This window comes from Budorcas taxicolor, chromosome 23, assembly GCF_023091745.1.
Source record: "Budorcas taxicolor isolate Tak-1 chromosome 23, Takin1.1, whole genome shotgun sequence".
NCBI classification, from domain to species: domain Eukaryota; kingdom Metazoa; phylum Chordata; class Mammalia; order Artiodactyla; family Bovidae; genus Budorcas; species Budorcas taxicolor.
This window is the reverse complement of record NC_068932.1, coordinates 16,889,867-17,009,628: the sequence shown is the minus strand read 5'-3', so window position 1 is coordinate 17,009,628 and position 119,762 is coordinate 16,889,867. Positions and strand designations below refer to the sequence as shown.

At 42.7% G+C, this 119,762-nt stretch overlaps 1 protein-coding gene across 1 annotated transcript; it reads right to left on the bottom strand.

Annotated features, from left to right (window-relative positions):
• Positions 1-9,949: 9,949 nt before the first annotated feature.
• ENTPD1 (ectonucleoside triphosphate diphosphohydrolase 1) lies at positions 9,950-105,590 on the bottom strand. Its single transcript, XM_052661067.1, has 10 exons — positions 105,410-105,590; positions 49,135-49,262; positions 35,364-35,481; positions 32,131-32,281; positions 28,851-29,010; positions 27,673-27,912; positions 26,505-26,771; positions 16,660-16,776; positions 12,301-12,438; positions 9,950-10,156 (listed from the first exon to the last, which is right to left on the bottom strand). The coding sequence occupies exons 1-10, from the start codon at positions 105,588-105,590 to the stop codon at positions 9,950-9,952; spliced, it is 1,707 nt and encodes a 568-aa protein (XP_052517027.1).
• Positions 105,591-119,762: the final 14,172 nt, after the last annotated feature.

The window sequence follows — 119,762 nt, the reverse complement described above, 5'->3', positions numbered from 1 at the left end:
AGGTGGCGCTAGCAGTAAAGAACCCACCTGCCAATCCACGAGACTGGATATGACCCCTGGGTTTGGAAGATCCCCTGGAGGAGGGCATGGCAACCCACTCCAGTATTCTTGCCTGGAAAATCCCCATAGACAGAGGAACCTGGAGAGCTACAGTCCATAGGGTCACAAAGAGTCGGACATGACTAAAGCGACTTAGCACACAGAGGCTAAATAAAGTTTAGCTAGAAACTGAATTTTGCCTGGGAGTTAGAAATTTCCTTCCCAGTATTTATTCAAGTATTCTAGGAAGAAAATTTACTGGCTAACTAATTTCTATTTCTTATAAGAATGCCTCAATTAAATCTCTCTCATGTTTTCCTTCTCTTGGAAACCTTTTGCTTGTGCTTATTTATAGCCCTTACCTGAGGAAATGTTCTTCCCAACAGATGGCAAAGTACCAGAAAATCAACACTTTACTAGAATTTAGAAAAGTCACTTTTTGAACTCAGTATTCTGTTACGGTAGTGATTGCTGTTCTTAAACTAAGATATAATTCTTCCCATCTTTTTATCTAGCCATTATCTCTGAGAAAATTTCCTTTATAACATGTCCAGATGTCAGTTTTCTTCTTTTTGAAACAAAGCAACAGGGAATTTCCTGGCTGTCCAATGGTTAGGACTCTGCACTTCCACTTCTGGGAGCCCAGTTCAATCCCTGGTCCCAGATCTAAGATCCTGTAAACTGTGTGGCACAGCACTCACACCCACCCCCCTAAAAAAAAAACCTAAGCAACATTGGAACAGTCCAAAAATCTTATGTATCTTAGCATATTTTCAGCAGGCATTCCTAAAGAATATCTTCTGTTTAATTTTCTCTTCTTTAATAAAGATACAGTATTCATTCAGCATCTTTTATACGCTGCTTAGCAGTTCTCCTAAGATCTCTACATGTCAGATATAGTACTAAACATGGCTACAGAGGTCAGGAAGAGCCCTTACCTTCAAATAGGTAAGTTAACCAGCAAATATAATAGAGTAGGTGCTATAATACAGGACACACTGCCTATTCCTTTTCATTCTATAAGTATTTATGGCACACCCACTGTGTCCTAGAACTCTGTTTGGCTCTGAGAAGTCAATATTGAATAAGAAAGACCAGATCCCTTCTCTTATCTTGTCTTTGTGTGGACTAGCAAGGCGTTATATGAAGGAATTCTGCACTGCTGTTCCTGTTACCTAGAATGTTCTATCTTTGCATGGCTGACCTCTTAGTTTAAATATCACCACTTTAGAGTCAGCCTTCCCTGGTTGTCTTATTTAATATTGTCCTTCTCCACCAGTCACTGCCTATTGCATTAACTTGAATTTCCTTACTCCTTGGAAGGAAAGTTATGACCAACCTAGATAGCATATTGAAAAGCAGAGACATTACTTTGCCAACAAAGGTCCATCTAGTCAAAGCTATGGTTTTTCCAGTGGTCATGTATGGATGGGAGAGTTGGACTGTGAAGAAAGCTGAGCACCGAAGAATTGATGCTTTTGAACTGTGGTTTTGGAGAAGACTCTTGAGAGTCCCTTGGATGGCAAGGAGATCCAACCAGTCCATTCTAAAGGAGATCGGTCCTGGGTCTTCTTTGGAAGGAATGATGCTAAAGCTGAAACTCCAGTACTTTCGCCACCTCATGTGAAGAGTTGACTCATTGGAAAAGACTCTGATGCTGGGAGGGATTGGGGGCAGGAGGAGAAGGGGACGACAGAGGATGAGATGGCTGGATGGCATCACGGACTCGATGGACATGAGTCTGAGTGAACTCCGGGAGTTGGTGATGGACAGGGAGGCCTGGCATGCTGCGATTCATGGGGTCGCAAAGAGTCAGACACGACTGAGCAACTGAACTGAACTGAGCTGAACTGAACTATTACTTCTCTTTTGAGAACAGGGACTTAGCCTTGTTTGATCATTACTATATCTCTTAAGTGTTTAAATGGGCTTCCCAGGTGGTGTGCAGTGGTAAAGAATCTGCTTGCCAAGCAGGAGATCTGTGTTTGATCCCTGGGTCAGGAAGATCCCCTGGAGAAGAAAATGGCAACAGACTCCAGTATTCTTGCATGGGAAATCCCACAGACAGAGGAGCCTGGTGGGCTATAGTCCTTGGGTAACAAAGAGTCTGACGCAACTTAGCAACTGAGAATACACACAAGTGTTTAAACAGTGCCTGGCACATTTAGGGCTCCTAATAAGTACTAATATTTGCTGAATAGATAAACTCATGAATAGATGGATAGTGCTGATTGAACAAATAAGGTAATTTCAGATAGTGAAAGAGTGGGTACTCAGAGAAAATATATGGAAGGGTGGAGTCAGGGAGGTCTGATGTCCAGTACTTTAGTACTCCTGACCTTACTCCCTTTCCACCTTTATTTCTTCTGTCACCCTTTCCTCATGGTGCCTGTTCTTAAACTTAAACCCTTAATTTTTATGATCTCTTGGCCACAGGAAATAATATTTATATCTTAACAGTTGAAAATCCTCTCTAAAATTTGGCTTGGCTGATGACCTTTACCTCATGGTTCTTAAGCTTTATTCTTTCCATTAAGGCAAAATAGCAAAATATCTGTCAATTTTTCCAAGATGCAAATGATGAACCCATTTGCTTTTTTTTTTTTGAGCCTTCAGCAAGTTGTAGTATTTTTGCAATAGTATCAGATCACTGATCACAGACCACCACAACAAATAGAACAATGATGGAAAAGCTTGAAATATTGCCAAAATTACCAAAATGTAACAGAGGCAAGAAGTGAGCAAATGCTTTTGGACAAATGGCACCACTAGACTTGCTTGACGCAAGGTGGCCACAAACCTCAATGTGTAAAAAACAAACACAATATCTGCAAAGTGCAGTAAAGTCAAGCACAGTAAATGAGATATGCTTGTATATACAGTGGAATATTATTCACCCACAAAAAAGAAATCTTGAATTTGCTACAACATGGATGAACCTTGAGGGCATTATGCTAAGTGAAATCAATCAGAAACATAGATACTGTATGACCTCACTTTTACATAGAGGACTCTAAAACAACAATCAGCCAAAAACAAATTAAAGAAAAAAGCTCAAACAACAGAACACATTGGATTGGTGGTTGCCGGAGGAGGGAGAAATGGTGAAAGGGTTCAAAGGTACAAACTTAAGTCATAGGGGGATGTGTAATGTGTAGTGTGGTAACACAGTTAATAATATTTGTATTGTCTATTTGAAAGTCATTAGTATTGGAGAAGGCAATGGCACCCCACTCCAGTACTCTTGCCTGGAAAATCCCATGGACAAAGGAGCCTGGTAGGCTGCTGTCCATGGGGTCGCTAAGAGTCGGACACGACTGAGTGACTTCACTTTCACTTTTCACTTTCATGCACTGGAGAAGGAAATGGCAACCCACTCCAGTGCTCTTGCCTGGAGAATCCCAGGGACGGTGGAGCCTGGTGGGCTGCCGTCTCAGGGGTCGCACAGAGTTGGACACGACTGAAGTGACAGCGGCAGCAGCAATTCTCATTATAAGAAAAATTTTGGTGTGGTGACAATGTTAACTAGACTTACTGTGATCATTTCAATGTATAAAAATACCAAATCACTATGTTGTACACCTGAAACTAATATAATAATATATGTCAGTTCAGTTCAGTTGCTCAGGCATGTCCAACTCTTTGCAACTCATGGACACTAGGCTTCCCTGTCCATCACCAACTCCCCGAGCTTGCTCAAACTCATGTCCATCGAGTTGGTGATGCCATCCAACCATGCCATCTGTTGTCCCCTTCTCCTCCTGCCTTCAGTCTTTCCCAGAATCAGGTTCTTTTCCAAGGAGTCCGTTCTTCGCATCAGGTGGCCCCAATATTGGAGCTTCAGCTTCAGCATCACTCCTTCCAATGAATATTCAGGACTGATTTCCTGTAGATTGACTGGTTTGATCTCCCTGCAGTCCAAGGGACTCTCAAGAGTCTTCTCCAACACCACAGTTCAAAAGCATCAATTCTTCGGTGCTCAGCTTTTTTTATGGTCCAACTCTTCCATCCATACATGACTACTGGAAAAACCAGTTTTGAGTAGACGGACCTTTGTTGGCAAAGTAATGTCTCTCCTTTTTAATATTCTAAGCTGGTCATAGCTTTTCTTCCAAAGAGCAAGCGTCTTTTCATTTCATGGTTGCAGTCACTATCTGCACCCTGGCTGCAGTCTCATCCGTGTGCCTTGCAAGCTCCTTCCTCTAGGACCGGACCCTGGGCGGTCAGCTCTGGCTGCTGCTGCTGCTTCCTCCTGGGTTCCTGGCCGCCTCCTCGTTCTCCTCCCGGCCCCAGTTCCTACCGCACTTCCTCCTCTTCTCTTCCCACTGCTATCCCGGAGACCATGGGAGGCTCCATATCACGCGGTTCTTCCCGGTCTTCCAGGCTGTGATAGCATCATCAGGCTGCGCCCTCCTCCCCGCCCGCCGCCAGCCGAGGCTCCAGTTTTGAGCGCTGCGGATGAATCAGACTCTGCCCGGGAATGTGCGCTGATGCCCTCGTCTGGGGTAGACCTGGGGTTAACCGCCGGGGCAGGGCCTCTTTGGGGCACCTGGTCCCGGTTACAGCGGTTATAGCGTGTGTGTAGCCGGTCCAGTGTGTACCTGCTCCTGGTTAGGCGCCCGCCCTCCGTCCCTGGCGCCCCTCCCTGCCTCCCTCGCACCGCCCCACCCCCATTTGCTTTTTTTTTTTTTCCTTCTTACTTTGTGCTCAGCGTTTATGCCTAAAAGCCTATAAGCCTCTTTCTGATTGAATTTTTAAAATTTGAGTTGGTATTTTTCCTCTAGTAATCTTGGAGTGGATATCTGGGATTCTGATGAAGCAGCCAATCTCCCATCCGATTCGATGGACTAAACCATGGATTGACCCTCAAAATGAAGGCTTTCGTGGGTAAAAGAGACATGATTTTATATTAATATTTTATAAATGTTATGAAACATACTTACTAAGAATCAGGAAATGTGCGTTAAAGCTTTAGCTCTACCGCTTAGAAATTGTATATAATTTAGAATAAGCGACATAACCTTTCAGGCCACTCTTGTTTAATTTGTAACCTAAAGCAATTGGACCAGATCAGTTAGCTCTTGTTAAGATGCATCATAAGGATATCTGAAACTAGTATTTCATGAGATATTATTTGTTTTACAGGAGTAAAAAGTGTTTAAGTCAAATAAATTTTGGAAATGCAAACTGCAATCAGCATGAGCATTACTTTTTATAAAAAGCCCTTAGGATTCCTGAAGAATTTATTAAATTTTTATATGTGGAATCTAAAATGTCACAAATGAATTTATGTTTGAAACAGAAACAGACTCACAGACATAGAGAACAGACTTGTGGTTGCCAAAGGGGAGGGGGTTGGGGGAGTGATGGATTGAGAGGTTGGGATTAGAAGATGCTAATTACTATTATATATTTTATATAATTATTATATATTATTAAGCTATGATATATAAAATAGAAAAACACCAAGATTCTACTGTATAGCACAGGGAACTATTTCAGTATCCTGTAATAAATCATAATGGAAAAGAATATGAAAAAGAATATATATAACTGAATCATTTTGCCATACACAAGAAACACACAAATTGTAAATCGACTATACTTCAATACATTAAAAAAAATAATTTATTAAATTTTATTTAACCCAGAATTTCCCCAAATTATTTGAGCACAGAACTCTTATTTCCCCCACAGGACAAGCATTAACATGACATGGGACACTAATTGTCTCCAAACTGCATAGCAAATATTGATTAATCTGAAAGTAATATATTGCAGACAAGATCATTGTTCTTGATATCAGGTTTCTACTGGGGTGGTAATCACAAGATTGGAAAGGGGAATCAAAATGAAAAATGCTATATAAAGGCAGAATGGGCAGGTCTTGGCCAGGACAAGCCCCTGTCACTTCAACACTGATAAAGTTGATTCTGATCTTGGTTCCTTAAGGAAGTGGTGGTGTTAATCATGATAAAATGCAGGAGGAGGAGCAAGTTTATGAGGAAAGGTAGAGCTCAGTATAAGTCATCCTAAATACACACTGTTCCCTATCACAGGACTTTCCTCCCCTCTCTTCTTAGAACCTTGCTATAAGAAATGACGTTGTTTCTTAGGAGACTGTATCTCACTTTTCATTGACTAATCCATGTTCTCTGATACTCATCATGCAAAAGGGAAATAGAAATAAAAAGTCAACTCAGGTGCTGATGAGGATGATTCCATCATTATATCATCAATATAAATTTAGAAATTAATTTACTTAAAATAGAGAAATACAAAAGGCATAACAACACTTTTAAAACATGTAGTCTTAAATGCCACTTTGAAAGAAGAAGGTTTATGGAGACATTCTTTCCCCAATTCATTTAAAATAATTAAATAAATATTAAAATAACTATTAAAAGACTATTGTGATTAAACCAATTATGTTCAGTTGTATTAGATTCTTGTGCAAATAAAAACTTGAGTAGTTAACTATACACTGTCTTAAACATATAAGGAAAATAAATAGAAGGTCTCTGAGTTAATCTGTCATTTTGGAGAATGTGAGACTGATGTGGGAGGTGCCAGAGCATCCTGGTTAAGGCTGTGGAAAGAAGATGGAATTGGTGATGTTTTGGAAGAAATGACATTTTTTAAAGGATATTCTTTGGCAAGATAAGTAGGTTTCAGTTTATGGAGAACATGCTTTTTAGGTAATGAGAAGCTGTGGTAGACTGAAGCATTGTGCCCAGTGTTTCATGCATTGTCTGTTACAATTAGTCATTCATGTCCTTTGCCATATGACTCTGCAATTTTTCCCAGTGTTTCTTCAGTTGGTAAAGTTGGGGTTGGTCATATGACTTATTTTGGTCAGTAGAATGTGAATGGAAGTGACAGGGTCAAGTCTGGGCCAAGACCTGAAGAGGCATCCTGCATTTTCTGTCCGTTTCATGTCCCTTCTACTCAGAACATGGCTCAGGAAGCCACCAGACAAGAGTGGGAGATACATGGAGCAGGCCTGAACTTGACCTACTGCCGGAAATAGAGATACTAGCTGACTTGAGACCCATGAACATGAAAATCAATGTTTACTGTGGTAAGCCACTGAAATTTTGAGGTCGTTATAAGAGATTAAAGAAAAAACTAGTACAAACTGAAATACCTGGCTAGTGCAGGCTAATTGTGAGCAACTTGTTATGTTCAAACAAGATAGCAATTATCAGACTCTGAATCAGAGAGGGATGAAACCGTTTTGGTGAAATTCAACTCATCTTTCAAACCAACAATACATGAAAATATATTTTAATAGTAATTTTACTATTATATGGTAAACTTTGTGAGCTCTTAAGAGACTAATCTTTTTAATATTCAAATTTACACTTTGACTATAGAATATAAGCATCCAAATTATCTTGTATTATCTTTAAATCCAGATTAAGTTTTCTAAAGTTTAGGGTTAGTCATCAAGCATCTTGGTCTGAATGACAGGCATCTCTATTGTCACAAAAAAACGCAACAAAACCTGAGGAATAATGTGAAATTCTGAGCTGGGACGTTAAAAGCTTGCTAAGGATAATGTTAAACTTCATATATAATAAATAATAGCAAGGATGTTACAGCATCTATAGCTGTTTAAAGAAGTCCGCCCCACCAATGAAAGACAAAGTACATTGCCTGGGTTTTTTAGCTTTGAATGTACTTTTTGATATGTGCTGTTTAATATGGTTGCCACTAGTCACACATGGCTATTGAGCACTTAAAATGTAGTCCTGATTAGGATGTGCTCTAAGTGTAATATACACAACAAATTTCAAAAACTTAATATTAAAAAATAAGAAATCTCATTAATTACATATTAATTACATGTTGAAATGGGTCCTAGGCGCCTTCACCATAAGTATCTTTGCCATTGACACCTCTGCCACAAGCGTTTTTGCGGCAAACATTTTCATCAAATAACTCATTGCCTATAAGGCACATTCTCCGTGAAAGATAAAATAACCGAGGTGAGAGTTTTTGGTTTGACAGTTTGGTTTCAACCGGTTAAAATGTGTTAGCATTTCTTCTAGTTGGCAACATTATCGATGGCTTTATTCAGCTGGCATATGACACTGATTTGTCCCAAGAGTTGGTTTCTTATTTTGAAACACTACTTTGGAGGAGAAAGAGGCCACAGTCCTAGAAGGTGGAGAGGGAAACCCACGTTTCCCACATGACTTTGGAATGTCTGTCAACGGACACGTGATAGTATGCCAAGAGCAAACAACAGCTGTGTAGAAGCTTTCACAGCACAGCACAAAGCTCAGTTACAAAGATGCCTCTAAGTACTTGGAAACTTACATCACTCTTTATGAAGGAAGAAATTTTAGTGAACAAGAAAAAGTATGATGCAGAATGAGGAGACAAACCAATGAGCCAAAAAAATAAACCCCATAGAAAATGCTATGAATGAAAGACTTGGAAGACAAGTGCTTAGGTACAACCTGCAAAATAAAATAAGCTATTTGTACAGTATTGCCATGAATCTACACACATTTTAAATGTACGCAAACATTTTATATTTCATAGTGTCTTGAATTTTGTTATTCATTTCCTTGTGTCCTTTAATTGCCCCTCTTTTATTTTCCATTATTTTATATTTTATGGCAAAATTGCTTCCAAGCCAATTACTACAGTGAAAATGTGGCCACAAGTGCTTGTGGCAAAGATGTCTATGGCAAAGATGCTTAAAGCAAAAGTACCTAGAACCAGCAGTAATACTTGTAGATGTGGTTCCTGGCACACTTTGTTGTGTAAATACCATGACACCAAAAAGGCATGCCACTCTCACTCATGAAGTTCCCTCACTAAATTAGATCCTGGGACAGTAAGATATAGCATGGCTTTAGTGAGCATCTCAGGGAGCATCTTTGTGGTTAGCATGTTTAGCAAAATGGAAAGGTTGATGGTTCATGTCTACCTCAGGATGATCTTATACCTGACCAATTTCTTGGTGATGAAAATATTCTGGAATTGGATAGTATGACAGTCGCACAGCACTGTGAATGTACTAAGTGCCACTACACTGTTTATGTTATAATGGTGAATTTTAGGTTCTGTGCCTTTTACCACAATGAAAACCAACCCCAGGAGATGTTTTGGAGGACGCATTTTTCCAACCTTATGTTGCCACTGTATTTTTCTTCCTGACATGTGTACACCTAACTAAATAATATGCCCTGATATCTGAATGCCTATATATATATGTACAGCAGCTTTTAAAATAATCTCTGGTATGGGTGTCCCACTCTGTATCATTTTTGGCATCACCCAGGAATATGTGACTTAGGCAAAAACCCTCTTTTGGCTTGGATTAACTATTACTGCATAAGCACAGAAATTCCTTTGCAAGACTCTTTTGCCCTAGCACACATTTGCTTAGTCTAGAAAATTTTCCCATGAAAGGGCAGGCTGGTCTTGGGTGTGTGTCTGTCTTCTCCAAAGGCACTGTATGGCTTTCTTAATAAATGGGAAACAGGTCTGTAAGATCACAACTAAATTAGTTCCCAAGATTCTTCTTTTAGCCAGGGCAGCTTCCCAGCACAGGACTCAAGATTCTCAGTTCTTTTGGGCAAAGTCAATATTGTTCTTTTATAAAGCAATGATCATGAAAGGAGGCAGATCTTTAAGACCCACACAGAGAGTACAAAAGAGAAAGGGGAGAAGTTTGGAAAGACTCACAGAAAAGACAGTGTCTGCCAGGAAGTCCTTGAAGCAGAGGTGGTGAATACCTCCCACGGAGAGGCTTTAGCAAAAGCCAAAGAAGCCTCATGCTGGTTAAGACTGGCCTTGGTGAGCAAGAGTGGTGACCTTGTGCACCACTGTGGAGGAAAGTGCTTCCTGGGCAAGTTTTCTCACTCCAGCCAGAAGATTTCAGCTGCTCCTGCTATACCATGTCTTTCCAGAGATACGAAGGCTTGTGAAAGACAACTATGCCTACGATGATCACTGCAAGCAGGATCAGGGAGAAGAGGACCATGAGGAAGACATAGGTGGAGTGGGGGAGGGGTGCGGACAATGGCTGCTCAGCTGGAATCTTGTTGGTCAGGTTCAGCATGTAGCCCAAAGTCCACCCAACGCTGGTGCTCCGGACCTGCAAACAGTGGGGAAAGTGTTGTTTCTGGTTTGAGGATTAAATGAGCTTTCATTCAACCCTACCTGTAACACTGAACCACTAGGAAGTAAAAGCACCATGTTCGGTTCTCTAAAGGGATTCCTTCTATATTTTGAATTGGGAATATGGCTGTGAGGAGACAGGAGCAAGTGATTAGGAGAGTGTGGGGCCTCACTACTGTATTCCTCAAATTCAGAGAAGAATTTGGTGAATGATGGCTCAGGTCTCCTGCCAAGAAGAACTTAATTCAAATTAGGCCTTTGGAAGTTTGCATTCCTCTTTTGCTGTTTGTGTGAATGTGGGTGGGTGAGGTGGGGAAGGGGGCTGGAGGCTGACCGGAAGCAGGGAAAAGATGAGAGATTAATGACTGTCCCTGTCCTTCTACAACCATGTCAGGCCCAGGAATCTAATCCATACAAAACCAGGGCTTCTGTTATAATTCAACTGGGGAAAACCTGGGGAATAATCCCCATCAAGTCAGTCTTACTCGACGGATGTTCAAAGACATTGCGTATGCATGAGAAAGGATTATTCTCAAGTGAAAAAACATTCTCCAACCCTGCCATCTTCCTAGGGATATTTTCAAATCACCTTAAAATGTATTGAAATATAGGTAGTCTGTGAATAATAAATAATTGTGGAAATGTTTCTATTACATGAGTTATATATAGTCATGGTAGGAAAATCACAAAGTACAGATATCTTCTTTTTTTGAAGATAAAACCACCTCTGCTTCATCACTCGGAGTTGTTGTTACTATCATTTTGTGTTATATCCTACCAATCTCTCTGTGCATGTTTTTCACAGAAAAAAAGTGGAATTAAATTGCATGTAGAATTCACTTAACAATTCTTGGTAAATATTATCCCACATCTCTTAAGGGATTTCTGCAGCATCATCACTGGTATGAATACCTTATATGGTCATTTTTACTCACTTTATTCAATTATTTATAAACCCTAGAGATGGAGTAGTTGGACAAAGTGATGTTGAAGGCTTCTAGCACCTGTTGCCAAAACAGTCTTCCCAAAGGTTATGCCAGCTTACATCCCAGCCAATATCATGTGAAATGCTCCTCTCCCCTACGCCTTTACCAGTACTAGGAATTAATAATTTGTAAAATGCCCACTTCCTTTTATGGGAAACTGGAACTTTGTCTGACTGCCTGTGTCAAAGAAGCCTCCAGAGTTACTGGAGTTATCACCTAGGGTTTAGAAATAACAGATCAGAGTTGTACCTCAGAGAATAGAAGTCTGACATAGACATCTTTCTCAAACAGACAAACTATGATGGGACAGAAGGAAAACTTGGATGTTAAAACGAGGAAAAGATTCAAATTAGCAAAGGCAATATTGACAAGAGTGTGGTGAAACTGGTACTTTCACGGCCACCACAGTCCTCGGCCTTAATGCTTTGTTTTGCTTGAAGTCACCATATTTAATAAAGGGGTAAATTGTTTTTGCCATTAATTGGTATGAGTTTAAAAGGTAGAGAAACACTGTCCTGAATACTTTTCATCAGGGACGAGTGTGTTCATGTGTCTCACTGCCAATGTAAATGTTGCTCCAGGCCTGAATGCCTGCAGGTGATGCTTTGGTAATGCACAGCCATGAGGTTGCTTCTTTAAGGCTTATGCTAAGCCTGATTTCTTAAGCAAAGGCCCCCATGCACAGTCATTCCTCTCATTCCTCACAGTGAGCTTTCAGATTGGTCATTCTTAAAGCTGCAACTAACAAGGCCTTCACCCCTTACAAGAAACCATGATCATCCTTTCTGGATTCATGAAGGGGCCTTTGGGATGGATGTTGAAGCCAGCACATAGAATCACTGTGGCTGTTGAAATACTGTTATATTACTTTAATATCTTATATTTTATCTTATAAAGGGTTAGTCATTGTTATATGAGCAGAAAGGTGAGGCTGAGAATGTAAGTAGACCTCCTTAGATAGGATGCCCACAACTTGGCTGGTCAACATGCCAAGCACAAAATGCCAGCTTGGGTTAGAGGTGAGGTGGCAGAACAGGACATCGGGCCAAAATTTAAATAAGGCTGACTCCTACCTCTTTCAAACTCAAAGCTCTCTCAGTCACTACCACCCGACTTCCCCTTTAACCCAACAAACCTTGTTCATGAAGTGAATATTTTTCCAGGACTCAGCTGTAAAATGATAGCCATTCAGGAGGAGAGCCAGGATGTAGGTGCCAGAAAAGCAGTATTCACTCAGGTATTTCTCCTTCACATCACCAAAATTCTTCTCCACCTGGAAGCAAAGTGAAGAAAACGTCTTACTTGTACAACAGGCCCTTCTCGATAGCCGTCATGTTCACTGTTGAGCGGATCAAGGGAGTAGAAAGCCCCAGCTCACATGGGCCTGAGGGTTGGCCTCTGCAGAGGGCTTTGGGAATGGTGCTGCACGCCTTCCACAGGTGCAGGGGTTCATACTTTAAGGTCTGTTAAGGAATCTTTTCCTCCACAGGGTTCTATGACACATTAATAAATGCTCCAGGAGGAAAAAAAAATCTAGTTTCTGCAGTCTAATAGGTTCAGTAACACGGGATTTTACTATATTTTTCATCCCTTGTGAAACATTTTCCACATATATTCAAAACTGAAAAAATGTTACATGAAAGAAATCATTAATTTTTGTTTAATGAGCTTGTCCACTTATACACACATTTATTCAATAAATATAGTATCTGTATTTTCATCTTACAGATCTTTAAGTGCGGGGAAAATTTGATCTTATTAAGACATTTCAACATGTAGAATCAAAAGAACTAGGGTTGGAGTCCTGACTCTATCCCAGCTTCCTGCCCTTTGTTGTTGTTCGGTTACTAAGTCGTGTCTGACTCTGCAACCCCATGAACTGCAGCACGCCGGTCTCCTCTGTTCTCCACTATCTCCCATAGTTTGCTCAGACTTATGTCCATGGAGTCAGTGATGCTATTCAACCATCTCAACCTCTTTCTCCCCTTCTCCTCCTGCTCTCAATCTTTCCTAGCATCAGGGTCTTTTCCAGTGAGTTGGCACAGTTACATTCAACAAACACTGCTCTGGAACCCAGTTTAGGAAGCATTTTGCTCAAGAATCCAAGATGCTCGTCTTTCTCCACAGATCACCAACAGCTGCAAAAAGCCTCCCCTCTTGTAAAGGGCTGAGGCATATCTGAACTGCTCTTTCTGAAAGCCCTGAATATCCTCCTTCATGTCGCAACTCAGACAAAATACTTAAGAGAAAATTCCAAATGTCCAGGCTCTTGTACAATCTTCCTTCCTCGGTTGTCAGTGCCCAAGAGAACAGCATTCATTTTCAATTAATCACATATCTTCAGAATGAAAGAACCATGCATTTTGCAACAGTGTCGACTTAAAACAGCTGCTGTTTTTAGCCACTCCTAGATGATCTGGTTTTTTTAGAGCAGAGTATATGCAGATGACACCACCCTTATGGCAGAAAGTGAAGAGGAACTAAAAAGCCTCTTGATGAAAGTGAAAGAGGAGAGTGAAAAAGTTGGCTTAGAGCTCAACATTCAGAAAACTAAGATCACGGCATCTGGTCCCATCATTTCATGGCAAATAGATGGGGAAACAGTGGAAACAGTGTCAGACTTTATTTTGGGGGGCTCCAAAATCACTGCAGATGGTGATTGCAGCCATGAAATTAAAACATGCTTACTCTTTAGAAGGACAGTGATGACCAACCTAGATAGCATATTGAAAAGTAGAGACATTACTTTGCCAACAAAGGTCCATCTAGTTGAAGCTATGGTTTTTCCAGTGGTCTCGTAGTTGGACTGTGAAGAAAGCTGAGCACCAAAGGATTGATGCTTTTGAACTGTGGTGTTGGAGAAGACTCTTGAGAGTCCCTTGGACTGCAAGGAGATCCAACCAGTCCATCGTAAAGGAGATTAGTCCTGGGTGTTCATTGGAAGATCTGATGCTAAAGCTGAAACTCCAATACTTTGGCCACCTCATGCGAAGAGTTGACTTGTGGAAAAGACCCTGATGCTGGGAGGGATTGGGGGCAGGAGGAGAAGGGGACGACAGAGGATGAGATGGCTGGATGGCATCACCAACTCGATGGACATGAGTTTGAGTGAACTCCGGGAGTTGGTGATGGACATGGAAGCCTTGGCGTGCCATGATTTATGGGATTGCAAAGAGTCAGACATGACTGAGCGACTGAACTGAACTGAACTGAACTGAAACTCCATATCTTTCTCTTGAGTCCCTGGAAATTTTCACCAGGTAGCACTGGATCTTGAATGACTCAGTGCCTCAGACCAGAAAAAAACTTGTGCTTCTATCATAAGCAGGATATATATTGAACCTGTCTGATGGAAAAATGGTCTGACCACAGTGGTGTCTGTGGCAGATTCTGTGAACTGCCTGTCTTCCTCGGGGGTTAAGGGAAGTAGTGGAAGACAATGTGCTCAGCTCCAAGAGGTAGCTCGTCGTGGATCTAGGGCCCTAAGCTGGTCGTATCTAGCCAGACATCCTGGAATGTGAAGTCAAGTGGGCTTCAGAAAGCATCACTACGAACAAAGCTAGTGGAGGTGATGGAATTCCAGTTGAGCTGTTTCAAATCCTGAAAGATGATGCTGTGAAAGTGCTCCACTCAATATGCCAGCAAATTTGGAAAACTCAGCAGTGGCCACAGGACTGGAAAGGGTCCGTTTTCATTCCAATCCCAAAGAAAGGCAATGCCAAAGAATGCTCAAACTACCACACAATTGCACTCATCTCACACGCTAGCAAAGTAATGCTCAAAATTCTCCAAGCCAGGCTTCAGCAATACGTGAACCATGAACTCCCAGATGTTCAACATGGTTTTCGAAAAGGCAGAGGAACCAGAGATCAAATTGCCAACATCTGCTGGATCATCGAAAAAGCAAGAGTTCCAAAAAAACGTTTATTTCTGCTTTATTGACTATGCCTAAGCCTTTGACTGTGTGGATCACAAGAAACTGTGGAAAATTCTAAGAGATGGGAATACTAGACCACCTGACCTGCCTCTTGAGAAACCTATATGCAGGTCAGGAAGCAACAGTTAGAACTGGACATGGAACAACAGACTGGTTCCGAATAGGAAAAGGAGTACGTCAAGGCTGTAATATTGTCACCTTGCTTATTTAACTTATATGCAGAGTACATCATGAGAAACGCTGGACTGGAAGAAGCACAAGCTGGAATCAAGATTGCCAGGAGAAATATCAATAACCTCAGATATGCAGATGACACCACCCTTATGGCAGAAAGTGAAGAGGAGCTAAAAAGCCTCTTGCTGAAAGTGAAAGTGGAGAGTGAAAAAGTTGGCTTAAGCTCAACATTAGAAAATGAAGATCATGGCATCTGGTCCCATCACTTCATGGCAAATAGATGGGAAAACAGTGGAAACAGTGTCAGACTTTATTTTGGGGGGCTCCAAAATCACTGCAGATGGTGACCACACCCATGAAATTAAAAGACGCTTACTCCTTGGAAGGAAAGTTATAACCAACCTAGATAGCATATTGAAAAGCAGAGACATTACTTTGCCGACTAGGGTACATCTAGTCAAGGCTATGGTTCTTCCAGTGGTCATGTATGGATGTGAGAGTTGGACTGTGAAGAAGGCGGAACGCCGAAGAATTGATGCTTTTGAACTGTGGTGTTGGAGAAGACTCTTGAGAGTCCCTTGGACTGCAAGGAGATCCAACCAGTCCATTCTGAAGGAGATCAGCCCTGGGATTTCTTTGGAGGGAATGATGCTGAAGCTGAAACTCCAGTACTTTGGCCACCTCATGCAAAGAGTTGACTCATTGGAAAAGACTTTGATGCTGGGAGGGATTGGGGGCAGGAGAAGGGGACAACAGAGGATGAGATGGCTGGATGGCATCACTGACTTGAGGGACGTGAGTCTGAGTGAACTCTGGGAGATGCTGATGGACAGGGAGGCCTGGCGTGCTGCGACTCATGGGGTTGCAAAGAGTTGGACACGACTGAGCGACTGAACTGACTGAAGCCATTCGTAAAATCCTGCATCCTGCTTTCTCAGCCAGCCCTGGCCAATGAGATGTAAGAGGAAAGACTACTAAGGAGCTTCTGGGCTAGCTTTTGCTTTCCTGTAAAAAGGAACTGATGTATCTGGATGTGATCGCTGAAGCTACACCTTGTTTCCATGAGGAAAGAGGCCTAACAAGAACCGAAGAATGATTGAAGATAGTCAACCTGTTGAACCCATGCCAGCAACTGCCTATTGCCATACTTCAAACTAGGTGAAAATCATTAAGACCTTTTTTGTTTAATCCATTGTATGGCCAGTTATCATGGAATGCCACTGAGTTTATCCCTAACTGAGTGTACCGTCTGGGCCTCTCTAACACGTGTGTTGGATCTTGGTCACATTAGCACAACCTGAAGAGCAGACTCACGTCCTCCCTTCTGTCAAGGGCACAGGGCAACGGTAACAATGATAACAGCTGCTGTTTCCAGTTGCTTACCTCTTCCCAACGCTGAGCGCAGAACTCCTCCAACTTCTCAGTCAACTTTTCCACAGATGTTGTTTCCTGTGATGTGAAGTTTAAAAACTCCATCACATAGTAAAAAGCTGAAAATGCCTACAAGAGAAAGGTGCCGAGTTTGGTGCAGTGTCCAACACAGAGGGGCATTGATTCACTCTCCAGAAGGCCAAACCCCTAGGGAAAGTGCCTAGAAATCTCTGAGGTTAAATCATCGATCAGGTGATATTCCAGACCCAGGAACTGCTTCCTTCCTGGAAGGTGTCACTTTGCCACTGACAGGCATTTCTGAGCTGTTTGGTAGCTAATTTTCTCTACAATCAGGGAGAAAGAAAGAGAATCAGGGAGAAAGAAAGATAGGGAAAAGAGAAGATAAAAGAGAGAGGAATAGGTCAGAAAAATCCCATCTTTAAAAAGCTATTATGTATGAATTTTTAATAAATAAAGCCTGGAAAATTCTACACAGAGGTAATGGGAGTGATCTCTAGCAAAATTATAAGGTAGTTTTTTCTTTTTATTTATGCAATTTTGAGCCTATTTTTATAATGTACAAGTACTTTCTTTAAATAGCCAATGTTTATTTAACAGATACTTTTTGCAGGTCTATCACGAGCTAGGCACAACTTAAAAGTTTAAAAAAATCATCATAATATGTGAAAACTATATAAAAAGTTTAAAAGTGAGTTAAAAGGAAAACATTCTAGAGTAATGGAAATAAAACCCAAAATAACCAAAATGGGACCTTAAAATGTAAAAGCATTTGTACAACAAAGGAAATTATAAACAAAACAAAAAGATAACCTGCAGACTGGGAAAAATATTTGCAAATGATGTGACCAAAAAGGGATTAACTTCCAAAATATACAAATGTAAGGCTTAATATTAAAAAAAAAAATCAAAAAATGGCCAGAAGACCTAAATAGACATTTCTCCAAAGAAAACATAGAGATGGACAACAGGTACATGAAAAGATGCTCAGTATTGCTAATTATTAGAGAAATGCAAATCAAAATCACCTCACACCAGTCAAAATGGCCATCACTAAAAATAATACATGCTGGAGAGGGTATGAAGAAAAGGGAACTCTCCTATACTGTTGGTGGGAATGTAAATTGGTGTAGTCACTATGGAGAATAGTCAAGAGGGTCTTTAAAAAAAACTAAAAATGGTGTTACCATAAGATCCAGCAGTCCCACTCTTGAGCATATATTCAGAGAAAATTCTAATTTGAAAAGATACATGCACTCCAGAGATCAAAACAGCACTGTTTACAATAGCCAAGACATGGAAGCACTCTAAATGTCCATCAACAGATGAATGGATAAAGAATATGTGGTATATATACACAATGGAAACATACTCAGCCATAAAAAGAATGAAATAATTCCATGTGCAGCAACGTGGATGGAGCTAGAGATTATCATACTATACTACATGAAGTAAGTCAGAAAGAGAAAGAAAAATGTCAAATGATATCACTTATATATGAAATCTAAAAAGGAAATCATGCAAAAGAACTTACTTACAAAATAGAAGCAGACTCAAAAGACACAGAAGACAAACTTATGGTTACCAAAAAGGGAGAGTTGGGGAGATGGGGAGGGATAAATTAGGAATTTGTTATTAATATATACACACTGCTATATATAAAACAGATAAACAACAAGGAGCTACTGCAGAACACAGTGAACTATATTCAATATCTTATAGTAACCTATAGTGGGAAAGAATTTGAAAAAGAATATTTATATATAAATAAAATCACTCTAATGGCTAATGGGAACATTCTAATGGCTGCATGAGAGTCCACAATGTTAATGTATCACAGTTCATTCAACAGCTCCCTACTGGTGAGCATTCCTTTGATTCCAGTATTTTTTCCTATAAGCAAGGTTGCTATCAACAACCATTTAGCTTGTGAACTGGTGCGCTCATCCCTCAGTGGAAGATGAGCTCCGTCGGAAAAGGCAGCCTCTACATACTTTGAACTCGGGAATTCAACACTTTAAATATTGTATGCCAGTTACAGAACAAGATCATGGTATAGTCTTATTTCTATCCTCTTAACCCAAGCCATCATCATCTCCTGTGTGGACACTGCAATGACCTCTTGTTGGTCTCCCATGTTACCTTTCTAGTCCTATCCCAACCCATCCTGAACTGGCAGTCATAGGAATCTTTTAAAAACAAATTTGATCTCTTCTGCTTAAAGCCTTCAGAGACCAAATTCTACCAGATGTCTCAAAGCCATGCATGTTCTAACCCCACCCTCTAGGCCAATACCATCTCATACCACTGCTGACCCACCCACCACATCCCAGCCACCCAGGCCTTCAAGCATGCCAAACTTTTCTTCCCCCTCAGTTATATAATTGCTCTTCCCTCTAGTGGAGTTAACGTCCTTGGCTCCTCTTCAGAGAGATCTTTCAATCACCCACCTAGACTAGGATGCTCTATTAATCCCTCTTACAGTACTTTTTTTCTCCCCAGCAGTTGCCACAGTTTGACTTGCTTTGTCGGTATCTCTGGTCTCTTGTCTGCCTGCCCTCCAGAACACCAGCTCCATACTGTCAGGGCCACATCGGCCTTGCCTCTCAGATGAATCTGCAGCACTAACATGGCACTTGGACATGGAAGAGCTCTATAAATGTGTAAATGGCAGAAAACCACCCTCTCTCTAATTCCTAGAGCGCTGGCTAGAATGTGAGAGACACTTGGCAAATCTCATTTCTGAGGCGCGTGTATGCTCAGTCGTGTCCCACTCTCCACAACCCCATGGACTATAGCCTACCAGGCTCCTCTGTCCTTGGAATTTTCCAGGCAAGAATACTGGAGTGGATTGCCATTTCCTACTTCAATGATCTTCCTGACCCAGGGATTGAACCCAAGTCTCCTGCATTGCAGGTGGATTCTTTACTGCTGAGCCTCTGGGGAAGCATAATATACATAGTGGATGCCTGAAAAGGTTCTCCCCTATTAATTAAAACTATTAAGAGTGTTTTCCTCCAGTGAACTGATTGTGGGTCAGGAAGGAAGGAAAGACTTAAGTTTTTACTGTAAACTTTACATTTTTGTTATAAATAAATTTAACATGAGATCTACCCTCTCAACAAATGTTAATGTATACAGTGAAGGACAAAGCTGTACAGTAGATTTCTAGAAGTTAATCTTTAGCTGAAACTTTATGCCTACAGATTAGTAACTCTCCATCTCTCCCCTCCATCAAGCCCCTGGCAACCACCATTCTATTCTCTGATTGAGTCTGTAAGTTTGATTACTTTAGATATCTCATGTAAGTGGAATCATGCATTATGTGTCCTTTTGTGACTGGCAAATTTCACATAGCTAATGTCTTCAAATGCCATGAAATCAGAAGATGATAGCTTCTTGGCAGGAAAGCTATGACAAACCTAGACAGTATGTTGAAAAGCAGAGACATTACTCTGCTGACAAAGGTCTGTATAGTCGAGGCTCTGGTCTTCCCAGGGGTCACGTATGGTTGTGAAAACTGGACTGTAAAGAAGGTAGAACACCAAAGAATTGATGCCTTTGAACCGTGGTGCTGGAAAAGACTCCTGAAAGTCCCTTGAGCAGCAAGGAGATCAAACCAGTCCATCTTTAGGGAGGTAAACCCTGAATATTTACTGGAAGAACTGATGCTGAAGCTCCAGTATTTGGTCATCGGATGTAAACAGACGACTCATTGGAAAAGTCCCTGATGCTTGGAAAGATTGAGGGCAGAAGGAGAAAAGGGTGTCAGAGAATGAGATGGGTGGATAGCATCACCGATGCAATGAAAATGAACCTGGGCAAGCTCCAGGAGTTGGTGAGGGTCAGAGAGGCCTGGTGTGCTACAGTCTATAGGGTCACAAAGAGTCAGACATGACTGGGCAACTGAACAACAATGTCTTCAAGGTTCATTTTTGTTTCATGTCACAGGATTTCCTTCTTTTTAATGTTCAATAATATTCTGTTGTATGTGTATACCACATTTAAAAAATCCATTCCTCTTTCAACATTCATAGACATTGAAGTTGTTTCCACACCTGGGCAGATAAACACCCAAAAGAAAGATTGCTTGATCATATGATAGATACATTTTTTATTTTTTGAGGAACCTCCATACTCCTTTACATAGTGGCCACATCCACAATATACAAAGGGGTCCATTTTCTTCACATCCTCACTACACTTGTCTTTTGCTTTTCCTTTGATAATATCCATTCTATCAGGTATGAGGTGATACCTCATTGTGAATTTGATTTTCATTACCCAGATTGTTAGTGATGTTCTGCACCCTTGCATATACCAACTAGCCATTTGTATGTTGTCCTTGGAGAAATGTCTGTTCAACTCTCTAGCCCATTTTTAATCGAGTTAGTATTCTTCTTGCTGTTGGGTTGTTAGAATTCCTTATATAATTTGGAAATCTATCTCTCATCTGATATAGAGTTTGCAAATATTTTCTACCATTTTGCAGGTTGCTTTTTTACTCTGCTATTTCCTCTGCTGTGCAAAAACTTTCAGGTTTGATGTAGTTTCAGTTATCTATTTTTGCTTTTGGTGCCTGGGCTTTTGGTGTCATGTCTAGAACTCATTGCTAAGACCAATGTCATGAAGCTTTTCACCTATATTTTCTTCTTGAAATTTTACACTTTCAGGTCTTGTGTTAAAGTCTTCAGTTCATTTTAAGTTGATTTTTGTGGATGCTGTAATATATAGTTCCAATTTCATTCTTTTGCATATGGACATACACAGTTATATCAGACTTATGTTGAAGAAAGTAGAGAAAACCACTTGGAGAAGGAAATGGCAACACACTCCAGTGTTCTTGCCTGGAGAATCCCAGGGATGGGGGAGCTTGGTGGGCTGCCGTCTATGGGGTCGCACAGAGTCGGGCACGACTGAAGCAACTTAGCAGCAGCAGAAGCAGCAGCAGAGAAAACCACTAGACCATTCAGGTATGACCTAAATCAAATCCCTTATGATTATACAGGGGAAGTGAGAAATAGATTTAAGGGACTAGATCTGATAGACAGAGTGCCTGATGAACTATGGACAGAGGTTCGTGACATTGTACAGGAGACAGGGATCAAGATGATCCCCATGGAAAAGAAATGCAAAAAAGCAAATGGCTGTCTGAGGAGGCCTTACAAATATCTGTGAAAAGAAGAGAAGTGAAAAGCAAAGGAGAAAAGGAAAGATATAAGAATCTGAATGCAGAGTTCCAAAGAATAGCAAGAAGAGATAAGAAAGCCACCCTCAGCGATCAATGCAAAGAAATAGAGGAAAACAACAGAATGGGAAAGACTAGAGATCTCTTCAAGAAAATTAGAGACATCAAGGGAATATTTCATGCAAAGATGGGCTCGATAAAGGACAGAAATGGTATGGACCTCACAGAAGCACAAGATATTAAGAAGAGGTGGCAAGAATACACAGAAGAACTGTACAAAAAAGATCTTCACGACCCAGATAATCACGATGTTGTGATTACTCACCTAGAGCCAGACATCCTGGAATGTGAAGTCAAGTGGGCCTTAGGAAGCATCACTACGAACAAAGCTAGTGGAGGTGATGGAATTCCAGTTGAGCTGTTTCAAATCCTGAAAGATGATGCTGTGAAAGTGCTCCACTCAATATGCCAGCAAATTTGGAAAACTCAGCAGTGGCCACAGGACTGGAAAAGGTCCGTTTTCATTCCAATCCCAAAGAAAGGCAATGCCAAAGAATGCTCAAACTACTGCACAATTGCACTCATCTCACACGCTAGTAAAGTAATGCTCAAAATTCTCCAAGCCAGGCTTCAGCAGTACGTGAACCATGAACTCCCAGATGTTCAAGGTGGTTTTCGAAAAGGCAGAGGAACCAGAGATCAAATTGCCAACATCTGCTGGATCATCAAAAAAGCAAGAGAGTTCCAGAAAAACATCTATTTCTGCTTTCTTGACTATGCCAACGCCTTTGACTGTGTGAATCACAAGAAACTGTGGAAAATTCTGAAAGAGATGGGAATACCAGACCACCTGACCTGCCTCTTGAGAAACCTATATGCAGGTCAGGAAGCAACAGTTAGAACTGGACATGGAACAACAGACTGGCTCCAAATAGGAAAAGGAGTACGTCAAGGCTGCATATTGTCCCCTTGCTTATTTAACTTATATGCAGAGTACATTATGAGAAATGCTGGGCTGGAAGAAGCACAAGCTGGAATCAAGATTTCCGGGAGAAATACCAATAACCTCAGGTATGCAGATGACACCACCCTTATGGCAGAAAGTGAAGAGGAACTAAAAAGCCTTTCAATGAAAGTGAAAGAGGAGAGTGAAAAAGTTGACTTAAAGCTCAACATTCAGAAAACGAAGATCATGGCATCCGGTCCCATCACTTCATGGGAGATAGATGGGAAAACAGTGGAAACAGTGTCAGACTTTATTTTTCTGGGTTCCAAAATCACTGCAGATGGTGACTGCACCCATGAAATTAAAAGATGCTTACTCCTTGGAAGGAAAGTTAAGACCAACCTAGATAGCATATTCAAAAGCAGAGACATTACTTTGCCGACTAAGGTCCGTCTAGTCAGGGCTATGATTTTTCCAGTAGTCATGTATGGATGTGAGAGTTGGACTGTGAAGAAGGCTGAGCGCTGAAGAATTGATGCTTTTGAACTGTGGTGTTGGAGAAGACTCTTGAGAGTCCCTTGGACTGCAAGGAGATCCAACCAGTCCATTCTGAAGGAGATCAACCCTGGGTGTTCATTGGAAGGACTGATGCTGAAGCGGAAACTCCAATACTTTGGCCACCTCATGTGAAGAGTTGACTCATTGGAAAAGACCCTGATGCTGGGAGGGATTGGGGGCAGGAGGAGAAGGGGATGACAGAGGATGACATGGCTGGATGGCATCACCGACTTGATAGATATGAGTTTGGGTAAACTCCGAGAGTTGGTGATGGACAGGGAGGCCTGGTGTGTTGCGGTCCATGGGGTCGCAAAGAGTCGGACTCGACTGAGTGACTTAACTGAACTGAACTGATACACAGTTTCCCTGAAACCATTTACTGAAGGGATTATTCTTTCCCCATTGTGTACTCTGGCACCCTTGTCAAAGATCAGTTAATCATATATATGTGGGTTTTTTTTTTTTTTAAGGACTCTATTCTGTTCCATGCCTGTCTTTATGCCAGCACCATGCTGTTTTTATTACAGCACCTTAAATTAAATTAAATGTAATATATTTTAAAATCCACAAGTTGATACCTCCCGGTTTGTTTTACTTTCTCAGGATTGTTCTGGCTTTGTATGGTCTTTTGTTCTGCAAATGAATTTCATATATATTTTTTCTGTTTCAGTAAAACACACCACTGAGATTTTAATGGGGATTGCACTGAATGTGTGGATCACTTTTAGCAGTATGGGTACTTTAACAATATTAAGTCTTTCATGAACAGAGGCTGTCTTTCCATTGTGTCTTCCTTAATTTCTTTCATCAGTGCTTTGTGGTTTCAGTGTACAGGTCTTTCTCTGAGGAACTAAGGGACCAAACAGAAAAGCTACCAGGAGAAGCTCAAGGCTCATCCATGCTTTTCTAGCCCTGTCCTACCTTGATTGGGGGAATTACATTCAAATTACATTCCACCCTCACCCCCATCTTTCCACCCCCAACTGTGCTAAGTCAAAAGGGCTTGTCAAGCTTGAAAGCAAGAATTGGGCCATGTTATTCAGGAGGTAAAGGTTTCAAAAAAGTTAAAAAGCAAATACAAAATAATATATCCCTTTTCTTTCAAATGTAGTTCCCAGGAGTGAGCAGAATAGAAAGGGCCCTTGGCTGTCCCCAGCATCTCTGGCAACCTTCTTCCCTTTTGTGGCACCCTCCTTTCTCTTCCAGCAGCTAGATCCAAGGCAAGGAATTTGGCTCAGAAAAACCCAAAACAGGCAGCCAGTCCTATTTCAGCTATGGAGCATCCAGATGAGAGTGTAGTTTGTTCTGAATTTGTATTTGGAGCCAACTAATGACCAAATATTACCTTGCCAGTCATTGTGCAGTCATGTATTTCCCTCAGAAAGCTGGAGAGGCAGGTAAACTGTGGTCTAGGCCATGGTAAGCAGGATCCATGATTTTACCCATTGTTGTTTTCCAGAGACCAAGGGAATGAAGACCTCCATATCATTCGCAAATGGTAACGCCAGATTTTAAGCCAGGTATGGTTACTACAGGGCCTGTGCTTTCTCCAGGAAGTTCTTTCTGCGACACTGAATTGGGCCAAGAGACCTTGGAGGAGCCTCTTCTGTTGAGGTCTGAGAGAGGAGTTGAACCCCCCTTCCTCACATGCTGATCTACTTTCTGAAAAAGGGAGACTGTGAAGGCAGACAAAAGCCTATTGTTTCTTTGAATGTAATCTTAAGTAGTTGAGATAACATATATATTAGTCAATAATTAGAACTCAGTTGATGGTAGCTTGGAAGAAAAGTTTTGACCAACCTAGACAGAATATTAAAAAGCAGAGACATTGCTTTGCCAACAAAGGTCCATCTAGTCAAAGCTATGGTTTTTCTAGTAGTCATGTATGGATGTGAGATTTGGACTGTGAAGAAAGCTGAGCGCCAAAGAATCGATGCTTTTGAACTGTGGTGATGGAGAAGACTCTTGAGAGTCCCTTGTACAGCAAGGAGATAAAACCAGTCAATCCTAAAGGAAATCAGTCTTAAATATTCATTGGAAGGACTGATGCTGAAGCTGAAGCTCCAATACTTTGGCCACCTGATGGGAAAAACTGACTCATTTGAAAAGGCCCTGATGCTGGGAAAGATTGAAGGCAAGAGGAGAAGGGGACGACAGAGAATGAGATGGTTGGATGGCATCACTGACTCGATGGACATGAGTTTGAGCAAGCTCCAGGAGTTGGTGACGGACAGGGAAGTCTAGAGTGCTGAAGTCCATGGGGTTGCAGAGTCAGACATGACTGAGCAACTCAGCTGATGGGAGCTAATGGAACAATATACTTATAAACTGTGAGTACTATAATTTTTGGTCTTCAGGACCAACGCATGACATTTGAAATAATGAGTAGATCTAGGGGCACCTCTTTCAGCCTCTGCTTAAATTTTTTTCTTATTCTGGAATAATGAAGAAAAGAAGGAATTTAGAGTCAGGATTCAAATGATCCCCCAACTCTTCAAGATGTAATGAAAATGACACTATCTTCTTGTTTCCTTGGGACTTACTTAGTTTCTACTTCCTAAGTGTCTTTATAGAGGAATATCCTTACCTAAGACATCTAACTGTTGATTCTTCTGACATCTGAGACGCCACCTGTGGCAGATTCTAACGGGTGCCTACTCAACAGCCTTACAGATTCCTTACCATCTGGCTTACAGATTCATGATTTTACCTGGTAGAGGAAAGCAATTTGCTCAAGAAGATTCCCCGGTTCCAGGGAATGAACAGTGATTGTCTAAACCAACCATGGTAACCCATTCCCCTTTATCACAGGTTGGTTTACCAAATTCTGGCTAATGGTATCTAAAAAGATGTCTGTTGACACTTTTGCAGAGTTGGAGAGAGATGTATGCAAGATAAACTTCTTTCTTTCCTGCATTGGCTTTGCACAGAGCAGTAGCTGCCATTTTAGCACCACAATAAAGCCAAGAAAATAATTGAAAAGCTGATATTGTTAAGCTAAAGAACTAGCCCAGAACTATCTATCTCAAGGATTATTACCATGTGAGAAGATAAAGAATCCTGTTATTTAAACCCTTTGGAGGCGCATATTCTATAATTTACAACCAAAATCATTCTAACAAGTATATCATGATTTCACAAACTTACCCCAAACTGCCCTTGGAGTGGCGGTAAGAAAACCCCATTGAAGGAGCAACTGGAGTAAGGGCAATAACTGGTGTTAAAGAGTTGAATGATGCTTTGCTGACATTGTTGGAAGTGTCCAGTGCCACGGATTTCAACGTCAAAGAGTGGATAAAATGAAGAATTCAACTCATATCTCTTGGTACAGGAACCTTCGTTGAAGACACTCATCTTTACTTTCCTTCTATATCCGGAGTGAAAGCATGGCTCACGGATGATTCCACTTGTACCCTGAAGGGGAAAAAATCACTTAAAGGCACCACGTGCAAATGCTTTGGACAAAAGCACCAGTCTGACTTCATTAATGTATAGCAACTGAACAACATCCAGGCACTCAGCACTGGCATCAGTAGGCCCCTGCTCTGTCTTTTTGACCCTTGGGAATAGTCGTATTTGTTTAACAGGCACCAGAAATGGTATCAGATGTAAATGAACTTTTGCTACTCATAGGAAGCTAATGTGGCTGAAGCTGGGCCCAGAGATTCCACTTGTTTGGATTGGCCCTGAGTGCTTAGGTCAGAAGCAGATCCACAAGGAACACTCTCAAGGGTCTCAAAATTCTGAGCCTGAGGTAGTTCTCTGGGGGTCTGCTTATCTTCCTGCCCCCACGTCTAAGCCAGAAGCAAAAATCCCAAGAACTAGAAGTGCCATAAATCATATTGACACAGGAGGATCAAAATGATTTTCAGCCCACAGCTCAGTCTGTTCAAGAGAAGACAGGGGGCTGCGATGGATGAGAGGCTTAGTGGAGCCTTAGGGCAGCAGCCCCTCCACTCATGGCAGTCATCTTATTGACAGTGCAGAAAGCTTGGGAGGAAAGCATGCACACACACACACATGCAATACTCTAGGCTTTTCATTGTCAGCTCTACAGGGATGAGAAATTATTTCCAAAGAAAGGATTTGAGTCATGTTCTTGGAGACAGTGCAGTAAACAAACATAGGAGGTGATGTCTAGATGGGACAGTTCACAGGAACTGGCCAGATGTTCATAGATATCCTCCCTGAAAAATTTTGGAAAGTACAGCAACCAACTTCAGACCAATTATGCAGTAGAAATAGAAAACAACAAGATGTGGGGGCTGGAGGCCCCCAGCTGTTGGGAGGGTGGTCTGGATTCAGTTATACTTGCCTGAAGTCCCAGGGCCAGTTTCTGAAAAAGTGCTTGGTCTTTCCCATAGCACAGGAAGCTGTGTGTGTATACATTGTAGTTCTTGCCATAGAGGCGAAAGTACAGGTTGTTGTCTGGAGACTCAATCGTTTCATTTCGGGGCACAAAAGTGATTTGTGTAGAGGCTCCCCCAAGGTCTAAAGCTCCATAGGTTTCCTGAGTATCGTCTTTGCTTGGCTTCAAGTTAAACCAACTCAATTTCTGAAAAAGAGTATAGTCACCAGCTGTAGAAGCCTCTGTACATCTCGCTTTTCATATGATTTCTTGGACTCAAGGACTTCCTAAGGCATAGGAGCATAAGGGTGACACCAAGCTCACCAGAGGATCCTGAGTCTGCATCAAATCAACAGCAAGAAAAGAGGGGCTTCAGAGACTCAGCTCAGATTGTAGCAATACAGGGCCAGTTTACAACCGGGGGGCAGAAAGACTAAAATTCCAATCTCCACTCATTTGCTTATTAGCTGTGTGACCTTAGGCAGAATAATTACCTTCTCTAGGCCTCCATTTGTGGCTTTTCAATGAGAGAACATCTCCTATAAGTATTCTGAAGATTAAATCAAATGGTATATGAAAAATACTTTGCATATAGCACAAGACACACAGCACCGGGAAGATAACAGATACCTTTATTTTCAATGATAGATTTTTAATTTTTCTATGTGTGCGTGTGTGCATACAAAGTCACTTCAGTCCTGTCCGACTCTTTGCAACCCTATGGACTATAGCCCACCAGGCTCCTCTGTCCATGGGATTCTCCAGAAGACGACTGGAGTGGGTTGCCATGTCTTCCTCCATGGGATCTTTCGGACCCTGGGATCAAACCCGTGTCTCTTGTGTCTCCTGCAGTGGCAGGCGGGTTCTTTACCACTAGTGCCACCCAGGAAGACTGATTTTTCTACACTTCTTTATTTTTTATTTTTTCTGTATCTCTGTAAGGTGAAGATATGGCTCCCTTATTCTCCAATAGTAAGAGTAGTTGTAAGAGAATTATACCTCTGGTGACCCTTGCAAATATGAGAGGAAGTTAATTTGTTCATTTATCCATCATTCATTCTGTTTAGTGATCCAGGTATTTCCGAGATATATCAATGGCATTGACCCCCATGGAGCCACCTCCCAGGGTGCTCTGAGATAATCACCTGAGTGAATTTGCCCAGCAAATAGTTGACAGTAATCCAGCCATAGGCACCTTCCTCCTGGCCACTGATGATTCTGGCACCTTGGAAGTCAAAGGGGTACTTGCTGATGCTGCTTGCAACCGCAGCCAGGATCTTGTCTGCCATCTGTTTATTTTCCATCCTGCACAAAGAGCTGAGGTTACTGGTTTTGTTTGAATAACTACAACTACCTACTGCAGCCAGAGCTTCCAGCCTGTTCTACTAGGAAGCTGAACCACAGACTCATGGACTAAACAGATGGATGGAGATCCCCACACATGGCTGTCTGAGGAGCCCTCCCTTGGGGTGAGGCATAACTACTCTTGGCCCCCTCTCTCCAAATCCAAATCCTTTCAATCCCTACATAGGTTGGTCCTCTTAAAAGACCATTTGCATTGTTGTTGCCTGGCTCCAGGAAATTATCAGAGTAATTTTAATTACGGTGGTGGTAGCTGGATATTGCTTGATCACCAAACCTAGAGCTGAGCTGTGATACATTAGCTATTAATGGAGGCTTTGAGCTGCTTACACAGCCTGAGGACTCTCCTTGAGGTTTTTAATTAGGGCTCTAGTAAATTCCAGGTGGTAAACGTCCTGAGACAGATACCCAAACTCAGTTGGTGCCAGATTGGTTAAAAAATAAAACAACTTTCTCATATTGTGCCTTGGTTTTTGGGTTTGAAATCTTGAGATCTAAAGAAGAAATCTTCCAGGGTTGTCATAATGAAGATGGACAACAACTGCTTTCACCAAGGTTTGCATGCTCAGCCATGTCTGACTCTTTGCGGCCCCATGGACTGTAGTCCACCAGACTCCTCTGTCCGTGGGATTTTTCGCGCAAGGATACTGGAGTGGGTTGCCATTTCCTTCTCCAAGGGGTCGTCCCAACCTGGGGTCAAACCCATGTCTCTTGTGTCTCCTGCATTAGCAGGTGGATTCTTTTACCACTGCACCACCTAGGAAGCCCTTCCAAGATCTAGCTAATACAATACTGAGAGCCTCTGGGTCAGAAAATGCTGCCTTCCAACTGGCATCAGACTCCATAATCTCTCAGTTGAATCCCTTCCATACCCTAGCAACGGGCCTCCTTATCCCTAGTTTTCCTCCCTTCCAATCCACCTCTCTACCAGTGTGCATGGCACACTGCATGGCAAATAGAGGGGAAAATGTGGACGCAGCGACAGATTTCCTCTTCTTAGGCTCCAAAATCACTGTGGATGGTGACTGCAGCCATGAAATCAGAAGACGTTTGCTTCTTGGTAGGAAAGCTACGACAAACCTAGATGTGTGTTGAAAAGCAGAGACATTACTCTGCTGACAAAGGTCTGTATAGTCAAGGCCATGGTTTTCCCAGTGGTCACATACGGTTGTGAGAGTTGGCCCACAAAGAAAATAGAAAACCAAAGAATTGATGCCTTCGAACTGTGGTGCTGGAGAAGAGTCCTTAAAGTCCCTTGGACAGCAAGGAGATTCACCCAGTTAAACGTAAGGGAGATAAAATGAATATTCACTGGAAGGAGTGATGCTGAAGCTGGAGCTCCAGTATTTTGGTCATCTGATGCTAACAGACTACTCATTGGAAAAGTCCCTGATGCTTGGAAAGATTGAGGGCAGAAGGAGAAGAGGGTGTCAGAGGATGAGATGACTGGACGGCATCACCAATGCAATGATAATGAACTTGGGCAAGCTCCAGGAGATGGTGAAGGCCAGGGAGGCCTAGCGTGCCACAGGCCATGAGGTCGCGAAGAGTCAGACTCGACTGGGTAACTGAGTGTCACCGGTTGTGTAGCATCCTTTCATGGCTTCCCATTATTTCCCAGATAAACTCCAATCTCCTTGGCATGGCCCATGAGGCACACTGTGATTTGAACCTTGCCCTCTTGGAATCCCACTCAGAACCTGGCTCTACCACTTGCCAGATGAGTGACCTTTGGTGAGTTCCTTAACATCTGTGCACCACAGCTTTCTTAATCTGGTTAAGAATAGCTAATGGTACCTCTTACTTTATAGAGTTACCTCCGTAACATGGTGCTGAGAACATAGAAAAGGCCCAACAAATACAAGCTTCTACCACTATTATTGTCACTATTGATATTTACCCTATGCACCCTGTGTTCCATTTGTGCAGAACTATCTATAGTCCTCTGAACAGGCCCTGGTCTCTCACATATCCCTCTTGGGTACAGTGATTAGAATACAAGATCCAGGAATAGGAGGGACTTGTGTCTGACATGTAATAGGTGTCCAATAAACATAGGTTATCAGAGAAGGCAATGGCACCCCACTCCAGTACTCTTGCCTGGAAAATCCCATGGACGGAGGAGCCTGGTAGGCTGCAGTCCATGGGGTTGCTAAGAGTCGGACCTGACTGAGCGACTTCACTTTCACTTTTCACTTTCATGCATTGGATAAGGAAATGGCAACCCACACCAGTGTTCTTGCCTGGAGAATCCCAGGGATGGGGGAGCCTGCTGGGCTGCCATCTATGGGGTCGCACGGAGTCGGACACGACTGAAGCGACTTAGCAGTAGCAGTAGCAAACATAGGTTATGGACTACATAACATCTCCTTGGCCTGTGATGCCCTTCTCCCAACCCCCAACAAGCCCTCAATGATTTGGCTCATGCACTCCTCCTCTGGTGAGTCTTCTTGATCTCCTCCCATCCTTGGCAGGGACAGGTATGTTCCTGTAGCAGCTCTGAGCACTCCTCTAGCAAAGAATTGGCCACCCTGTATCAAAACTCTGATCTTGGGAGATGAATAGTCTATTCCCATGTCCTGGGACAGAGGAGGCGGTCACTACACACCCAATCAATGAGTGAACAAACAAATGAAAAATTAAGCCGATAGGTGCCAAGTGGTGACCAGTAATGCTGTGCTGGGACAATTTGTGTCTTGGGACATCTGTGATCTCCTCTGGGTCTCCTCCTCCCAGATATGGAATGGCTAAATCTGTTACCCCAAATATCAGAGTATACAGGCTCCATCTTTCTCTGTGCCATCACTCCCTTGAATTCCCTGTGGGGAGATCAGCACGAGGGCTTTTTTTTTTTTTTTTTTTTACATATGTAAACTCCCATTATTATACATTCAAAGACTTTGGGAATATTATCTGTTCACTGACATTTTCTTTCTTCGGTGTGGACGTTTAGCATCTCTAGAATTGTGTTAAGAAGTAGTGTGGCATTTGCTCATAGTTCAGAGGCTCTAGTGCAACCAAGCCCAACTCCCAGCCGCGCTCAGTCCCTACAGGCTGCTATACCTGAGCAACCGCATGCCGGCTGTGGCTCCCAGGTAAACAGGCGTTTCTGTGTGCTGGATTGATGGAATCACTTTCCTGGCTCTTTCCATGCATGCAGTCAGATAAACATTGATTTCATTTAATTTTTTAGCAAAGCTTGAGATTCCAGGACCTAGAGAAAGATGTAGAAGCAGATGAAAATAGTTTTTAAAAGTAAAGGACATATCGTCACATTATTAGAGAAAATAGTGATGTTTTCTGAGAAAATGCAAGCAGATAATTTCTTTTTTTGGTATTTATTAGGTTTTGGTGGGCTTCCCAGGTGTCTCAGTGGTAAAGAATTCACCTGCCAAGCAGGAGACCCAGGTTTGATCCCTGAGTTGGAACGATCCCCTGGAAAAAGAAAAGGCAACTCATTCCAGTATTCTTGCCTGGGAAATCACATGGACAGAGGAGCCTGACAGGCTACAGTCCATGCGGTTGCAAGTCAGATGTGACTTAGCAACTAAACAACAACATTAGGTTTTGGTACTTAAAGGATAACTCACTGAATCTAACCTTGGTAGGATTTATTGTCACACCTCGAGCTAGTTTTGTTTGCTGTTCAATAATTTTGCCACTGGGTGGTGCAATTTTCACATTCAATGACATAACCTTCCTAAAAACAGGCTCTCGGATTTTAATGGGTATCTTATAGATAACTACTCTATATATAGCTGCTTTATGACATTTCTTCCACAAAGCTGTAGTTAAAAACACTAATTCCTAGAAGACCAGAAAGGTGAAAGGTAACATTTAGAACAAAAATTAAGAGTCTCATGTTCTACCGACTGAGCTAGCCGGGCACCCAGAGAGATGGCGTGGGGAGGGAGGTGGGAGTGGGGTTCAGGATGGGGAACACGTGTACATCCGTGGCGGATTCATGCTGATGTATGGCAAAACCAATACAATATTGTAAAGTAATTAGCCTCCAGTTAAAATTAATTAATTTATATTAAAAAAAATTTTTTTAAAGGAAGAAAAATTAAAATATGCACCAGGCACATGGGCTTTTACTGAAAAGATAGGAATGGCTACTAACTGGCTATATAATTGTGGCCAGTCCCCTAGAATTTCTGAAGCAAAATTTCTTCCTTCGTTAGAAAAAACAGGAATAGTATTCATGATTCCTCAGCAATTTTCCCATTCTGATATCCTGACTGCCTTGCAAAACTGTTTATCCAGTTTTAGAGCCTTTTAAACTGTTGCTATGGAGAGGATTAGAGCCAAGATTCCTTAAATTTTTTAAAGTTAGCACAACAATTTTGGCTCATTTTAAGTTAAAAATGTACATTTTCAATGCTTTATAATGAGGATTTGCTTTAACAGTAAGTATCCAGATCTTATCCATGCTGCTGCTATTGTTTAGTTGCTAAGTGGTATCTGACTCTTTGTGACCCATGAACTGTAGCCCGCCAGGCTCCTCTGTCTATGGGACTCTCCAGGCAAGAATACTGGAGTGGGTTGCCATTTCCTTCTACAGGGGATCTTCCCAACCCAGGAATTGAACATGCATCTCCTGCACTGGCAGAGGGATTCTTTACCACCTAGCCACCTGGGAGGCCTCTATCTCACCCATATCATTCACCAGTATCATTCGCCAAATTTTAAACAGCTTGTCCACTTCACTGTAATAAGAAAAATCAGCTCCAAGTTACCAGCTAACTGTTTTGATTCCAAAAAGTCTGGCCTTCAGTAACTGGTGGCTCTCAACTCAACCTTTTTTTCTGTTTAAATATTTGATTAGAGAACTCTCTCCCTCTTTCTCTTTTGAGAAGGGAAAATTACGGCATTTATTAGACCAAATATGCACGGGATAAATCTCCATAGATAGCTGCGAGGTTAACACAGCAACACGACTTTCAGAAATGGAAGGCAATGAATAATTAAATAGAAGCCAATAAAATGACGGATTCGGGTTTTAAGAAATGTTTGAAATACTATCTCAGAATTTATGAGACCAAACTGAGGACATCAGGCACTGGATACCATGACTTGCTGTCTTAGAAACACCTCCTATTTACAGCTTTCCTGACAAACTATGAAAAGTCAATTATCTTCTGTCTGACTAAAACTAAACAGTAGGTCCCTGGCTCCAAAGGCCAAGAGAGGAGTCCGAAGATGACAGTGCCATATGGTAACATTCAGTGCCTGCTGGAGTGTTAGATGGGAGGGAGCAGAGGGAGCTGTTGTCAACAACTCTGTCTTGTTTTGTGACCTGGAAAGAAAACTGACTAGGAAAAAGCTCAGCATGCAATGCAGTGACTCAGAGTAGCAGGGAGCCTGGAGTTGTAACTAGGAGGAGAGATTCTTTCCCTAGGTCTGTTCCTACTCGCAAGTCACTAGACTTTCAGATTTTTTGCTTCCTTTTCTGTAAAACAAGATTTCAGTGATCCACAGGGTCTTTTTTGCAACCCTAAGGGTCTATGATTTGCCTGCCTATACAGAAGCTAAAGGCTTTTAGAAATTTCTTCCAAGCCTCGAATTAGAGGACAAAGATTGAGAGCAGCAGTTCTCTGGACCAGCAGCATCAGCATCACTTGGGACCTTGTTAGAAATGCAAACTCTCAGACCTTGTCTCAGACCTACTGACCCAGAAACTCTGGGGTGAGAGCAGGCATCTGTGGTTCTGATGCAGGCTCAAATGTGAGACCCACTATCTAACACGTGGGTTTAAAGTTGTGCATGTCTTTGCCCAGCAAAGGAAACCACCAACAAAACGAAAAGACAGCCTACTGAATAGGAGGAGATATTTGCTAATGAGATGACCGATAAGGGTTTAGTTAAATTGGAGATCTCAGTTTGAGCTCCAGTTCCATCACTTACTAGCTCAAGTAACCTTAAACAAGTGGCATAACTTCTTGAAACCTCAGTGCCCGCACTGACAAAAAAAAAAAAAAACGGGAATACATTCCTTACAGGGAGATTATGAGGATGAAATAACGCATTTTCAGTACTTGGTGCAGAGCACACAGAAGCGTCCTGTTGACAGGAGCTATTACCGAATTATTCTGAAGTTTATTTTTCAAGGGCTATATCATTAAGGACTAATTCCAATACTATTTCATAATGATAATACATTAGTTATAAAATAGCAACAGTAGCAGCTCCACTACGTTCTCACCTGACTTCCCTTTTCCTCGTGTGTTTCACTTTTCACATGCCTCTTGTTCTCTTGTGCCCACTCTCTCCCGGCCCCTTTTTCTTCGTCTTACCTTTCAGCTTGCATTCTTCTATCTGAGTCACCACCCCCGTGTCATTCTCCTTCTCTGCCGGCCATCTATAGATGTACAAACTCGTGTGAGAGGAGCCCGCATCCAGCACAATCCCAAACTGAGGGCAAAACAAACCGAGAACTTGTCAGCATTACATCATTCTTCTCCACATTGAGCTTGCAACAGAAAGGACACAAAAGACAGGGGCTTTCAGAAACAGGAGAAAGTATTTCAACTCATGGTGAGGGTGGGTTGGGTGCTGGGGGAGTGAGTGTCTGGAGCTGTGCTGATCACAAGATCGACCAACACACCAGTCCCTCTAGAACTGTGGCTCTCAGTGCTGGCTGCACGTTAGCAACATCCAGGCTTTACCCAAGGAGGGGCCTGCCATTGGAAGCTTCTCAGGTGATCAGTATACTGAAGTAGCTGAGACAATAGAAAGTGAATAGAAAGCAATTAATCCAGCAGCTCCCAAGCCTGGAATCATGTGACAACAACGTGAAGAGTTTCAAAGGCTACTGCTGCTAGTGTCTGGCTCCCAGATTTGTGATTTGATTGGTCTAGTATGTATGAGGTCTGGAAGAGAGATATCGAAAATATTAAATGTACCTGTTTTTTTATTACAAATATAGCTATAAATTGTATTCGATAAATTTTAAAAGATTTTTACTTTGATTTCACGATTTTGGCTTTTAAGCATAGAAGGCATGGAAAGAAGAATGAAGCAAAGGAAGAGGGTGGAGGAGGAAGGGTAAGAAGACAATATGAGAAAGAATGAGGTGGCCAGAACAGAAACCTGCCTCTTCATATTTCACGAGGATGGGGATGCACCAGCAAGGGTTGTGAGGAGTATTCTATAAGAATTGGCTGACTTAACCTTCACTGCTATAAAGGACATACTGTTCTCATCCCCAATATACAGATGCGAAAAGAAAGTACCAAAAGGTTAAGTAGTTTCCTCAAGATTCAGAGTGATTAGGTGATGGAGCCTGGATTTGGATCAGAGTTAGACCTAACTAAGGCCTTGTGTTTCTAGTACAGAGGGACAGAGGAGCAAGGTATAGGAAAATAGTCTTCCAGTTGGCGCCCCACTGAAAGGACTTCTAAACAGGGATGACTGTAGCAGAGTGTCCTGATGAATTTTTGCTCGTACGCACATCCATATAAACCACCACCAAGGTGAAGGTCAGTTCAGTCATTCAGTTGTGTCTGACTCTTTGCGACCCCATGAGCTGCAGCACGCCAGGCTTCCCCGTCCATCACCAACTTCCAGAGCCCACCCAAACTCATGTCCACTGAGTCAGTGATGCCATGCAACCATCTCATCCTCTGTCGTCCTCTTCTCCTCCTGCCTTCAATCTTTCCCAGCATCAGGGTCTTTTCAAATGAGTCAGCTCTTCGCATCAGGTGGCCAAAGTATTGGAGTTTCAGCTTCGGCATCAGTCCTTCCAATGAATATTTAGGACTGATTTCCTTTAGGATGGACTGGTTGGGTCTCCTTGCAGTCCAAGGGACACTCAAGAGTCTTCTCCAATACCACAGTTTAAAAGCATCAATTCTTCGGCACTCAGCTTTCTTTATAGTCCAACTCTCACATCCATACATGACTACTGGAAAATCACAGCCTCGACTAGACGGACCTTTGTCAGCAAAGTAATGTCTCTGCTTTTTAATATGCTGTCTAGGTTGGTGATAACTTTCCTTCCAAGGAGCAAGCGTCTTTTAATTTCATGGCTGCAATCACCATCTGCAGTGATTTTGGAACCCAAAATAATAAAGTTTCTCACTGTTTCTACTGTTTCCCGATCTATTTGCCATGAAGTGATGGGACCAGATGCCATGATCTTAGTTTTCTGAATGTTGAGCCAACTTCTTCACTCTCCTCTTTCACTTTCATCAAGAGGCTCTTTAGTTCTTCACTTTCTGCCATAAGAGTGGTGTCATCTGCATATCTGAGGTTATTGATATTTCTCCCAACAATCTTGATTCCAGCTTGTGGTTCCTCCAGCCCAGCGTTTTTCATGATATACTCTGCATATAAGTTAAATAAGCAGGGTGACAATATACAGCCTTGACCTACTCCTTTTCCTATTTGGAACCAGTCTGTTGTTCCATGTCCAGTTCTAACTGTTGCTTCCTCACCTGCAAACAGATTTCTCAAGAGGCAGGTCAGGTGGTCTGGTATTCCGATCTCTCTCAGAATTTTCCACAGTTTATTGTGATCCACACAGTCAAAGGCTTTGGCATAGTCAATAAAGCAGAAATAGATGTTTTTCTGGAACTCTCTTGCTTTTTCCATGATCCAGCAGATGTTGGCAATTTGATCTCTGGTTCCTCTGCCTTTTCTAAAACCACCTTGAACATCTGGGAGTTCATGGTTCATGTATTGCTGAAGCCTGGCTTGGAGAATTTTGAGCATTACTTTACTAGCATGTGAGATGAGTGCAACTGTGTGGTAGTTTAGGCATTCTTTGGCATCGCCTTTCTTTGCGATTGGAATGAAAACTGAGCTTTTCCAGTCCTGTGGCCACTGCTGAATTTTCCATATCTGCTGGCATATTGAGTGCAGCACTTTCACAGCATCATCTTTCAGGATTTGAAACAGCTCAACTGGAATTCCATCACCTCCACTAGCTTTGTTCGTAGTGATGCTTTCTAAGGCCCATTTGACTTCACATTCCAGGATGTCTAGCTCTAGGTAAGTGATTACACCGTCGTGATTATATGGGTGGAAGATCTTTTTTGTACAGTTCTTCTGTGTATTCTTGCCACCTCTTCTTAATATCTTCTGCTTCTGTTAGGTCCATACCATTTCTGTCCTTTATCGAGCCCATCTTTGCATGAAATATTCTCTTGGTATCTCTAATTTTCTTGAAGAGATCTCTGCTGCTGCTGCTAAGTCGCTTCAGTCATGTCCGGCTCTGTGCGACACCATAGATGGCAGCCCACCAGGTCCCCAGTCCCTGGGATTCTCCAGGCAAGAACACTGGAGTGGGTTGCCATTTCCTTCTCCAATGCATGAAAGTGAAAAGTGAAAGTGAAGTCGCTCAGTCGTGTCGGACCCTCAGCGACCCCACGGACTACAGCCTACCAGGCTCCTCTGTCCATGGGATTTTCCAGGCAGGAGTACTGGAGTGGGGTGCCATTGCCTTCTCCAGTCTTTCCCATTCTGTTGTTTTCCTCTATTTCTTTGCATTGATCGCTGAGGAAGGCGTTCTTATCTCTCCTTGCTATTCTTTGGAACTCTGCATTCAGATGCTTATATATTTCCTTTTCTCCTTTGCTATTCACTTCTCTTCTTTTCACAGCTATTTGTAAGGCCTCCTCAGACAGCCATTTTGCTTTTTTGCATTTCTTTTTCTTGAGGATGGTCTTGATCCCTGTCTCCTGTACAATGTCACAAACCTCTGTCCATAGTTCTTCAGGCACTCTGTCTATCAGATGTAGTCCCTTAAATCTATTTGTCACTTCCACTGTGTAAACATAAGGGATTTGATTTAGCTATGCAACATTTTCTAGCCCCCAGGTCGTTTTCAGTGTCCCTCTCAGCCAGCTTCCCCCACAGGAGGCCAGTCTTGACGTCTGTCACCATGGAGGAGTTCTGCCTGTTTGGAACGGCAGTAAATGGGCTCACACTGTATGCACCCCGATGTCTAACTTCTTTCATTCCACAAGTCTCTAAGATGCATTCAGGCTGTGAGTATCCATAGTTTGTCCCTCGTCGCTTCTGTGCTTCATTATATGCATGCACTGTATGTTTATCCATTCCACGGTTGGACATTGGAGTGGTTTCCAAATGTGAAAAACATTTTGTGGGCCTAAGCACCCATTTATTTCAGGTATCTCCCAGGAGTAGATTGCCCACTGGGCTTCCCACGTGGCACTAGTGGTAAAGAACCCACCTGCCAATGCAGGAGATATGAGATGTGGATTCAACGCCTGGGTCAGGAAGATCCCCTGGAGGAGGGCATGGCAACCCACTCCAGTATTCTTGCCTGGAGAATATCATGGACAAGGGAGGCTGGTGGGCTACAGTCCATGGGGTAACAAAGAGTTGGACAAGACTGAAGCAACTTAGCACACAAGCAGACTGCCCAATGCCCATTTTGAGCGATTAAGACTCATCTTTGGTGACGCCCCTGGGTTTAATCAGGAAAATAAATGACATGGTTATCAATGTCTGCCACAGGCTTGTGAGGAGATTATGGTGGCTCGGGTGCCTTTTATTTGTCACCCCTATCCTAGAAAGAAACATCAAGCAAAGTAAATGGAAGGGAAAGGGAAGTAAAGGATGAGAAACCAAGGAGGTGCTTCTCAAGTGTGAGCCAGCCACTCACTTGAGTCACACTTTGCTGCCCATCTGAGCTGCGGACCTCACAGTGTGGTCTGCCACTTGATACTGCTTAAGTCAGCAGTTTTATATCTATCGCCTCGTATTGTCTTATCACCTGCGAAGAACCTAAGAGCCTCCAGGAAGAAAAGAAGAATTAGAATTAACTGACCTCCCTGAACCACTGCTGCTGCTGCTGCTGTTAAGTCGCTTCAGTCATGTCCGACTCTGTGTGACCTCACAGACGGCAACCCACCAGGCTCCCCCGTCCCTGGGATTCTTCAGGCAAGAACACTGGAGTGGGTTGCCATTGCCTTCTCCAATGCATGAAAGTGAAAAGTGAAAGTGAAGTCGCTCTGTCGTATCCAACTCTTAGCTTAGAGACCCCATGGACTGCAGCCCACCAGGCTCCTCTGTCCATGGGATTTTCCAGGTAAGAGTACCTGAACCACTAAGGAAGGGAAGGTCGCTCAGTCATGTCCGACTCTTTGCGACCCCATGGACTGTAGCCTACCAGGCTCCTCTGTCCATGGGATTTTCCAGGCAATAGTACTGGAGTGGATTGCCATTTCCTTCTCCAGTGGATCTTCCTGACCCAGGGATCGAACCCAGGTCTCCCACATTGTAGACAGACGCTTTACCGTCTGAGCCACTGGGAACCACTGCGGAGAGCTAAATGTCAAGCTTGTTGAGGTGTCGAGTTTTCTTCCATTTCGCCACCAGGGAGTGCCACTGTCCTGCTGTGTGAGCCTCCCTGACCTTCCATAACCTCCACAATGTTCTCTGCCCCCTTTTGCACAGTGGGACTTCCCTATGCTGACCAGCATTACACCCTTACAAAGGAAAGGGCCGGCATGCTGGTTTTGGGCATGGTGATGAAGGAAACGGCACAGACTCCTGTGCAACTAGGCCTGCAGTGAGATCAAACCAAGAATCGCCTAAGGTGGTGACCTCTGTGCACAGAGAGAAATCTAACTGAGATCTGGGACCTTTAAACCCATGGGAAACCTCCCAGTGTGGAGAAAGAGCCTCAGGACTTACGTGGCAGAAAACCCTGCTTTTCCCTAGCAGGGTCCCTGAATTCTCCCTGCCAGAAAATGTCCTAACTACAGAAGTACATGATAAAGCCTAGCTAGGCAGCAGCGCAAGCAGCCTTATTCTGGAATCAGGATATTCTATTCTGTCTACTCTGTTGACATGAAACTTACTCTTCCAGTAGAACAGAGGGACCAGGCTTGCTCCTATCAGCCTGTTTCACCAAGGCCTTACACAGTGAGGTGATTGAGAGACGAAAACTTTCACCACATTTCATTTGACAAGTGCTTGAGAAGAGCTGGTAGACAGATTTTAACACAGGAATTGACGTATACATTTCACCTTATATATATAGCAGCTAAACTGTTGAATTGTACTAAATGTGTTTTGTCTTCCAAAATGGATTGCACACACACACACACAAAATTGGCATCGCTTGCTGTCTTATGGATAGGTAAAGCTTGATTGTCTGAAAATTCTTAGGTTTGAACATATGGGGTGTTTGCCTTTCATTGTTGCAACACTAAAAGCATATTCATTTGCCGTTCATCGCTGGCTCATTATAGAGTTAGAAGTTCATTTCCCCTAACTGAAATGAACTTTCACAGTTCATTTCCAGAGCAGTTTGACTTGAATGGGTACTTTAATAGTTATGCCTCACCTGACCAATCTAGAACCCCAGGAGCCACTAGCTTTTGTTCTCTTTCCTTACACCAGCATTTTCCAAAGCACTAAGCCTGCAAGGACCCGGGTGAAGAAAGCTTCCCAGAAGTTTGGGGAATGCTTGCTCCCCATCCTGGGCTCATGAACCCACTATGTAGTGACTACTTCAGAGAAGTCTGACAGTGGAGAAACCCGCTTAACCTTGTTTAAGCTGGCATCCCCCAGACTCGGTGACAACAGAATTATGTTTTAAATACAATCTCCACCCTATAGAAATGCTTTGTGAAATGCTTGCCATGTTATCACTCTACCCAGTGTGTCTCTGTAGCTCATATTTAAGACATTTCTAAAAGCCCATATATCCTTCACATCAAAGAAAAATCAAAGATTTGAGTAGCGAGCTAGAGATCTGACATCCTCTTAATATTATTTTCAATATTACTTCATTTTTTAAAAGTACTACAAGTTTATTAAATAGCATCTAGAAAATTAAGAGAAAAGGAAAAAAGACATTTACGATTTCACCAACTAGACGTCACTGTTCCTTTATTCCCTTCTGATCTTTTTCAATTCGTGGTAATTTTTATATAGTTGTGATCAGACTGTGTAAATCCTGATCTTAAGCTAGTTTTTGGTCGTGTACATGATTTTATCAGTGATAATTGGTCTTGATGAGCTATGTTGAGTGAATAGAAATAGTAGTCTAGAAAGAGGGTGTTGGTTCTTGAGACACGAATGTTGGAGCCTTGGTGAAGATCTGGGGATAGGGTGGCAACAAGCCTGAGCTCAGGGAGACTAGAGGCCATGTGGAGGGGGGCAAGATCTTATCTTAGGATGGAAATAATTCTACCTCTGCAAATGTCATAAGCCCAGCTTCTGAGTAAGTCTCCTTCAATGTGAAAAGAAAGAAAACTGGAACATCAGATGACGCGCTTCTACCCTTGACTTGGCAGAACTGGGATGTTCAACCCTCTCCTTGCTCAGAAAACTGCCCTCATACTATTCGACCCCCAGTTCCCCACTGGCCATGAGATTTCTGTTCCAGAGACTTGGCCCCGAGAGCCCTTCACCTGGGACCCAGCCCTGGTGGGCCTTCTCAGATTCGGATCTGCCCTCTTAATCCATGCCTCGGGTTGCCTGTGTTTTCCCTCTAAAGACAGTACTTATAACAATGTGTACTTACATATTTACATGACTAGTTGATTCATATCTGTCTTCCCTGTTAGATTCTAAGCCATGTTAGGGCAGGTCTGTGTTGCTTACTATGGTATATCCAGTATCTACCATGGTAGATCCTATCATGTGTTAAGTGCAAAGAAGGAATTCAACAGACAATTGCTGAGTCACATGAACGAATGAGGGGAGTTAGAACTATATGGTCCCTAAACTCCTTCCAGTCCTAAAAGATGTGAATATTCACAGTCTAATATCAAGTAATACCATTGGCTTGAGTTCCATCCCTCCCCCACGACAAAAACCCCAGAAGTCAGGTAACATGGGCTACAGTGTGAATTAACTGTTTTTGGTTTCTTCACACATATTGGTCCTTCAGAATCTTTCTTAAAAGCCCTGTAGTTTTAACGGTAACTTCAGCAACCTCATCGCTCTGTTTCTGTGAGCGCTTTAGAATAAACAGAGCTTGTCCTTTTGAATGACTCTAGCGCTCTGTAAACAAATCAGGTCTGCATTAGCTACAGGGATGCTGGAAGCACCTGGAAACAATTAGGGACCATTTTCTTCTCTTCTTTTTTCTTTAGCTGGAGTTACTAGACCTTTAATACAAACTGCAGTTTTGTTGTCTATTATTTTTATTTTTTAATTGTGGTAAAATACACAGACCCTACAACTGACCAGGTTAACTATTTTTAAGTGCACAGTGCGGCATTAAGTACATTCGTACTATTGTGTAGCCATCACCACCTCTCATCTCCAGGTGTTGCTGCTTTGTTTTTGTTGTTTTGTTTTTAAATCCAGTGGAGTAAAAATACTATAGATATTTTCCAAGAGTATTTGAGGTTGAAAATTGATGCAAATTCTTCCAAATTCTCCATTAAAAAAAAAGAAAAAATCACAAGCACTATCCTAAAAAATACAACTTTAGTTCCCAGTAACAAAAGCAGATGCCCAGCACAGGTTAGCAGCAGTTGGAAATCTTGGGAGCACCGGCTTCAGTGACCACAACACACCAAGAGCTGAGGGCCTTTCCTTAAACTCATCCCCAAAGCAGTGTAGACAGCTGGTCTCCACTGAGAGCTTCTGATGCACTGGGCACTCTGATAAGTGAGCTGGCAGTCCTATTCCATTTAATCCTTACAGCCATCTTCCAAGTAGCTATTATCACCATGTTACATATAAGGAAACTGATGTGTGGAAAGAATTTGCTTGCCAGAAGTCTCAAAGCTAGCAAATGGCAGATCTGGGGTTGAAATCAAAGCTGTCTGGCATTCCAGGGAAGCGGCAAGTTTTAATGAAGGCATGTGGTTTTGGACAGGGTCAGTTTGGTGCCTTAGAAAGAAACCTGTGAGGTTCTGTGTGTGCCAGAATGTGCAATGCTTGTGCTGTAGCAATATCCTGACAGGTCGATAACTGCAATTTAGGAAGTGGTGAGCCAAACAGACCTCAAAGCTACCTCCCCACCAGGTCCACAGGACAAAAACACTTTCCCAGGGGACATACAGGTACAGATAATGATTCTTCAGTATATTAAGGTCCCAGTTTGTTTGCTTTAATGTGGTCACTGCATATTTACCCAGCAGCAGTTCCCAGACTTTAATGTCACAAGAACGGCCCAGGATGCCTGTTATGTGTGTGGATTCCTGGGCCCTACACACTGGAGGTCTGAATTATGTAGGCTCTGGGAATGAGGATGTGGAGCCAGGACCCAGAGGGCGTCCTGAGGCAGAGGCCTGCCTCCCACACTGACAAATTCTGCTGTCCTTCTTCACATCCTCTTCACATCCAAGCAGGGAGCCCACTCTACTCACTGAGTCAGCAAACTTCTGTGAGGCCACCCCAGTCAGATGCTGTGCTGGCCGTAATTTAACATTTATTCTGTTGACAGTTCAGTTAATGATTGTCTCTTCCACTAGACTATAGCTTCGTGAGGATCAGGACCTGGCCAGTCTTGCTCACTGCTGTATTCCTAGGGCCTAAAGCAGGGTAGATGGTCAACGACTATTTATTAAACGAATGAATGGAGTGAAAGGTTAAGACAATATTGATATATGCAAAGATGAATGAAACCCAGTCCTTGCCTCAGAATGCTTACAACCTGGGTGGCTGGGCAAGTAAGGCCATCAGTACAAAAGAGAGTTCTTGTGTTTTGTGAGATATGGTCAGGCATGAGGCAACCACTTTCCAACCAGGCTGAACCCAAACTGGATCAGGCAGGAAGATGAGAAGACTGGATCTTTGGAACTGGAGGGCTAACCTGAACTGGGCTAGAAGAGGGCGAGTCAGATGGGAAGAGGCAGGGAAAAGATAAGTGGTGATCTGTCACCAGGTAGACAGGCTGCAAAGATGATAATGATAACACGTAAGTTGCCAACAGCAAGGGTGTGTGGCGGGCCAGTATCCTGTTCTGCACTTCACACTGCGTTTACTTTATCCCACTCAATTCCTACAGTAATCTACAGGATAGCAGTGATCAGCTCTGTCTGACAAATGGAGAAACTGAGGCTCAGAGAAGTTATGTCCTATCTCTATAAGGGCAGAGCTGAGGTTTAAACCCAGGTGGTATGAATCCATGGCCCCTGCTATGTTGCACTCCAAGCAGACAGAATTGATGATCCCCACAATAAGACAGGGATGAAGAGTCAGGAAATGTGTAGAGACAGCCGAAAGCCTTCCCGTTCAGAAGCATATGGCCACCACCCTCTTTAAACAGAAGCATGGAGAGATTGTTCTCAACATGACATCCAAGGTGTTCCATCTTTATCTTAAAAGGTCCTCTAAAGAATCTAATGATAAATAATTATGAAAAAATAAATTGGGAAAGGAGTATGTCAAGGCTACTTATTGTCACCCTGATTATTTAACTTAAATGCAGAGTACATCATGCTTGGATGAAATACAAGCTGGAATCAAGATTGCCAGGAGAAATATCAATAACCTCAGATACTCAGATGACACCATCCTTATGGCAGAAAGCAAAGAAGAATCAAAGAGCCTCTTGATGAAAATGAAAGAGGAGAGTGAAAAAGTTGGCTTAAAACTCAACATTCAAAACACTAAGATCATGGCATCCGATCCCATCACTTCATGGCAAATAGGTGGGGAAACAGTAGAAACAGTGAGAAACTTTATTTTGGGGAGCTCCAAAATAACTGCAGATGGTGACTGCAGCCATGAAATTAAAATATGCTTGCTCCTTGGAAGAAAAGCTATGACCAACCTAGACAGCATATTAAAAAGCAGAGACATTACTTGGCCAACAAAGGTCTGTCTAGTCAAAGCTATGGTTTTTCCAGCAGTCATGTATGGATGTGAGGGTTGGACTATAAAAAAAGCGGAGTGCTGAAGAATGGATGCTTTTGAACTGTGGTGTTGGAGAAGACTCTTGAGAGTCCCTTGGACAGCAAGGAGCTCCAACCAGTCCATCCTAAAGGAAATCAGTCCTGAATATGCATTGGAAGGACTGATGCTGAAGCTGAAACTCCAATACTTTGGCCACCTGATGCAAAGAACTGACTCACTAGAAAAGACCCTGATGCTGGGAAAGATTGAAGGCAGGAGGAGAAGGGGACGACAGAGGATGAGATGGTGGGATGGCATCACTGACTTGATGGATATGAGTTTTAGCAAGCTCTAGGAATTGGTGATGGATAGGGAAGACTGGCTTGCTGCAGTCCATCGGATTGCAAAGAGTCAGACATGACTGAGCGACTGAACTGAACTAACAGGAATCTAATCACTAAAATCTGGTGGACCTCAGTGTCTCTCACAGTATCTCCTTAATACCTTAATTCCATGGCAATGCCTTAGTCCCAGCCTAATCTGCCTTGTCTACACAACGTCAGGAATATCCTACCTGATCTCTCTTCTAATCTGCTCTCCAGCCAAGAAGAATCTCAGAAACACAATCTGCGCCCCACCTCTCTGTTTGCTTCCCAGGTAGCTCAGTGGTAAAGAATCTGCCCACCAACACAGGAGACATAAGAGACGCGGGTTCTATCCCCGGCTTGGGAAGATTTACTAGAGGAGGGCATGGCAACCCACTCCAATATTCTTCCTGGAGAGTTCCATGGACAGAGGAGTCTGCGAGGCTACAGTCCATGGGTTACAAACAGTCAGACGCGACTGAGCACACAGGCACACACCCTGTTTGAAATATAAGCAGTGATTGACAAGCATGACTGCTCATTAAAATCACCTGGGAAGGTTCTAAAACATACCCCCAAAGATTCTAACAGACCCAGGGTAGAGTCCAGAAATGAGTATTTTTAAAAAGCTCCCCAGGAGCCAATCTTGAGCACTGCTACAGCTGAATGAGATATCCATCACTGAGCTAGGCATACTCAGGTGGAAGTCTCCTCTCCCACCATTCCTTCCTGCCCTATGTTCAATATTTTAGCCATGATGAACTGTTGGTGATTCCCCAGGATCATCTGTTTATTTTCAGCTGCCACTCTGCAACAAATGGTATGGTCTTTGTCCAGAAAATGTCCTAGCTCACCTCCTGTCAGACTCCTTAGTGTTCTTCATTATTTGGCCCCAAGGCCACCTCCTCCGTGAAGTCTTCACATGACCAGGCACAACTGGTGACTCCTTCCTCTGGGCAGCTGTAGCACACCTATATTCACACGTCTCTGTTGTTCTGAAACTATGTGTACAAACGACTCTCTCTCCTACAAAAGGGTACCAGAACAGTGATGCTTCAGATAACTTTGGTGGCCACTTCATGCTTTTGATCAGCATTTTTCTAGCTCAACCTGTATCTTACCTCTCTATTTCTTCACAGAGTCTTCTCTCCTACTACCTCGTGGTCCCACACAGCCCCTCTGACATATGCGTAAACCTGGAAGTGACAAGGAGCTAACCTCTGGGGCAACCCTTGACCAACAGGGATGAGGACGCAGGGATAAATCCCTACAGCAGTAATTCAGAAGTGCTTTCTCCACAGCTCTTCAGAGGGTCCTAGTGGGATTGGGCCAGTCATACTACTATAAAGATTCACTTTAGATGACAAAGACCTTGTTCCATTTTTCCAGGCCAACAAAATAACACAGAATCACAACAGTCTTGAAGACAACCATCATGAATGACAAAAAGTCATCCATGACCACAAGTATTCACTGAGAACACAGAGCCTGAGTCTGTCATGGATTTTGCCTCCTAAGCCATCTCCCTCACCAATGATGCAATAATGGACATATAAAAAGGTCAAATCAAGAAGGCAATCACATACTTTTGGAGCTGGTAAACAAATAGCACAACCAAGATGTCATGAGGCTTCAATTGTGAGTGAAGTTTAGCCAAGAGAGCCAGCATCACTGAATATTTAAAGTCAAGAGACCATTGACAGTGAGATAGTATCAGCCTTCAGTGCTGACAAAGGGGCTGCTGTGCACAGCCCCACTGAGTTGAATGTGTGTGGCAAACAGATGCCAATGTAACATCCAGGCCTCTGCTATAGAGCAAATGATTTGAGTAAGTGGCAGTAGTTTCAGAGGCCTGGCATATGCACCCATCTTTCCAGGCTCAAAGTTTAGTATATTCAAATGCAAAAATATATATACTTCTGCATATGTATTTCAGGGTTTCCATAATATGTCACTGCCCACACATATATATGTGTTTATTAGCACACTGGTCTCTGGGCTCTTGAAGATTTATTAACTATAATTCAAATGAAAGTTTAAAATCAATGTATTTACAATAAAAACTTAAACTTACCATATGTTTTTAAATTAATGGCCTAAATAATGAACATATTACAAGGTATTAGTGAGGTATTCATGTCTTTGGAATTGAACTTTGATTAATTTGAAAGGAAGCAGAAATAAATCACAGCAGAGTTAATGACCCTAATTATTTTTAATGATACACACACACACACACACACACACACACACACACACACTAGCTCTTCAAATGTGGAAATTTCACAAGAAATCTATACATCCATGAGTTCATTTCAAGTTACTATATTCAATACATGTATGTGGTCTCCAGGGGCTTTTTAAAAAATTGATCTTTAAGTTGATTTCTTTTTAATATTTTAGAGATGAGGAAGAAGCCTTCGCCAGAATCTTTGACTTCCAAAGTGCTTCATACAGAGCTGTCTAGTAAAGTTTATTGTTTTGGTGATAGTGATAATAATGGAGTAAGAACAAAGAATGCAGTGTTCAGTAAACAAAGGGTTCATTGTTTCCACAAGGAGACCAACAGTAGGAAGCAGAGACAGTACTAGAGTTATGGAAACCAACACAGTATATCACAGATCTGGATGTGGTGAATAAAGCACTTGTCTCTGTTAGAATACAGATTTAATCAGTTTGCTGAACAATCGTAAAGACAATTATCTTTCCACCCCTAAAATTGATCCAAGGCATTCTCTCCTCCAGAATAAGCATCCGCTACCATTTTACTCACCTAGTTCAATGGAGCCTGACTCGCTCCTGGGCTTCCAGAACCTCAACTCCTACTGCTCCGATTTACCATAACTCCCCTTTCCCTCTGCCCCATCCAGGGACCCTAAAACACATGTACACACACACACACATACTCAGGGGTTTGAGTTACCTTAACATTTTCTGGCAGTGCTTTGTTCTGGGTCAGCCCCAGAGCGAGCAACGCTATCACAGCGATGATGCAGGAGAAACCAAGGATGCTCAGTATGTTTTTAGAGCAAAATACCTTCAGTTCAGATTCTAAAATCAAAAGAAGAAGAGAAAACATCAGTAAGAGATGACCAGACATTGGTTTTCCTCCCCTTTCTGTATGGCCTTGTGCTGGTTTTCTGGAGACAGCAAAGAAGATAAAAGGTGAACTTTATCCAAGAGGCACTTGCAAAGTAATTGGGTAAAAGTTAAAAAACAAAAGTATGTGTCTGTACTGTGATGAGGGCCAAAACTGAGTGAGTGGCTGTGGTAAGGAGAATGGGCAGAATTAGGTCAGTGATGAGATACAAGATAAGAAGGGAAAATCCCAAACGGGCAGCTTATTTACTAGGTCAGACAGATATAGGGACTTCCCTGGTGGCTCAGACCGTAAAGCGTCTGTCTTCGATGCGGGAGACCCGGGTTCTATTCCTGGGTTGGGAAGATCCCCTGGAGAAGGAAATGGCAATCCACTCCAGGACTATTGCCTGGAAAATCCCATGGACAGAGGAGCCTGGTGGGCTCCAGTCCATGGGGTCGCAAAGAGTCGGACACGACTGAGCGACTTCACTTCACTTCACTACTTCACATAGATCTATCAAGGTTAAAGCAAAGATGGCCTTCCTCATTTTTAAAATCTACCAAAATATGAGTACAATATTAAAAAGTATTCAGAATGTATCACCAAGCAAACATCAAAGTCCCTCTGCTTCAAGACATTTCCTGGCTTGACCTTCAACTTCAACCACCCTTACATGTTAAATAACTGTAGGTAATAACATAGGGGCTGTGGAGTTTTAAACATTTCATCATTTGTATTATTTTATCTATCTTGTAAATACTTTCATCATCACAGGCCATAAAAAAGTTCCAGAAGGAGAATTCTATAAAGGGCAAATTTACTTTGAGCAGGATAAACAGAGCCTGCGGCAGTGGTGAACTCTCATCCTTCCACTCTAGCTTCCCAAACTATCCCCAAACCTTTTCCTAAGCCTTTGGGGAAAAAGGATGGGGTCACGTTAGAGAAAAAAAAAAAAGCATATGGAAATGAGATGGGCTCTCCAAAATAGTTTGCACGTCCCTAAGACAGAAGGCAAGGGATTAAAGCAACTGAAAGAGGAACTTGAGTCCCCTCCTCCTCTTTCCCTCTTGCTCAGCAGCGGCAGCTACGCCAACACAGGAGCTCCTCCTTGAGCTCGTGAGCACAAGCTTGGACTTAATCCAAAGGGTGGTGATTGCTTGGGTCTCCAGTCTGCACCTACCTCTAGAACCTTGAATCAGTCTGTTTCCATCAAGCCAAACAGTACAAAACTTAGGGGGGAAGTTCTAGCAACACCATTATCTACTTCTTCCAAACAAAGGAACAATGAATGAAATACACAATAAATGAAATGTCCCCCTCCTCCCTTCCCAAAGGAATCTCAGTTTTGTTCAGATGCCTGCCGCTCACCCAAGCACCTCATACACCTCCTGGGAAGGGGCTGACTGTTCTACATAATCTCCTTCCCTCTCCAGTAACTGGTTCAACAGTGGGCACATACCCCCAAAACAGCCTGTGAGACCCTGGAGGAAGACTGCTGGGACAAGTCTAGGAAAAGAAAGGAAGCATTCTCTCTTCTTCATCAGACATGGTCCAGCCAATGATGGTAGACCAGAGAGATGGAAGGAATTTGAGTTCTTGAAGCATTTTGAGCTGCTGAAACAACTTATCCTGATCTGATCCTCTCATGAGACTCAAGCTTTGATCCAATTAGAATGATGATTTAAATACCTTGAAGCTAAAACATCCTGATACAACTGTGACAGGAATGTCCTTTTTGCTGCCAGGGCTGTGGGATCTGGAAAAGAGCCCCTTAGCTAATTTTACCTATCTTGGTTCCCAAAGTGGTGATACTGACAAACACAGCTTATAAGCAGCACGTGTTTTAGATGAAAAATTACAAATCTAATCTAAAAATTGCACACTGCAATAATAATTCTACTATAACAGAACTGTGAATACTCCCTCAAACTGTTCAAAAGGTCTACCTATTCTTTTGTTTCTGTAAATATGACAATTTTGATTATTTCATTTTCCTTTCATCCATTTGGATGTAATGAAAATGACCAAAAAGGTCCTGCTCGTTGGAATTGGCATCTAGTTGGGAAGATAGATAAGTCAGAAAAGAAGTCTGCAGATAAGGACTTCAGGTCATGAAAAGTGTGGAGGAGAAATTCAAACCAAGAAATGTTATAGAGTGACTTGCAGCAGAGTTGGGGTGGAGAGATGAGACTAACGGTCAAGAAAGGCTCTCTGAGAAGATGACATTTAAGCTTAGACCTTAAAGGTGAGAAAACACCAGTTATGAGAAGGAGAAATAACATTTTAAGAAGAGGAAGCACAAGCTGAAAAAGCCCTGAGATGGAAAATAGCTTGAAGTGAATCTGTTTCTTCCTTTTTCAAATGAGAATATTTACTAAATCATTATTATCACTGAACAGTTGAAAGTGTACTTTTCCAGGGAACCCTCCTACACTGAGGGTGGAAATATGACTTGGTGCAGCGACTATGGAGAACAGTATGGAGGTTCTGCAGAAAAATAAAAATAGAATTACACGGGGAGCAAGACCATCCCCAAGAAAAAGAAATGCAAGAAAGCAAAATGGGTGTCTGAGGAAGCCTTACAAATAGCTGTGAAAAGAAGAGAAGACAAAACAAAGGAGAAAAGGAAAGATATACCCATTTGAATGCAGAGTTCCAAAGAACAGGAAGGAGAGATAAGAAAGCCTTCCTCAATGATCAGTGCAAAGAAATAGAGGAAAACAATAGAATGGGAAAGACTAGAGATCTCTTCAAGAAAATTAGAGATACCAAGGGAACATTTCCTGCAAAGATGGTCTCAATAAAGGACAGAAATGGTATGGACCAAAAAGAAGCAGGAGGTATTAAGAAGAGGTGGCAAGAATACACAGAAGTATACAAAAAAGGTCTTCACAACCCAGATAATCACTGGTGTGATCACTCACCTAGAGCCAGACATCCTGGAATGTGAAGTCAAGTGGGCCTTAGGAAGCATCACTACAAACAAAGCTAGTGGAGGTGATGGAATTCCAGTTGAGCTATTTCAAATCCCAAAAGATGATGCTATGAAAGTGCTCCACTCAATATGCCAGCAAATTTGGAAAACTCAGCAGTGGTCACAGGACTGGAGAAGGTCAGTTTTCATTCCAATCTCAAAGAAAGGCAAGCCAAAGAATGCTCAAACTACCACACAATTGCACTCATCTCACATGCTAGTAAAATAATGCTCAAAATTCTCCAAGCCAGGCTTCAGCAATACATGAACTGTGAAGTTCCAGATGTTCAAGCTGGTTTTAGAAAAGGCAGAGGAATCAGAGATCAAATTGCCAACATCCGCTGGATTATCAAAAAAGCAAGAGAGTTCCAGAAAAATATCTACTTCTATTTTATTGACTATGCCAAAGCCTTTGACTGTGTGGATCACAGTAAACTGTGGAAAATTCTGGAAGAGATGGGAATGTCAGACCACCTGACCTGCCTCCTAAGAAGTCTGTATGCAGGTCAGGAAGCAACAGTGAGAACTGGACATGGAACAACAGACTGATTCTAAATAAGAAAAGAAGCACATCAAGGCTGTATATTGTCACACTGCTTATTTAACTCATATGCAGAGTACATCATGAGAAACGCTGGGCTGGAGGAAGCACAAGCTGGAATCAAGATTGCCGGGAGAAATATCAATAACCTCAGATATGCAGATGACACCACCCTTATGGCAAAAAGTGAAGAAGAACTAAAGGACCTCTTGATGAAAGTGAAAGAGGAGAGTGAAAAAGTTGGCTCAAAGCTCAACATTCAGATAACAAAGATCATGGCATCCAGTCCCATCACTTCATGGCAAATAGACGGGGAAACAGTGGCTGACTTTATTTTTCTGGGCTCCAAAATCACCGCAGATGGTGACTGCAGCCATGAAATTAAAAGACATTTACTCCTTGGAAGAAAAGCTATGACCAACCTAAACAGCATATTAAAAAGCAGAGACATTACTTTGCCAATAAAGGTCTGTCTAGTCAAAACTATGGTTTTTCTAGTACTCATATATGGATGTAAGAGTTGGACTATATAGAAAGCGGAGCACTGAAGAATTGATGCTTTTGAACTGTGGTTTTGGAGAAGACTCTTGAGAGTCCCTTGGACTGCAAGGAGATCCAACCAGTCCATCCTAAAGGAAATCAGTCCTGAATATTCTTTGGAAGGACTGATGTTGAAGCTGAAACTCCAATACTTTGGCCACCTGATGTGAAGAAGTGACTCATTTGAAAAGACCCTGATCCTGGGAAAGATTGAGGGTAGGAGGAGAAGGGGACAACAGAGGATGAGATGGTTGGATGGCATCACCAACTCAATGGACATGAGTTTGAGTAATCTCTGGGAGTTGGTGATGGACAGGGAGGCCTGGCGTGCTGCATTCCATGGGTCACAAAGAGTCAAACACAACTGAGTGACTGAACTGAACTGAACTGAGGATCCCACAATCCTACTCCTGGGCATATAATCCAGAGAAAACCATATTTCAAAAAGATAAATGCACTCCAATATTCATCGCAGCACTATTTACAATAACCAACATGTGGAAGCAACCTAAATGTCCATCAATAGATGAATGAATAATGAAGATGTGGTATATATAATGGAATATTACTGAGCCATAAAAAAGAACAAAATAATGTCATTTGTAGCAACATGAATAGAATCAGAGATTATCTCACTAAGTAAGGAAGAAAGAGAAAGACTAATACCATATGATATCACTTACACGTGGAATATAAAATATGGCAGAAATGAACCCATCTACAAAACAGAAACAGACTCACAGAGAACAGACTTGTGGTTTCAAGGAGGAGGGGAGAAAGGACAGTGACGGTTTGGGAGTCTGGGGTTAGCAGCAGCAAACTGTCACATTTAGAATCGATATTAACAAGGTCTTATTGCATAGTGCAGGGAACTATATCTAGTCTCCTGGGATAAACTATACTGGAAAAGAATATTTTTTAAAAAAGTATGTATTGTATAACTAAGTCACCTTGCTGTACAGCAGAAATTAGCACAACACTGTAAATCAACTATATTTCAATAAAAAATAATTTAAAAAAGAAAGTATACTTTCCCACATTTGCCCAGCTTTTGCAGTGATATCCATATTATTAGAATATATTCAAGTCTTTCATCACATTAGTCTTATCGAAGATATGATAACAAAAAGAACTTAAATCAGAGAGGAAATTTAGAATTTTTCAAAAGCTGTATTATCAAAAAAATAATGACTGTTTTTCATGTGAACTAAGTTACTTAGGAATAAGTAAAATACTATGCTTTCTATGAACTATGCAGATAGTTTTCAGAAGTCATTATCACATGGGAGGAAGCCAGGTTCTTAGGAAGTGGTTTACCAGATGTGGGGGCTTCCCAGGTGGCTCAGTGCAGTAAAGAATTCATGTGCAATGCAAGAGATGCGGGAGACACAGATTTGACCCCTGGATCGGAAAGATCCCCTGGAGAAGGAAATGGCAACTCACTCCAGTATTCTTGCCGGGAGAATCCCATGGACAGAGGAGCCTGACAGGCTACAGTCCACGGAGTGGCAAAGAGTCAGACACAGACTGAGCAAAACAGCAGACATGGGGGTCCAGAGGTGGGCTTATCTAAGACATCTCCATAAAAGGGAGCCACTTGTCCTTCTTCCTAGGCCCCAGAGCTCTTTCAGATGTCATGTCTGCTACAGTCAAGTTCTATAATGGAAAATTCACAAAGACTGTATCCCCGTGAAAAGCTCCTCATTTTGTTTGTGAATAAAAGAAACGTGGTTTGTAACATACAATGTGAAATTATATTTTAAAAAACAATTTCAAGAAACATTTTTACCAAAAATATCTAAACGATGAAGTGTTATATTGCTTTGAATTTTCCCACTATCCTGAGGAACTTAAGACTGCCCCTGCCCTCTTATTCCCTTCCTGTCACAGGATGAATGAGAAAGTTTCTCTGTTTTGGCTAAGAGCCAGGTAGAAATGTCAATTCTTCAGTTGACAGAGACAAAACTGAAGGAAACCCAAGCTTTGACAAAACAGGCTGATTTCAAGCCAATTAGCTATGTCAGAGGCAAAAAAGCTGATTCTTTTTAACTCTAACAGAAACAGTTATCATGACATCCAGAGCTGGCATCCTATTAAAGATGAAAATTATGTAATCTGTCCTTAGTCAAAATTCTGCAATACAGAGAAATCCCAGCTTCTCTACTTTATGATACCAAAGATGTTTTATTTTAAAATTTCACTCTATTAGTAAGAAAGATTTGGGGTGTTGGCAGATGTGGTGGATTTTAGGCAAAAAGAGAAAAACAGAAGTTTTGCTCTGCAGATTCAGTGTGACGCATTAGATTCAAATCGTTTCCAATTTCTGATGGGTTACATCCAGACCAAGCTTGGCTTGTCATATAGAGAACAAAACAGCCAATACAGACAAGCACTGGAGAGTGCGCATCAGTGGAGTGCTGTGGCCCCTTCCTGTGTTTACACAGCGCAGTGATGGGACACTCACTGAAGCTCAGGGCACTGGTCCTAATCTGACTTTGCCATTTCTCCAGCTCCTAGAGTCTCTGCCCCCTCTCTGCCTCTTCCTTCCTTTCCACTGGGGAGTTCTTGGTGACACATACTTAGATTGTTCTCACATTCAGGGGCTTTAAGATCCTTTCTCAGCTGCTTCATTCCAGGTCCCTTAGACTCAATCTCTTCTATGGCAACATCCCTCCCTCTGTTCCAATCACCACCGCTTCTCTATAATAGCCCTTTCTGGTATCTCCCTAATTCTTTTTCCTATCAGAATCCATCCTTCATGCACCTGCAGAATTCCTCCATAACTGATATTCCCAGGGCTCTTCCTGATTAACAATGAAGGTAGTTTCCTTCTGATTGCCAGATGAAAACTTCACTGTCAACCCAGCCCTCTCAGCCCTTTAGAAATTTAAGCACTTCGCATCTCACCATTCCAATAAGCAGATGTGTGTGTCCGAGATCATGCTGCCTGACATTACTACCACTAGACTGTATGCTCCCTAAGTGCCACGACTTTTTTCTGGTTTGTTCATTGCTATAGTCCTATTTTGAATGAATAAATGAATTTTGGATGCTGATATTTTTCAACATGAGATTTCCTTCAGCTGGAATCCTATTCCCCTCTTTCTCCACCAAATCTTTTTCCTTGTCACGTTCAAAATCAAGCTCAAATAGAGGCTATGCTTCCCTCCATATGCCTCAAAGCTCAATGGTTCCTGTACTCCTCTCTTCACGTGCTTACCTCTAGATATTTAACGGATTGGCCTATTTTGGTTTGGGAGTTCTGTAGTTGTTATTTCATCCATTGTTCTATTAGTCAGCCAACAATTATTTATTCAGTGCATTACACTATTCACTAGACCTGCCTGAGGCTAAAGTTACAGCAGTGAACAAATGTTTCCATTTCATGGTGCTTATATTCTAGTTTGAAAAAATAAAACAAGTAAAGTTTATAGTATGTTAATAATTATAAGCGCTAAGAAATGAGAAAAGGCAGGTAAAGAGGCAGCACAGAGTGATTAGAAAAAACCTGAGATGGTGATATTAAAAGCGATAGGGATAAAGAGACAGCTAGCACACCACTTAGCCAAGAGCATTTAAACTGGAACTGCAGGTACAAAGGCCCAAGGGTGGAACAGTACCTGGGCATGAGGCCAGTGTGGCTGGAAGAGTGAGGAAGGGGAAAAGAGTGAGAGATGGTCAGGGGTGGGGCCACTGGGTGCCTTGCTCATAGGGCTTTGCAGGTTCTGGTGAGGGTTTGGTCTTACTCTTAAGTGATCTGACTTCTTTCTAATCATTGGTATAATTTATCTTCAGCACCATGGTAAACAAGGGACCACCAGGGACCTTTGAAGACCCCGAAGAAGGAGGGTGTGGTCTCTTAGGTGGCAGGTCTCTCAGTGAAGTCAGCTCTCAGGACAACCACTTAGTCAAGTTCGGACAGAGCCTGGCTCTGCTAGAGTAGAGCCTGTGCCAAGACCAGGGCTGGGAAGACATGGCCAGGAGGAGTAAGAACCACATCGTGATAGATCTTCTCTATACCTTCTGTTCTCGTTGGTAGCTCAGAGCTGCTAAATCTTCGCGGAGAGAACATCCTTATGGGGGGCCTCCAAACCGAAAGTCACCTGGATCCATCCCCCAAAGCCAAACTCCACAGACTTCTGAGGGGTGGCTCAAACTGGAGCACAGTCCAGACAACCTCACCTTTGCTCAGTGTCTAATCCTCCAATTCCCTGCATGCAAGATGACTCATAATAGTACGGACTTCATAGGGTTGCTAGGTGAGAGTCAATGAGCTAACAATACATAACAACCTACAAAAGAACCCTCACTGTATTCCAGATTACGTTCTCAGCACTCTACACACAGCAACTCATTTAACCATCACAACACTCCTTCGAGGTACTATTTTCATCATCTGTATCAGCTTGCTATGGCTGCCACAACAAATCACCACCAATGTGGGTGACTGACAACAATAGAATTTTATTCTCTCACAATTCCAGAGGCTCAAAGTCCAGAATTAAGGTGTCAATGGGGCCAAAGGCTCTGGAGAGATTCCTTTCTTGCCTTGTCTAGCCTCTGGTGGCTCCTGGCATTCCCTGGCTGTGGCTACGTCGTCCATTCTCTGCCTCGGTCTGTGCATGACCTTTCCCCAGTCTCTGTGTGCAGTAGATTTCCCCCTCCTTTCTCTTTCTTGTCTACCAGTCTTTAGATTTAGGGCCCATACTAAAACCAGAACGACCTCAAGATCCTTAACTACATCTACAAAGACTTCATTTCCAAATAAGACTGCAGTATCAGGGACTATTATCCTCACTGCTCTCTCTTTACAGGTTAGGAAACTGAGTCATAGGTTAAGTAGATTGCCCAAAGTTACAGTGAAATAAACGTAGGGACCAGGAACTAAAGTCAGGCATTCTGGGTCCAGAAATCAAGATTTTAGCCACCACTCTACTCAGACGGTAAAACGTCTGCCTACAGTGTGGGAGACCCAGGTTCGATCCCTGGTTCGGGAAGATCCCCTGGAGCAGGAAATGGCACCCCACTCCAGTATTCTTGCCTGGAGAATCCCATGGACGGAGGAGCCTGGTGGGCTGCAGTCCATGGGGTCGCAAAGAGTCGGACACGACTGAGTAACTTCACTTCACTTTCACTACCCTATACCATGGTGCTTCCTCAGTGGCTCTGCAGAAGCCTGCAGAGAATTCGCCTGCAATGCAGGAGATGCGGGTTTGATCCCTGGGTCAGGAGGATTGGAGGAGGGCACGGCAACCCACTCCAGTATTCTTGCCTGGGAAATCCCATGGACAGAGGAGTCTGGCAGGCTGTAGTCCATAAGGTCTCAAAGAGCTGGACACGATTGAAGCAACTGAGCACACACACTACCCTACACTATATGACTGTGCCTGCTGTGCGGTACAAATGCTGAATGTGGGAGCCAATCCCATTATCCAGAAGGGAGCGAACCATGACTGACTTTGAGGATTTGGCAGAAGGGGTTGTCTGGACGTCAGACAACGTCGCACTTTTTCAAATATAGAGTCTTTTGGTCCCTGATGGTCAGAAGCTAGCAGCTAAGAGACAGAGGCTGGGATTATGGTTCCCAGGGAGGTTAAGGGATTTGCTCAAAGTCACACAGCTGGTAAGCGGCAGAACAGTGACTGGATCCAAGTCTCCCAACTCCGCTCCGCTGCCTCAACTATTGTCCTGCATTAGAGACGCATAGAAGTTACTCAGCTTCATTCTTTCTTGGCTGAAACAATGCAAAAGAACCTAAAGTTCTGTTCAAATAGATCTTAAATTTCACCCCCACCCCATATTTTCCCAATTAATACATTCAGAGTCAGTTTGAAGATAAAGCAGTTTACTTTGGTGAGGTTTTTTCCCTGCCTATTTTTAAGTCAAGGAAGTCAGTATAATGTCAATAAATAGACAAATGCTAAAAGTGCACTTCAAGGCCTCAATGATGGTCAATCAGTTAAAGGGTAAAAAGTAAAGGAAAGGAGGGGAAATCAGATAGACACAGAGAACACGAGTGGAAGGGAGACGGCGGGGGGAATAGAAACAGAGGTAGAGAGAGACAGGTTAATAAATACCCAAGTCCAGTTCCACGGATCTCTTGAACCACAGACTTCAGAGAAAGTTGTATGTGCCTAGTCGCTCAGTCGTGCCTGACTCTTTGCAAACCCATGGACTATAGCCCGCTAGGCTCCTCTGTTCATGGGGATTCTCCAGGCAAGAATACTCGAGTAGGTTGCCATGCCCTCCTCCAGGGCATCTTCCCAACCCAGGGAATCCATCCAGGTCTCGCACATGGCAGGCGGATTTTTTACCATCTGAGCCACCAGGGAAGCCCTCAGAGAAAGTTACTTGACTTGTTTATAATCCTTTGTTTCTGCTCTTTGAAATGTTACTTAGCTGGTTAGTCTCAGTTCACTGTACTTTAGTTAGAAAAAGAATGCATTTATCCTAACAAAGTAGCCTGGTTGATCCTGAGTGGTCCCCGAAGAGGCTCAGTTTTGGGTGGGAAGAGCCCATTGGGTGACCTTGGGCAGTGGAACCGGGGTTGGGGAACAGAATAAGCTCTTCCTGCTAGTCAGACTCAGCCAACCTCAAACTCATCACCCAACCATTCTTGCTGTGAGCTATGCTCTTCTCAGATTGGTAGCAAGTAACTGATTGACTTTGCACTGGTGTGCCTGACTCTAAAACTGTTAATAACTGCAAAAATCAAAGAATAGCAGAGGATCTGCGTATGGGAAATAAGGAAGCAAAGGAATCCCCTTCCCTTTCTCCTTCTTACTTCCTCCCACCACACCACCTACCTCCTCACCCACCCCCTCTGGCCTTTCCTGAATTCTTTTGCCCATAGATTGCATGGAGAACAATAGATCTTTGTGGATTCCCATATTCAAGTACAGAGTTGTTTCCGGCAGAGTGATATCATTGAGATCACAGACAGGAATTCCCTGTGACCCAGCCAACAAGGATAATAACCACGTGTATTGATGGTCTCTGCAATAAACACACTGCTTCCACTAAACAAATCCTCTTCCATATCTGAAATTGAAGAACTGTGCTCTGGGGATTCTATGCTTTCTCAAATCAGCTGCATTTGTCAACAAGCCTTGGTTATGCTGGTGAGAAAGACAGAAAATCTGTGCTGGCCATATATCACTAGTGTGGGAGTCAAAGTGGGGATGGGGTGCATTGACTCACCCAGGTAGCCCAGCCTCACAGCCCGCCCCTCCACCCCACCCCTACCTCTGTCTTCTGCATCTCATTTGTAAGTTATCTTATTTCTACCTCCTCATTTTTTCACTTATGAAGTACAAAAGTCAGAAGCAACATAAAAATATTTCTGCAACAAAATATGCCATAAACAAAATAAAAATGACAAACTGAGGAAAATGTTTGTAACAACTATGAAATAGTTGGTTTCCTTAATATATGAAGTCATTAAAAATCGATAAGACAATGATCAAGACAACCCCTCAGAATTACCACAAGTCAATACCAGAAAAATAAACAATCCAATCAAAAAGTGGAGAAAAGACCTAAACAGACATTTTTCCAAAGAAGACATACAGATGACTAACAAACACACGAAAAGATGCTTAACATCGCTCATTATTCAGTTCAGTTCAGTTCAGTCGCTCAGTCGTGTCCGACTCTTTGCAACCCCATGAATCGTAGCACACCAGGCCTCCCTGTCCATCACCATCTCCCGGAGTTCACTCAGACTCACGTCCATCGAGTCCGTGATGTCATCCAGCCATCTCATCCTCGGTCGTCCCCTTCTCCTCCTGCCCCCAATCTCTCCCAGCATCAGAGTCTTTTCCAATGAGTCAACTCTTCGCATGAGGTATCCAAAGTACTGGAGCTTCAGCTTTAGCATGATTCCTTCCAAAGAAATCCCAGGGTTGATCTCCTTCAGAATGGACTGGTTGGATCTCCTTGCAGTCCAAGGGACTCTCAAGAGTCTTCTCCAACACCACAGTTCAAAAGCATCAATTCTTCAGCGCTCAGCCTTCTTCACAGCCCAACTCTCACATCCATACATGACCACAGGATAAACCATAGCCAATGCAAATCAAAACTACAATGAGATATCACCTCACACCAGTCAGAATGCCCATTATCCAAAAGTCTACAAACAATAAATGCTGAAGAGGGTGTGGAGAAAAGGGAGCCCTCTTGCATTGTTGGTGGGAATGTAAATTGATTCTATCATTATGGAAGACGGTATGGAGATTCCTTAAAAAACCGGGAATAAAACCACCATATGGAGGGACTGGGGGCAGGAGGAGAAGGGGACGACCGAGGATGAGATGTCTGGATGGCATCAGTAACTCGGTGGACGTGAGTCTGAGTGAACTCTGGGAGTTGGTGATGGACAGGGAGGCCTGGTGTGCTTCGAGTCATGGGGTCGCAAAGAGTCGGACGTGACTGAGCGACTGAACTGAACTGAACTGATGACCCAGCAATCCCATTCCTAGGCACATACCCTGAGGAAACCAAAATTGAAATAGACACACGTATCCCAATGTTCACTGCAGCACTATTTACAATAGCTAAAACATGGAAGCAACCTAGATGTCCATCAACAGATGAATGGATAAAGAAGCTGTGGAATTTATAAACAGTGGAATATTACTCAGCCATAAAATAGCACATTTGAGTCAGTTTTAATGAGATGGATGAACCTAAAGCCTATTATACAGATTGAAGTAAGTCAGAAAGAGAAAGATAAATATCATATACTAACGCATATAAGCTGAGTGCTGACAAATTGATGCTTTTGAACTGTGGTGTTGGAGAAGACTCTTGAGAGTCCCTTGGACTGCAAGGAGATCCAACCAGTCCATCCTAAAGGAGATCAGTCCTGAGTGTTGATTGGAAGGACTGATGTTGAAGCTGAAACTCCAATATTTTGGCCACCTGAGGCAAAGAGCCGATGCATTTGAAAAGACCCTGATGCTGGGAAAGACTGAAGGTGGGAGGAGAAGGGGACGACAGAGGATGAGATGGTTGGATGGCATCACCAACTCAACGGACATGAGTTTGGGTAAACTCTGGCAGTTGGTGATGGACAGGGAAGCCTGGCATGCTGCAGTCCATGGGATCACAAAGAGGCAGACACGACTGAGTGACTGAAATGAACTGAACTGAACTGAACGCATATATGTGGAATCTAGAAAGATGGTGGCGAAGAATTTAACAGACATAGACAACAGACTTATGGACATGGGGAGAGGGGAGGAGAGGGTGAGTTATATGGAAAGAGTAACATGGAAACTTCCATTACCATATGCAAAATAGATAGCCAATGGGAATTTGCTGTATGGCTCAGGAAACTCAAACAGAGGCTCTGTATCAACCTAGAGGGGTGGATGGGGAGGGAGATGGGAGTGAGGTTCAAGAGGAAGGGGACATATGTATACCTATGGCTGATTCATGTTGAGGGTTGAGAGAATACAACAAAATTCTGTAAAGGAATTATCCTTCAATTAAAAAATAAATAAGTTAAAAAATTAAAAAGGGCAAAGAACATAAATAAGTAATTTAAAGGAAAAGAAATAAATACTGTCAACATGTTAGAAGCATGTACTAAATGTACTAAATGAAAAATGAGATACTATTTATTACTTTTCAGAATAACAATGTTTTTTAAAGTTTTTGATATTAACAAAGTTTTTTAATATATAATATTACATACTTATTAGAATGGCAAAAAAAATGCAGTGTTGGCAAGGATACAGAGCGATTGGAAGTCTTATACACTGCTGCTGGGGATGCAAAATGGAAATGCCACTTTGGAAAGAATTTGGGAGTTTCTTATAAAGTTAAAACACACGTGTGTGTCTGCATGTGTGCGTGTGCACGGGTGTGTATGCTAAGTCACTTTAGTTGTGTCCGACTCTGTGTGACCCCATGGAATGTAGCCCACCAGGCTCCTCTGTCCAGGGGATTCTCCAGGCAAGAATGCAGGAATGGGTTGCCACGCCCTCCTTGAGGGGATCTTCCTGACCCAGGGATTGAACCCACGTCTCTTACGTCTCCTGCATTAGCAGGTAGGTTCTTTACCACTAGCACCACCTGAGAAGCCCCTTGTTAAAATATATACTTATCATACAACCAGACAGTCCTACTCTTAGCTATTTACCCAAAAAGAGTGGAGATGTGTCTATACAAAAACCTGTACCTGATTATTTATAACAGTTTTATTCATCACCCCAAACTCAAAACAACCCAAATGTGAAAGCACAGAAACTGTGATTCAACAGAATTCTATTCAGCAACAAACAGGGTATAAACTATTCATGAGCTCAACAGCATGGATGGATCACAAAAGCATTATGCTGAGAGAGAGAAGCCAGACTCAGAAAACTGTGCATGATTTCATTTATATGATATTCTGGAAAAGGCAAAACTAAGGACAGAAATCAGATTAGCAGGCAGAGGTTCAGGGACAAAGGACGGACTGAAAAGTCCACGAGGGAACTTTCAGCAATGCTGGATGCATTCTGCATCTAGACTGTGGTGGTAATTACAGAACGACATACATTCGTTAACTTCTCTTTCCTCTCCCCCTTCCCTCTCTTTCTTCCTTCTTTCTTCTCTAGTAATTAAAAATTCTTAGTAAAAATTCCCGAAAACCTAAAGGTTCTGAGTTGAAGAGAAAGAATTTACAGAGGGTTTCCAGTTGGGATTAAAGTGATAAAGATGCTAGGAGCCTGGCAAGTGGGCATCGGGTAAATGGGAAGAGATGTGTCTGTGATCTGATGTCACCTTTGCTGATTCCCTGCCCTCTCTACCATCCTGCCAGCCACTCACTAACGTAACCAGTCCAAGCAGCCATCTCTGGGTCCCCATTCACTCAGTCTTCCCAGATCAACGTCATCTCTTTTGTATTCTTTACAGAAAAATTGTCGGATCTCATTTCACCAGGCTTTGGGTGGATTAAAAGCTTTATTCTGAGGGAAATTTGGCATCTCTTTTCAGGCCTCTCTTCCCAGGTAGCCCAATGGCAAAGAATCTGCCTGCCAATGCAGGAGACATAGGAGATACGGGTTCAGTCCCTGACATCGGGGAGATCCCCTGGAGTAGGAAATGGCAAACCACTCCAGCATTCTTGCTTAGAAAATTCCATGGACAGAGGAGCCTGGCGGTCTACAATCCATGGAGGTCACAAAGAGTCAGCCACAACGCTGACTGAGTATGCACATGCCTGAGTATGCACACGCTCAGGCATCTCTGCTGTTATGTATTAATGCAAGAGGGAACAGCTCTCTGGATAAGGCATGATCAAGCTTCTAAACATCCATGGTAACTGTCACTGTCACAGATCAGCTGGTATCTAAGCAACTCTCTTCAACCATCAAAGCAGAGTACCTGCACTTCAGATGCTTATGTGAGAACTCAGTTCTAAATTGATTAATATGTAGTTCCTGTCAAAGAAGTGACAGATAACAACTTATTTGGGAGGGGCAATCTGAGAGTACCCTAGATTATTCAAAGCATATTTCCTGTACTCATTTAGTGAGGTGGAAGGCAGGAGTTAGAGAAAGGTTCCTGGGCCTTGGAGAAAGGCGTGTCCTCCTTAGAGCAAAACTAATAAGATAAACCCATAACAGATGAAAACAGCTCCTACCAAAACCACCCACACTTTAAAAAATGTATGTTCAGTCCTGTGACTTGAGTATTTCCTCAAATCCAGAATGCAACTAAGAAAGTGGCATCCTACTCACTTTTGTATCCTGGATGAAGAAAGATGTGAGAATATGGTGAGGCAGGGCCGTCTGCACGCAGTGAAAAGGCAACTTAAAGAACTGGTCAGTGCAGGGTCCCTCCAGCACAGTCTGGGAGGGGACGATGTCTTGGGTCACGGTCACTTCCCTGAAAGTTCTTTCTCCATAGTGATGAAGGATAATTCCTCTAAGTTAATCAAACTAACCCCCCACTATGATTTCATGTTCACCAAGTTTTCTTGCCATGATTTGTCTACAAGGTAAAAAAATATGAGCTGATCATTGTTAAACAATAGTGGTATTATGCCATAAACTAGTCAGTCCTAAAGGAAATCAATCCTGAATGTTCACTGGAAGGACAGATGCTGAAGCAGAAACTCTAATACTTTGGCCACCTGATGTGAAGAGCTGACTCACTGAAAACGACCCTGATGCTAGAGAAGATTGAAGGCAAAAGAAGGGGGTGGCAGAGAGTGAGACAGTTAGCATTGCTGACTCAATGGACATGAATCTGAGCAAATTCTGGGAGTTAGTAGATGACAGAGGAGCCCGGTGTACTGCAGTCCTTGGGGTGGAACAGAGTTGGACACAACTTAGCCACTGAACTACAACAATGAGACACAGGCTGCGTGTAGAATACAGATGCAATGCGGAGACCGCAGGCCATGGGTACAGCACAGTCTATGCACTTCTTGCTCACACCCAAGAGGTCTGTTTTCTTATTTGCTCAGATTCACAGAGGTAGGAGGGGTGCAGCCAAACAAAGAGGCAACTCTAGGGGCTCAAAACAGACAAGACAGATCCCATGTGCTTTCCCTTTTCCGGAATCATAATAATGTGCTGAATGGAGGGGAAAGTGTCTGTTAGCAAAAGCTAAGGACACCACATAAGGATACCATACTAGGAACCATACATTATAGTCTTTGGAAATGATGGCTAAGACAGTTAAATTCTTTATAAAGATGCTTACAAACCCAAAGACTCTGGGGAATGCAAGAGTTGAAGAGGAAATTTTTACTCCACCTTCTGCTAGTCTTTGTTTCCTAGAATTGACCGCTGAGAATGCCACATTAGTAGACCCATCTTTAGAGGGTGGATAGCTAAATTAGATAACAAAGACACCATTGGGCTGGCTCACCACTAAGTCTCTCAGGGCTGGGTGGAGAAAGGCCACTTCCTTTCTTAGACCTTTACACAGCGCTGATACGTTTATTCCACTTCTCTTGCCTTTAGTGTCCCCAGTGAACTGATCCATGCCACACCAGTTCTAAAGATTTGACTTCTTCTGACTTGTTTTTGTTTGCTGTTGTTTTTTTGCCTCCTTGTACTCTGTGCATGCCTAAACTCCACCTTTCCACAACCCACATTATTCTTTGATTCACAACACCTGGCTTCTGTCCCACCATTCTATTAAAGCCACTCACACAAGTATCCAATGGATGTTTTTCCATTTCTTATAGAATTTGATACTGTTAATTACACAAACTCTCCCTTTTCTTGGCTCCCATGACACCAGACTCTTCTTGTAGTCCTCTGATCTCTCTGACCCTTACTTTCCTGGCACCTCTTTCTCATCATACTCTTTCAACAGAGATGTGCCACAGTGTTTCATCTTGGGAAACTTGGCTCATGTTGCTTCACACACATACAACCAACTGAATGGTGATGGCTCCCCAAGCTTTACTGGGGTGACCTCCTGATCTATGTCTCCAGTCCAGGACTTTGTCTTGAGCCCCAGATCTGTAATTCTAGTCACTTACTGAACATACCTGCTTTGATGTTCGACAGCCAAAATCGCCATGCCTAAAACTAAATTTCCCTGTTCCGCACGATCTGCTCGGTGAACGTCATCATCATGCCCCTAGTCTCCCTGCTGCTGCTGCTGCTGCTAAGTCGCTTCAGTCGTGTCCGACTCTGTGCGACCCCACAGACGTCAGCCCACCAGGCTCCCCCGTCCCTGGGATTCTCCAGGCAAGAACACTGGAGTGGGTTGCCATTCCCTTCCCCAATGCATGAAAGTGAAAAGTGAAATTAAAGTCGCTCAGTCGTGTCTGCGGAGAAGGCAATGGCACCCCACTCCAGTACTCTTGCCTGGAAAATCCCATGGGCGGAGGAGCCTGGTAGGCTGCAGTCCATGGGGTCGCTAAGAGTCGGATACGACTGAGCGACTTGACTTTCACTTTTCACTTTCATGCATTGAAGAAGGAAATGGCAACCCACTCCAGTGCTCTTGCCTGGAGAATCCCAGGGACGGTGGAGCTTAGTGGGCTGCGGTCTATGGGATCACACAGAGTCGGACATGACTGAAGCGACTTAGCAGCAGCAGCAGCAGCAGTCGTGTCTGACTCTTAGCGACCCCATGGACTACAGCCTACCAGGCTCCTCCGTCCATGGGATTTTCCAGGCAAGAGTACTGGAGTGGGGTGCCATTGCCTCCTCCCCTAGTCTCCCTAGACTCTCCCTTCTCCCTTCAATCAAACTTCAAGTTTTTATTGATTCTACCCACTAAATATCTCCCAAAGCCTTTATCTATTTATTCCCTGACTTCTACAATAGGTTCTGTAGAGGCCTTTCCACATCTAGGCTCTTCCTCTTCCAGCTATCCTCTACTTTGAAGCTAGCATTATCATCCTAAAAATGCAAACCTCATTACATGACTGCCACCAGTGAGATCTTCCCATATGTCTCAAAATAAAAGTTGAACACTTTAACCACAATTTAAAGGCCAAGTCCCCACACAATTCGTGCGTGGTTCAAAGTGTTAGTTTCTAAATTGGCCCTTCTTTTTCGTATTTCCGTGTCTTTTGTGTCTTCATAGCTTTTCTCTCCTGCCACACGTCCTGCTTCTTTATTCTGCCTGAAGCACTCTTCTCTCCTCTCTTCTTTATCTTTTCCTAACTTACGAAGAAATTGGAGTCGAGGATAATTAGTGTACGTGTCACCGCTTCCAGGAAGTCTTCCTGAAAGTCTCTGGACCCTTCTCTAATGACGGATTAAATACCCTCCTTTGCATCTCTCTGTGCCAGTCCCCTCTATGAGACCAACACGCTTTGAGAACACTGCACAGTATTAGATCTCCAGAAATCAGCAAAGGATCTGGTCTGTGTCAGTATTCCATATGTCAGCTGAATAAATGAATGGATAAGATGGATTTGAATCTCTAGTACACAGCGTTTTCCCTCAAGAAAAGGGGAGATTTATTTGATCTTTCCAAATGTGTTTTAACTTCTCAACTTTATGGTTCTGACTATTTTTAGTGAGCTGCCAGGCAACTCAACTTCAGTTTGTATGTATCGTAGGAAGCAAGAGGACAGATGTTTGGGCAGTAAGTCCCAAATCTGGATCCCAGAGCTTAGTCATAAACTCCATGGAATATTCTCTCGCTGAATTACCAAGAATAATAGATTCAAATGATTTGTTTGTAGTAGAAGGAACTACACATTTAGTTTGTCCTTTCTAAGCTAGCATGGTTAACTATATTGTCTCTGAGAGTGAGTCATTCTGATTAAAGAGAAGCATTTCATGATTAGGTAACAATCCATCTATTTCCTTGTGTTTGATTATATAATCATCCTATAGGATGGACTCTCACCCCTGCCTCTTAACTAGCTCTGTGACTTGGGCAACTTACTTGATCTTTCTAAATCTTCATTTTCTAGACTAAACATTTTAAAACATCTGTCACTTAGTTTGGGAAGCTGATGTGAAGATGTAGTGAGCTCTGTATGAAAAAAATGATTTGAGTGATCCCAACCAGCCCCATGGGCTCAGTTCCTACTATCCATATGTGGGAAATACTCTAACTTATATTTAGTCCAGACATATGGATTCTTGATATTTCAACTGTCTCCTTGACACACAGGCACCTCAAATCTATTCTGCCCAAACGGAATTCATGCGTTCCCCTTCTCACCAAACCTGTTCCTCACCCAGCTCTCCATAGCCCTCAGTGAGCATCTCTACCACTCATCCAGTTGTGAACCAAGAATAATGGCATCATCCTCCACCCCCTCCTCATCCTTGTCCACATCCTAAGAGCTGCCCATCCAGCAAGTGTAACTGAGAGTTGTGTCGAACCCTGGGATTCACCGCCCAAAGATTCTGATCCCCTGTCCTCCGCCACCACTCTGCCACCTTCTTACTTCAACCGCCACCTCCTCCCATGGCAGGTTGGTCGCCCTGCATACACCCCTGCCTCTTGACAACTTGTTTTCCACACTGCAGCGTGAACTTTTCAAAGTCTCTATATGATCACAAAACCCACTAGTTACTTAAAACCCTCCATAGCTTCCCATTACTCTAAGACCACAATCCTTCATCTAACTCGTAGGTTCTGCCCTTCCTCAGGTTCCAGCCTCTCTTATCACCTCTCTTCCCTCACTCTGCCTCCTTTCAGCCCTCACTTCACCTTTCTTCCCCTGCCACAGGGTCCTAGCACAATTTTTTAACTCTGCCTGGAACATTCTCTTCCCACTCTCTAGATTACAGGTGAAAGTCACCTCCTCAAGGATGCCTCAGAAACCCCATGCATGAACTCCTCACTAACTGGCACTCCTCACAGCACTCTAAATGGTTTCTTCATATTGCTTAAGGCTGTTGTAATTAATTAGCTGGGCTTCCCAGGTGGCTCTGCAGTAAAGAATCCGCCTGCCAATACAAGAGATGTGGGCTCAATCCCTGGGTCCAGAAGATCCTCTGGAGGAGGGCATGGCAACCCACTCCAGTTTTCTTGCCTGGGAAATCTTATGGACAGAGGAACCAGGCAGGCTACAGTCCATAGTGTCACAAAAGAGTCAAACATGACTTAGCGACTAACAAAAATCAATCAGTCCATTAGCTACATGCTGAAATCTTCTACCTTGTCAGTCATTCTCAATTCTAGCTGCACATTAATGTCACTGGAGAACTTTGTGAAAATACCAACCCCCGAATCCCATCCCAGACTAATTAAATCAGAATCATCAAGGTGGAGCCTGGGCATTGCTATTTTTTAATGGTTCCCTGGTGCATCTAACATGCAGCCAAGGTTGGGAACCTTTGCTTCAGAGGGCAAGGACCAGGTCTGCTTATCCACAGCTTTATCCCTAGAGCCAAGCACACGGCACTGTCGCACACAGTAGGCACTCAATAAATGGTAAATGCAGCTATGATTATTATTATTATTGTCATGGTCAATATGGTTATGATTAAGATTATAACTTTTTTTCACATTTTTGGCATCTGTGATCCTTTACCACAAAATCCCAATTACGTATTAATAGCAGCCAAACCATGCTTTTAAAATTCAGCAAATTTCTATTTTCCTGTCAACACAGAGCTTCAATTAAGAACTGACTAGGCTTACTTGACAAAATATTTTCACAACAAGCTATCTCTCCAAGGTGAAACAAAATACAGCATATTAAAAAATTCATAGCTTCAAATTCTTTTCTATGTATGTATATACATTAGCAATTATAGTCACTTGAATAGGAACTTTCTAGTTTTGTAATGACAAGAGTTAATTGGATTGCCCACTGCTTTGTCATTCTGATTCTTTTTTGTTTTACTCCTCTCTGTTAGTAGCTTTTCTCTCCTGCCACATGACCTTTTCTTATTAAGCAAACGTCAAACCCACTCACCACCCTAGCTCAATGGCAGTTGAAGTTTCTTCAGCTTGCAGTTTTCCTATTAAGTCCTGTGTCAGAGGGCAAACTCTGTATAACTAACTCCTTTAGAGAACCTTCTAAGGATATAGTTTCTATAGTCCCATAGCCCAGGCCTCAGTCATCAACCTGCTCAGAATCACCAGAAAGTTTTGTTGAAGAAAAATCACTGGACCCCACCCTCAGAGTTTCTGATTCAGTATGTCTGCAATGAGACCAGAGAATGTGTACCTCTAACAAGTTTCCAGGTAATGCTGGCTCTGGGGCCACACTTTGAAAATCACTGCTACCTCCCACTTAATGGCTGATATTTTCTTAAAATAGAGAGAGAAGCTATGAGGGCTTTTAGGGGTACAGTGGGTAAAGACTATATCCAACGTATTCTTTATAAATATAAAGAAAAAATATGCACAACCATGGGTCTTTGTCCCATGATTTCAGAAGGATTTTCTCTGTGCTATTCTGTAAACAACTATACCGTGCATATACTTCTCTTTTTAGAAGAGATTGTGAAGCTATGTGGGGGGAGCATGCCTCCAGTTTCTTCCTAACAGGGAAATTAGAAAACACCTCCAGGCTCCTTTTTAAAGGCAGCCCTGGTTCACCATTTCTGCAGCCAGCCAGATTTGTGAAGCCACCCTCAGGATTGTTTAACACAACGGTGGAAGAGGGGTTAAAATAGCAGTGAGGGAATTGCTAAGAAGCTCTTCAAAGAAACAAACTTCACAGTCACTCTAGGAAGTTTCAGCAGAGGTTGGTGGAGAAGGATAGGATAAGGGATTTCAAGGTATCCCAAAGCAAGCTACTGAGCCTAGCACCAGCACCCTGGCAAGATGCCAGGCAAGCAAGCAAGACACTATCACTGGAAAAAATAGCTAGAGTGCACGTAGATTTTAGCCTTAGCAACTGCTCAGCATGTCAGTGTGATATATTCAGATGTGCAGACAAGACATCTTCTCTCTTCAAGAGGAGCGACTAGGACAACAGAGGTTTTCTGTGTGCTGTCCTAATCTGGGGGCCGGTGGGGCACGCTAACGGTGCCCAGGACCATCCTGGTTTTAATATATCTTCAGACCTCTTTTCAGTACCTTCAGTTCCACTCCCTTCCCCTTGTACCGTCCCCACTCAGCTTCACTCCCACCTTCTCCACAACCACACAGGCACCCTCTCCTCTAAGACACACACCCTCCTGGGAACCTCCAGCAATTTTAGTTTCACTTAAACCATTCTTTTTCCTTCCCTGAAGTAATTTTTGTGTCTGATTTCAGCATCATATTCAGGCTTCCCACCATTCTGACTTTGGGGGAATGAATGGGATTTATCTTTTTCAGATTAGAAAGAATCTCAGAGTTTGAAAGGATCCCTAGAGTTTCTGCACTTCAAGGTTCCAGCCCTAACTACACAGGAGACTCACCTGGGACTTTTTCCAGTCCTACCCAGAGCAATTGTATCAGAATCGCTGGGACTGAGCCCAGGTACTGGTCATTTTAAAAGCCCTTCAGGTGATTCTAATGCACAACCAAGGTTTCAAAACTTCTTCTAAGTGGCAAATTCAGTTCTACAGAATTCTTGAAAGATGGATATTTAACCTCTTCAGTAAACTTCTCCATTGATGGGGACAGTCACTGGAGTCAGGACTACACTATGTGTCCATGTAGTCCTAGCCTTTGACAGACATCTGTAATTATCAAGAAACTCTTAACTTGATTCAAGCTTTGTTACATTCTAAATCCTATCCCTTGATCCCAATGAGCTATGAAGCAACACAGTGTATGTTTATTTCTTTATTAATTTTTTTTCTAATCCTCAAAGACAAAGCTATTTATATACAAAACTATGTTCTGTTGGCAAATTTGCTAATCACACTTCCTTTGTTTTCATTCAAATCACAGACAGTAAAAAGCAGAGACATTACTTTGCCAACAAAGGCCCGTCTAGTCAAGGCTATGGTTTTTCCAGTAGTCATGTTATGGATGTGAGAGTTGGACTATAAAGAAAGCTGAGTGCCGAAGAATTGATGCTTTTGAACTGTGGTGTTGGAGAAGACTCTTGAGAGTCCCTTGGACTGCAAGGAGATCCAACCAGTCCATCCTAAAGGAGATAAGTCCTGAATATTCACTGGAAGGACTGATGTTGAAGCTGAAACGCCAATACTTTGGCCACCTGATGCGAAGAGCTGACTCATTTGAAAAGACCCTGATGCTGGCAAAGATTGAAGGCAAGAGAAGAAGGGGACGATAGAGGGTGAGATGGTTGGATGGCATCACCGACTCAATGGACATGAGTTTGGGTAAACTCCGGGAGTTGTTGATGGACAGGGAGGCCTGGCATGTTATGGTCCATGGGTTCTGAAAGAGTTGGACACAACTGAGAGACTGAACTGAACTGAGGAGATGAACGCCAGGTGAGCAAGTGAAGCTTCCTCCGTATATATAGCTACTCCCCATCGTTTGTGTTACCGCCTGAGCAGTAACTTTAGATTCTCACAGGAGATGGAACCCTACAGTGAACTGCACATGAGAGGGATCCAGGTTGCACACTCCTTATGAGAATCATCCTGAAACCATTCCTACCCTGTCCCCAGTCCATGGAAAAATTGTCTTCCATGAAACCGGTCCCCGGAGCCTAAAAATTTGGGGACTGCTGATCTATCACCTTTCTTCAATGTGGATTTCATACCATCTTTGACATGATTTGGTGGCTCAGACCAATCTATGTTCAGAAAACATAGAAAGTGTGATTGGCCAACAGAACATAGTTTTGTATATAAATAGTTTTGTCTTTGAGGATTAGAAAAAAAAAGTTTTTAATAAAAAATCCACTTGCAATGCAGGAGATCCAGATTTGATCCCGGGCTTGAAAAGATCCCCTGAAGAAGGAAATGGCAACCCACTCCAATATTCTTGCCTGGAGAATTCCATGGACAGAAGAGCCTGGTGGGCTACAGTCTCTGGGGTCGCAAAAAGGCAGACATGATTGAATGACTAACACTTTCACACATTTGACATGATTTAGCCATGACTCATACTAATGCTAATCCTCTCAGTTCATTCTTATCCAGTCCATATTTCTCCATCTCATCTTTAAGCATATCATGAAAGACTTTGCTATACATCTTTCTCATCCTAAAATACTTACATATAAAATTATATAATATGTGGGATTTGTCATAAAAAATTCCAATACCAACAACAAAAAGACTTGGTGGAAGGGAGAGTAACAGAGGAAACAAAAATCTCAGAACATGTATTGATAATTGTTGAAGATGGGTAATAGGTATGCAGAGGTTTATTATAATACACTGTTTTCTGTTTGATGTTTTCTATAACTAAAAATTTTGTGACTCTTTTGCTGAAGTAAAGAACACTATTTGTATAAATTTGAGAGACTGCCAAAATTTATTAATTCTAGCCCCCAACTATCCATCTCCCAAATGGGGGTGATTTGATATGACTTGATTTAAAAACTCCATGCCAGCTCAACTGTTTGGGATCTTTTTTTCCTAGGTTCTAACAAATCTTTCATATTTATTTTAAGGTTTTGCTAAGAATTAACTTCATGTGGAATTTCCTGAATCCAGTCTCTCCCATATTTCATAACTTAGATTGCTAACTCTGAGAGTTTAAAGGTCATCTCTGTCATGTTCTTTAAACTCATTCAGAAAAGTCAGGGGCTTTCTTAACAACTTAATAATGCAAGTTTTAGTTTGAATTGATTGAACTGCATTTTTCTAGACTGAAGCAAAATAGAAGTTCAGAGTTCCAATTCCTTTGTGAAATCCATTGTCATTGCACATCTCCCTTCCTGCTCATGTTCTTGAACTGAATCATAACCAAAATAACTTTTTTTTGTTATCTTTAGCATTTTTTCCTGCCTGCCTAATCTCCAGATGATACTTGGCCCAAGTGACACTATTTTTAAAAGAATTCTCCTAGCCTCTAAACATTTTCTCAATTACTTGCTATTTTTTCTCTATTGTACAAATATCTGGGGAAATTTTTTTTTTATTTCATAAAAGTTATGGTCATCACAGACATTTTCAGAAAAAAGAGAAACACATAAAATAAAAAACTCAGCCATAATTTCTGAGCTCCTTATCAAACTCCCTCTGGTCAAATGAATGTTTTAAATGTTTCTCTTCTCTTATGTATTAAGATTACTTGTGATTATATAAGTAGATTTCTCATTTAGTTGATTATTTCATTTTTAGACTCAACTTTTTTGAGCCATATTCTTAACCAAATCTGGCCATGGAATCTAACCTATCATCTTTCTGATTATTTTTTTTTAATCTGCCTTCTGATTGTATTTCTCAACGTTAGGATTATTAATGCCTAAATAAACTAGTTATTTCTCCTACATTTCTGACCATATTTTTCTTTTCAATCCAAATTAAATCAAGAAAGAAGGGCACTAATGAAGGCTTCACAGGTGGCTCAGTGGTAAAGACATACAGGATCAGAGGTAGATGAGAGGCTCAGAAGTGAGGCCCTCACGTAACACATCTACTTCATCAGCACCCAGTTTTACCCAGCACTCACCCTGTCTCCTTCCCACCTCCTCAGGTGAAAAGAGAAGGACTACAGACCAGAAAAGCTCCCGTCACCCTCACAGTCATGTCCAGCATCATTTGCTGTGTGTTTGCTGGGTACCAGGGACTGTGCTAAGCACTCTACATGCATTATTTGTGAAAGCCTCTAACACTGTAGATAACATCAGACCCTTTTTTGCATTTGAGGAAACTGGGAGTCAGAATATGCTCATGGTCACACAGACACTGAGTGCAGAGCTGGAATCTGAACACAAGCTTGTCTGAGTCTGGCAAGTCTACGCTCTTAATTATCAGGAGGAACTGATACTCATCTAATTCTCTTCTATCCCTCCCACCCCCACCTACCACCCACCCACTTCCTTCAGCCAAGCAGAACCAGTTTACGTAGCCATCCTCTGAGAAAAGTTGCAATGGACTGTTTCTGTCTCGTAAGTTGTTAGGTTGGGTTTTGTGGCTGACCTTCATATCCTGTGATCTTATGATCTTGGCCACAAGAGGTTGTTCCAGCAATTTCTGCTTAAGCCAAAGCTTAGGCTGGGTTTCATGATCTCAGTTAATATTTATAACAAAACTATAAACTAGGTACTCATATTTTAATCCCATTGTATGGGTGGAAAAACTGCTATTCAGAGAAGTTAAGTTACCAACCTGAGGTCAAACAGCTAGTAAAGGGCAAAACTAGGAGTGGAAGTTGGTCCATCTGCTCTATCTCCTTTCGGGAGAAAGGTCAACGGAGTTGGCCTGAACAAGAAACCCTGTTGAAATCAGTTTGTAACAACAGAGGGGAGTTGTCCAGCCACCACAGCAGAGAACAGAATCAGAGAAGAGAGGAGTTTTTTCCGTGGAAGAGAGATCGGAGGGGGATACCTCCACAGTAGCTGTCCAGTCGTGTGAGCTGGTGCTACACCTTCATCAAAGGGGCCCCCAGTCCAGCTGATATGCAGCAGTAGAGTCTGTTATCTGTATTTCCTGACTAATCCATATGGGGAAGTAAACAGGAAAAGAATCCAGTCCTTGCCACCTGTGCCTGACACAGACACACTCTTTAGGCTTAAACTCCCTGCAACACACCCCATCCCAAATCTGGTCTGAAGGATGGAGTGACCTTGGAACCTTGCAGATCCTGATCCTTGAATCCTACCTTCACCCCAGCCTCCAGCTTTACTTCTTCTCCTGGTAAGTAACTCTTGCCTCCTTCCTCTTTGTCTGCCAGCTTCAGGAAGAGGATACGGAGGCCTAAGGTGCTTTCAACAGGCCCTCGGTGCCCTGGGTGGACATCAAAGGTTGCCTGGGAGAACAGCAAGTCGGATGTAGTGGGCAACTCAGAAGGCCGTACAAGTATTGGCCTCTAGCATTTCCACTTCCTGGGTCTACCAGGGTCTTGGGGTGGTGGGGAGTAAATCCAGAATCTTTCCCCAGCTTTCACACCTGCAGGTAGAGCCCCTATTCTCTACAAGGGACCTCAGAGCTCACAGACATCCCCACATCTCTGAGGTCGGCCCGAGTGAAGAGTTTCTGGTGAGAGTAAGTGCTGGGAATGCTGACAACTAACCATGGAGTGCGTTTTTAGTGCACCCATAAAGTCTGTGTATTCTAAGGATCTCGTATACATACCACAAACGATGGGCTATTCCAAGAAAGATCCAGGAATACAAAAAGCAGGATTTCTTGGCTTCAAGTCTCTTCCCTTTGAAACTCTGTCTTATGGACAGTTTGGCAAAGGGACAAATTGCTACCCAGATCTTTCCTACTGAAAAGCGAACAAAACAAACACACACACAAAACTGAACAAGAAAATCACTTGGTTATATAAAGCATTCCACCCTCAGGAAGACAGGATATAGTAATCAGAAACAGAAAAAAAAGGCAAAAATTGACTAGGAACCTGTATTTTTTTTTTTCACATAGATGGTCTATTTCCTTCCACCCCTATTCCAGGGCCTCCTGCTGTTCTATTTGTTGGTTACCAAACGTCCCATCTTCAAATCTGTTCCTCCTTTCCATAATCAGCAATATCTAGAAACTGAGTTCCCAAGACAACCACAAATATTTGTTATTCTTTTTGTCGTGTGACTTGCCCTAAAAATAAACTCAGATATCTTTCCTACTATCAAAATGACAGGAAGAATGTAAATGGATATTGGTTTTTTATGCATACCTGTAAAATAACTAAGGCACAATGCCACTTAGGCAAAATTTCTAGGAATACTGTGAAAGTCCTAAAACAGAAAATAATGTAAAAGCTGGGTGTGTTAGAAGATTGTTCCATGTTTAAAATGGATTGCTCCATGTTTAAAATGGAACAAGCAAAAGAAGGCTTGGGGAAAATGGATTAGAATAAGCAGATAAAGTTTACATGCAAACAAGTAAAACAAACAAGGGAACAAACAAGTAGAAAATGTTTTCCTTTAGAAAGGGAGAGGCGAAGAGCAGAGGGAACATTTGCTCTGAGGTCTAGTCGAGGTTTAGCCTCTTTCTGCTGAAATGCCCCCTTGATGTGCCAGCCAAGGACTCCCAAAGACCTCCATTTGAAGCTGACAGTACTTGAAACCAATTCACAAACACGATTGGTTTTCTGTTCTCATGTGACTCTGGAGTGGTTGACCTTTAGGGAATGATGGATAGAGTCTCTATTACGGCTCCAACATGGTAATGACCCTACTACACAAATTATTGTGAGTTAGGGAGCTGTCAAATTAAATGAGGTTCAACAAATGGCATTGTCACAATGGCAACAGTGATACTCACAAAACTTTACATTTTGATGGTCTTGACAAGAGTTTGCAAACACACATTTATGTCCATTCTCTTTTCTGATCTCCAGAGAAACTCTACAGGACACAGAAGAAACACACACACACACACACAAATCCCATATTCAGGTATGTAAAAGCTGAGGCTAAATAGCAAGGAAACTTGTCCACCCTGTACGTGGCAGGGTTGTACAATTCAACCAAGGCTTCCATGTCCAGCCCCATGTCCTTTTATCTTAGATGTTCTCTATGGCTCCACCTCACCATTCCCATTATCATCCAAGAATCCTAAAACCAATAGAATTTGTGATACAGAGGACTGGAAGTTTAAAAACCATCCTTGGAGCTTTTAGAGAATTCAGTTCAGAAGTAAAACAACAGAAAGATTGTGAAGAAACAAACAGGAAGTGTTCAGATGAACTAAGGCAGGATGAAGTCAATAAGGCAACAGGGAAATTCTCTCTCTCTTCCTCCTTCATGTCCTCCCTACTCAGAACTTCCTCAAAGGGCCTATTCTAAGACTCAGGACTTCCCCAAATGACCCTTTCATCCAATATTGGATAGTCTCTTAAATTCCTCTGGCTAACCTGACTCAATGGACATGAGTCTGAGTCAACTCCCAGAGATGGTGATGGACAGGGAGGCCTGGCGTGCTGCGATTCATGGGGTCGCAAAGAGTCGGACACGGCTGAGCGACTGAACTGAACTGAACTGAACTGAACTGAACCGAACCTTCCTGACTGACCAGGAGTAAGTTTCCAATGTTTTCTTGGAACTACCATATCAGTACCAGTCACATTCATGTCATTATCTCCTTTGACACATGTTCCTTATATTACATGGCCTCTGGATCCTTCCCCATTCTGGACACATCCACCCACCTAGTTTGTCAACATCTCACTTTCGGTGTGATGCACAGAGGAAATGTACCACCCATAATGTGATTTTCAGTTCTTCACTCCATAAATCAATCAAAAGTAAATTGATATGTACTGAATCACGAGGGAACTTTGGGGGTGATGGAAATGCTCTATATCTTGATGGGGACAAAAAGGGCTGTTGTAAAGATAAACGAGATAGTGGAAGTCAAGCTCTTAAAAGGGTCCTTCATGCGCTGTGTTCAGTTGCTTCAGTCGCGTCCAACTCTTTGCAACCCCATGGATGGCAGCCCACCAGGCTCCTCTGTCTGTGGGGTTCCCTGCAAGAATACTGGAGTGGGTCACCACGCTCTCCTCCAGGGGATCTTCCTGACACAGGGATTGAACCCCCATCTCCTGCATCTCCTGCATTACAGGCAGATTCTTTACCGCTGAGCCACTGGGGAAGCCCAACTCCTTTACGCATCACTTCAGATCAGTGCCTTCACGGCACCATCTCTGCAGTGTTACCTACACACTTCAGGGCAGTGCATTCGGAGAAAGACATTAACAGACTGGAGGAAAGAAGATCCAAAGAAAACAAAGAAGCTCTTACTCACTGAACTTCCACCAGCATTTTGTCCCTCTCTGTTTGCCCTGTCCAGCTTTGTCCTGCTCTGCCAAAGATATCATTGGTTTTCATCCTGAGGATGAAAACTTCTGGAAGATATTAGGAACCCCATCTAACTTCTGGAATATATTAGGAACTTCTTTACCTTTGTGGGAGAGCATCTGGAAAATCATGATTGCTCCCATGCCTGGTGTTAAGTGTTCTGGAAAGAATCTCATCTCCCCTCTGGAAGAATCTGGGCAAACTTCCTTAGCTAAATCCATCCCAAAGTCTGTAACAGTCTGTCTGGCTACCCAGGTCCTGGTCCTCATTTCATTTCCACCCGAGGACTAGAGTCTGGCCATATATGTTGACCAAATTGTTAGGGGGCTGACTCCGTCCACTGGTTTCAGTCCGCTCCTTTTACATAGGACCTAAATTCAGTTTCTGATGTTCTCTCTGTGCTCATGCAGACAGACCTCCCTACCTGACAATGTGGCACAGACCAAGAATGTACCCCCTAGACAGCCCCAGAGCTGGACCCCACTCCTCAGATCCAAACCCTCAACATGGCCGTGGCCTGGATCAAACATGAGTTTATTCCCCTCCCTTGGACGTGATGACCTGAACTAATCAGGGCAACTTCCTTTCACTCTCCCCCATCTGCAGAGATGCAGGCAAATCTCATGTTAACGGATATTCCATTTAGAACACTGACAGGAAGGAAAAAACATACAAAGAGCAGACATGTGAGCTCACAGAGAAAAGCCGGCAATTTAGGATTTAGTACAGGGGCAAATAAGTCTAAAAATACTAATAGAAAAACTTTGATTGGTGCTATTCCATAATTTCATTCATCCATTCATTCATTATGTACTCACTCATACTTGCACTGATCTGAATCATATTTGATTGCCTGGAATGTGAGTGGTTCTAGATACATAAATAGGAATAAGACTTAATCCCTGCCCTTAAAGAACACAAAAATTAACGCTCAGAATGTCAATGTCATCATCTCGACCTATTAAACACATTTTTAAATGCTTGGTGTGCTGTTAAGAGAAAGATGCAATACACTTCAGTAAATTAGATAATTCCATCAACAGTATCAGCTATAATTAGCACAAAATGTCATGTGTGGGCTTCATTTCTTTAGGAACAGTACTGTCAGCCTTGAATCTGGCATTTCTAGGCCTGCATCTCACTTTTGGCCCTCCTAGTTATACCAGGCATTGGCCTCACTTCCTTACTTCCAACATGAGAATAATGGTAGTTCTCATCTCTTAAGGTTATTATAAAGGGCAAATGAGGCAGTGTATACAAAATGCCCAACATGGTGCCTGGAATAACCCTGTTTCTGTTGTGTTTTCCTCTTCAAATATGCATATTATAGTTTTATTTATGCACCTAATATTAACAAGATCTTTCCATTTTTCAATTTTATCTTAGCACCTCTATTTGGGGTTAATAATATCTAAGGTCAGGGGCTTCCCTGGTGGCTCAGTGGTAAAGAATATGCCTACAATGCAGGAGATGTGGGTTTGATCTCTGGGTCGAGGAGATCCTCTGGAGAAAGAAATGGCAACCCACTCCAGTATTCTTGCCTGGGAAATCCCATGGACAGAGAAGCCTGATGGACCACAGTCCATGGGGTCGCAAAGAGTTGGGCATGAATTCGAGACTCAACAACAACAACAAGGTCAAGTGCAACTGGCCTTGAAAAGAAAATCCTAAGAAGTTAAAACAGTAACCAACAGAGAGTCTCCCACCCCGAACCCTTCACTAGAGACTTCTATCGTTGACTACCTCCCTGTTCCTTAAACAAACCATGCCTCTTCCTGACACAGAGCTTGGCATATGCTGTTCCCTTTTTCTGCTCTGTGTTCCCCTTGCCACTGTCTCACCCAGCTTCTGCCTTCTCATTTCTTAGATCTTCATTTCATTTCACTTAATTGTACCTCACTTTTGCTGGGTAGCTGCTGTTCTCCTGACACTATAATGACTGTTTTCATGGACTTTCTTATTCAGTCCTTGCAACAGACGCTCGTCTAGCCCCATAGAGGCTTTCCACCAATAATTGGATGACCTGTGGAGACAGGACTCAGATGCAGACTCTGTGCCCCATCTCCCTGCCCCCACACTCCTTCACCCTCTCACCCCCCTGCACCCTCTCACCTCCCTAAGCCCTCTACCTCTTTATTCCTCACCTCCCTGACCCTTACCTCCCTGGTACCCATACCTCCCTGCACTCCCACAAAAGAACAGTAATCAACAAAAGGGATAAACTTAGCAGCTGCTGCTGCTAAGACGCTTCAGTCGTGTCCGACTCTGTGCGACCCCATAGACGGCAGCCCACCAGGCTCCCCTGTCCCTGGGATTCTCCAGGGAAGAACACTGGAGTGGGTTGCCATTTCCTTCTCCAATGCGTGAAAGTGAAAAGTGAAAAGTGAAAGTGAAATCGCTCAGTTGAGTCCGACTCCCACAACCCTAATCAAAAACCGCCCAGAAATTAAAATTTATGAGAAACTTCTCAAAACTATCACCTACTAGGAAAAGAAGCACATGAAACTTCCCAGGTTAAAACTAAACCAATTGTAGGAAACATTAATGAGAATATTCTATTCAAGTGTCAGTGCTTCAGAGCACATCTGGAGTCTGCATTAAGTTACAGACACTATGCTTAGAGTGAGATCTGGACAGCTAAAAGCTGATCCAGAGCTTTCCAAAACATTAGCCAACTAGAGCTTGACGGAAGAGGGAAATACAGTAGCAGACCTAGGCCTCTCCAGATTGGAGAATGACAGACATGGAAGGGTCATGATGATATCCTTGCAAATATGTAAGGGTCTATCCTACGGAGGGAGATTTAGGTTTGGTCCGTCTCTTTGGCCCAGAGGACAGAACTAGTGGTACTGACAGAGGAAAATGCAGGGAAGGAGAAATGTTTCAATGAGACTGTATAATGATCATATCTTTCTAACAGAGCTGTCTAATATAGTAAGACAACTTTCTCTGGGAGGTGGGGGAGGCAAAGTATAGGAGAGTAAGAAGAAATCTTAACGATTCAAAAGAGAGCCCAGTGTGACTGAGAAGCTGGACGGTGGATATGCCCAGTCCATGATAACGTTTTCAGACATCCACAGTAGGAGAAATAAAGCAATGACCTAAGAACCATTAACAATAAAAAGAGGATAATAATAATATTAATCTGATAGAACTGTGTGATGATAATAATAACACATACAGAAAAAAGTCTTCAACATGAAAAGCAGAAATGAAAACAAACAACAGTGACAAAAAGAGAAAACAGAGAGAATAAAACTTCACTTTTTAGCCTCAGAGAAATAAGAAAATATTATATCTATGAGGCCAAAAGAGTGTACAGCTTTGTTTAAAGAAAGCACCAGGAAATAAAAACAAGCTTTTAGAAATTGAAACCATAAAAGCTGAAATAAGAAATTTTTAAATGTTATGGTTGAAAGATAAAGTTGAGGAAATACCCCTGGAAAGTAGAGCCAACTGTCAAAGAGTAACGAGAGGAAATAAATGACATTTAATTAATATGAGAGACAACATCTGACTAATAGGCCTTCCAGAAAAGAAGAAAAGAGAACAGCGTGGGAAGGAAATTATCAAAGAAACCATATGAAAAAATTTTCCCAAACAGAAAGATCTAAATTGCCAGATGGGAGGGGCTGAATGCCCAACACAATGGATGAAAAACACACACCAAAGTACACCAGCATAAATTTCAGTACATAACGGATAAATAAAAATCCTAGACGCTTCCTGGAAACAAAGGGTGAGGTTGAAGGAACAAGTGATATAAAAATAATTGGGAGTTAGAATAACATTGAACTTCAAAATTCTGATACACAAAGGCCTCAAGGGCACCTTTTCTCAGGAAGTTACTGAAGGATGTGCTCCACCCAGATGAGGTAGTGAACCTAGAAAGAGGAAGAGATATAGTACAAATCAAGAATTAACACAGGAGAAAGGTCAAGGGAAGTCCAGCAAGACAACTATGAAGTAGGCCAAGAGACCAGCCAGCTTAGACTGGAACAAGACAATAGATTCAGAAAGGGGGGTTTAAAAAAGAACAGACAGGAAAAGAAAAGGGACAACAAAGAAAAGATTTATTGACTATGCAGGAAATTATATCAGAAGTTTTACCAAAAAAGAATTGCTATCAGAGACATAGATGAAAAAATGAGACCTTATTAACACCAGTAAAAGTGAAGTCACACAGGAAAGGAAATCTAAGCCACAAACAACACTTAACTTAGATTTGCTATGTTAATTAGCAGAGTAAGCACAAATGCCAAAAGAAATCCTGAAAAGATTTAAAGGGTTAATCTGCAGAACAAGGCTTAAGGGTAAGGGGGCGGGCAGAAAGTGGTGGTATGGGTGACTGCAGTTCTTTGCTATGATTATTAAACTTGACTTGCTTCCCTGATAGCTCAGTTGGTAAAGAATCCACCTGTGGACTTGCTTCCCTGATAGCTCAGTTGGTAAAGAATCCACCTGCAGTGCAGGAGACCCTGGTTCATTCCTGGGTCGGGAAGATCTGCTGGAGAAGGGATAGGCTATCCACTCCACTATTCTTGGGCTTCCCTTGTGGCTCAGCTGGTAAAGAATCTGCCTGCAGTGTGGGAAACCTGGGTTTGATCCCTGGGTAGGGAAGATCCCCTGGAGAAGGGAAAGGCTATGCATTCTAGTATTATGGCCTGGAGAATTCCATGGACTATGCAAAGAATTGGACAGGACTGAGCAGCTGCATGCATTACTTTGATAAAAATTGATATTGACTTTTTAAAGAGAAATCCTACCAGTACATCAAATTTAAAAACTCCTGTAGCCACCGAACTAGTTGATTATCAAGGTCTATAATTCTTTGAGACTTATTTGATGTCCTCATGTTCCCTAGTGGAGTTGTTGATCTGTGCTGAGAAACTTCATTTACAAGGCAGACAAAGGAGAATTGTAGCCAATCTTACTATTATGACACTAAGAGTTCAGTGATTTTTCAGTTTTGCAAATACCTGTTCTTTTTTAATCCAATTTAACTTTCTCATTTCATTTTCATTCCTACTTTCATCTGCTTCTGTTATTTGAAATTCAGATTTATTTCTTATCTGCTTAATTATTTAGTAGTCAGTAAGTTTCTTTCCATTTAACATTAAAAATTTTCCACAACAATTTTTATGAGTGCAAAATATTATATGCTTACTTTTAAAAATTTGGAAAACACAGAAATAAAAGAGGAAAATAAAAACCCACTCTCTTTTGAGTACTCATAAATAGTCCTTTTAATATTTCATTATATATTTTGCTAGTCTTCCTCCTGTGTATATTTAATGTCTACATTTATAAATTTTTTAACAAAATGGGTCTTGATCAACTTTATAACTTGTTTTTTTCTTAACAATGGTTTTTTTCCTCTGGTCCTTGGAAATTCTTTTACTATATCATTTAATTATTCGATTGTTTCACCTAGGCATGTACATTGCTGCTGCTGCTGCTAAGTCGCTTCAGTCATGTCCAGCTCTGTGCGACCCCACAGACAGGCAGCCCACGAGGCTCCCCCGTCCCTGGGATTCTCCAGGCAAGAACACTGGAGTGGAGGCATGTACATTACTTTATGTTATTTCTAATCATTCACTATCACAACCATGCTCTAATGAGTATCCTTGAAGGTACATCTATGCACATATCCAGGTTGCTTCACTTAGGGTAAGTTCTGATGTGCTTAGTGCTGGGTCAAAGTGTACACATTTACAAGGTTTTGAATAAGTATAGCCACATTTCCCTCGAGAAAAGCTTACCCACTGCATTCTGGCCAACAATTTGGGAATATTAATTTTCCCACCTCTTCAACAACAATGGACATTTTTTTTAATGAAAAACTTTTCCTATTAATATGTGAGAAATGCAGCCCTCGTTGGGTGTTTAGGAGTCAGTGGAAGACCTTCTAGAATCTGTCTTGGGGATATTCTGGGATATGCAAGTGGTATGACATCTAAGATCATAGATGACATGACATCTATGTTTCCTTGACATCTAAGATCATTTTACACATTAGGATGAATCATAAGAAAGTGCAAAGAGTTGACAATTTTTGATCTCACAATACTGTCAGTTTCAAAAGCTTCAACCTAATAAATTTATTTGTCAATTGGGGAAGGTCTCTTAGGTTAAGAACTGGCCAAACTGCCAATGCCTTTTAAAAGTTTCTCAGTTACAGAAGAGCCACCTGTACAACCTGCTCTAATGTGAAAGCCTTGCTGTGTTTCTGCCCACTGGCTGGATGGGGTGGGGTGACTCAAAGTGAACCATGACCGGCATAGGAGGGGGACTCGGTCACTGGAGTCCACTGACAGGTGGCTTTGCTTTAGAGAAGCAGTACTGTGAAGCAGCACTCTAGAAAGAAAGTGTAAAATCAGGAAGGGTAAAAAGAAGTCAGAGGAACCTCAGTAACACTTCATGTGTGTGAAGGAATGTCCAGGGGGTGTGCATTTACAGCCCCAAAGGAGAAGGCACCTGAGGAGTACCATCTTCTCCCATGAAAAAAAAGTGTCTCTAACTGTTCAGAGTTCATGTGCACAGATGAATTACAGGACCAGTTTGGCATGAGTGGGAGCTGCAGAGTTTGCAGGAAAAAAGTATATGTCATCAATGTCAAGAAGTTCTGGAGGACATCACTAACAAGGAGCTGAGTGTAACAGGAGGCATGGTGTCAAGGAAACGGATCTTTCAAAAGACAGAGCAGCTGGACTCCAAAACACTCAGCCACTGACAAGGCGGCTTGGGCACATTCCTTCCCAACTCAGGACTTCAATACTTCTGTCCCTCAGATACTGCGGTAATTTGGAGATCAACTTACAAATTCTACTTTAGGAATTTATCCTAAAGAAACCTTGTGAGATGACCCACAGCAGTTTTTGTAATAGTGAAATATTTGGAATTTTCCTAAATATTCCACAAAAGGTAATGGTTAAATAAATATATGGTATATCTTCAAATAATGGAGTACTATATATGGTCATTAAAAATCATGGTGGACTTCCCTGGTGGTCCAGTGGTTAGGAATCTGCCTGCCAATGCAGAAGACAAGGATTTGATCCCTGGTCTGGGAAGATTCCACATGCTGAGGTACAACTAAACCCATCCATCATGACTACTGAAGCCTGTGCGCCCTAGAGCCCGTGTGTGTGTAAGTTGTGCCTGACCCCATGGACTGCAGCCCCCCAGGCTCCTCTGTCCATGAGATTTTCCAGGCGAGGATACTGGAGTGGGTTGCCATTTCCTTCTCCTAGAGCCCGTGCACCACAACAAAAGAAGCCAATAAAACGAGATGCCCATGCACCGCAACTAGAGTAGGCCCCGCTCGGTGCAACTAGAGAAAGCCCGTGCACAGCAACGAAGACCCAGCACAGCCAACAATAAATTAACTGATTTTAAAAAATCTCACCCCAAAACAATTTGATTGTCCTAGCAAATTATAAAGTAAAATATAAGATTACAATCAGTATGGATAACATGGCTCCAAATTTTTAGAAAATAAGTAATAACAATAAGTAGGAGAAAACAGAAAAGGGAAGTTACATGACAATGATGTATGAACAGTGAGCTTACGCAGGATTTTTGTTTTCTTATTTGTTCTTTATATATCCCAAATTTTCTGTAATAAAACTTGTATCATGTGTGTAATTTTAAAAGACAGCAATTCAGTTAATTATATTTTAATGAAGAGATCTGAGAAGACTCAAGTGGCCTTCCAGCACGAACGTTCATTGAGTCTTCTTAAACTGCCAAATGCAGAAATACCTAGACCACACTTGAACTGTGATTTCCTACAGGAGACCTGGGTTCAGTCCCTGGGTCAAGAAGATCCCCTGGAGAAGGGAATGGCACCTCACCGGGAAATTCCATGGACAGAAGTGTCTGGTGGGCTACAGTCCATGGAGTTGGAAAGAGTCAGACAGGACTGAGCAACTGAGACTTTCTCCATGTCTATCCTGCCCTTATTTTGTCTTAGGATGCATAATTCTCCAAATCATTGGATTTTGCAAACAGATATACCATATGAAACCATAAGGCAGTTCTGGAAAGTGCAACAGTGACTAGGAGCCTGGTGTCTGGGCTGTCTTCATAGTCTGAATCCTGGAGTGAGCTTCCTGAGAAAGACACATTTGTACAAGCGTACACACTTCTTGGCCCTGTAGGGCCTCTGCCTTTCAAGGAAAATGACTGCCATATGGATGGTTTATCAGCACCAAGTTATAAGCCTTCCTATAAGAGTTGCCTTTCTCAAAAAACTTCACAGACAGCTGATGGTAGAGGCTGTAAATAGGATACCCAGGACAGAAACTGGCTATTTCTAGCTAAAGTGAACATTTGCTCTACTGTCTGCCAAAAATCCATTTCCCCTTCTTCTGGTACCAGGACTCTGGATTTCCCCTGAGGAACCATGCCCCTTTCACACTCCACCACGTTCTCCAGATATCACTGATTCTTCTTTAGTTCAGGGAAGAGGAAGGGGAGAGGAGAGGCAACAGGATGAAGTCCAGTGAGAATCTGGCTCCCAGCACTCCACCAAACGGGCTCTTACGGAGCCCACCACGGACCTCCACTGTGCTAAATGCAACGGTCACTTCTCAGCTTCACTTTATTTGACCCATGAGCAGCATTAGATCCAGCCAACCACTCCCTCCTCTTCCTTAAAAAAAAAATATTTATTTATTTTATTTTGGCTGTGCTGGGTCTTCACTGGCTTTCTCTAGCTGTGGTGAGTGGGGGCTACTCTCCAGTCACAGCACACAGGTGTCTGCTGTTGCAGACCACAGGCCCTAGGGTGCACAGGCTTCAGTAGTTGTGGCAACTCAGTAGCTGCCGCATGCCAGCTCCAGAGAGCAGGCTCCGTAGTTGTGGTGCATGGGCTTAGCTGCTCTCCGGCACATGGAATCTTCCTAGAGCAGGGATCAAACTGTGTCCCCTGCCTTGGCAGGCAGATTACCAACCACTGGACCAGCAGGAAAGTCCCTTTCTCCTCTTAACACACTTCCTTTACTTGGCTCTCAGGACAACATACTCTCCTAGTTTATCCCCTCCCCCGACCCCAACACAAACACGCACATATACACACTTTCTCTGTCTTCTTGGATGATTTCTCTTGTTCCTAGTCATTAAATTTGTAGCATTCCAAGGCTCCGTCCTTGGAATACTATTCTATCTGCACTCCCATGGTGGTCTCATCCAATCTCACTGCATTTAAATCCAGTATCACTGAGTTTCAACACCACCTAACACAACTGGGGATGGTGACTACCTGTTCGTGGTGGGCTGGGTCCTTCCATGGCAGATGCAGAGCAGTGGTTTTCCTGGGGCTGGTGTGGTCGTCCTGGGACTGGTACCTACACACTGGTGTGTGAGGCTAGGTCCTGGGCCCCTGTGCACAGGGCTGTGTCCAGGGATGGCTCTGGACTCGGGATCTTAAGGCAGCCTACCTGCAGTGGGTGGAGCTGTGTGCTTGCTTGGCTAGTTGTTTGGCCCAAGGCATTCCAGTATTCATGCTTACAGGCATGAACGAAGCAGGGCTGGGGCTAGGTTCCAAGACCAATGAGGTAGAGAAAGTGTTAGTCGCTGTCGTGTCTGACTCTTTGCAATCGCATGGATCTCAGGAGCCCACCAGGCCCCTCTGTCCATGGGATTTCCCAGGCAAGAATACTGGAGTATTCCCTTCTCCATAGGAATCTTCCCGACCCAGAGATCGAACCCAGGCCTCCTGAATTGCAGGAGGATTCTTTATCATCTGAGCCACCAGGGAAGCCCTAAAAAGGTAGAGAGAGGGTTCCAAAATGGCATTTGCCAGCATTAGTGTCCATTCATAAAATAAGATCCCCAATATGCCTGCTACCAGAGTTTATGGCCCCAGGGTGAGATCTAAGTTGTCTCCTGCCTCTCTGGGAGGTCTCCAAGATCAAGAGGTGGAGCTGACCCAGGCTTCTTCAAATCACTGCTTCTGCCCTGGGTCTGACAGCACATGAGATTTTATGTGAGCCTTTTAAGATTGTAGCCTCCATTTCCTGCAGCTGTCTGGGTCTCTCCAAAGTAAGCCTTGCTGGTTTTCAAAGCCAAATACCCTGGGGGCTCACTTTTCCAGAAGAGGACCTACAGCTGGGGTGTCCCATGTGGGGCCCAGATCCCTCATGTTTGGGGGAAAACCTCTGTAACTGTGGTTATTCTTTCATTTGGGGGTCACCCGCCGAGGGGTCACCCACCCAGAGGCATGGCTCCTGACAAAACTGTGTCTCCGCCCTTCCAGCCCATCTCGCCGTAGTTCCTTCCTTATATCTTTAGTTACTGAAGATCTTTTCTGGAGGGTTCTGGCCTTTCTCATCAATAGCTGCTCTGTAAATACTTGTAATTTTGGTGTGCCTTTGGGAGGATACGAGCATCCTACTCCATCATCTTGAGAACTCTTCCAAGAAGTGATTGGATTTTGAAGGGAGAGCCAACAGTATTTCCTGACTGGATATGGATAGAAAGCAAAGAGAGAAGTAAATTTAATTCCAAGGTTTTGGGCCTTCCAAAAACTAGGATGGAGTGGCCTTGAGCTGAGAAAGACGGTAGGAGAAACAAGTTTGAGTGGGAAGCTCAGGATCTCAGTTTTGGATGTTTTCAGTTTGAGATGCCTTTGCTAAGAAATTCTATTTGGAGACTTCCTTATGGTCCGGTGGTTAAGACTCTGCACTTCGACTGCAGGCAGCACAAGTTCAATCCCTGGTCAAGGAACTAAGACCCTGCATGCCGCATGGCAGGGTGAAAAAGGAAAGGAGAGAAGCGCCCATTTGATGCGGAGATTTTGAAATAAGCAGATGAATATACAAGTCTGGAGTTCAGAGGAGAAGACGGTACTGGAGAAACAAATGTGGGTCCCAGATCTGCCCACCGACAGATCAACACCAGCTCTGGGGCAAGTTGAGCCCCTCAGCCAGCCATACTGGGACTGGGCCTTACTTATCAGCAGGCCAACACAAATTTCAGTACATCCCAGATCCTGTAGCCAACTGTGTGAAGAACTGGCCCCACCTACAAGCAGTCCAACACCTGCTCTCAGACCCCTGGGTTCTGCAGTCAGAGACTCTGGGACCTGGTCCTATCTACCAGTGGGCCAGCACCAGCCCTGGGACACCCTAAGATCCAGTCCCAGCCACCTGCAGGCTGACACTAGCTTCTGGACACCCTCAGGACCCTATAACCAGAGACTTTGAGATCTAGGTCCATGCAAGTGGATCCAGGATCCCCTAGATCCCCTGGGCTCTAGCCCCACCCACTATCAGGTCAATACTAGCCCTGAGACCCCTTAGGCCCTGACCACTCCCCCACCAACAGATCAACGATGGCTCTGAGATACCTTGGCTATTCAACTAGCTGCCCCAGTTTCTGGCCCCACTCACCAGCAGGCCAGCACCAGCTTTAGGACATCCCAGAACCCACAGCCAGCTGTGTCAGGAGCAAGCTCCTCCTGCCAGCAGGCCAACACTAGATCAGGGAACCCTGACCCCACAATCACTATTCTAGAACCTGGCTCTGCCCACCACTGAGCCAGCACTAGCCTGGAGACTCCTGGGGTTCTGCAATCAGCTGCTTCATGACCCAGCCCCACCAACCCACAGCTAGCAGCCTCCACACAAAGCAGGACTGGTAACCAACCAGCCTGGGAGCCAGCCATACCTACCAGACCATCCACAGCAGTCAGCCCGCCACAAACAAAAGACAGGCAGCACCCACCTGGGGGCACACCGAGAGCACATAGATTTGGCGACCAGAGGGGAGTGCACTGCTGGGACTCATAGGACGTCTCCTACGAAAGGCCACTTCTCTAAAGTCAGGAAATATAACCAACCTACCAGATACATAGAAATAAAAACAGCAAGTTAGGCAAAATAGGTGACAGAGGAACATGTTCCAAGGGAAGAAACAAGATAAAATCCCAGAAGAAAAACTAAGTGAAGTTGGAGATGGGCAATCCATTCAGTAAAGAAATCAAGGTAATGATTACAAAGATCAAAGAACTCAGGAGAAGAATGGATGACAGAGTGAGAAGTTAGAAGGTTTTAACAAAGAGAAAACACAACAAAGGAACAGAGGTGAAGAGTACAATAACTGAAATGAAAAATACAGAAGGAGGGATTGTCCTGCTGGTTCAGTGGTTAAGGATTTGCCTTGCAACGCAGGGTATGTGAGTTTGACACCTAGTCGTGGAACTAAAGATCCCACATGCCACAGAGCAAGTAAACCCGCACACCACAACTAGAGTCCATTGACATGACAGAGATCCCATATGCCACAACCAAGACCCAAGGCAGCCAAATAAATATTCAAAAAATACACTCAAAGGAATCAACAACAGACTAAACGATACAGAGGAACAGATCAGTTAATGAGAAGGGTGGAGGAAATCACTGAAGCTGAACAAAAAAAGAATTTTAAAAATGACGAAAGTTTAAATAGAGAGACCTCTAAGCAGCAGCAGCAGCAAGGCTATATCAAGCATTCTAACATTTGCATTATAGGGTTCCCAGAAGGAGAAGAGAGAGGGAAAGGGCAGAGAACATATCTGAAGATACAAAAGCTGAAAACTTCTTTAACCTGGGAAAGGAAACAAACCTCCAGGTCCAGGGAACACAAAAAGTCCCAAATAAGGATCTACTCAAAGAGATCGTTATCTAAAATCCTCATCTAAAATTATAACCTCCCTAGACTCCTCAGTCCTCTTCCCTGCTTTAGATTACTTTTCATCACTAAAATATATCTTATCTTTTTCCTTTGCTTATTATCTGTATGCCACCCAGAACATAAACCCTGTGAGGTTAAGGATTTTGTTTTGCTATCCACTGTATCCTCAGTGGCTAGAACAGTGCTTGATATATATTCTTTGTTCAGTGAATACTTATTGAATGAATGAGTCCATCTTCCTTCAGTTGGCTCAGCAGTGAAAGCACAGGGTCCTAAACCACTGGACTAGTAGGGAATCCCCTGCTGTTGGTTCTTATCCTTTAAACATCATCAAGGCCACTCTAGTCTGCAACATTCTTCCTTTGACCTAACTCACCCCTCAAGTCAGCTCTCTTTCCCTCCACCACCTCACTTCCTGAGTCATGTAATAAGCTCAATGTTCCCACTTTCTTAATATCTGCTGTTTAACCTCTTAATATTCTACTAAGTCAGTTTCCACCAAGAATATTCGTAAGCTCCAAATTCCCAAACCTGATCACATCTCTTCCACTGTAAAATGTACCATTAGAGTTTGAAGGGTTTTGCTGGAGGGATTAAGGGTCTGTGGGTAGGAAATACTATAGAGGGCCTCCCAACTCCCAAAAACATTAAACTATGGGGCAGGGGTCGAGGCGGGAAGTGTGCTAGAAAAAGAGAAAATACGATTCTTCCTCTCATTCTCCTTCTTTGGCACTTCTTCTAGAAGCTTTGGTCTCAAGACACTCTCTTTCTTGGCTACCAGGTTCAGACTCTCCTTGGCTTTCTCTTACCTTTCTAGGCTTTCTTTCTGAATCTCTCTTCTTAAGTCCTTTCTCTTTCCATCCCTTTATTGTTGGTGTTTCCTTGGGTTCCGTTCTTCAGCCTCTCTGTTTTCATTCCCTATAGTTTCCAGAGTGACTCATACTTCAAATGTTCATATTTTCAACCACTGACTCCATGCTCCAACTCCAGCTCCCATTATCTCTTGATTTTGCTCAAACCTCTACAAGCTTTAGACTCAAGTTTCCAGCAACCAACAAAATAGCTCTGCCTTGATGTCTTACAAACATCTCATATTTAGCATGTGCCAGGATGAACTTATTATCTCTCTTGGCCCCTGCCAAATCCTCTCTCCCTCCCCCATTCCTAGTCTTATCCATAAATATGTATTAACCCAATCATCCACAGCTAAACTTGAGAATAAATCTTAACATCTCCATCTCCTTCTCTCCCAAAAAACCACCCACACTCTACCTCAGACTCTACCTTATAAATATTGCTTAAATCCAGCCCCTCCCATCCATCCCCCTCCCCTGTGTGCATGCGTGCTAAGTTGCTTCAGTCATGTCTGACTGTTTGCAATCCCATGGATTGTAACCTGCCAAAATCCTCTGTCCATGGGACTCTTCAGGCAAGAATACTGGAGGTGGGGTGTTGCCATGCTCTCCACCAGGGGATCTTCCTAACCCAGGGATCGAACCCAAATCTCCTGCAGCTTCTGCATTGCAGGTGGATTCTTTACTGCTGAGCCACCAGAGAAACCCACCCTCCTCCCCTACCCACCATCAATGCCTTAGGCAGGTCCCCATCATCTCTCACCTAATGGACTATTGCCAAAGCCCAATACTAGTCTCTTCCCATTGCTCACCAACTTCTTGGTTCATTCCTGCCAGAGTATCTCACAAAGCCAAGTCTTATGACCACTAAGTATGATGATTGCATAACTGAAAATACTTTGATATACGCTCTCACATTCTTGTAAAAATCTGTATCTGCATCCTAAAAAAATTTTTTTTCCCTCAAAAACTGTCAGTGCATTAGTATTAAGAAATGATATTAATGGCAAGCATCACCTCTTCTGAGATAAGACAGCATGACCAGGGCAAATAAGCAGAGGTCTCAGATGGCCCTCACGATACTCATTAACTTGGAGCCAACCAAAGCACACTGTGGGTGCTTCCTTTGTGGTCCAGTGATTAAAAATCTGCCTTGCAATGCAAGGAACAGAGGTTCGATCTCTGGTCTGGGAAGATTCCACATGCTGCCGGGCAACTAAGCCCATGTACCACAACTGCTGAGCCCACACTCTAGAGCCTGTGAGCCACAACTACTGAAGTCCGTGCACCCTAGACCTGGTCTCAGTGAGAGGCCCACTTGCGCAACTAGAGAAAGCCCTTGCGCAGCAGTGAAGACTCAGTGCAGCCAAAACTAAATAAATTTTTTTTAAGTGCACTATGGGAGACTAGAAGTGGGACGTGATGGGAGGGGAGAGGGAACTCTTTGGGAAGCCCCCGTGTTTGCTGTTTTGTCTTGCTTTGTTTTGCTTGTTTGTGTGGGGGTTTTTGCCTCTGTGAACTGGTGACCTGAGGTCTACCATGAGTATACAGAGACTTAGAATTGTTCTCCAAAAATGGCATTACTTGGCCAAGACACTAAGCAGTGGGACAGGAGCTCACTCTGCAGTTTAATGGAAGTTTGTTCTCAGTAGAAAAGGGGGAAAGCAAGAAAATGGGCCCAGAGAAGGGTCCTTCCTGAATGCCTTTATGCCTCCGGACAAAAATATTGACAGAATCCTGACACCACTAGTCTCGCTATCCTCTGAAATATGACTCTATGGCAACAGAATTTTTCTTTCCTGGATCCTAGTGAGATTTTATGGGTAAAGGACTGAGATATCTTCCCACTCACAGAAGGGGGACCTAGAATTTGGTGACTGTATTATTTCAGGATCCAAATGGGTCTAAGGGAGTCAAGGGGAGACCACTCATTCCTCATCTCTAACACTGAACGACGGTGAATCTCCCTTAATGCTTCCTTAAACTCCTTTTAGAATAAGATGAAAAACACTGTTGACTTAAGAAAAATGCCCAACGTGGGAGTTGCAAGTTAAGTTTTATTTGGAGCCAAATGAGGAATATAGATGCGGAAATAGCATTTCAGACAGCCCTGAGAAACTGCTCCACAGAGTGAGGTGGAAGGTCAGTACATATGTGATTTTGGTGAACGGGGAGTACATGCACTTAAGCATATATTTTTGCAGAAGGTTTCTGCTAATCAAAAGAAGCAGAAACAAAAGAAGAAATTTAGTGCTTTTCTAGATGAGATAAGAGAACTGGGCTCATAAAATCAGCTTCTGAAAGTATCTATCTGAAGACCTGTTCTGCCAGTTTTTCCAGAGCCTCATTTCTGCTCTCTGCTCTGAACTCCCTTCAGGGGATGTTAAAAGCCAGCAGCTGCAGCAGCACATGGTTTTATGCTTGTAAAGGTAGATGGCAAGGGCCAATGTGTAGTTACAACAAACACATTCATCCTTGCACACATACAGAAAATACCTCTTTTCTTTTCTTTCAAGGATAAGGCCTTCAGTTCAGTTCAGTTCAGTCGCTCAGTCGTGTCCGACTCTTTGCGACCCCATGAATCACAGCACGCCAGGCCTCCCTGTCCATCAACAACTCCCGGAGTTCACTCAGACTCGCAGCCATCGAGTCAGTGATGCCATCCAGCCATCTCATCCTCTGTCATCCCCTTCTTCTCCTGCCCCCAATCCCTCCCAGCATCAAAGTCTTTTCCAATGAGTCAACTCTTCACATGAGGTGGCCAAAGTACTAGCGTTTCAGCTTTAGCATCATTCCCTCCAAAGAAATCCCAGAATGAACAGGTTGGATCTCCTTGCAGTCCAAGGGACTCTCAAGAGTCTTCTCCAACACCACAGTTCAAAAGCATCAAGATTAAATAAATTTTGCAATAAGGTAGAAAAAATGGTACAGGGAAAGCCTGCTTCCAAGAATAGATATGATGCAGGAAAGAGAGGAAAATATTTATTTATTTTTTGGTTGGATATAAGAGGATGTTGCTTTGAGAAGAGAATACACTGAGATAGATTTCATGGAAATCTAAAATATTGCAATTGAATGGAAGTTTATACTAGAGATAATTAAGGAAAATTGAATCAGTGATATAGAGAATAATCTTAGGGAAATATTGCTAAAATACAAAGAAAAATAAAGGAAAGAAAGGAAGAAAGATGGAGTAAGTTCAGAGATAAGAGATCCCAATAATAAGTCACTGAAGAAAAGCAAATGAACAAAATACGAACACTGATTCAAGTTATGACCAGAGAAATCTTTCTTGCCCTAAAGAAGTTCTGAATTTGGAAATCAAGAGGGTTTACCATTTTCTAAGCAAAATCTATAAAAGAAAGTCTATACTTGGTTGTCTTACTGTGAAAATTATGTCAGGAGTAGAGAACAGAAAATTATTCAAGCTGAAAAACAGTGTCCTCAAACTTCTTTACAGAATCAAACTCCTCAAAACAATAGAGGAATACCTCCAATTACTTGAAGGGGATAAGGTGTCTACATTTAGACAAGTTGTCACTCTCAGCCCTTCTAAAAAATTACTTTCATAGGTACCAGATCATTATGAAAGGAACTAAAATTAAGAACTCAAAAATAAAGACAGTGAGAAAAGAACTACATGGAAATTAATTAAATTCACACTAATGGGTACAGGGTTTCCTTTTGTGGTTCTAAAATGTTCTAAAATTGATCATAGTGATATCTGTACAATTCTGTAAATGTGTTTAAAAACAATGAATCATTTTTTTAAAGCAAGTATCATTTCTCTAATTGTTTAAGCAAGCTTATATACAGGTATTTTGTTTTAAAAAACATATGTATATAATTTTTCTCTTACAGTAATTCATTTCAAGAGCAATTTCATTATGTATCTTCTACAGAGCCCTAAACTGAGGCAGCCAGCATATTCAAATAAACTCCAAGGAGTGGGCATGCTTCAGGCCAGCTCCTCATTAGGAACTCCAGCATGGGGGCTCTGGAGACCAACACGTGGAAGGTCTTCTAGGGAGAGCTGAAATGTTCAGATAAGTGAGTTCTGGAAAGAAGGGGTAGCTGGGGGGCTCTGGATGTGAAAGAGACACATGTACCCCAATGTTCATCACAGCACTGCTTATAATAGCCAGGACATGGAAGCAACCTAGATGTCCATCAGCAGACCAATGGATAAGAAAGCTGTGGTACATATACACAATGGAATATTACTCAGCCATTAAAAAGAACCCATTTGAATCAGTTCTAATGAGGTGGATGAAACTGGAGCCTATTGTACAGAGTGAAGTAAGCCAGAAAGAAAAACATCAATACAGTATACTAATGCATATATATGGAATTTAGAAAGATAGTAACGATAACCCTATATGTGAGACAGCAAAAAAAAAAAAAAAAAGAATCATAGGCTTTAAATGTGTTAATTACATGGTGTGTGAACTATATTTCAAAATAATAAGATCAACAACTATGGCTTCAAATGTCAACCTCAGCACTTACCAACTGAGAGACTTTAGGAAGGTCAATAAACTACTTATTCCTTGGTTTCTCATTTTGTAAGAGAGGGACAGTACCAACTTCAAATAGTTGTTTGAGAACTGCAAGTGGACTGGAACAGCATGTGGCTCAATACAGTCTATAAACCTGTGGGTTAATGAACTAAGCCATCATCACACCCATGTATTAAATACTTACTGTATTAGTTTCCTAACGGCTGCCATAACAAATTACCATAAACTCAATGGCTTAAAACAACACACATTTACTCTTATAATTCTGAAGTTACCAAGTCTGAAGTCAGTTTCACAGGACTAAAATAAAGTGTGGGCAGGGCTGCCTTTCCTTTTCCATCTGCTTGACGGCATTCTGTGCATTCCCCATTCTTTGGCTGTGGCCTCTCTCCCTGTCCAAAGCCAGTAGCACAACATGTGGCTACAGTGATTGCACTGCCTTCTTCTGTGTCAGGTCTCCTTCTTCCTCTTTCTTATTAGACCATCCATGATTATCTAGGATAATCTTCCCAGTTTAAATTCCTTAATTGAATGACATCTGCAAAGACTCTTTTTCCATATAAGGAAACATTCATAAATTCCAGGGATTCAGCGCTGCCATCTTCGCAGCCTACCACCATTATTATATCAACCAAAAAAGAAGAAAAAGAAAATAAATGTATGAAAAAGCCTTTATGATTCTTTGCAAGTACACACACACACACACACACACACACAAAAGCAATAAATAAAAAAGACATTAAGCAAAAGACGGTATCAGGAGCATCTGACACAGCTCACATTAGAAAATACGAGTGCTGTACACAGTGCTTAGCCGCTCAGCCATGCTTGGCTCTTTGCGACCCTGCGGACTGCAGCCCACCACGCACCTCAGCCCATGGGGACTCTCTAGGCAAGAATACTGGAGTGGGTAGCCTTTCCCTTCCCCAGGGAATCTTCCCAACCCAGGGATCAGACCCAGGTCTCCCGCCTTTCAGGCGGGTCCTTTATCAGCTGAGCTACCAGGGAAGCCCACTGCACTATTACTTTCTATTTACCAATCCTTGTTCACTGGAAGCTTTTAAAGTCCTCTGCATCCTGCCTGTTCAGTGCAATGCCTAAAAAACTATTTTGCTGATGACACATGGCTTCAGATGTCTTTTGTGCATGCGTGTCTGAGTCTTTATCCACTTGAGCAATCCTGTTTCAATTTTATAGTTCAGAAATTCTGACCCTCACCTCCTAAATCTTGCCAACCAGATCCACCTCTTGGCTCTAGCCACCTGGGGCCTGCAATTATTATTTGGAAGGGAAAGATCTGGCAATTTTCATTCACACCACACTTCAATACTTCCTAAAATTATGTAGCTCTATAAAGTTCTTCTGCCTAAGATGCTGAGAATTTTATCTCCTCTTCTTTCATCATTCTCAAAACTTTATTGAACTACTCCTTCTCTGCATCTATTTTACTTCTTTTTATAGTCCTAAGTCTCCATCACCACTCCCCATCCTTTTCTAAGAAGCCATAATATAAAGTGATTCCCTGGATTCTTTCTCCTGGAATGAAAATGCGTAGGTAACAATAAAAGCATATAAAAGTTAATGCACATACACTATAATTTCACATAGGAGAAAATTATGGTTGAGGAGGGATTACCATATAATTTAAATGACTGGATAAATTTACAAATATCCAATTTCATATCTTAAAAACAGAATATATCTTATTCACAAGCATTCACAAATTTGTAAAACTTCACTACATGCTTTGGTTCAAAGAAACCTCAGAAATATTAAAGCCATATTCTCTAATCCTTGTGAAATAAAATGAAAAATTAATTAAAAGTAATGATTTAAATAAAAATGACAATTACTTGGCACTTTAGAAAAATTATTCTGAGTTAAGAGACAATAAATGCAATATCAAACTTTTTTGGAAATATAATACCATAGATTAGAAATGCATTGGATCTATTCATAGTTGTAAATCTCTGTATAAAAACATTAAGATTTCAGAAAAACTGTTACAAATATAGCTTAAAAACTTGAATATATTTATTATATCAAGAGCTCACATAAATTAATTTCAAACATAAAATCCATTGAGTAAGAAACAAGCAATGAGAGAGCATATAAAAGGAGAACACTATGTGTAAAATGTCAAATTCACTGGCAATTAAACAAACACAAACTAAAACAACATAAAAGTGGGTAAGACTATTAAAAAAAACCCTAGTCTCTCAGGGATGTAGCAAAACAGGAACTGTTGCGGAAGCACGAAGGGTCTCACTTTGGTAAAGCAACTTGCTGACAGTAACCAAGAACTTTAAAAAATTTTACAAATTTTAATCCAGTCATTCTGCTTCTGGGAATCTATCCTCAGCATGCAACCCCACACATGGAAAAACTTCACACACAAAGCTGTTTACTGGAAATGGCAACAGACTAAATGTTCAATAACAGGGACATGGTTAAACTATGTGACTATAAAAATTATGCTAACAAAGACTATGCTATGAGGCAGAAAATACCTGTCCTTTATTACTGCACTAGAAGTCTGGCTTTAAAATTGTATATTCAAGCTCACAATCACAGTGCCATCTCTTAATTTTGCAAAGTCCTAATCTAGTAAGTGCTAAAAGGGAGAGAACCCGGGCTAGAAAAAGGAGCTGCAAGGAAATACACCAAAATACTGTCACGAGTGATTGTTTTTCTTTTCTTCTCCAATTCATATTTCATGTGTTTGTTTTTTTTAAAACAAGTATGCGCCATATTCCTTACATCCTCATGGATATAAAGGAATTGTCCACATCCTTTCTGTGGATTAGAAGGAAATACCTCTTTATGTAGGGCGTGTACTGCCATTGTTCCTGGGTCTCTAAATTCATTTTGAAATTCCAGCACAAAAACTGTGGGATGGAAGTATGTTAGGCAAACTCTTTCCTGCCTTCTCTACTCCAACAACTTCTCTTTTCCTTATAATTCCTTCAAGTTTCCAAACCTAAAGAAATTCCATCCATCCTCCCTGCACTCACTTTCCTCCTTTGTGTCTGGGATCCTTCTCACCTCAATTCTGCAGTGCAGAGGGTGTCCCCTGCCATGTTGCTCCCAGCCTCAGAGTTCGGAATCCTTGCTAGCCCCAGCTCTCTGGCACTCCAGACACCCAGCAAAGTACTCGGGCAGCCACTACTTCCCAGGTTGGAGGCAGAGAATGAAAGCCGCTTAAGGAATCTTGGAGACACAGATAAAAGGTGGGAGATAGTCAGGAAATCCAACGCAGGGCCTTTTTTGTGTAATAACAGATTGTACGTGATTAAGATTCAGATTTTGTTTCTTGTGTGGCAAAATTCTGGGATAGACACTTACTGAAAGAACAGATGAATGAAAGAATTAGGTTTCCTATCATCCTGCAATGACAGAGCTGATCAGTAACTCAAAGTGGTAGCTTCAGTGGGTGGAGGTCTGGGGAGGGAGGGCTTGGTTGTTCGGTACCAAAAGAAGTCCTGAGACTAAGACACACAATGAACTTATGACGTGGCAGTTGAAATGCGGCCTAAGTAGGGGCAGATTCACTGCCACCTGGGAGCTTGTCAGACATGCAGAATCTCAGGCCAACACTCTAGAGCTGCTGGACCAGAAACTGCGCTTTAACAAGGTCCGCAGGGATGCACACCACTGCACATTGACGTATAAGAAACACTGTCTCAGAGCACACACACACGCTCACCAAGGCAAAGCTGGCACCGCAGCCAATCTGCACTTTCATCAGACCATCCGGAGGTCTGATGTTTCTTCCCTGCAAGGGCTGCCCTCAATTTTGGTCTCCCTCCAAACTTTTTCAGGGAATGGAGCTCACAGGAAACAGACCAGGGGATGTGCCCCACTCTGCGCAGGCAGGTGGGATTAAACATTAATTCTCTTGAGCATACCACTGATTATGGAATCAGAAGCAAGCAAAAGACCACACAAGGGAGAAAACACACTTAAAATGTGGTTTGGCCAAGTACAAGCGAGACCAGTCACTGTCATTTGTAAAAACTGTTTACCAAATGGGCCCAATGATCTTGCAAGACAAACTTTGGATTTCTGCCTTCAAATCTCCAGGATGAACATGTAAATAGGTTCCCTACTTGAAACTTAGAAAACGTGGAAAAGAGCTTTTTACTCTTAAATCTAGCCTGTAGTTTAGGTAAGAGAGAAAACTGGTCTTTAAGCACCGAGGGACTTGGAAGATGCTTACTGTGGGCTCCAGACTCTACTCATCTTTCTGGGTCCCACTGAAGTGCCCCATCCTTTGAGAACTTTTCCCCAAAATCATCACTCCCTATTCTGGTTCCCAGGAGATTTTCCTGAAACTTTTAGTATGGCTCTTAGGGAAGGAAGTACGAGAACTTAATCTATTAGGAATCCAGGCTTTGCCGCTGGACTATAAGGGTCTAAATTCCCCCCTTTGTCTATGAATATTACTAGCTGGGTGACCTTGGCCAGGTAACTTCCCTCCACAGCTGTCAGATGGAGAAACCTGTATCATAGGAAGTTTTCGTGAAGGTTACATGACACAACGCACATAAAAATGACAGTGCCTGCCACGTAATAAATTTCCAGTGTTAGCTATGATTATTAGCACTTCGCAGAGTCTGGCTTCAATTAGAGTTGGTTGTATGTATGTCTGCCTTCCTTGCTAGACTGTGAGCAAATTGTTTACACCCCACATCTGCCACAGGGTCTTACAAATGGAAGATACAATAATATTTGTCAAATGGGTTTGAAGGTATGCCAGGAAGAGGAAAGGGAGGGTGCTGGAAACAAGTTTAATGTACTTTTGATTTTATCCAGGACCAACCTCTGCGATACTTGTTTGTCTTCCATTTCCAGAGCACATTGTCTCAGACTTTGGCTGCTGTAAATGGGGCTGGAAGAACACTATTTCTGCAACCAGATGCTCTGTTCAGCGATATGAGGTAGTGCTATGAGGCATCTGAAATCTCCAGTTTGGTCCTGGGCTGGAAGGGGAGTTGGGGGCTGAAGTTCAGCCAAAGCTAGACTGGCTAAACTGGGTGCCCTAGCTAGCATAGGGTCACATCAGCTCTGAGGATCACCCACCTAGAAGAGATGTGTTTTGATTCTCAGTGTATTCACTTAGAGGGATGTCTCTACATACTGCACAAAAGAGCTGTTTGTACCAGCAGGACTCCCCTGCAAACTCAGAGGGCCCCTTGAAAACCAGCCTACTGACACTTGGATGAATATCAACTAAAATAATGTCACTTTGCTTACTATCTATTGAGCACCCATTATGTGCTAAACACTGTGCCTGACACTGCAGATCCAAAGGATAAAGAAATTACAGTCGGGGAAGGCTGGGAAGTGATGCAGAAAGCAGGAATATGGACAGGTACAACAAGTGCCACCTTAGGTGTGAGTACGGAGGTAGTAGAAACATCCAACAGATGGCTAATATAAGGCTCAAAGGGTTGGAGGAGGCTTGGAGGAGGGACTAACAACCAAGATAAACCAAGGAGTGATCACAACAGCTAACATTTATTGAGCACATACTATATACATCTGGCCCTGTTCTGAGAAGCCTGCTTGAGAACCCTCATTTAGCACCCTGTGAGGTAGATAACATTATTCTCTCCATTTTAAAGATGAGGAGACTGAGGCTTAAAGTAAATGGTGGAGCTAGATTCAAACCAAGCTGGAGCAGCTTGGTTCCAGACTAAACGGGAAGGAGAGAGCTAAATCAGCCTTAAAGGCAGAGACAAGTGTCTTGCAACAGTCTCGAAGGAGGAAAGACGCTCCCCAAGTCCCTTGAGGAACTAAAAGTGTCTGGGGGTGGGGGCAGAAGTTCCAAGATGACTCAGCTCCATCTGCAGGTTAGAAGGGAAACCAGAGGCAGGGGACAGTCTGCTGTGGACTTCTGAAAACTAGCTGTGTGACTCCTGTCATCTAACCCTTCTTGGCTTCAGTCATAAAAGGCAGTAATTGCCCTTTCATAAAAGGCAATCATAAAAATGCCTGGACTCTACCATAGAGAATGGCCACAGGCACCAAATAGGAAAAAATGCATGTAAACTTAATAGCAAAGCGCAGATTGCTTCGCAGACTTGGGATTTCATCAGTATCATTTCCCCAGTAGCTTCAAAGATTTGCAAACATAATCGACAGTTTCAGGGCGGTAGCAGGAGACTCTGAACTGGAGCAACAGAATGGGGAAACAGCCCCTTGGACCCTGTGTCCATCACCTGCATCTAAACTCACCGCTTACTGTGTGATGCCAAGGCAAGCTACTCTCTCACTACCTCAACGCCATCATCTGGGAAATGGGGGTGATGATAGCACTCACTTTATAAAAAGTCGCGGGGAGTGGCTTAGGACGGCTCCCAGCACAGAGGAAAGACGAAAATGTTAACAGCTATCATTTTTATCATTATTAGGAACTCTATTGGCTACTCATCCCATTCCTCCACATTCGATGGGATAAAAACACATGGGGATACTAGAAACCGGAGGTGATGAAGGTTTACAATCCTACACAAGCACGCTGCTGCAGACATTCTTCCTGGCTCCCATGGGCTGGCAAGCAGCTGGCTCTCTGTGTTCTCTGTCCTGGCAGAAAATGCCCAAAAGAGGTAAAAGACAGAGATCACACACCATCTGTGCAAACCAGGCTGCTCTCCTAGTTTTTAGACAGAATCTAAAGTCAGTCAGTCAGATAAGCCTTACTTTTTTTAAGATAAAACTGTTCTTGGAGACTTCCCTCCCCTCACCCCACCCCACCCCCATACTCACGCACACTCCCCCACACCTCCCAAGAAACGTTTAGCCTTTTGCAAGACACACTCTGGGGTCCTGTTGAGACAGCCTCTTGCCACATTAACTTCTCTGTCTAATTCCAGGCAGAGAAGTCTGCTAATTTCACAACAGGAAAGCACACAGGAAATTCGAGAACAAAGCAGATCTACACGAGCAGCCCAGCATCTTCCAGCAAACGCGGTGAGGTACTGACCCGAAGCAAGACGACTCCGGACTGCAAAAGAGGCAGCTGCCTCCTAAACTGTGAGGGGACGGAAGAAGTCTTTTGCCTCTAAAAAACCAGATCTGAATACCAATTGCTCATAAATATTCATGAGCCGCTCCAGCTTGCTCAAGAGTCACCCTTGACTGTAACCCTGGAGCTTGGCTTTGTAAAATATTCCCCAAAGTTTTTTCTCTCTGCCTCCTCTCGGAAGGAGAGGGTGGGAAAGTGTATATAGGGCTTTTTGCCTCTTGCTCTTTCAAGTACTTGCTTTTGGTCTGGGCTTTTGGTTTCCTTTTTTTGTTTTTTTATTTTTATTTTTTCCTGGTCTTAAGGATTCAGATCAAATCAATTTTGCTCTTACCCCTTCTATCTTCCATAACTGGCAGCTTTTGTTTTCTTCCTCTTTGCTCTTTACTTTTCAGCCTCTGCTTGCTGTGGTCGGTCTCAGTGAAAGAGGTACTCAAGGAACAGAGATATAACAGACCCTCGGAATCATGGGAGGGGCTAAATTAGCCTGCCCCGTTTCGGAAGGAACCTCAAACCCTATGTCTTTTTCATTGACTGAAAGGACAGAATGCCGAGGAGTTCAGCAGCTCATTCCCCTAAAGCTTGCCTGGGCTGTAACTTTTTCTATCTTGAGGCAATGTGTGTTCAGATTTCGCTTCAGATTTTCCCCTCTCTCTTTGATACAGAAATCCATTTCCCCCCTTGAAAAATGTATCTTGTCTGCAAGCAAATAAAAAAAAGCGCGATTTACTTTCTGCAATTTTGAAGCAAGCTAACAAGAAACTTGTTACCTTGATACCGACTGGAAAAAGGATGGGACTCAGGAACAGATCTGCTGGCCCCACAAATCCGATTACTTCTGGTTCCCTGATGAGCAATCCCTTTTTGGAGTTCATTACGCCAGAAGAGCACTGGGTCACCCAAGCAAAGGACGCTGCGGCTTGAGAAACCGTAGTATTGGTCGGAAGTCATGGTGGGACGGCAGAGAAGGCTGCTCGCTGGGAACAGCTGTCTAGCTGTGCTGATGCGAATTGTCTACCTTTTCCAAACCTTTACCCCCTACCTCTGAAGTCTTATAGGCAGGAATTGCCACACCCAGGCTTTGCCACGATGACCCAAATACAGACTGACCAAAGCATTAAAAAGAAACGGTGTCTATGAAGTTATTTTGAAATCAGGATAAGAGACAACCCACAGGAAGGTAAGTTCCCAAGTCTTAAGGCAACGTGTTTGGGCACCTTCTCCCTCCATGAGGCTGTCAAACTTTAGCATTTTAGGTTTCAAAGAGACCTGACATGTAGTCTAAGTGAAGATAGAGATGTGGGGATGTTAAGCTACCAGTTCATGTTCGCGTTGAGGGCAGGGAGCTGCTCTCTCTTACTTGTTACCATGCTCTCCAGCACCTGATACAGTTTCTCCCACAGTGTAGGTGCTTAGTAGATTTTTGATGAATGGTTGAGTTAATAAATAGCAGCAAAGCAGAACATAAATCTGATTTCTACATTGTTTCTTCCACGTGAGAATTTGTGTCTAAAATCAGTTACACCATAAAACATTTTGAAAGTGAAAGTGAAAAGTTGCTAATTCCCATCTGACTCTTTGCAATCCCACAGACTATACAGTCCATGGAATTCTCCAGGCCAGATTACTGGTGTGAGTAGCTGTTTCTTTTCCAGGGACTCTTCCCAACCCAGGGATTGAACCCAGGCCTTCCGCATTGCAGGCGGATTCTTTACCATCTGAGCCACCAAGGAAGCCCAAGAATACTGGGGTGGACAGCCTATCCCTTCTCCAGGGAATCTTCCCAACCCAGGAATTGAACCGGAGTCTCCTGCATTGCAGGTGGATTCTTTACCAGCTGAGCTATCATTTTACTTCCATATATATTCCATAAGCTATTAAATTGGTGACCACTAAAGGCTATTTTTTACTCTATAAAAATATATTCTCCACTATACTTTTAATCATACATTAATAAAGGCAGGTTTTGTTTTTTTTTTTTTTTCAGTTTAGGTGTTTCTGTTATTTGCTCAGTGCTCAGCAGCATACTGTGTGCTCAATAATGTTTCATGCTGGACTTTCCTGGTGGTCCAGTGGTTAGGACCCATGCTTCCATTGCAGGGGGCATGGGATTGATTCCTGGTCAGGGAACTAAGATCCTAATGGCACAGCGCCCGCCCACCGCCCCCCCGCCCCCCCCAAAAAAGTTTAGTGCTTTAATAAATCTGAGTCTGCACAAGACTCTTTCTTTACCTTACTAAAGGTTTCAGAGTTAGAGCATTTGCCATTTATAATAAAAGCTAGTTATACTAAATGAGAATCCAGTGGATGCCTTTTCCAGATACCAAGATTTCTAATAAGAAATGTTAGTTTGGTATTTGTCCTATTGTGGTAAAATTGTTTATAATTGATGTGATGATATATCTGTAAAAATCAACAATTTTATAATGGGTTTATGACTGTCTGGGCATCATTGTTTCAGAGAAAAGTTCCAAAAAGAACATGTCTACAAAATATCCTGTGAACTATAGGATGGAAAAAAGACTGTCAAAGCTAGAAGGAGGAAAAAAAGGATCTAGATCCATAGTGAGTGAGAGGTCATGTGGGAGAAAAAGACAAGCATGTGAACATGTCAAGGAGAGCCCCCTCCAGAACATGCCCTCTTCTCATTACCCCCAGTGCTGCCACGCTGGGCCAAGCCACATCATCTCGAATCTGGTTTATTACGATAGCCTTCCCACTGGTCTCCCAGATCCTGCTCTCAATCCTCCTCAGTCATTCTGTACCCAGTACTCACAGTCATTCAGTTAAAACCAAACCAAGCATATCACTCTTCTGCTCAACCTTCCAGTGGCTCCCATCTCACTCCAAGCATAAACCAGTTCCTACCTGGCTTGTTCCCCATCACCTCTCTGACTTTCCTACTGTTCTCTTCATGTTGCCTCTTCTCTAGCCTCAGAGTCTTTGCACTAGCTGTTCTTTCTGCCTATAGTACTGTTCTCCCAAATATCCACAGAGCTCATTCCTAAGTCTTTAATAAATTACTGTCTTCTATCCTAGCACAAGATAGTGATCTCTAGTGTTTTCCATGAAAATGAACCTAGGTTCTTTGGAAAGATGGCAAATTCCAAGTCTGAAGCAGGAAGTGTGTAAGATGAGATTGGAACATTTTGTCATACCAGAAATAAAGGACACCATCTAAAACTACTAGGGTCATTCCAAAAGGACTCAGGAGCCAACTTCAAGTGGCTTCTACTAGCCAAAGTAATAAAAAATTTGAGTGGCAATAATAAATAATAACTGAAATGTATTGAAACACATTAGATATATTGACACTCATATTCATGATAGTACTATAAAGAAATCATTGTTCATCTTTGGAACCAATTCATTATTCCAAAAAAATGTAAATAAAAAAGGAAAATATCAACACTCAACCTGCCTTTGCTGCACAAACTGCACCAATAGAAGGGCCAAATAGTTGACGAAGAGGGAGAAGTTCCTCCCTCAAGTATTCCAGATAATTGAAAAAAATTTGAGTATAACCATTGTGCAAACAACCTCCCTACAAAAAAAAAAAAAAAAAAAGGAATAAACCTAAGCATAATCACCAATGATTGCTTATAACACAAAAGTAGGTACAAACATTCATTGACAATCTTCTGATGGAGGTATATAGCACAACTTCTGAAGCAGTCTTGCTAACATCGAAGCTTCTATATATAACTACCAGCTCACAGGAGGCCTGGGGGCACTGAAAACCAAATTAAAAGGCTCCACAGGAATGCAGTCAGTAAAACTTGATCTGGAGGAAACACTATAAAGTAACTCAATTTCTTTAACAAGGAAGTTGCAGGGAAGAAAAAAGAGGATGGGGCACCTATAGACTAAAAGAAATTTAAAAGATACACCAAGAAAATGCAGTAACTGGGCCTTGAAATCCTGATTTGAACCAATTTGAAAGAAACTTCAGGACAGGACAACTGAAGAAATTTGAACACTGGATATTATATAATATTAAAGAGCTGTTAAAGATACATATAATATTGTGGTTATTTTTCAAAAGTATGTATCTTTTGGAAATACATGCTGAAATATCTACAGAAGAAGTCTGAGACTAGCTTCAAAAAGCAGTAGTAGATTAGGTATAAATAAAGCAAGATTACAGATGAAGTGATAATTGTCGAAGCTGGATAGTGGGTACATGGGGGTTGGATTTGCTATTTTCTCCATTTAGTATGTTTGAGATTTCTGTAATAAAAGATAAAAAAAGAATCTTAGGTGAAAAAGTGGGAAACTGATGATATGCAATAGTTTTATCAGGGAATTGTTCCAGAGTTTTAAAGACATGATTTCATATTTACTGAGACAGTAGCCATATGTAAAATCAGCTTGGGGGTTGAAAGAGGACAAGGTTCAGCTGGGTTTTTTAAATTGCTATAATTTGAAGCCTCAACATTTCATTTAAGAAGCAAACAGTCTGATGAAAGAGATTATTTGTAAGATTTATTTGAAAAATAAAAGAAATTGAACAACAAACTGGTCAAAGCTAAAAAGTTGTTATACCAGCATAAGCCAGAAAAGTATATTCACTATGCATTTTTTTTTTCCTGTGGCACAGTAATCAGGCAGCTATATCAGGATTTTCTTAGATTTCTTTGTGGAACATAACATTAGATGTAGAAATTAAAAAGGACTATATACTCTATCCAACATGCAATATCCACAGCGTGTTCTGACTACTTGAGGCACTCTCCATACACCCAACAGTGACCAAATAGGAATAACATTAACTAGACAGAGTAATGATGGTAGTTTCTGCATCTGGGGGGCAGGGGTAGCTGGTTGGGATAGGGTGGAGAATGGGCATTCTGGTCTTGACACTGTTTCTAATTCTCCACTAAAACAAAAGTCAATTGATAAAACTCATGAAAAGAGGTACTCTACTTTTATGTATCTTAAAAGAAATGGCCAGGGTAACTATTGTGCAAAATGACATGTTTCCCCAATTTCAAGAATGCCTGTGTTTATCTATACAGTTTTTATTATTTTTGAATATGCCAAAATGTTCTTCATAACATTTGACACAGTGTTCAGAATGTTATGTCATTTTGATATTAAACAGTTCTTACTTGTGGTTAGTTTCAAGGCTAAAAGGAGACTGCAAAAGGATGGGGTTTTATAATTGATAGGGATGTCCTAGACATGGTAAATCATACTTCAAGAAACATGAGGTAAAAGGTTAAATGCTGTATGGCAATTAACAAATCTAATCTTCAGTTCAGTTCAGTCACTTAGTCATGTCCAACTCTTTGTGACCCCATGGACTTCAGCACACCAGGCTTCCCTGTCCATCACCAACTCCAGTAGCTTACTCAAACTCATGTCCATCGAGTTGGTGATGCCATCCAACCATCTCATCCTCTGTTGTCCCCTTCTCCTCCTGCCATCATTCTTTTCCAGCATCAGGGTCCTTTCCAAGGAGTCAGTTCTTTGCATCAGGTGGCCAAGGTATGGGAGTTTCAGCTTCAGCATCAGTCCTTTCAATGAATATTCAGGACTGATTTCCTTTAGGATGGACTGGTTGGAGATCCTTGCAGTCCAAGGAACTCTCAAGAGTCTTCTCCAACACCACAGTTCAAAAACATCAATTCTTCAGCGCTTAGCTTTCTTTATGGTCCAACTCTCACATCCATACATGACTACTGGAAAAACCATAGCCTTGACTAGACGGACCTCTGTTGGTAAAGTAATGTCTCTGCTTTTGAATATGCTGTCTGCTGCTGCTGCTGCTAAGTCGCTTCAGTTGTGTTTGACTCTGTGCGACCCCATAGGTTGGTCATAATTTTCTTCCAAGGAGCAAGCGTCTTTTAATTTCACGGCTGCAGTCACCATCTGCAGTGATTTTGGAGCCACCCCCCCCCCCCAAAATAAAATCTGTTACTGTTTCCATTATTTCCCCATCTATTTGTCATGAAGTGATGGGACCAGATGCTGTGATCTTAGTTTTCTGAATGTTGAGTTTTAAGCCAAGTTTTTCACTCTCCTCTTTCACTTTCATCAAGAGGCTCTTTAGTTCTTTTTAAAATCTAATCTTAGAAATTTATAAAATTTTTTCCCATCAGGAATACACCCAAACCCCATCTACTTACACCTGCTATAATACCAAGTACTAAATCAGTACTACTTGGTATTTGCTGTAAGAATATTCAACAAACAAAACTTACCAGCACCTTTTGAAAATCATATCAAATTTTCGTGACACTATTTTTTTTCACTTTTAATGGACTTTTATTTTTTAGAGCAGTTTTAGGTTCACAGCAAAAGTGAACAGAGTACAGAAGTTTCCCATATATAATTCTGTCACTGCCATAGCCTTGCTTGCTATCTCCCATCAGAGTGATACACTGGTTACCACTGATGAGCCTACACTGATACCTCATTATCACCCAAAGTCCATAGCTTATATTAGAGTTCACTCTTGATGTTGTACATTCTATGTGTATGTATGTTAGTCGCTCAGTCATGTCTGACTCTTTGTGACCCCATAGACTGTAGCCCACCAGGCTCCTCTGTCCACAGAATTCTCCAGGCAAGAATATTGGAGTGTGTAGCCATTCCCTTCTCTAGGGGATCTTCCTGACCCAAGGATCAAACCCAGGTGTCCTGCATTGCAGGTAGATTCTTTACCATCTGAGCCACCAGGGAAACCCTGTACATTTACAGGTTTTGACGAAAATATACTGACATATCCATCATTATAGTTTCTCGCCAGTATCTGATACTGTGCCTCGACAGTCTATCAGTACCACATGCACATGCTTTATTAAAAACAAACAAACATGGATTAGATTAACTCAATCATATAGAGGGCAAAGCGCCTGTCTACAATGCGGAAGACCCAGGTTCGATCCCTGGGTCGGGAAGATCCCCTGGAGATGGGAATGGCAATCCACTCCAGTACTATTGCCTGGAGAATCCCATGGACAGAGGAGCCTGGTAGGCTACAGTTCATGGGGTCGCAAAGAGTCGGACACGACTGAGCGACTTCACTCACTCACTCATCATTGATAATAACCTCTGCCCCTACTCCATCTGCCTGCTTACAGGTATTCAGTGATGATAAGAACCACAGTGAGGGCTAGGAAACAGAGCATGGGGTGGACCTAAAAGTACTCTTGGAGTGTTTAGAGTGCACACTGGTTCAGAAGACACCCCTTCCCTTCTTTTAGGAGAATAGGAAAGGTACTGGCTCAGTGGTAAAGAATATGCCTGCACCGCCGGAGCCCAGCAAGAGTCCCCTGGAGGAGGGCATGGCAACCTAGTCCAGTATTCTCACTGGAGAATCCCAGGGACAGAGGGGCCTGGTGGGCTACAGTTCACGGGGGTCACAAAGAGTCATACACGACGGACCCACTGAGTACAAGGAAAAGCTCTGCTCAGAGCAGAGCCAGGGCTCTCAACCCCAGCTGCACATTATACAAATTGTTATCACTGGCAGTGCTTCAAACACACAAATGCCCATCCTCATTCTCAGAGACTGGAATTTGGTCTAAGGTTCAAGCAAGGATTTCTCTTTAAGGGCTCAGGTCATTTTAATGTGCTGCCAGGGCTTTAGAGTTAAGGCGATCTAGATTTAAATCCTCACTGTGTGAAATTAGACAAGTTGGTGAGCCTCTCTGAACCTGTTTATCTGTGAACTGAAGTTTTCTTCAAAAAATCTACTTCACAGAGCCACGGTAGGGGAAAGGAGGAAATAAATGATAAGAACTCCCAACAGAGACCCCAGCACATAGTTGGCACTCACCAAGTTCCCGTTTCTTTCCTCTTCACTTGTATGCTAGGTATATGGTTCAGATTAAATAAAATATTGTCTTCTCTTCCTGTGTCCCTTACTTTTCCCCGCTCTAACACCTTCCATTTATTTTTCAGAAGTAACCCCATGGCAACTTCAGTTTCCCTGCAGAGAACAGAAGCCCCTTCCCTCCTCCGGTACACAGGACCTCTCTACCACCCTTCCCCAAACTTACTGTGATCTTACATATTCAACAGCAACTGTGGGACTAGGGGCATGCTGAAATAGGGCTTTGGAGAGGGAAGTATGACCAAGGGTCACTCATGCCTTCTTCTTTCAAGGATAAGCAAGTGGCCTTGGAAGTCAGGGAGGAATGCCCTGGACTCTGAGTTCAGGGAAGCCCTTGCATGTTGCAGAATGGGGCCAGCTCTTCCAAAGGGGAAGTACGTGACCAAACAGTTGCCCAAGAAGAAGGCATGCTCCGGGCACATGGCACATGGGAATCAAGCAGAGCAGACACTCAACAAGGGATCTGAAGAATTAAAATAGAGATCCTGAGCTACAGGTAAATGCCTAACCTGATCCCAGTACTTGATAAAGTCTCTGCTGTCTAGGTATTATCTTTGTTTACAGCAAGTATTGAACAACTGATTCATAACCACTCTATTCTGAGCTACAGCTACCCTTCACTTCTGCATTAGCTGAAATCTCTTATATTTTCTGTTGAAACATCCCCTTTACCTCTTTTATCCTTCTACCCCCCCCCCCCCACATAAAGGATCCTGATTACTCTAAATGTCTCAGAGGTTTGCAGATGTAATGAGTGAAATGTTCCTTCATTAAAAATGATAAAATTGTATTGCTACTTCAAGAGGCCAGCCCCAAATCCATGCGTTTCAGGTATAATAACTGATAACAGCTGTAATATCTTTGGGCTTCCCCAGTGGCTCAGTGGTTAAAGAATCTGCCTGCAATGCAGGAGATGTGGCAGAAGCCACAGGTTCAATCCTTGGGTCAGGAAGATCCCCTGGGAAAGGAAATGGCAACCCACTCCAGTATTCTTACCTGGGAAATCCCATGGGCAGAGGAGCCTGGTGGGCTACAGTCCATGGGGTTGCAAAGAGTTGGACACGACATAGCAACTAAACACAAACAACAAAAATCATAATATCTTTAAGGTCAAAGATATTCACTTCTAAAGAAAGTACTATCTATGAAAGTCCAGTTGATTTACGTGCTGTGCTAAGTCACTTCAGTCATGTCCAACTCTTTGTGACCCTAAGGATGTAGCCCGCCAGGCTCCACTGTCCGTGGGATTCTCCAGGCAAGAACAGTTGAGTGGGTTGCCATGTCCTCCTCCAGGGGATCTTCCCGACGCAGTCGAACCCGTGCCTCTTACATCACTGGCATTGGTAGGTAGGTTCTTTACTGCTAGGGACACCTGGGAAACCCATTTAATTTATAAAATCTCCAACTATTAAAAAATTTTTTTAATTTTAAAATATTTTTTAAATGTTAAATTTAGATAGAGATGGTAAACAGATCAGTGGCTGCCCTAGATCCACTGGGGCAGAAGGAGGTCTTGAATAAGTGAAGCTTAGGGGATTTTTTTAGAGTGGTGAAACTATTCAGTATGATACTATCATGATGGATACGTGACAATATTTGTCAAAACCTGTGGAACTTTAAAGGACAAAGAATGCAACTTAATGTACACAATTAAAAAAAGAAATCATCCATGAGGTTAAGGGATCCCTGAATGCCATGTCGGTTATGACAAAAGAATCTAACTCTATTACAAATGTATGAAAGAACCTCATTGAAGAGAGTAGGGAAAAGGTTACTTCCCTGAGTCACTTTGGAAATGAGTGAAGTTTGTAAAACTAAAGGCAGAAGGAACCATACAAAAACTAATGACTCTGTTGATACAGCTGTTTCCCACGGGGATATGGGTTCAAAGTTCATATACTACTACATATGTTTAATGGCATTGGACAATTATGTAAACAGATGACAATATGAGTGAGGGTCTCATTGTGGGAGTGGAAGGTTACAGACAGGCAAGGGTAGGGGTGATTATAACAAATCGGTCACACTAAGATAATAGAGGAAACTGGATATGGAGTATATGAGTGGTCTCTGTATAATCTTTATAACTTTTCCGTAAATCAATAACTATTCTAAAATTAAAAGTTGATTTTTAAAAAATATGTTGTTAAGCATTGTATAGGTGTTTAAATGCATCTGTTGTACTGAAACTAATGCTGAAGGACATCTTTACTAAAATAACTGCTAGAAGGACATGGTTTTGCAAAAGTATTTGTTACACATGATTTCTTGTTCAAACAGAATTCATTGTCCCTACATCCAGCAAAGCAAAGTTAACTCAGGCTCTGTGCCAAGACACGGAAACAGTCTTGTTACACAGACTCCATGTGATAATGGTAGTACTCACATCTTTTCATCCATGACACACAATATTCCCATTGGTCTAAAGGCAAAAAGCCTCACTGGCTCAAAAAGTTTCCAGTAAGTGTCTCCAGGGAGAAGTCACAAACTCTGGGGCCAGGGGAAGGCAGGAAGGAGAACTGACTCCTGGTTCCAGAACCTGGAAAAAATAATAAAAAAGGGAGGAGAATGCCTACGCTTCTCCAGACGACCACCCTTATATGGGAACATTGCCTGGGGAGCCTAAAGTAGCTCTGAGAAGGAGACAAGTTGTACTTAAGAAAAATTCACCACACTTAACTGACCCTAAGTGCTGGACCATACTTGCTAGGCAATCAAGACTGCCAAGGACATAAACTTCTAATTCAGGACACTGCTAGTGCTAGGAGGCAGGAGAAATTCCTATAGAACACATGGCTTCTAGAGTCTTATGCTCAAGACTTCAACATGGTGGCTCACACACTCGTTTTTTGAAGACAGTAATAGCCCACAATACCAGGCCAGTCTGAAGCAAGAGGTATTCATGTTGCTGTCAATGTCTCTGCCTCTGCAGAGCTTAGTGGGGGTGACAAACTGGAGACAAGGCCAAAGTCAGGCATCCTGCGTTCCTTTACATTAGGCCCTTCGTCCATTCCAGGCCAGCAGAGCCTGAAAAAATAAAGGGTAGAGAAAGATAACAGTGATTTTTCTACTTTTGAGATTATTAATTGCATGGTTATTTTTAAAGGCTTCCAAGCTCCTCCAAATTCTGAGAGCATAATTCTCCTCTCAAAGTGCCAAGTAATTTGGTGGTGGTTTAGTCGCTAAGTCATGTCTGACTCTTGCGACCCCATGGACATAGCCCACCAGGCTCCTCTGTCCATAGGATTTCCCAAGCCAGACTACTGGAGTGGGTTGCCATTACCTTCTCCAGGGGATCTTCTCAACCCAGGAATCGAACCCCGGTCTCCTGCCTTACAGGTGGATTCTTTACCAACTGAACTACAAGGGAAGTTGCTAAGTAACAGCACTTGCTTAATGCCTTGCACGTCCAGCTTCTTTTCAAGTGTGATCTGTCTCACATACAAGGGCTTCCCTGTGGCTTGGATGGTAAAGAATCTGCCAGCAGTGCAGGAGACCCAGGTTCAGCTCTTGAGTCAGGAAGATCCCCTGGAGAAGGGAATGGCAGTCCACTCTAGCATTCTTGCCTGGAGAACCCCATGGACAGAGGAACCTGGCAGGCTACAGTCCATGGGGGCGCAAAGAGTCAGACACGACTGAGTGGCTAACATGACTGTATCTCATATACACAACTAAAGAGTCTGACTTCAAATTCTTGAGCCTGACTACAAATTCTTTTTCTCCCCTCCCCATATACATCCTTTCAAATCCCAGAGCACCCAAGCCAGTGTTTTGCATATGTGCTTAAATTTTAGGGGGAAAAGTTAGTTAGAATCTTTTACTAGATGAACCATTCTCAAACAAAACTCCTTCTCAGCTCATGACTTGGTCATACAAATCTCTCCCAACTGAAATTTTCTGATCTAGTCCAAAGTATATAACAAATCCTATTGTTTCTTAAATTCAATACTCGGCATATGACAGCTAATCTGCCACCTTGAAAACAAAAAAAAGGCAGGTTTGCTGAATTGTAATCTTTAAAAGGTTTTGAAAGCCAACTGGGAATCAAGAATGTAAATTAAAATACACCTACGTTAAGCATTGTTACAAATTTGTTGAGCTGGCGATCAACCGTTGAGTTGGTGATCAGATAAAAAGATCTTCCGTGCAACTGAGCACATATGTGCACAATGACAAACACAGCATAACTTACAGTTCTGCCTGGAAACAGACGGATTTCTTCTGACATTTAATTCTAAGACACATGCCTACTTTCAGAACATTAAAAATCTGTTTTTATCACGTGTTTTAGGATTAAGGATATACAGACTGCATATAGAAAATGTCTCGAAGCCTATCCACGCAACCATTCACCTTAATTTTTTCCAGGAAAAATGGAAATTTCATAGAGGTCCCTGCTCCAGAGCCTCTACAATGGCAAAGAGAAAGCTGCTGATTGAGAAAAGTATCTATGGGAGGGACAGACAGGGGAGCACAAGGATCTGTGCTCTGTGTGTCAACAACATCTGTTTGATGAGGCAGTGCTTTTTCTGCCACCGTAATCCAGAGGATGGACAACATGGACAACACGGGATATACTCAAGTGTGACATGTAACTAGAGGAAAGGAGAAGAAATTACCAGGAAATTATACTTCATTAATACTTGTCTAATATATAACTCGAAGAAGGCAACGGCACCCCACTCCAGTACTCTCGCCTGGAAACTCCCATGGACGGAGGAGCCTGGTGGGCTGCAGTCCACGGGGTCGCCAAGAGTCGGACACGACTGAGCGACTTCACTTTCACGCGCTGGAGAAGGAAAGGGCAGCCCACTCCAGTGTTCTTGCCCGGAGAATCCCAGGGACGGGGGAGCCTGGTGGGCTGCCGTCTATGGGGTCGCGCAGAGTTGGCCTGCCTACCACATGTACAGCTATGTTTTGTGCTTTGTGTTATAAAAAGGGAGTAAGTTAGAGGATCAATGAGGAAAAAGAATTCTTTCTCCTTCTCTACTTAACCTCCCTCCAGTTCCTTCCTCTGCCTAGCTGGAAAAAGCCCTGTGAAAAAGAGACTGCTCCCAAACAGAAAATAATACTCCGTGGTTTATCACAGCTATGTTAAATCCCATAGCCTCCCATAGTGCCAGCCCCTGTCATTTTCTGCTTTTTGTTTTGGTTATTTAAGCATGGAGCAGATTCCTTCTCAAACCATCGTGTTTAGGTACCTAAGAGGTTTTGGTACCTTCATTTTCTTTATATTAACTTAAGCCCATCTTGGTTCCCTCTGAGCTGGCAAGAAAGTCGATCGCAGTCATTACTGGAATCCCCTTACCTCCCTGGTTTACACCACAATCAGGGAGAAGTGCATAGATGAGAAAATAGGGGGAGGACTCCTAATCTCTCCTCTGCTTTGAGCCCTTTTGAAATTCTCACTGCCCAACCCTGAAACATGACAGGCTTTCTGCTCCACTGCTGAGTGGGGATGGAGGTGGTCTGGTGAGGGGGGTTCATCTTTGCTGGAAGCTCTGGTGTCTAGAGTGGAGTCTCCGTCAGGCATCGTATGACCATCCTGATGAGCAGGACTCAACCACAGAACAAGCAAGGGTGCCCACTACCCACCGACCTCCAGCCCCTCCCCAGCGCTCCAGAATTTCCACTCTTCCCTGGCCCTCAGAGGCTTACCCCCTTATTACTCTAGTACTCTATCTATCTATTACTCTTCAGGGCACCTTGTGCAATTTCAACAACAAGCTAGGAAGGGACTGGGGACTCACAATAACTAACACCTTAACAAAGCATCCCGCCACTTTACACTGGTGGTGTCATTCCCTCCCACCCCAAACTTCCCTCCAGCCCTCCCTCCACACTCTATTGCTACTTGACTTGGAGTTCTGCAGGAAAAGGACAGGTTATTACTCATTTTATGTCCTCTAAAATACCTCACACGGGAATTTTCAACCAGGGCACACAAGAAATCAAATCCCTGGGAGGGGGGTTCAGGATGCGGAACACGTGTACACCCATGGCAGATTCATGTTGATGTATGGCAAAACCAATACAATATTATAAAGTAATTAGCCTCCAATTAAAATAAATATATTAAAAAAAAGAAATCAAATCCCTGCCTAGCAGTCCCTCCAAATTTTTATTGATGTTTTAAAAATTCTTTTCCTACAATTGAGTAGAAATAGCGTCACAGCAATGCCCAAGACATGAAATGAAGCACATTAGGCAGCTGAGTGTGGAGCAGCTTTGCTGTAACTAAGAAGGATGAGGTTAACATGTCATCAGATAGGACTACGGAGGAATTCCAAGAACTCTGCCTCCAGCTCTTCTTCAAATGGCAACCCTGAAGAGCACCCCATAGATGACCCTGATACCTTTATTGACATTATGGTGGTGACTGCATTATAATCCCTGCTGGCCTGACTAGCATTGCTGTCAATCATTTAATTATCTGACAATATGTCTCCAAAAATTCTAGAAGTTGAAGTGTTCTTCTGAAGTCTGCTACACGTTCACTTCTCTTACTCTCATTTTCTCCCTATTCTAAAAGAATATCCATTGTTTAGCCACCCGGCATAAAGACTACATTGCAACCTATTCTGCAGCTGTGTGTACAAAAGCAGTGACTCACTCTGGCAGTAGCAACGATGGATGTCCATGATTATGCTTGGCCCGAAGGGGCAGCAGGAGGAAAGAAGAGGTTCCTGGAACCCACAGAGTAATGATGGCTACAGAAGACAGTTGCTTGACAAGAACGGTGGCTTCTACTTTGGGTTGGGGTCCCCGCAAAGCCATTCTCAAGAGTAGGATTTCAGCACAAGTAGTTTATTTGGAAGCAATCCCAGGAGGTCCTGGAAAGAGATGGGTAAGTGAGACAGGGCAGGGAAGGAGGCCAAGACAGTGTGCACTGATCGGCAGAGATGGCCACTGAGTGCAAATGTGGCTCAGTCTCCATAGGGACAGGAGATGATGAAGAACACGGCTTAGAGTTGTCCCAACCCAGGGGAGAAGATATGGGGATGTCTACTCACCAATTCCCATACAACAGTGAGACTATCAACTGTCCAGCACCTTCGGCCTGCCCTGAACATAGAGTAGGCATGTTTCCATGGCCAGAAAAAGCCCTCAGGCAGAGAGTTTGCACAGGAAGGAGCCACCACTGTGCATCAGCGGTGGTGAGGGCTGAAGGAACCTGGGTGGGGACCATGGCATCTGCTATGCCTCAGGTAAGGGCCGTAGCCACTGCCACTCTGGCCCCACAGAGAAGGAGCAGAAGAATAAATAAATAGCTGACCTCG

Excerpts from the sequence above, each read along its gene's own strand:
- ENTPD1 (XM_052661067.1), bottom strand. The coding sequence starts at position 105,590 with ATGACTTCCGACCAATACTACGGTTTCTCAAGCCGCAGCGTCCTTTGC. Across the intron at positions 26,772-27,672 it reads AACTGGCCCTGGGACTTCAG|GGTACAAGTGGAATCATCCG; the intron begins GCAAGTATAACT and ends TTTCCCCTTCAG. Across the intron at positions 16,777-26,504 it reads CACTCCAAGGGCAGTTTGGG|GCATTTTCAGCTTTTTACTA; the intron begins GTAAGTTTGTGA and ends TTTCTCTTGTAG.